At 31.3% G+C, this 123789-nt stretch overlaps 3 protein-coding genes across 4 annotated transcripts; 2 read left to right on the top strand and 1 right to left on the bottom strand.

Moving 5' to 3' along the window:
• The first annotated feature begins 2103 nt into the window (after positions 1 to 2103).
• On the top strand, positions 2104 to 11273 carry LOC139483209 (MICOS complex subunit MIC19-like). The gene is made up of 7 exons (XM_071267243.1): positions 2104 to 2255; positions 4597 to 4663; positions 6006 to 6040; positions 6542 to 6631; positions 7943 to 8013; positions 8944 to 9079; positions 11075 to 11273. The coding sequence occupies exons 1-7, from the start codon at positions 2187 to 2189 to the stop codon at positions 11096 to 11098; spliced, it is 492 nt and encodes a 163-aa protein (XP_071123344.1). The 5' UTR covers positions 2104 to 2186; the 3' UTR covers positions 11099 to 11273.
• A 15152-nt stretch (positions 11274 to 26425) lies between these two features.
• Positions 26426 to 98282, bottom strand: LOC139512559 (TBC1 domain family member 30-like). Of its 2 annotated transcripts, XM_071300259.1 has the most exons (11): positions 97558 to 98282; positions 95866 to 96030; positions 68226 to 68353; positions 65438 to 65563; positions 61641 to 61826; positions 53471 to 53639; positions 52539 to 52710; positions 49824 to 49929; positions 48918 to 49161; positions 32921 to 33109; positions 26426 to 29982 (listed from the first exon to the last, which is right to left on the bottom strand). In XM_071300259.1, exons 1-11 carry the CDS (start codon positions 97919 to 97921, stop codon positions 28730 to 28732), a joined length of 3102 nt encoding a protein of 1033 aa, XP_071156360.1. In that variant the 5' UTR covers positions 97922 to 98282; the 3' UTR covers positions 26426 to 28729. The 2 variants fall into 2 exon arrangements, with proteins under 2 accessions (XP_071156360.1, XP_071156371.1); XM_071300270.1 differs by lacking the exons at positions 95866 to 96030; positions 97558 to 98282 and adding an exon at positions 76656 to 76782.
• Positions 98283 to 108491: 10209 nt separating this feature from the next.
• On the top strand, positions 108492 to 118660 carry LOC139512545 (EF-hand calcium-binding domain-containing protein 12-like). Its single transcript, XM_071300234.1, has 7 exons — positions 108492 to 108624; positions 111696 to 112504; positions 113076 to 113262; positions 113973 to 114496; positions 115016 to 115220; positions 115741 to 116050; positions 116693 to 118660. The coding sequence occupies exons 2-7, from the start codon at positions 111764 to 111766 to the stop codon at positions 116958 to 116960; spliced, it is 2235 nt and encodes a 744-aa protein (XP_071156335.1). The 5' UTR covers positions 108492 to 108624; positions 111696 to 111763; the 3' UTR covers positions 116961 to 118660.
• The last annotated feature ends 5129 nt before the right edge of the window (positions 118661 to 123789 follow it).

Here is a 123789-nt window from a genome sequence, read left to right as displayed (position 1 = left end):
AATCAAATTGTGATGGTCCTGAAATCTAATTAATTTCAGGTTATCCTTAAATCAAATTGTGATGGTCCTGAAATCTATTTAATTTCAGAATATCCTTAAATCAAATTGTGATGGTCCTGAAATCTAATTAATTTCAGGTTATCCTTAAATCAAATTGTGATGGTCCTGAAATCTATTTAATTTCAGAATATCCTTAAATCAAATTGTGATGGTCCTGAAATCTTATTAATTTCAGGTTATCCTTAAATCAAATTGTGATGGTCCTGAAATCTATTTAATTTCAGAATATCCTTAAATCAAATTGTGATGGTCCTGAAATCTAATTAATTTCAGGTTATCCTTAAATCAAATTGTGATGGTCCTGAAATCTATTTAATTTCAGAATATCCTTTAATCAAATTGTGATGGTCCTGAAATCTAATTAATTTCAGAATATCCATAAATCAAATTGTGATGGTCCTGAAATCTATTTAATTTCAGAATATCCTTAAATCAAATTGTGATGGTCCTGAAATCTAATTAATTTCAGAATATCCTTAAATCAAATTGAGGAAATCCAAGAATTTTTTTATATGAAAATTTGTAGGTTATTATTTTTAAGACTATTATTATGAAGATAACAAAAATTCTTAGTACCAAAAATGATCAGCAAAGTAAGATCTACCAACACATCTATGACTGAATTCATCAATTAATCCCATATCAGAGTTATTGCGCTTGAAAGATGATTTTCACCCCAAAAAATAATTTTTCTCGCAGAAACTATGTGAGATGGAGAGAAAACATGTATTTAAAAAGCTTAAATGTTTTGCAAAGTAAGACCTTCATATACAAGTCTGACATCATTGTCAATTAACCAGTATATGAAGGGGTTATTACCCTTAAAAATAACCTCATACCACATCTACTTATTTCTTACAAACACACTAATACTGGTATACATAAAACCACAAACAATTCATTCAAGCAAGCCCATGAAATACATTCCAGGATAGTGATTTAGACTCTTGGGAGCCTCTTGTTTATCTTTTGGTCTTCTTGTTGACTGATCTTCAACTGTGAGGACTGTGAAGTTCAAATTGTTTTATGGTTTGAGGGCTGGCATTGAAAAGAAACTACATGGCAGGTACTGTTCAATCTATTTTTAAATTTTCTAGAATATTTGTATATACATTTAAAAAGTTTCTGAATTGTTGGTTTAGATATTCATACCTTCCAACTGTCACTATTTGTGAGGGATTTCCCTCATGGGGCTCCCAAATTGAAATTTTGAAAGAGTTATATAGTCTACAATTTTCAACAAAGCAGCCAAAAAACAATATTTGAAGGCCCCCTTGAAGGTTTTATAGGATTATATGAGCCATCTTGCACGGAAACCCCCATGGGCTTTTTGAAAAGTTGGCAAGTATGAAAAAAATGCCTGAGGATTTTTTGCAGATTTACAAGAGGTCAACAGTAGAAAATTTCAGTAGCATTCTTGATGGAGGTCACCTATTGTTATTTCTCCCAAATTAAGTTGAGGGTTTTTATTAACGATACTCCGATAAGTGACCTACAATCATGTACTCAGTTACCAGCATAGTCCCATACAAATTATTACAAGGAGGTGACTGACCAATACCTTATGCTTCACAATTTTTTGGTGTAAGATAAATGCATCGATGGGAGTGAATCAAAATCCCATAAAACTTAGGTCACTACAGTGTAGTGTCAGATGTTATTCCAAATATATATATTATATATGTAAGAAAAAGTTGACAACTCTGACAATTCATTGCAATATATGGCCAATAATCTTTTAGATGCATCGCTACAACATATGATTGTACATCAATATGCTTCTGAAATCTGAATTAAATAGTAATATGTTTTTTTTTAATAGAATTCAGTGGAAGATTTACAAATTTTTATGGCATTAATTATTTTTAATATCAGAGAACATTTTCTTGGAATGGGATGGATTGTACTCTGACTTACCATTTATAAATTAAAGTGAACAGATTTAATCTAATTTATTGAAAATGTTAAATTCGATATCTACATTAATAAACTGATAATTTATGTCTGAAATTATCCGGACTTTTGTTCATGTGCGACCCGATATTGTTTTAATTTTCAACATCTGTTTTTAACTTCCGGAATTTGCCGGTGCACTTTGTCGACGAAAGTTTTCACATGTTTACATTATGGGGGCATCAAACAGCACCAGAAGGGTAGTTATAGAAGATTCTAGTGGTAGCGGCGTTGCAGTCACGGTACGAATGAGTACTTAAATCTTGTGGCATTGTATGCGGCATCGGACATGCTTGACCTTATGATCGTTACGTGAATGTCATCTGGCAAAGTCATGAAGTACTTTTATTTCAAATTAAAACTTCTGACAATTATTTTCCTTATTTTGCATTTTTTGCGCTGATGAGAAATTTGATTAGCTTTTTAGATAAAGTGACGATATATAGAACCCAAATAGAGATGTTATAATCTAAATGGCAAATCATAGAATATAAAATTATTTAAAGTGAAAAAAAAACCTTTACTTTTAATATTATCTAAAATATTGAATATGCAGTAGCAACTTTTGATAAGTGACTTTTCCGAAAATGGATAAGTTGCTAGATTGATCTCTAAAAAACAAGATCTCAAGTATTGGCTGTTTTAATTTTATTGTCCACAGTTATCATCATGTGATGTGTTTTCGAACTAATACAAGTATATTCTTGCGAATGTTTTTAGGTTTCTAGATTTTTTGTCAAGGCTTACTATGATTTTTTATTGTTTCCTATTACTTTCAATTTTCATATGTCAAAAAAACGGTGTCATATATATGTTTTTCGTATGAATTAAAAATTGGATCAGTACACGGACAGGAAATGAAGTCCGGAAATGAGCATTTCCTAAAATCTGGTTCTGGTGATCGCTTCAACCATAAAAAAATTATTTAAATTCTTTTCAGGACTAAAAATAACTAGCATGACTAGTAAATAGTTTTAGGTTGCTGTTTCATGTTTCACATTATTTTTTTAAAAAATAAAATGCAGTTTTCAAAATTTGGGATTAAATGTAAAAATTTAAGACTGTTTACATCTCTATGTCATGATGTATCAAAGTTTTAATATAAAAATTGTCAATAGATTATTGAATAAATGGATTTTGAACAACCATTTTATATAAGAACCATGATAATTTTAACTCGCTGGTTAGTAATAAAAATGACCAAAACACCACATGACTGTCACATGTCTTGAAGATCTGGTGTCTTAAAGGCAGAAAATATATCTATAGTTTATTTAACCCCTCAGAAATTTTCTCAACAACTATTCTAGTGATGCGTATTTTTGACATTAAATAAAAATAGCTGAACAGGTAAATTAAATTTAATTAGTTCTTACGTCTTAAAAGCGACTTTGAATATGTCATACATTTGTCACGTTGTTGTGTTGTTGTTGTTCCAAATATAGAAACCAAAAAACACGCCACAATGTACGTGTGTGCAGTGGAAACCAACGAAATGTGGTTGATACGAAAACATACATTGTATGACATACGAAAACATAATATGACAAGACGATATGTGTACTTAATATCCATATTAATGAAGTAACATTTCAACAGTAATACACCTTATTACTATTTGGATTGGAAGTCTGTTCCACTTGACCCAAGAATATGTTCTGCTTGAACTTTTGACGTCAAACAATAATCACTTTTCCATTGTGGTGTCAGATATTTTCTGTTGGACACATAGCGATAAGGAGTATGAGAATACTAATATACAATGCTTTGAAGTAGACTGACACACAAAGTTGAATTTTGAAGGTGTTTGAATATTCAGTATTTCTACTTTTGGACACACCATTGAACATTCTGACTCTAAAATGACCAGTTCAGCTCTTATTCATTTTTGCTTCAATGCTCTCAATGGAACTCATACCACATCTTCCTATATCTAGCAGGAAATACAAATTTTAAGAGTTTTTTGGTTTGTCACAGGTACATTTAGGTATTAGACAGTCATAGAAAGGCTATCACAATAAGACCCATGTGGTTAAATAAACCCACAACTATTGATAAACCTCAAGTCTTAAGGATTTTATACCCTGGTGTTGTCAGATTAAATGCTAACAATATGGAAATTTTATAGAAAATCCACAGCATTTCCCCTTGTACTGTCATATTTGGCAATTTGGTGCATGATAAATAGAGAATTATTGCATGCCTTAAAATAAATTTATAAATTTAGATATTGGTTAAACAAATTTTATATAAACATGAACCAATTCAAGTTCACCTTTTAGTGTACACTGGACTTGAGTGACCCACTACAAGGTTTTGGGGATTTTAAAGGTTGTTTAGGACTTTTTGTAAACAATATTATTGTTTATTATAAACACTAGCACATCTTGAAAAACAAGTGAGTAATCTATGTTTAAAATTATGTAACAAAAATCATTGTATTAAAGTCTGGATTTTCTACAAAAATCTTGTTTTTACGTTTGCCACAAAATCCCCCTTTTCAATAAAATGCAATGAAAAAATAAATAATAATTCTTTGCACATTTTTTTTCTTCATTTGTACAACCTTAATTTATATTGTAGGTATCACAGTCTGTTGTTAGAAGACTTAAAGGGGAAACAGAATCTGAACCAAAGACTGATCATACTGGTAATTTATTTTCAAAATAGTTGTGTTATGTTCTTAGAGATTTAAGCTTGTTTAGAGAATACCTAGTTAATGAATTATTTGAGTTGACCAAGATTTCTGGTGTACCTTTTCTTATATTTTGGTTTTTCTTAGTTCATGTAAAAATGGCCTAATTTTAACAGACTATGTTAAAATAAATCGGTATCATTCAATGATATTGAGTTTTTGCACAGATCTTTGAAGTTTTTTTTTTAAAACACCTTGGATCTGGTAACCTGTTCTTACAGAATGATGAGCTGATCGTTTGCAGCATCTTATTTCTTGTCAATCAAAGGAGTAGGTTCAGTAAGACCCCTTTTTGGCCCCAAAATTAAGCAGTTTTGCAAAATTGTGAAAATGTAATCTTTTAGCTATTGTTTGGAAAGTAGAATGCTTCTGCTACATAAATATGTGCTGTTTTTGACAATACAATGTACATATATCGTGTACTAGCATCATAAAGTCATGCTAAATTACTGAAATCTTCACAATTATAGCATTTTAGTTAAATTTTAGACGGTTTCCGTCTTAAATGAAAGTGGCCGCATTCGTGTTCATTCATAATATTGAAATGTAAGTTGTATTTGATGATAATACATAACATATATAAAGGTTGAGGATGAACACGGATGCGGCCACTTTCATTTTTGACGAAAACCATCTGAAAAGTGACGTTTTTTGGCATATTTGTTAGATTTTTCATATTTAAGCTCAATCAGAGCGTTTTTAATGACTGAATCAGTTAAAATCTTTTACATAAACTAATCGAATCAATTGAAATAGACACTTAAATGTTTAAAAAGTGTCATAAATATCTCGTTAGATGAAACTAAAATTTGGGGCCAAAATCGGCCCTTACCGGACCTACTCCTTTCAATTTATGTTTTTAAGGACTTATCAGATGAAGTACCACATTTAATATCTTTTCAAAATTTTTAAAAGGAATACATTTTACTTCAAAATTTTTTAGTTAAATTAACCTTTTTAAAAGTTGTCTAAAATGTGTTAAATCCTCCCGTTCAATTAAAAAGTATGAACTTGTCACACAAGTCTTGTTTTTGTACACATGCCATTAGTATGGTCATATATCAATTGAATTCGTTGGAAAAAAATACTTGCAATGCTAGCAACAAAATGTAGATTTGAATAATGCACATAAATTATCTTGCATTGCACTTGATTAGAACAAAGAAATATGGTAATGTTTGACAAAAATTGAGGTAATAGAAAACTAATATGTATTCTCCAAACTATTGATGAAAGAATTTTGTTTTTGTCATTTATAAATTAAAGAAGATGTTTCATTTGTGGTTGTGTTTTTCAGAATCAAGAAGGGAACAATTAAGTGATGCCATTACAGTAAGTTACCTGTCATTAGTTTAAACATATTTAATTGTTTAAAGGACAATTTGATCAGACATGAGTTATTTTTATCATGTTTATGTCAGCGTTGTCCGAAGATGCATGGTTTCCAGATAATAACTTTAGTATAAGTAGATAGAAATCAATAAAATTTTAATACAATGTTTATAACCACAAAAGGAAGGTTGAGATTGATTTTGGGGGTTAGGCCAGACTTTTTATTATCTGTTTCACGAGGTCCGCCCTCTCCAATTTCCCGATTTCAGAATAAGAATTAAAAAAGTGCTTCTTACTTTTATTTTTATTTTTCCTACCGACTATTACGAAATCCTCAGAAAAAAATAAAATCTGTGGTTTACAATACCCGATTTCCTCATCAGTAATATTTCATCTTTACCAAGTCGATGAAACAGCAATTTCAAAGTTAAGAACTTCAAGGCACTTGACTCTATCTAAATTGTTTTAATGCTTAATTTTATAATGTATTTATTTTAACAGGAAACAAGAATCCCTAGTAGGGACTCATCACAAGAAGTCAAGAAATTAGAGAGTTATTATCAAAGCAAACTTGCAGAACTAGAAAAAAAGGTAATTTAGATGCATGTTTTTGTTTGTTCATACATTTGTCTGTCTGTCCTGTTTCAAGTTAGTTTTTGGTTAAATTTTTGGTCAAGGTAGTTTTTCCATGAAATTAAAGTCCAATCAACTTGAAATTAGTACACATGTTCCCTATGATATGATCTTCATAGTTTAAATGGTGAATTAGAGTTTTGACCCCAGTTCCACTTTCAAATGAAAATAGAAAATGATTGTGGTAGTGGGGCATCTGTACTAAGGACACATTCTTGTTTTTACAAAATTTCATATTCATGTGTACTGTCATGACTGTAGTATCCAGTAATAATAGTTCAATAACAAAAATCAAATCCAAGAAGATCAAAAATAAGAAAACAAAAACAAAACTAATAAACCTTGCCAAAAACTTGCATCTGTGCACAGAAAAAAAGAGAAAAAATGGATAAGAGGAGTATGAATGACATTTATACTTGTTCATATCAATGTTATACATACAAAATTGGATGCATGTAGGAAAGCCTTCTACATTTATCTACAATAGGAAATCTGAAGTTTGGAAAGCCAGTCATATTTCTCCTCACAAATGTTCATTTATCTGCATTGATTGTTGCAGTATGCATGTAAATTCACTATTATATGATTTCAATTCATTTCTATATACATGCAGTTATGATGATAATATTCTAAAGTTTTAATAAGTGGCTGTAGGACGTAAAAAAATATGACAGTATTATTTCATATGAAGCCAAAATATAGTTTATATCATGATACATGTATTCAAAAAATGAAATAAATATTTTCAAGCTACAGGTAGTGCAAAATTCTCCTATTCTTAAAAGATTTTACAGGAGAAACACAATAATGTGAACTGAAAGAAAACTAGATGATTTAGTTTTAAAATAAAGTTTGAGATCTCTCCTTATCACCAGAATTTAAGTATGTTGTCAATCTTGTCAGTTATAAGCACTGGTTGCTGAGTTTATAATACTGTGGAGGATTAGTAAAGCAGCATCTGTATAGAATCAGGGCTACAAAATGAAAATAACACTTTATTAATTTGTTACATTCAAAGCACTCTCTTAATCTACCTTCATCAGGAACATAGGAATATGATGATATATAGTATATGTTGTAAATAAAAATTCATGTACTAAAATTGATTGCAGTTTTATATGAAAGTTGGCTAATTTTGGGAGATTTTTAACCAATCATTTTGTATTTGTATATCACACTACTATAAACTTCAGGATTTTCATAATTTAGGCAAAAATTAAAAAGCTTTTGTTGTCTATAATGATTTTTTCTGAATTCTTTATTTTTCAGAATGCCTCATTATTAAAACAAACTACAGCACAGTTTGCAGAAGCAGTACAGGAAGTGGAAAAAAAATTCTTGTAAGTATCAAAATAAACTTGCCGTTAAAAAATAATATATCTTACATTTAAGACTTGGGAAATTTTTAAATGATTGTCACAAAACAAATTAAATAAACAAAATTAAAATGGCATTCAATAGGTAATATCTTACATTAATGACTGGAGAAATTTGGAAATGAATGTCTCAAATCATTAATGACAAAAAATTAGTAAATATGTGGGGCTCACACTACTTCAGAATCATAGGGAGAAGTGACTTCTCTTTTTGAAACTGAGGGAGAAGTGGTGAAATTATGTGCAAGAGAAAAGAGCATATCTTACTTACTTACTTTTCAAAATCTCCAGTGGAGATTTTCAGTAGAAGAGGACTGGCTTAATCTTTTTATATTCATGCTATAACTTTTTTATCTAATATACTATATATGATAATGTAGTCAGCGAGTATAATTTATACAAGCTAAATGTAATTAAAGCTCCTTCGAATGCCTGTTGTAAGGTTTTTATTTAGAATTTTGAAAAGATTCCATGAGTCACATCAACACCAGGGGGCTTCAACCAGGAAAGTTTGCTGTTCTGGCAAGTGGCATAATGATTTTATATTTTCTAGCAGCCCTTTGTCATCTAATGAACATGAATTAGTTAAAATTTTAGAAAAACCCTCATTATCTGCCTGCAACTAAAATTGTTAATTCACAGACTTATTAGTATAACCTCCTTTTATGCCTGTAAAGTATGTTGTAATGAGCAGTCAGAAAGTCTGAATTGAACTGGATGTTAAGCAAGCCCATCAATCTGAATAATTAAAAAAAAAACACTTTGCTAAGTGAACTGCAAAACAAATGTAAGTTATAGAAAAAATATATGTGAAAAATGAACATACATTTAACAGATGGTGTTACATTATTTTACATTGATGATAAGATTTCTAATGACTTTACATTACTTTAGGAAAACAACAGGGCCTCAAGTATGTCCAGACTTACAGACAAAAGTTTATCAGTGCTATCAAGCTAATCCTGACCAAACGTTAGAATGTTCTTCGGTTGTTAGAGCCTTTGTAGATTGTGTAGAAAGAGCTAGACAAGTAAGTTTTTTTTATATCAGTATATTATTCTTGGTAAGTCACATATCAAGGAACATATATAACCTATGTATATATTACTGACATCTTAAAGTTGAAGGGTTGTACTTATACCTGCTATAATTTCTGTTTTTTAATTTCTGTCTTACTATTTTATATATTTACTGAAAGCTGCCATGATACTGATTGCCCTTTTGCAGGTATCAATATAATGGCATAACCTAAATACAGAAATATAATTGTTAAGGGACAACATTGTAGAAGAAAAAAAAGCAAATTTGGAAGGGACATGTAGAAAGCCTTTCATATAAATGGTTTGATCATATTGAAGCTTTTAAAGGGGCGCAAAAAGTAGGACTTATCATACATTCTTCTTTCAACAAGGCATTGACTGTTTTCCATGCTCTAATTTGCATGGTTCAGTGGCTGCTTTAAAAAAAATCACTTTTGTCATGTTAATTTATCACTTATAATGAGTAGAAATATAACTTTATTTGGTATATATGGTTCCTTACAAAATATACATGCCTGTCAGATATAGTTCACCTAACCTCCATCCCACTCCAAGGATTAGTGATTATGGTTAAAGTTAGATACTCTAAGTAGTAGGTCTACTGTATGTGGTGTATAACAAGATTACGAGTGGCACATGTCTATCTTGCATGTATTATTGGACCTTGACCTCATTTGCATGGTTCATTGGTCAATGTTAATTTTTTGTGTTTTGGTCTGTTTTTATGCCCCACCTAGGGTTTTTATATTTTTCTGTCCATCCGTTCATTCGTGTGTCTATCCCGCTTCAGGTTACAGTTTCTGATCAAGGTTTATGATGAAGTTGAAGTCGAATCAGCATGAAACTCAGTACACATGTTCCCTTTATGATCTTTCTAATTTTAATGCCAAATTTCACTGTCCACTGTACATAGAAAATGATAGTGTGAGTGGGGCATCGGTAAACTTTGGACACATTCTTGTTTCAAATACCTTTAAGAAGTTGGTCAACTATATTTGGTGTATATAATGATTGTAAAGAGTACATGTCTGTCTGGCAGGCAGGCAGGTATAATTATAACTTGGCCTCAATTGCATGGTTTATTGGTAAATGTTAAAAATGCCTATTGGTCTGTTTTCAATAACCATAAGCAATAGGTCAGCTATATTTGATGTATATCTGTCTGAAAGGATTTACACCTTACCTTGACCTCATTGTCATGGAGATTTAAAGATAATAAGTTTATGTGATACTTGTAATTGAACTTTTAACATAAAATCAGGGGTCAGTAAAGCAGGTGTGATATTTATAGTGTGCACTCATGTTTTTTATGCCCAATTTATTATGCCCCAATTATTATGCATGGGCATTATGTTTTCTGGTCTGTACATCCTTTTGATCGTTTGTTCGTCTGTCTGTCCCGTTTCAGGTTAAATGTTTTGGTCAAGGTAGTTTTTGATGAAGTTGATGTCCAATCAACTTGAAACTAAGTACACATGTTCCCTATGATATGATCTTATTAATTTTGATGCCAAATTAGAGTTTTTACCCTAATTTCACAGTCCACTGAACAAAGAAAATGATAGTGGGATTTAAACATCCATGTACTAAAGACACATTCTTGTTTTATATGGGTGAACATGAAAGTTGAGTTTAATAAAGTAGAGATCTGACAGAACTTGTTGTAAAGGAGTTTGTTCATGAATGGTCGAACAGATTTTCATGTTTTTTTTATCAGGATAAAATACTACAAATTTTACATAGAAATAGTTGTGGCAATTCTATTTATTCAAGATAGCTTTTTTTTCATGTTTATTTTTTACTATGATAAATGAGAAGCAGTTACTTCCCCTTAACACAAACACTTAGATATCAATGACAGAACTCTTTTCTTTTAATGTCAGACTAAATTGATTATGATGTGGTGAAAATTATTACAAAAATCATTGAGCTGCACTTTAAAATTAAATAATTTAATTGAATAATTTATCTTTATTCTATTTCAGAATGCACTTTTACGGAAAGGATGACCTAAATCTTATGATAGATGACTAACAAGACTTTAAATATATTTTAGAAGTTATAGAAGTGGAAATAATCGTTTAATGACTGATGTAAAATCTTGTTTGATATATTAATTATCATGACGTTTGAAGATTGTGCCTGTTTTGTAATATGTGAACAATTATTAAATAATTGATTATTTGCTATTTTTTTTATTGGTTTGTTGCAATATATATTGGTATCATTACTTCAATTGATGTTGTAAATTTCCATCTGTCTCCATAATTATTTAATTTTATAAATTATCGTGTCTATGTATGACCTAAGAAAATCCACATATGGTAAAATTGATCTTGACGTATAGAGGATGTGTTGCATTATATCAATGACTGATTGATTGTTGGTTGCTTATTATCCAGCTACATGATATTTCAGGCATATTCAGGACAATAATATATATATCAAGTAACAAAGCTATAGCTTTTCCCAAGTCAGAAGCCTGCAATTTAGTGGTTGTCATTTGTTGCTGTGTACTATATTTGTTTTTTTGCTGATATATTGTACAAGAATTAATTTTCTTGTTTGAATTAATATACAGTTGTGATTTCTTGGCCTCTTACAGCTGACTATGTGATATGGGTTTCACTCATTGTTGATGGTGGTACAGTGACCTATAGTTCTTAATTTGTGTCTCACTTGGTCTCTTGTGGAGAGTTGTCTCATTGACTATCATGACCACACCTTCTTGGCTTTATATTTCTATAGTTAAGATATTTTTCTGTGAATAAATAAATGATAATGTAGCATAGTCAATAATCAATATGTAGCTTTATTTTCCACTCACCCCAGTGCTAGCGGCTGTTTTGAACTTGCAATGATAAGAGTTTTTGCTTCATGTTGAAAGCCTTACTTTGGCTTTGAGATAAAGCATAACTATTAAGGAACTGTTCATTTGCTGTTTGTATTTTTATGGCCTCTATAGAGTTGAAAAAGTAAGACTTGGACAGGATGTTTCTGACATCTTTAACATGTATTATTCAGAAAAACTATACCTTTCAAATTATGAAATGTTTTGTGTTGCTCAGGAAAAGTTTTTAGTTTTTCTTGTTTCTGCTTGCATCTGGATGTTGTTTGGATTATTCTAAATGTGATTTAAAAAAAGTGAAAATACATAATATAATGATTTCATGAATAGTTTATACAGAAGTATTTATACAAGCTAATTGAGAAAAAAATTGTTCCTAAAAGCAGCTGGAAAGTTGACCATTTTGTAAATCTGTTTTGAAATTGTGAGCCCTTTAAAATGTCTTCATTTTAAGTAATGATTGGATTGGACATTTGATGCTAAGCCATGAAATAAGTTTTTTTGTCTAAAATGACAATGGAAACGAAGCAGGTGTCAAAGAAACAACAACTTGGCCAACTAGCTGTAAACAGCTCTAGGCCATCAATGGGCCTCCATGCAGCCAAAAAAAATCCTTCATTCAGGGTTGGGCTTATATTGGCTCCTTAACAAAAATGATCAGTGAAATGGACTTTATATTAGATATACTCAGAAACATACAAATGAACCAAAATTTTAAAAACACAAAACTAGCCTGCATTGAAATTCATGAAAATAGTAAACCCCTTTGTCCCAAATCCCGCCTGAAGGCGTAATGGCGACAATCATTCTTTGATGGCTCGTATGACCCTCCAAACCTTTTTTTGAACTGCCTCAGCTGAAATGTCATGATAGCAGGGACTTCAACCAATCAGTCCATGGTCCATAAACTCTTCTCAGATGTTTGTTTATGAAAATATGGTACTTTGAAAGACGTTTAAAAGAGTTCAAAATCGGAAAAACGTGAAAAGTAGCCAAAATCAGGTGGGGGTGGGCATCTTTGAACGGCCACTACATAACTGGTAGTAACTAGGTATAAACTATTATCCTAAATGCATGTAGAGATGGTACAGGAACACAACATGGTAAAATATGGCCAATAGAAATCTAGTCTGTAAAATCTAGGTCACCGTTTTGTAAAAAATCGGTAAAAACACACATTTAGGCAGGCAGACCTGACTTAACAATAATATTTCCCCAGCAAGACACTTAGGTCCCATGTACTCCCAGTTAGCATGAAAGGACTGCTGTAACTATAGGGTAATACTTGAATGACAGAGAAACACAGTCTGGACAATGTTCATCCTCAAGATCGTTTTAAAATCAGGAAATAGAATAAAAATGACCATTTTTCAGTGGGAGTGGGTTTAAACCCACGAGAAAATATTCCACCTCCCATCTCAACTCTATCCAAGCCATCCGCCCCCAAATCTCATCAGTTACAGCATCAAGAGTCTGCTAATTTGCATAAGATTGCAAATTTTCGAAAATGCCTGAATTTCCAGAAATCTTTTGGGGTCGAATGAGTTAAATGTCTTATTCCATTTTCACCTAGGTTAACCAAATTAGTACAAATACCTGGTGATGAGGCAATCAATGACATCTCGCTTTGATGTCATTTTGGTGCCTTTTCACACACTTACTTTTCTACTGAGATTTGTCCAAAAGTTCCATACTTAGTAGGATTTTCTGTCATCATGTGTACATGACTATACTATAGTCATTTAGATTTGACAATTATCGTGGGAGTAATGGGAATTTGACTATTTTTGTACAATAGTAGCATTAATGACACCTTGTAAACCCTGTTCCTTCAAGGTCATATGTGTGTAGCATTCATATTGACAATTCATTATATTGTTCAAGCTTAGATGATCTCTGACATAACCACTGATTACTGTTAAGTTGGACCCCGTTTTCAGTTAAATAATTTTAAACACTTTTATATAGTTTTGTATTTCTTGTCTCGCTAAAAAAATTGTCTAATAATATTTATAGTCACTTCTTAAGGTTACCACAGTATCTAAATTCTGAAATCGACCACATTATTATTGAAATGTAAACCGTAAGGGGAATTATTACAATAGCACAATGTAACCATTATGTAATGTGTGCGGCCTTTCCTCTGCAGTCTTCTTCTCTTGACAAATTCTGTGAATTTTAAGTGGTATACCTCGAAAGTGAAGACATTTTCTAAATTAAATCATTCATCATGAATGAACATATCACAAGAGTGCACATGCTGAAATGTCTCGCCTTCTTCACTAATCATTGATATTAGGTTGATAGTCCTAAATATAAAGCTTAGTTATGACTGTCGCATAAACTTAACATTAACCAAGAAAAAACATTGACCAATGAACCATTAAAATGAGGTCAAGGTCAGATGAACCATGTCAGGCAGACATGTACAGCTAACAATTCTTCCATACAACAAATATAGTTGATATTGTTGCTTATTTTTTAAGGAAAACAACCAAAACACAAAAACTTTAAACTGAGCAATGAACCGTAAAAATGAGATCAAGGTCTATAAAACCTTGCTACTCACATATAGATCATGAAATATTTCCATACACCAAATATAGATGACCTATTGCATATAGTATTAGAAAAAAAGACCAAAACACAAAAACTTAACCATAACCACTGAACCATGAAAATGAGGTCAAGGTCAGATGACACCTGCCAGTTGGACATGTACACCATACAGTCCTTCCATACACCCAATATACTAGACTTACTGCTTATAGTGCCTGAGATATGGACTTGACCATCAAAACTTAACCTTGTTCACTGATCCATGAAATGATGTTGAGGTCAAGTGAAAACTGCCTGACAGGCATGAGGACCTTGCAAGGTACACATACCAAATATAGCATCCTATTACTTATAATAAGACAGAATTTAACATTACAAAAACTTTGTAACATGAGGCATCTATATACAAAGTATGAATCATCCAGGTCTTCCACCTTCTAAAATATAAAGCTTTTATTTAAGAAGTAAGCTAACGCCGCCGCCTGATCACTATCCCTATGTCAAGCTTTCTGCGACAAAAGTCATAGGCTCAACAGGGAGGGTTGAGCATTCACAAACATGTTTAACCACGTCACATTCTTTATGTGCCTGTCCCAAGTAAGTCAGAAGCCTGTAGTAAAGTGTAAGTCTTTGATTCATGTCTATCATGTTTTTGTAAATTTAAAAGTTAAGGCAATATTGATTCCAATAAAAAAGAAAGATTCTTTATTTATATGCACAATATGTTTCTTATATTCAAAACTCATTTGAAAAGGGTACAAAATTGCTTCCCAAGAAAGGAAGAAAAGCATCAAAAAGTCCACATATGACCTTTTTTCGTCTCCTTCATTTCAAAGGAGTAGGTCCGGTAAAGGGCCGATTTTGGTCTCAAATTTCAGGTTCATCTAACGAAAGATTTTGGACACTTTTTAAACACTTAAGTGTCTATTTAAATTGATTCAAATAGTTTATGTGAAAGATTTCAACTGATTTAGTCATTAAAAACGCTCCGATTCAAGCTTAAGGGGGTTCGCGGGTCTAAATCAACTTTTTTTTCTAATATAGGATTTTCCTATGTTTTTCCATGATTAAACCTTATCTTATATCTAATGGAAATATAAAATAAAAATATGGGGTCACCGTTCATTTAAGCTCACAATTTGCCTCCGAAAAAAGCATACATTTTTGTTAATGTCCTTTCAGATATATTGATGATGTTCTTTCCATTAACAATCCGAACTTTTCTGATTGGATTCCATTAATATACCCACCAGAACTAGAAATTAAAGAGACCACAGACACGGCTTCCTCTGCCTCATTTTTAGACTTATACCTCGAATTTGACATACACAGTCATCTCAGTACCAGAATCTATGACAAACGAGACGATTTTAATTTTGAAATTATCAATTTCCCCCACCTTAGTAGTAATATACCAACTTCACCTGCATATGGAATATACATTTCCCAACTTATTAGGTATTCAAGAGCTTGCAGCTCCTATTCAGACTTTGTAAAACGTCACCAGTGTCTGAGCAGAAAATTGATGAACCAGGGGTATGTCAAAGAACGTCTCGTCCTTTTTCTAAAAAAGTTCATCGGAAGATACCCAGAACTTGTTGATAAATATTCCGTATCAACTTCACAAATAATACAAGATGGTCTTGAAGTATAGATTTTGCGTACTGACGTTTGTTATCATCTTAATTACGTATTATAGTATTCTTTTATATGTCTTTTTTAGATATTCATTTGAAGTGACTCTGTGGTTACGTAAAACCACATACTTTGAACGGCAAAATTATTTCATTTATTGATATTACTTTTACTTAAGGATCTTGACATACTATGAATGGCTAAACTATTTTATTCAATAAGACTACTTTTTCTGTTTAGTCTGTTTTTTTATGATATACATTTGACGTGAAACTGTACTTATGTATCCCGTCATACTTTGAACCACACCATTATTTTATTTATTATTATTACTTTTACTGTTAAATCTGGTTTTTGTTATATCTACTTTACGTGAGTCTGCATTTATGTATGCCGTCATACGACCAAATTATTTTTATGTCTACCTGTGCGAATTTCAACGCGCAATTTTACACCAGTAATGAAAACCTTCTATCATTTATGGGTAGACTTTACATAGATAAATTCAGCCGTATTTGACGTGAAACTGTACTTATGTGTCCCGTCATACTTTGAACCACACCATTATTTTATTTATTATTTTTACTGTAAGTCTGTTTTTTGTTATATCTACTTTACGTGAGTCTGCATTTATGTATGCCGTCATACGACAAAATAATTTTTATGTCTACCTGTGCGAATTTCAAACGCGCAATTTTACACCAGTAATGAAAACCTTCTTTCATTTATGGGTAGACTTTACATAGATAAATTCAGCCGTATAAGAAAAGCAAAATGAGAATGTTAAATTTGATGTATGCCTTTTTGTGCTACGTTGTTACATTTGTTGTTTATGTAGTGATAATAAGATGATAACACAATATTGACTGTTGTACTCCTATTTTTGACATTTTTACTCTTTGAGTATGTTTGTTTTGTTCATGCATCGTTGACAATGTAATGGAATTTGATGCGACTGTCATACAAGTGAGAGGTTTAGCTAGCTATAAAACCAGGTTCAATCCACCATTTTCTACATTAGAAAATGCCTGTACCAAGTCAGGAATATGACAGTTGTTATCCATTCGTTTGATGTGTTTGGACTTTTGATTTGGACTTTTGATTTTGCCTTTTGATTTTTGATTTTCCTTTTTGAATTTTCCTCGGAGTTCAGTATTTTTGTGTTTTTACTTTTTTCTGTTGAACTAATAGGAGAAATATTGGTAATATCGAAATAAAAAAAGAACTAAATTACAGAAATCGTTAAAATTTTACAATTATTTAGTTTATGTACAGTTTGTTTGAAAACAGTAATAAAAAATATAGGTCACCGATGAGTTAAAAAAGAAATTTCAATTTTAACGTCCAAAAATGACATTTTTGCACCAAAGGGAGATAATTTGGAGCTTTTTCAATGATATGAACATTTTAAAAGTCATCTGTGGACAAACCAAATCGATTTTTCTTGGTGATTTTTGTGCCATATTATGAAGTAATAGCTAATTGTGAAATAAATAAAATTTGTAATGAAAAAACAAATATTTAATTTTTTTTTCGATTTTTATACGCCCGGGACGGGACGTATTATGGTATACCGTTGTCCGTCCGTCCGTCCGTCCGTCCGTCCGTCTGTCCGTCCGTCCGTCCGTCTGTCCGTCCGTCGTCCACACTTCGGACAATAACTCAAAAACACCTTCACCAATTTCCATGAAACTTAAGTGAATTGTTTATATCTATTGACGTAAGCTCCCTTTCGTTTTTTTTTAATTTCAGATTTTAAGTTTTTGATTTATGGGGCTTTATTCATAAAAAAAGGGGGAATTTTCAACACTTCGGACAATAACTCAAAAAGGCTTTCACCAATGTCCATGAAACTTTGGTGAATTGTTTATATCTATTGATGTAAGCTCCCTTTTGTTTTTTTTTAATTTCAGATTTTAAGTTTTGGATTTATGGGGCTTTATTTATAAAAAAGGGGGGATTTTCAACACTTCGGACAATAACTCAAAAACGCTTTCACCAATGTCCATGAAACTTTGGTGAATTGTTTATATCTATTGATGTAAGCTCCCTTTCGTTTTTTTTTTAATTTCAGATTTTAAGTTTTGGATTTATGGGGCTTTATTCATAAATAAAGGGGGATGTTTAACACTTCGGACAATAACTCAAAAAGGCTTTCACCAATGTCCATGAAACTTTGGTGAATTGTTTATATCTATTGATGTAAGCTCCCTTTCGTTTTTTTTTAATTTCAGATTTTAAGTTTTTGGATTTATGGGGCTTTATTCATAAATAAAGGGGGATTTTTAACACTTCGGACAATTACTCAAAAAGGCTTTCACCAATGTCCATGAAACTTTGGTGAATTGTTTATATCTATTGATGTAAGCTCCCTTTCAATTTTTATAAATTTCAGATTTTAAGTTTTGGAACTATGGGGCTTTATTCATAAAAAAAGGGCGATTTTTAACACTTCGGACAATAACTCAAAAAGGCTTTCACCAATGTCCATGAAACTTTGGTGAATTGTTTATATCTATTGATGTAAGCTCCCTTTCAATTTTTATAAATTTCAGATTTTAAGTTTTGGATTAATGGGGCTTTATTCATAAAAAAAGGGTTATTTTTATTACTTTGGACAATAACTCAAAAAGGCTTTCACCAATGTCCACGAAACTTTAGTGAATTGTTTATATCTATTAATGTAAGCTCCCTTTCAATTTTTATAAATTTCAGATTTTACATTTCCGTGTTATGAATTTTTATGCTGAAAAAAGGGGGATTTTTCCAATTTTGGGACAATAACTAACACTTTCACAAAATTTTATATATGGATGAAAAATTAAGAAAAAAAACTCAGTTAAATTTGAGGTAGCCTTAATAGTGCCAATTTTTTTGTGTATTTTTATTTATTATTTTTTTTTTGGGGGGGGGGGTATTTGACAGGGCTCACACTATTTCTAGTTGATCATATAAATTCATTTAAAGCATAAAAGACAAGTTAAAAGAGCAACGGGCGTATCATGCGCCTAAGCGCAGCCCTTTATTTATACCCGCGAGCCTCCTTAAATATGACAAATCTATCAAATATGCCAAAAAACTTCACTTTTCAGATGGTTTTTGTCAAAAATGAAAGTGCCCACATCTGTGTTCATCCTCAACCTTTATATATGTTGTGTATTATCATCAAATACAACTTACATTTCAATAATATGAATGAACACGAATACGGCCATTTTAATTAAAAACGTAAACCGTCTAGAATTTAACAAAAATGCTAAAATTGCGAAGATTTCAGTAATTTAGCTTGACTTATAATGCTAGTACCCGACATATGTGCATTGTATTTTCAAAACAGCCCATATTTATGTAGCAGAAGCATTCTACTTTCCACTAAATAGATTATAGATTACATTTTCACAATTTTGTAAAACTGCTCTATTTTGGGGCCAAAAAGGGGTCTTACTGAACCTACTCTTTTGTCCTTATCCACAAATTATTGACAATCCAAGTTGTTTCATGTTATGTGCCATTGAATTGATAATTGTGACAGGTGAAAAATGACATGTAAATATCATGTTTTTATTTTTGTTTTATGAACATGATTTTTATTCAAATGTTTACCTATTTTTGTATGAGAATCAAACAGTAAAATTACTGATCTGTAAAATACTGATATTTTATGCAGTATTTTATGTTATCTTTATTTCTTGTTTTATGGTTAATTCTAGATGATTTCCGTCACATGTAAATTTAATGTTATGGGCATATTTGATTATCATCAGTTAAGACTGTTCTGAAGCGGATCTACAAGTCTCAGCTGTTGGTGTCCCCGTCTTATCATGATTTAGTCCAATGAGAATTTGATACTTTATTTTTATGTACAGTGTAACCTGTGTTATCTGACACTCTGTGGGACCAGAAAAAATGTTAGATTAAGCAGAGTGTTAGATTACTCAGGTGTTTTCTGCATTGCAATAAAACTGGTCTATCTACAAACATGACAAATAAAACGATAAATGAAGATGATAACTTTGATACTTGTTTTATTAAGACAAAAGATAGAATTTCTGGGGGGAAATCACAGATAAATTCAAAAGTTCAAGGAATGTTATCAATATATTATGTATTAGCACCTATTTCTCATAAATATGAAAATTCAACAATTTTAAACACAAATAACTAACAATGATATAAATAATCTCACACAAATACTTTATATTTCTTTTCAGTAACCCTTTTGGTTTCCTCACATTTCAGATCTGGAGATTTGACAAATTTTAAGAAATATAAAAAAAAGAAATTTTTTGACATCACTTGTATGGGAGACAACTCAATATTTTGCAGTGAAATTTGATATTAAAGTTGATCATTAAATAATACACTTCATCTTAAAATATGGAGCATCTTTTGCCTCACTTATCTTTCAACGTTTTATTTCAAATAATATTTGATGAAAGAAGAGTTCAAAATTTAATTTACAAAAGTCAAAAATATGAATATAGGATTAAGACTTTAGATCGTTGCTGAGAATTATTGAACTTCTTTTTTTTTAAATTATACAAGAGAAATCCATTGAACAACCAATTTGGTACACACTCATAATTGTTATCCATATTGCATAACTTGTACAAGAATGCTGATAAAACAAAGATTACAACCCTTATCCCAAATAATGAAAAATAAAGATGGATTTTTTTAAAACAAATTGTCAATCTAGAATGTATTAACTGAGATCATATTTTAACAGATACATGTAAGTATAATAAATTCATACATACAGTCTAAACTACATAATAATCAGAGCAACAATTACATGATGAAGATGTTGTTACATTTATTGCACATGCTATACCCAATTCATGTATTATTATGCCAATATGAAGTCATGGAGTTATAATGTGAAACATGTCATAGAGTTATTGTGTAAAACATAGAGCATTACATTACTGCAACACAGGAAAATGGATGAAAAATGAATAAAAATCTATATAATATGAAGCATGTTTAAATTGTATAGTCATTGCAGCCATGCTCACTAAATGGGGCTCTTATGTTTTTTTGGAGTAAAAAAAAAATTGTCTGTTCCTATATGAAATCACGAAAATTTGAAGACATAAGATGTAGTCTTAGATTATATTCATACCAATTATAGATTTAGACCAAATACATGTACAACAATTTCAAATGTGTATCATTTATTGAAATATACAGTTGCTCCAGTAGCACATGATATGACCTTCTTTTGCATGGAAAATTTAGATGGTTTTTAACCAGAATTCAGTTAAATGACTTTTTAGAAAAAGTTGCATAAAGGTATTGTCCCATGTCAAGGACAGTCATATATATACCGGGTAAAAGAAACTAAACATGAATGTGTAATAATACCAGAAAAGATCTTTAATTGTACAAGTTGGCATGTACTTTTATATTACTAACTCATTAAATGTTTTAATTTACAATATAATACCCCAGGAAGTGGAGACATCAACATACTTCATTTGAATGTAAATACAAAATAAACTAAACTACAATGATACATATATATGTGATAAAAAAATAAATATGTAAACCACAACCTTAAGCAAGTATGAAAAAATAACAAAAGTAAAACTTTGTATTATGCAACAAAAAATAACAAAATAAACAAAAGTTAATAACAATTTGGATTTCAAAAATTTTATATGGAAAATAACAATTGGGATTCATCCCAGTGCTAGCGGCTGTTTTGAACTTGCAATGATAAGAGTGTTTGCTTCATGTTGAAAGCCTTACTTTGGCTTTGAGATAAAGCATAACTATTTAGGAACTGTTCATTTGCTTTTTGTATTTTTATGGCCTCTATAGAGTTGAAAAAGTAAGACTTGGACAGGATGTTTCTGACATCTTTAGCATGTATTATTCAGAAAAACTATACCTTTTAAGTTATGAAATGTTTTGTGTTGTTCAGGAAAAAGTTGTTAGTTTTTCTTGTTTCTTCTTACATCTGGATTTTGTATGGATTATTCAAAATGTGATTTTAAAAAAAAAGTGAAAATACATAATATAATGATTTTATGAATAGTTTATACAGAAGTATTTATACAAGCTAATTGAAAAAAAAATGTTCCTAAAAGCAGCTGGAAAGCTGACCATTTTGTAAATCTGTTTTGAAATTGTGAGCCCTTTAAAATGTCTTCATTTTAAGTAATGATTGGATTGGACATTTGATGCTAAGCCATGAATTTTTTTTTTTTTGGTCTAAAATGACAATGGCAACGAAGCAGGTGTCAAAGAAACAACAACTTGGCCAACTAGCTGTAAACAGCTCTAGGCCATCAATGGTCCTCCACGCAGCCAACAAAACAAAAAATGATCAGTGAAATGGACTTTATATTAGATATACTCAGAAACATACAAATGAACCAAAATTTTGAAAGCACAAAACTAGCCTGTATTGAAATTCATGAAAATAGTAAACCCCTTTGCCCCAAATCCCGCCTGAAGGCGTAATGGCGACAATAATTCTTTGATGGGCCGTATGACCCTCCAGACTTTTTTTAAACTGCCTCAGCTGAACTGTCATGCTAGCAGGGACTTCAACCAATCAGTTCATGGTCCATAAACTCTTCTTAGATGTCTGTTTTTGAAAATATGGCAGTTTGAAAGACGTTTAAAAGAGTTCAAAATCGGAAAACGTGAAAATCAGGTGGGTTGGGCATCTTTGAATGGCCACTACATAACTGGTAGTGACTAGGTATAAACTATTATCCTAAATGCATGTAGAGGTGGTACAGGAACACAACATGGTAAAATATGGCCAATAGGAATCTAGTCTGTAAAATCTAGGTCACCGTTTTGTCAAAAATCGGTAACAACAGACATTTAGGCAGACCTGACTTAACAATAATAATTCCCCAACAAGACACTTAGGTCTCATGTACACCCACTAATAATGAAAGGACTGCTGTAACTATAGGGTAATACTTGAATGACAGAGAAACACAGTATGGACAATGTTCATCCTCAAGATCGTTTTAAAATCGGAAAATAGAATAAAAATGACCATTTTTCAGTAGGAGTGGGTTTAAACCCACGAGAAAATATTCCACCTCCCATCCCAACTCCATCCATGCCATCCGCCCCCAAATCTCATCAGTTACAGCATAAAGAGTCTGCTAATTTGCATAAGATTGCAAATTTTCGAAAATGCCTGAATTTCCAGAAATCTTTTGGGGTCGAATGAGTTTAATGTCTTATTCCATTTTCAACTGGGTTAACCAAATTAGTACACATACCTGGTGATGAGGCAATCAATGACATCTCGCTTTGATGTCATTTTTGTGCCTTTTCACACACTTACTTTTCTACTGAGATTTGTCCAAAAGTTCCATACTTAGTAGGATTTTCTGTCATCATGTGTACATGACTATACTATAGTCATTTAGATTTGACAATTATCGTGGGAGTAATGGGAATTTGACTATTTTTGTACAATAGTAGCATTAATGACACCTTGCAAACCCTGTTCCTTCAAGGTCATATGTGTGTAGCATTCATATTAACAATTCATTATATTGTTCAAGCTTAGATGATCTCTGACATAACCACTGATTACTGTTAAGTTGGGCCCCGTTTTCAGTTAAATAATTTTAAACACTTTATATAGTTTTGTATTCCTTGTCTCGCTAAAAAAATTGTCTAATAATATTTATAGTCACTTCTTAAGGTTACCACAGTATCTAAATTCTGAAATCGACCACATTATTATTGAAATGTAAACCGTAAGGGGAATCATTACAATAGCACAATGTAACCATTATGTAATGTGTGCGGCCTTTCCTCTGCAGTCTTCTTCTCTTGACAAATTCTGTGTATTTTAAGTGGCATACCTCTAAAGTGAAGACATTTTCTAAATTAAATCATTCATCCAGAATGAACATATCACATGCTGAAATATCTCGCCTTCTTCAATAATCATTGATATTAGGTTGATAGTCCTAAATATAAAGCTTAGTTATGACTGTCACATAAAATTAACATTAACCAAGAAAAAAACATTGACCAATGAACCATGAAAATGAGGTCAAGGTCAGATGAACCATGCCAGGCAGACATGTACAGCTAACAATTCTTCCATACAACAAATATAGTTGATATTGTTGCTTATTGTTTAAGAAAAACAACCAAAGCACAAAAACTTTAAACTGAGCAATGAACCATAAAAATGAGATCAAGGTCTACAAAACCTTGCTACTGACATATGGATCATGAAATATTTCCATACACCAAATATAGTTGACCTATTGCATATAGTATCAGAAAAAAAAGACCAAAACTCAAAAACTTAACTTTGACCACTGAACCACGAAAATGAGGTCAAGGTCAGATGACACCTTACAATCATTGCATACACCAAATATAGTGGACATATTGCATAAAGTATAAGAAAAACAGATCAAAACACAAAAACTTAACTATAACCACTGAACCATGAAAATGAGGTCAAGGTCAAATGACACCTGCCAGTTGGACATGTACACCATACAGTCCTTCCATACACCCAATATACTAGACTTACTGCTTATAGTGTCTGAGATATGGACTTGACCATCAAAACTTAACCTTGTTCACTGATCCATGAAATGATGTTGAGGTCAAGTGTAAACTGCCTGACAGGCATGAGGACCTTGCAAGGTACACACATACCAAATATATTACTTATAATAAGAGAGAATTTAACATTACAAAAAATTTGTAACATGAGGCATCTATATACAAAGTATGAAGCATCCAGGTCTTCCACCTTCTAAAATATAAAAAATAAAGCTTTTAAGAAGTAAGCTAACGCCGCCGCCTGATCACTATGCCTATGTCAAGCTTTCTGCGACAAGTCATAGGCTCAACAGGGAGGGTTGAGCACTCACAAACATGTTTAACCACGTCACATTCTTTATGTGCCTGTCCCAAGTAAGTCAGAAGCCTGTAGTAAAGTGTTAGTCTTTGATTCATGTCTATCATGTTTTTGTAAATTTAAAAGTTAAGGCAATATTGATTCCAATAAAAAAGAAAGATTCTTTATTTATATGCACGATATGTTTCTTATATTCAAAACTCATTTGAAAAGGGTACAAAATTTCTTCCCAAGAAAGGAAGAAAAGCATCAAAAAGTCCACATATGACCTTTTTTCGTCTCCTTCATTTCAAAGGAGTAGGTCCGGTAAAGGGCCGATTTTGGCCTCAAATTTCAAGTTCATATAACGAAAGATTTTGGACACTTTTTAAACACTTAAGTGTCTATTTAAATTGATTCAATTAGTTTATGTGAAAGATCTCAACTGATTTAGTCATTAAAAACGCTCCGATTCAAGCTTAAATATGAAAAATCTATCAAATATGCCAAAAAACTTCACTTTTTAGATGGTTTTTGTCAAAAATGAAAGTGCCCACATCCGTGTTCATCCTCAACCTTTATATATGTTGTGTATTATCATCAAATACAACTTACATTTCAATATTATGAATGAACACGAATGCGGCCACTTTCATTAAAGACGGAAACCATCTAAAATTTAACAAAAATGCTAAAATTGCGAAGATTTCAGTAATTTAGCATGACTTAATGATGCTAGTACCTGACATATGTGCATTGTATTGTCAAAAACAGCCCATATTTATGTAGCAGAAGCATTTTACTTTCCAGTAAATAGATAAAAGATTACATTTTCACAGTTTTGTAAAACTGCTATATTTTGGGGCCAAAAAGGGGTCTTACTGAACCTACTCCTTTGTCCTTATCCACAAATTATTGACAGTCCAAGTTGTTTCATCTTATGTGCCATTCAATTGATAATTGTGACAGGTGAAAAATGACATGTAAAAATCATGTTTTTATTTTTGTTTTCTGAGCATGATTTGTATTCAAATGTTTACCTATTTTTGTATGAGAATCAAGCAGTAAAATTACTGATCTGTAAAATACTGATATTTTATGCAGTATTTTATGTTATCTTTATTTCTTGTTTTATGGTTAATTCTAGATGATTTCCGTCACATGTAAATTTAATGTTATGGGCATATTTGATTATCATCAGTTAAGACTGTTCTGAAGTGGATCTACAAGTCTCAGCTGTTGGTGTCCCCGTCTTTTCAGGATTTAGTCCAATGAGAATTTGATACTTTATTTTTATGTACAGTGTAACCTGTGTTATCTGACACTCTGTGGGACCAGAAAAAAATGTTAAATCAAGCAGGGTGCCAGATTACTCAGGTTTTTTCTGCATTGCAATAAAACTGGTCTATCTACAAACATGACAAATAAAACAAATGAAGATGATAACTTTGATACATGTTTTATTAAGACAAAAGATAGAATTTCTGGGGGGAAATCACAGATAAATTCAAAAGTTCAAGGAATGTTATTAACATATTATGTAATAGCACCTATTTCTCATAAATATGAAAATTCAACAATTTTAAACACAAATAACTAACAATGATATAAATAATCTCACAAAAATACTTTATATTTCTTTTCAGTAACCCTTTTGGTTTCCTCACATTTCAGACCTGGAGATTTGACAAATTTTAAGAAATATAAAAAACGAAATTTTTGGACATCACTTGTATGGGAGACAACTCAATATTTTGTAGTGAAATTTGATATTAAAGTTGCTCGTTAAATTTTACACTTCATCTCAAAATATGGAGCATCTTTTGCCTCACTTATCTTTCAACGTTTTATTTCAAATAACATTTGATGAGAGAAGAGTTCAAAATTTAATTTACAAAAGTCAAAAATATGAATATAGGATTAAGACTTTAGATCGTTGCTGAGAATTATTGAACTTCTTTTTTTCTTAAATTATACAAGAGAATCCATTGAACAACCAATTTGGTACACACTCATAATTGTTATCCATATTGCATAACTTGTACAAGAAGGCTAATAAAACAAAGATTACAACCCTTATCCCAAATAATGAAAAATAAAGATGGATTTTTTTTTAATCAAATTGTCAATCTAGAATGTATTAACTGAGATCATATTTTAACAGATACATTCATACATACAGTCTAAACTACATAATAATCACTGCAACAATTACATGATGAAAATGTTGTTACATTTATTGCACATGCTATACCCAATTCATGTATTATTATGCCAATATGAAGTCATGGAGTTATAATGTGAAACATGTCATGGAGTTATTGTGTAAAACATAGAGCATAACATTACTGCAACACAGGAAAATGGATGAAAAATGAATAAAAATCTATATAATATGAAGAATGTTGGAATTGTATTGTCATTGCAGCCATGCTCACTAAATAGGGCTCTTATGTTTTTTTGGAGTAAAAAAAATTGTCTACTCCTATATGAAATCACGAAAATTTGAAGACATAAGATGTAGTCTTAGATTATATTCATACCAATTATAGATTTAGACCAAATACATGTACAACAATTTCAAAAGTGTATCATTTATTGAAATATACAGTTGCTCCAGTAGCACATGATATGACCTTCTTTTGCATGGAAAATTTAGATGGTTTTTAACCAGAATTAAGTTAAATGACTTTTTAGAAAAAGTTGTATAAGGATAGTGTCCCATGTCAAGGACAGTCATATATATACCGGGTAAAAGAAACTAAACATGAATGTGTTATAATACCAGAAAAGATCTTCAATTGTACAAGTTGGCTTGTACTTTTATATTACTATAACATTTTTCAGCAATTCATGCATTCAGAAATGTCAGAAAAACTCATTAAATATTTTAATTTACAATACCCCAAGATGTGGAGACTTCAACATACCGGGTACTTCATTTCAATGTAAATACAAAATAAACTAAACTACAATGATACATATATATGTGATAAAAAAAATATATGTAAACCACAACCTTAAGCAAGTATGAAAAAATAACAAAAGTAAAACTTTGTATTATGCAACAAAAAATAACAAAATAAACAAAACTTAAGTTAATAACAATTTGGATTTCAAAAATTTTATATGGAAAATAACAATTGGGATTTCAAATAATTCATATATGGAATGTTGCTATAGGATTTCATTTTTCTGCAAGAGCTGTCTGTATAAAAAGAAAAAATAGTGTAACTAAGAACTAGGATGAAACTTACCAAAAAACAATCCATCATTATAATGATTAATAACAAAATTTGTAGTATCTGACAATGAAATTCATTCTATGTCGCCCCAGTTCTAAACATGGTGAATTCTTGATTTTTTTCAAAGTCTGTTTATAAATTCTATTGTTTAAATTGAATACTTATAGAAAAAAAACGCTATAAAAGATTTGTATGTTCATGTATCATTTCCTTCATAATTTTGATGAGGAGAAAGACTCAAAATAAGGTTTCTCTTCACTTCTAATTGATGGCATGGTACCTTGATAATAACGGGCGATGGTTTTTTTTAATCATAAATATGAAAAAAATAAGAATTGAGATGACAAAACACTTGTAGTGCTAACCAATTATATGTTGCTTGTCGCCACAGGTTTTGGTACCAAATTCAATGTATGAAATAAAAACAAGTGTGAATTCTCCATAACCAAGTGAAAATTTATAACAACAAGGATAACATAATATGATTATAACAACAATTCATTCATTTACTCCATAAAAATTTACTTTTACATTGCCTCTCAAATTCCTGTAAAGTTGAGGTTTTATACAAACCCAGTTTAACACAATTCTTCTTTCTATTTTCATTAAAATGTTTTACAGGAAATGGATTAAAAGGCTTTTCCATTTTTGATGGCTTACTTTTACTTTTGGCATAATCACTTAGAGCTTGATCAGTTGAAAATGACCTTGTCCTTGATGTCTGACTGTCGTCTGCTTCAAATGTACTACTAGGATCTGCTGAGACGGATCGTTCTACAGCCGCCTTTTTAGAATCATGATGGACACTTTTCAATGGTGAGCTTTCTTCACAACTGTCTGACTTTGATTTACTGTGAGCTATAGATTCATGTGATGCAACGGAACCATTATGGTGACAACTACTTTCCTCTTGTTTCTCTGTTTTTAAGGGAGACAATTCATTGGCATTTATTTTTGGGGAATTGTCAATTTCAAGAGAGTTAGTCGTTGAGAATAATCCAGAATCATTTGACAAATCTAAACTACCATGAACATTTTCTGAGCCTTCAATTACTAAAGAGTGTCTGTGAGAATCATTGTTACATGTATTGCACTCATCTGTGATATTGCTAACATTTTCGTTCAATTCTGTTTTGGTGTTGGCAGAATCATTCTGGTATGTTCCTGAAGTTTGATTTTCAACAACATGTGAATTCTGACTAGACTTATTTGTGCCATTTTCTACGCTGTGAGAAATCAAAGATTCAACTGGAGTGTTTGAGCTAGAATTATTCAAATTTCCACTAATATACATATGATTATCAAGTTCATTCTCGTCCTTACTCTCTTTTGATTCTGTAGTTATATCACAGCTCTCAGCTACTGCAGAATCATGTCTGCCTACCTCATCCTCCTTTTCATTATGATTATCATCAATGTTTTTAATATCATCATTCTCTTGAGCAATATTCATATTTCTATCAGTTTTGACCATGTTTTCACATTCAACATTTTTTTCAGTCTTCGCACTTTGTCCTTTGACCCCTAACTCTAATTTGGAGTTTTTCTGAATACTATTTCTTCTGGATGGAGCATCATTAATCAACTGTGGGTAAACTGAAGCAATACGAGGACTAGCTGCAACACATCTATTCCTGGTCGTGGCATTATTCCTGCCAACAAACAGATGATTAAGAGCCGTTGGGGTTTCTATTTTTGGCGTAATTATCTTTGGCTTTTTCTGGTGCTGGACATGCTGCTGACTTGCTGATGCAGCTGTAAAAGAAAACATCAATTTCAATTATTTTTTTTAGTATTTGGTGAACTTAACCTGCAGTGTTTTGTTATTAATTCACTGTGCAATGATATATTATCACATTTAGCTGTCATTTTGGAAGAATCTATTATTTCACATCATTAGCAGAGTGAAAAAAATTGACAGTTTGTGAATATTTTATTACTCTGTTTTTGGAATCAAACCAAAGATCCATGTTTAAAAACTCATTTTCAAAATTCTGTTAAATTTGCTATTTGGGAGCAAAATTGAAAAGAATATTGGAAAACTACACATATATATTTTTACCCTCATTATGAGACATATCAAGCAACTGCACTACATGCCACTTCAAAATTTGATGTTTATTGTATTAGACATCATCAAAGTAAAATAAGAAGATTTTAAATGTAATAACATCATGTAAACTTCATTATGAAATAGAGAAATAGGATTCTAGGTCAGGTTGTGTAGGATGTATATTAACATAAAAAAGCAATAATTTTACATGTTATTTTTTTCAAAAGAAAAACATATTGTGTGAGATGACACATAATGCTGATATTTCTAAGCAAGAGAGCAACATCTATGACTTGGAAGAGACTTTGAACTACAGACCATCCTGTCTTTACTCAGTAGTCAGAGTACAAAATTTGTGCTCAAAGGTGAAAAAAATAGCTCTTAATTTCTGTGTCATTTGGCCTCTTGTGAAGAGTAATGTATCACCGGCAATCATACCACATCTTCTATTTAATAATAACTCATTATTTTGATTGGTTGATTTCTGAGTCTCGGTACAATAATTGTACTCTAAAAGTTTTATGACTATAATCCCCGTTTCATACTGAATGTATTTTTTTCCTTAATAAGTGCTCAGAAACTGTTGGCCTAATTTCCTAATATAGAATTTCTCATCAGTCCTGTAATTCTGTGCATCTGTTTGACTGTTTTACTAAAGTATTGACCTAAAAAGTTTATGACACAAATCTTGTTTCATCATTAAAAACATTTAAAAGATAATTGTATTTGTCAATTTTATACTTTAAACATTTGCAGTAATATACAAAGAACAGGATAACTGCATTTTGAAAATCAATGAGAATCTACAATACGCTGAATGATTTTATCCTTCAAAAGAACTTTATGAATGAAAACGGATGTGCAATGTGCATATGACATAAAGTTTAAGACGTGGGATTTAAATACATTTCATGTATAATGACTTTCATGCTTTGATGCTTATATTTTTTTACAAAAAAGAATATTATTTATGGAGAGATTTAAAATTGTAGGCTGCAACCAGGAAATTTTACAATTTATAATAAAAGAATATTGAACCACATAGCGATTTTTGTTATTTACAGTTTAGTTGCACATATATTGTTTCAATTCTAAAATCAAATAATGCACCATATGTTTCAAAGTAGCATATTTATTGAACAGAGACTTGAGGTCAAAGGTAAGGGAGTATACAGACAGATAAATACAATGTTAAATTCGGAAATGGGAGGTTACTCCTATCCAATATACTTTCAACGTTTCCTCGTGTTAAAAACCTTGTGAATAACTCATTTGAATATTTTTCTATTTCTGAGATTAACTTCTTTATATATGTTTAAATGACCACAAAAGATCAAATAAAAATAGTAAATACTCTTGAAATAATCCTATTAAACAAGAGTGGTCACCCCATTCAAACGAAAGTCACATGAGATCACATGGAAAATGTATATCAATAATAACATGATTTCATGAAAATGACATCTGTGTTCACAACACTTGGTAACATCTTGTGACTATTGGGTTTCTTTACTCCCACATCATGATTGGCACTTATCGTTGACAATAGAAAATATATATAATGTTCATTTTTAAAAATGTCTTTTTTTGTTTTGAATTACGTCAAATCTCCCCCTCATAACTTGTTTTTGTACTATACAGATACTACTCCCCCTCATAACTTGTTTTTTGTACTGAAGTTATTGTGAGAATATAAATATACTAAAATTCATATCGTAAGGTGAAATTTTATGGCTTTCTGATAAAATAACACTATAAAATAGCAGCTGCAACAACCCACATGAAGCTTTTTTTTTATCAGGACTGACTTCTAACAAGGAATAGAGCAGCTGACATTTCCATCATTAGTACATGTACACGGAAAATCTAATAACCAATTTATAAGATAGTATTTTTGTTGTTTTTATTTTGTTCTGGTAGGTTGAAACCTAGGTAACTTTCGCAAGTTAAGGTCTAAAATTATCGACAATAGTGCACAAAACATTATATGATATCAGTGATCAGTCAGAGTTACCATTATTGTAGTAAAGTCAAACACATTAGATAAACCAAGGATTTGTATAGTAATACAATATTACTATACAAATCCTTAGATAAACACTACAAAGCGTGATACAAAATTTTGAAACTTTTCCTTCAACGCCAAAGTTGTACTGTACATGAATAATTACTCAAACAGGAATTATGCCTTGGCCAAAAGTTTAACTCAAATATGACAACTATGGTTCAGATAATAGGAGATGGAGAAAAAAGATCTTTCTTATTGGCTGAAATGTCACTTGATTTCTACAGAGAAAATTAGGTCATCATGCCAAATATGAGCACCAAAAGCTGGTCATTTCATATTATAACCGGATGACCTTATGCCCTTGACACTTTTCATTAAATTACAAAGGGCTCATGGTTTTCCATAGGGAATCAATCAGTGAATAATATAGGAAACAGGACTGTTATGGTACCTATAAGAGTTTTTAAGCAACAGACACAGTGACCTTCCCATCTCAAATTCACAAATACGTTGAGAGTGTAAACAATTCAAAGAAAGCCTTTTACATAGTTTTAACAGTTGGTTGGTCATAATGAGATGTTGACTCAAAAATTCTCCAATATGTAGCATGTACCAGATTCTAACATTCTTACCTGCTATAATGATATGAGCTTGATTCTGTCTCTGCTTCAGTCTATTGTACTGTTTCTTTAAAGAGTTGATATCTGTACACATCCGCTCCATGTAGATAGATGATGGTAACTGTTGAGTCTCACCACTAGCACCGTAGGCTCCTGGTCCTACTTTAGATATATCAGCATTATTTTCCTCCCCGTCACTTCCTACAAAGATAAAATTAAAGACTTATAAAATTTAAATTATATATTCTGTCTATCAAATTTATCTGAATTGCACACTGTAATTTTTAATGAGAAATATTAACAATCAACAGATGTTGCTGTTGCATAATTTTAAAATTGATGAACATCAAAGAAATCAAACTTCAAAACCAGTCTACTGCTTAAGTCATTCATAGATTATAATTCCAGTATTTACAGTGAAAATTTACATGTCTAGTACTATATATGACTATCATGACTACTCAGGTTTTTTGTTTTTTTTTCAATCTACAAAATTACACATCAATTTATTTCCTATTAAATGATAATAATGTGTGTATGCTTTTTAGTTTATAAATATCAATTGACTGGAATTTATTTATTATTAATAACGTTATTCTCATAATCATTGCAGATACATTGGTACAGAGGGACCAAAAATTATGTAATTTAAAATTATGCAATTTTATAAATATTGTGCCAGAGATTCTAGCAGTAATTTTTCAATCAACTCCACCCCACCCCCTCCTCCTCAGCAATAAAGAAATTGTCTGCATTACTGCTGTTGGATATCATTCCCAGGGAGTACCATCCAGCATGTCAGTGCTTTTATATTGGCATTTGTTAAATAGTGGAACTCTACAAAACTAGGGACTTGTGACATGTATCATTGAAATGCAATAAGAGTACTTTCAATACTGAAAGCAAAGTAGATGAGCAAATGCTGTAAGAATTTCATATACACTGAGTGAAATAGAGATTCTGTGGTCATTCTGCACTAAAAATACTCTTTGACAATACTCAACATTTAGTTTCACTGATCATTTTAATGTCAACCAATAATATTTCTGCCTCAAAAATATAAAGGTTTTGGTATGTATCATTACAACTAATCCCAAGGACCAAAAAAGGTTTTAAATAATTACAACAGAAATAAAATCAGGGTTTTTGTATAACCTTGTTTAAGCTAACTGTGGACAATGGATCTGTATTTTAATCAGATTTAAGTGTACTGTCACAACCATTTTTGAGTACCCCAGAACTTAGGGTTTTTAAGTTGTGGCAAACAATAGATTCACATATTTAATATATAAAAGTTCAAGTTGAATGAACTTGAAACCAAAAAATATACCAAAGAGAATAAGATTTGTTCATCAAAATGAAAATGTAAAAGTTACTTACTCATTGTGAATTTAGTCCAAATAATGTGTTTATTTACTTTTATAAATCACGTGTGAACATTTCCTGTTTAAAGGTTGGGAAATGACAAAAAACTTTGAACAAAGGAACGTAAATAAAAGTGATTCAATAGCTATAAGCCTTAAATAAACTATTTACTTTTCCCTTTTGCTTGGTCTGATAGTGGGATTAAATTACGTTTGTTTGACTTTTGAAAGTTTAAACCTAAATCATATTTATTTTTGAAACATCACTTTGAACTAAAAAAACTAAACAAACTTTGCAAATATTATGGTATCTACAATAAACAGTCAAACTATAGACTATTAAAAACAACAACTTGAATTTACAGAAATCTCTAATGAACACAAATATCTGAGACTGATTGTGTCATATTTCAATAAATTACACATACCCGGTAGTCTGCATGATATAATTATGTTGAATTCAGATACAATTTTTTTTTCACAATGGAAATATTGAATTATAAAACCTGAGTTCAGTACAACCTATAAACACCACTTCAAATACAAAAAAGAAGATGTGGTATGATAGCCAATGAGACAATTCTCCACAAGAGACCAAATGACATAGAAATTAACACGTATAGGTCACCATATGGCCTTCAACAATGAGCAAAGCACCAGTTCAAGTATTCTTCAAATATTCATATGAAGTTTGTAATGCATTCAGGATATGTTTATGAACTATTGTGTCAATTTTATTATTGCTTCATAAAACATCATGGTGTTTCATGAATACTTAACTTGACATACTTTAATCAAACTTGGTCAACCAATTAGAACATTTTGGTGTTGATTACTTTTGTTAAATAATATCAACATTGAGTCCAACCAATAGCCCTATCCATAATATGTCAGACATAATCGTGTTCATAGGTGCATAAGTTGTAATAAATGTTATTGTCTTGTCTTTTCTTGTCTTCAAGAGATACCTTAAGGTACCAGTCTTGTATTACAACTCCAGTTTCCGGTGCCATGTCAAAACATGGAGGGAAACAAAATAGTCCATTTTTTTCTGAATTTTTTTCTGAACTCAATTTTTTCTGTTTGATTATAGGTTTATGCTGAATTGAAACATATATATAGACTTTAAAAAAGTCTTGCATCTTTTGGAGGATATCAATCCAGGAAAGTGGAAGGATATCATGTTTACTGGAAGTGGTGCGGCCTAGTAAAAATAGCAAACAGAAAGTAGAAAAAAAATGTTTTGACTTCAGGATTACGTAACTTTTTATTCTTCGTGGCAAGACCCTCTTTTTTTTGGGATTAAATCACAATTTCACATTAGTACATACATGATATGAATATTTTCAAAGATCAGCTGTTTTGCATGTAAGCCTATGGAGCAGTCAATTACAAGACTGCAACCTTAAGGATATTCTTATCAACAGTGGGTCAAAATTATCAATGTTCAGTAAATGCAGTCAACCACCACATGCAATTGCAGTTTTAAGTTTAGGTCAAATTAACAGGTTGTCACAGCCAGTAGCAGGGGACACTCAGGTTCTGTAGCAAAATGAGAAACGTAAACATATTGAATGCTATCAGTTGCTTTATACACTAATTTTACCCCAGTAATTTCCTATGGTGATAATGGAATTAGTAACTTAATAATTTTAAACTTCAATTTCATAATTTGACACTTGCCTCGTAAAAACAAATTTATGAGCACATTTATCAAATAATTCTTAAAATTAATAAATGCATGGTTTTAATTATAATCAATTTTAAATTGCACATCTGTGTATAGATGAATTTTAGCTGTCAAGATAAATATTTTAATGACCTTTTGAATACAAACTGTGTTAAAGCAATATTTGAGACAACAAAATTATGAACACAAACTGAAATGTGTTTATGTTACCACCTAAATCAATGATATCAGAATAATCATTTGCATTATTTTAGTGTCAAATTTGATTTGATTTTTTGTGTTTTAACACTCCTTTTAAGCACCACTCATGGGCTATTTTGGGGCGTCCAGGTTTCATTGGTGGAGGAGCTGGTCCTTTGTGCCATGAGAAATTTATTATTACCACCAGCCTTCAAGAGGAAAACTGACAAACCTAGTCAACTAAGATATGAGTAGAGTGCACCCACACTAGTAGTGTTTGAACTCACGACAGTAGTATTACTTCTTAGACCATTCAGCCATCATAGTCAATTAAGATATGAGTTGAGTGCACCCACACTAGTAGTGTTTGAACTCACGACAGTAGTATTACTTCTTAGACCATTCAGTCATCCTAGTCAATTAAGATATGAGTTGAGTGCACCCACACTAGTAGTGTTTGAACTCACGACAGTAGTATTACTTCTGAGACCATTCAGCCATCGAGGCCCCCTTTTAGTCTAAAATTAATCATCACCAGAGACCAGATAATACAGAAGTAAGCATATCAGGTAATTATTTCATTTTTTTTTATCAATTTGTAGCAAATTTTAACATAAAATTAAACATCTTAAAATTAAAAGTGTTTTAAGCTTCTAAATTAATGCATTTTCCCAATAAACAATTGAGTTAAGATAAAAGCATTTGCATGTATATTTGAAATAAAAAAAATGTACATTAATTCTGAAATAAATTTTAATCAGTGTGGTTTAATACTGAAAGTAAACAAAGTATTGATTTTGTCACCTTAATTATTCAAAGATTGGCTTTTGATCATTCTTGTCTCACCACTTATTCCACTGGGACCATATGCATGACTGTAAAATTGTCAACATTTTATGTTAACACCTTTATCGGTCTGAATACTAATTGAGTTTAATATGTCACATCTCAGAATTGGTTTCCTTAAAATTTTATATTCAACTTTATCTTTACCAAAATATTTTGCATATTAACATGATTAAGGGTAAAAACAGGTAACAATTATCAATTTGTAACAACAAAATGAAGATAGATTTTGAAAAAGGGCTGGTATTCTTGATAGCATATTGATATTTAAAGCATGTGCAAAATAAACTGAAAACCTAAACCAAAAAGAGTTGTTTATGAGGTTCTTTAGCTTACACGGACTGATTACTATGTCTAGGCATTTATTTTAACTGAATTTATTTGAATTTCTTGTGTTTAATACAATTTATAGTGAATGTGCAGTATTTATGCATGCATCCCTGAGACATAAAATTGAGAATGGAATTGAGAATAGCCAAAATAGCCTTTAAAAGAATAACAACTGATCTTGATACTGAAAAAATCTCCAGGAAGACTCCCTCCCTGCAGCTGCTTCCCTCAACAGCATCCCAATGAAAATGTCAGAATTTTTCTGTGGCATGCAAGCTAGTCAGTGTTATTTTCCCCATTGCTATCTGACTGAGAGACTCATATTCAATTGAGAGAGAAATAGGAGAATGACCGAATAAATAAGGCTTCAACAATTACAGCTCAACTTTTAAGGTTTTTCATCTCAAACAGACTGACTAACCCCTATAATCCATAAAAATTACACTCATTGAAAAAATTGTTACGTTCTGAGCAAAAGTTAATTCTCCAGATCAAGGTTACAGGGCACAACATTTAATTCTAAATGATTTTTATGACTATGTAAATCATAGGATTTGTCATAACATCGTTGATGAAATTGCTAAAACTAACAATTTGTTTAAGTGATGAAAATCGTAGAAATGCTACATTTGTCAATAACAATGATAATTCAATGTTGGTATATAATCAAACATGACAAAAAATTAATTTATTTGCATATTTTGCAAGTAAAACATGTTTTATGAAAAGATTGTGTATGTCTATTGTAGCAAGCTGTTGACATGAAAAAGACTGACTTTTTGTCATGCAACTTTACACAGTATTCTGCATCACGAATCAAAGGAAACCTTTCAGGATTAGAAGATTGGAAGTAGTCAGTTTTTTTTGCTCTTTAAAGCAAATTGGATTTGGGTATGGACAAAAAGGAGCAAGAAAAAACATATATTCATCCTTCTTACCCAAAAGCATTAGCTTTTCAATAATCATGACTAACTCTGGAGGACAAGCTTGGGTCTGCGGAAAGGGGCTTTGTTATTGTCAAAATTAATTAAAACAACATAGACAGCAGGGGTGCTACCCAAACCACACCCTTTACATCATGAAGAATATCAATTTTTACAATAAATTAGTTTCAGCAATATTGGGGTTAAGAAAAAGAGTAGTCAAACATAATATCACATTGTAAATCAATGAATCTTTCAGATATAATAATTTAAAAAGAAACATAAAAAGACACATGAACCAGAGACTGATGGTAGCACAACTTATAAGTAATCAGTTAATACATGACGATTAAAGGAATAATTTCAATGTTTGGCTTTGTATAATCTAGGTTATAATTAACCTATTTCAACTATTTCTTTTTAATTTCATGCAGATTTATTTTTAAGATATTGTAGTTTTAAACTAGTTCTAAAGAAAATATGAAAAATTTAATATATTTTTAAGACAGTCTTTTACTGGCTATCTTAATAATGCAGATGCAACAGCTAACACAGATCAAAACTTAATGTACATGATTGCCAATGGCAAGCAGTCATAGAAAAAAATCTGCTGTTCAACATAGCAAAAACAATCGTTTTGAATGGCAATCCAGAACACAAATTTATATATGCTCGTAATACAAGATTTCATACATCTTTAAATCTTTTAAATCATTAAGGATCCCTTCACTAAGATATTCTTTTCAAATATGATGATCTTATAAGTATTAAAAAATTTAATGAAAAGGGTCACAAATGAGGAGTAAACTGAGAAACCACCTGAATGCATGTATTCTGTTCTTGGCCTTTGCTACTTTTGCTACATTTAAATAATAGATAGAAATAAAAAGTCTTCCATAAGTGTAGAGGACCTTACCATCTTTTCAAAACCATGTGGCATGTAATTATTTAGTAAACAAATATCACACACAAAATATTTACGACAATGAAAACAATAACAAAACAAATACTTGAGACTTTGTACAAATTGGATTACAAACATTGTATATAGGACTCTAGTCTCTATTCAGATTCAAATCTTTTCACACTTTTTCCTTCTTTTTAAAGCTTTATGAAGAGAAAATTTGAATACAGTTAAAGTCATATTAAATTTCTGACAAATCAAATGTATTAAAATCTTTATAATGAAAAGTTACTTACTTTTTAAAAGTATTAGAGAATTTTTTTAAAATTTCAATTACCACTGCCCTACAAGTGCTGCAGGCAACAATCAATATTCACATATTATTTCAATTTAAGTCCATGTAAATAGTTAACATGTGGTTGGTAAAAATAAAGCATAAAATTTTAAATCACCGAGCTCTACAATCATGTGAATAAATTATTGATCACTACACAGGTTCAAATGACATATCTTTCCGTAGGGCAGTATCCGGTTTTCCATTTTTCATAAGAGAAACTGCAATATGTTGCGCCGGCCGACGAAATAATTGAAATAAAAGAGATACTCCTCATACGTTTTGTAGATGTAACATTTTAATTATTGCCTTGTTTATTGTGGATACATTGTTATGAAAATCAATAGGTAATTATGAATCATAGCTTCATCGAGAAGGTTAGAGTAACATATTGCAGTGTGTACTCAGAACAAGTGCTTGCAAACAAATTGCCAAGCTCAAGTGCCACTTAATGCTATTCTTAATTAGCACTTCTATAATTTTCATATGATAAAAGATGTAAAGTTCTGATTTATTGTATAGTAAACTGGAGTCTTATTACACCCTTAAGATCAATTATATTATGAATTATAGGAGATGGTGGGCATACGTCAATGATAACAACCAACGACAAAAAACACAAAAGACATAAAAGGGTAACATTACACTTTTCAACAAAGACAAAAGGGCAACATTGCATTCTTCAACAAAGACAGAAGGGCAACATTGCATTCTTCAACAAAGAAAGAAGGGTAACATTGCATTCTTCAACAAAGACAGAAGGGTAACATTGCATTCTTCAACAAAGACAGAAGGGCAGCATTGCATTCTTCAACAAAGACAGAAGGGCAACATTGCATTCTTCAACAAAGACAGAGAGGTAACATTACATTATTTAACAAAGACAGAAGGGCAACATTGCATTCTTCAACAAAGACAGAAGGGTAACATTGCATTCTTCAACAAAGACAGAAGGGTAACATTACATTATTTAACAAAGACAGAAGGGTAACATTGCATTCTTCAACAAAGACAGAAGGGTAACATTGCATTCTTAAACAAAGACAGAAGGGTAACATTGAATTCTTCAACAAAGACAGAAGGGCAGCATTGCATTCTTCAACAAAGACAGAAGGGTAACATTGCATTCTTCAACAAAGACAGAAGGGCAGCATTGCATTCTTCAACAAAGACAGAAGGGCAACATTGCATTCTTCAACAAAGACAGAGAGGTAACATTACATTATTTAACAAAGACAGAAGGGCAACATTGCATTCTTCAACAAAGACAGAAGGGCAACATTGCATTCTTCAACAAAGACAGAGAGGTAACATTACATTATTTAACAAAGACAGAAGGGTAACATTGCATTCTTCAACAAAGACAGAAGGGTAACATTGCATTCTTCAACAAAGACAGAAGGGTAACATTACATTATTTAACAAAGACAGAAGGGTAACATTGCATTCTTCAACAAAGACAGAAGGGTAACATTGCATTCTTAAACAAAGACAGAAGGGTAACATTGAATTCTTCAACAAAGACAGAGAGGTAACATTACATTTTTTAACAAAGACAGAATAGAAGGGCAACATTGCATTCTTCAACAAAGACAGAAGGGCAACATTGCATTCTTTAACAAAGACAGAAGGGCAACATTGCATTTGTTAACAAAGACAAAAGGGTAAAATATAGCATGCTTCAATAAAGACAAAAGGGTAACATACTGTCTTCAGCCATAATAACAGGGGGTAAAAGTAAGTCTTCAACAATAAACAAGATGGTAACAGTTAGTCTCAACAATGAACAGGAGGGTACAGTAATTCTTCAACATTAAACTGAAATGTAAAAGTCAGTCTTCAACAATATGCAGGAGTGTAACAGTAAGTCTTCAGCAATAAACAAGAGGGTAACAGTGTGTCTTCAACAATACACCAGGGGGTAACAGTTAGTCTTCAACAATAAAAACAGGAGGGTAACAGTCAGTCTCAACAATAAACAGGAGGGTAACAGTCAGTCTTCAACATTAAACTGAAATGTAACAGTCAGTCTCCAACAATAAGCAGAAGGGTAACAGTTCTCCAACAATAAGTAGAAGGGTAACAGTTTGTCTTCAATAATAAACAGGAGGGTATAAACAGTTAGTCTTCAACAATAAACAGGAGGGTAACAGTCAGTTTTAACAATAAACAGGAGGGTAACAACAAAAAACAGAAGGGTAACAGTTTTCTTCAACAATAAACAGGAGGGTAACAGTCAGTCTTTAACAATAAACAGGAGGGTAACAGTCAGTCTTTAACAATAAACAGGAGGGTATCAGTCAGTCTTCAACAATAAGCAGGAGGGTAACAGTCAGTTTTCAACAATAAACAGGAGGGTAACAGTCAGTTTTCAACAATAAACAGGAGGGTAACAACAATAAATAGAAGGGTAACAGTTTGTCTTCAACAATAAACAGAAAGGTAACAGTCAGTCTTCAACAATAAACAGGACGGTAACAGTCAGTCTTTAACAATAAACAGGAGGGTAACAGTCAGTCTTCAACAATAAACAGTAGGGTAACAGTCAGTCTTCAAGAATAAACAGGAGGGTAACAGTCAGTCTTCAAGAATAAACAGAAGGGTAACAGTCAGTCTTCAAGAATAAACAGGAGGGTAACAGTCAGTCTTCAACAATAAACAGAAGGGTAACAGTTTGTTTTCAACAATAAACAGAAGGGTAACAGTTTGTCTTCAACAATCAACAGGAGGGTAACAGTGAGTCTTCACCAATCAATAGGAGAGGAACAGTTAGTCTTCAACAATAAAAATGTCAATAACAATTAGTCTTCAACAATAGACATTCACAACAGCATGTCCAGCTATAAATGTCTGGAGGTTTTTGATGTCATTCGTTTAAAATCATCAAATCAAACATGTTGTAATAGAGAGTTATAAGAGGATTGTCACATTACTAATTTAAGAGTTTATGTTACCTGTATAAAGCATACCTTCTTCTTTGATCATTCCTTTTACGTCAAAAATAATTGTTAATTTTCAAGAGAGAACAATCCTTTCTAAAAATTGTCATGAATTATAACATTTGAAATCCTTTTTTTTTCATACACATTTCCGCTGTTTCAGTTGTTCAAGTTTCTCTGTTACATTTTGTCTATTGATTCTGGATAAACTAGAATTTACAATGATATCTCGTCACAAATGTTACTATAAACATCGTTGTGAAATCATGATTAATGAAGGCACACGGAAAAGTCATTTATAATTTAATTGTAAAAACTGTTAGAAGTTGTTATGATCATTGTGACCTAGTTTGTCACGTAATCCACGGATTATTTCTCACTACAATGAAACTACAAATGTTTTTTTTTCTTTTGTAATCAGAAACAGTTCAAATCAAAGTGATGTAAAGGAAAGAAAGAAGATTGATTTTGTTTATATCTTAAAAATAGCATTCATTTTCAACAATGAAGTATAAGAAGATTTTCAACATTAAAGTTAAAGAAAACTTCAAATAACATTTACACAGACTGAAAATTAAAATATATACAAATTAAATTCAGTTAGAGAATTTATAATTTGAAAGAAAAAAAAAACAAAAAAAGCAAACAAACAAAAAAAACACAGTGCTTTCCTTGGTTATCATTCAAAATCTCATTGTTTCCAACCTGATATGGATTTCAACATGATACCACTTAAATTCCGTCTAACCAAGTCTCTATTGGGTGTCCCCTATACATTTTCCCCCTACTGTTAGCATCAAATTGGTTAATATTTAACCATAATTCATAAAAATATCCTTATTGTGATTCTTCAGAAGTCTCAAATAGTTCTCGTTAATACCGTTATTTTTGAAAAAATAAATAACGTGATTCGTCCAAATTTTTTTATTGTCTAAAAGAAAGTGTACTTTATATCGTCATGCACCAAAAATTACCCTTAAGGTTATTTGACAAGAATTTTTACCATTATTCTTCATGAAAGTACCCTATTTCAACTCTGGTATATGGGTGAAAATTAATACTAGTATACTAGAAAAGAAGGAAAAACTTTAAACACACAATTCAGATGAAAAGTCACTTTTAATATAAAATTGTATATCATTAAAATATGAAGATTCACATCACATGGAGGCAACTGTAAACCCACTTTTAAAATATATAATTGGGCATCCAACTAGGTGAAATCATTTCTTTAACTAAACTATTAAAGTTAGATGAATAGAATTTGCACACTATGTATCCATTGATAAATGAAGCAATTTAACAGATTTACCTATATTATATGTATTAAATGGTTTATATAACTCAGTAGTCTATTTTATAGATTTAGCCTCTTGGAATTCGGTTATTATAATAATTTGTACTTCCATATGTCATATTTTAAATAATGACAGGTTTAAATAATTGAATTTGAGGGCATGAAATCTGTTGTAGGATGGACAAGTTTATAAGGTCAAAATGTTAGGAGGCTGAATAATTGGAAGATTTTTGTTTTAAAGAAAACAGACAAATCCTATAAACTTTTTGTTTCTGATAAATGTGGTGGATAAACTTTAAAATACTATATTCCCTGTATTATGTTTATTCAGAAGTGAAAGTCTACACATTTGCAAGTCAGGTCAATATTTAGAACTATTTGACTTTCAACACACTGTAGAAGCCAGTCAAATACTTTTAGCAAAAATTATAAATATTTTTTCACTATATATATAAGAAAGATGTGGTATGTGTGCCAATGAGACAACTCTCCATAGAAGTCACAATTTGTAAAAGTAAACCACTAAAGGTCAAAGTAAGGTCAAGAACAATGATTGTATTGCTTCTATCTTGACATTTTTGTCTTCCTTTTGTCAACAGGAGACATGTTTTCTTTCAAATTATTTACAGTATCAAGTTTTAAGGTTACAGAATTAATATGCATTGAAAGCTTATGAATTTGGTGATGTTTAAGGTTTGAATATTTACAAATTGCTATTGTATCCTGCTTCTTCTGCAGATATGACTGTAGCAACACATCTAGTGTCAAAATTGGTGAATGGACTGTTGATCCTATGAAGTACCTAAATTCATCCATGATTTTTGATGATGTTGGAATGTTGTTTGTCTTTTCATTATTTTTCGATGATTGACCAAGGTATTGCAATCTCCCCTCAATTGCAAAAAAGAGTCCTCAATTGGATCACAGATTTAGATGTTCAAATAAACAATTGAAATCTGGCATTTGATGTACCTCCATGCTTGCTGTTTTTGAGAGTGAGAGCAAAGACTGGTCAGCTTTTCAGTGAGAGTAATGTGTCATTGGTAATCCTATCACATCCATGTATCGTACATTCTATGTTGTCACAGTCTGCACTTGAATGTGCAATCAGACACATTTCATCAGTCAGCCATATGGTCCGAGTACAGTTATTTCATAGTTCATTTTATTTAGACAATAAACGAAAATTTTAAAAAATCCCACCTGCGCTTTCTCAATAATATTTTTACAGTGTGTTGTACTACTTTTGGGACAAATTATAGAAAAATTATAGAAAAATTCATCGGCTCTAACTCAAAATATGGACAATTTCATGTTAAATGGGTCTTGAAATCTTTGGACAGCTTCCAAAATGCTAATTTTTAACCTTTTTCAGCTGGACCAAATCACTACCTTATTTTTTAATTTATGGCCCAAATTTTTTTTTACAGTGTAGTTTGGTCCCTCCCCCCTTCTTGCTATTAGAGGCATAAAACATGGAGAAATAAATTTGGAAGGGGTATTAAAAAAGTTGGCAAGTAACCCACTGTCCAACCTAGGGATATACTCGTGGACAACATAAATCAAAGGACAATAACTGTGTACTCAGACCATATGTGAAAATCTTTTCAAGTGATCATAACCACCAGACAACCTACTGGCATTTATGTCTAATAAAGCAAAATCATCAGAAGAATTGTTCTCTAGAGCTTGCAAAAGTTTTATTACATTTTCAATTACTTTCAACTTGAGGATACATTGGTAATTAAGGAATTTTGAATTTTGTTTTACTTTTTACAACTTTGTCAAATCAGTTCTATCCTAGTTTTTAAAGTAGCTTGAGCTAAATTCAACACTTTGCTTCTTTCCAAGTATTTATCACAAGTTGCAATATGATCATGCCAACATTCATGAGTCAACAATTCTTCACAAGCATACCTTCTTATATTTAAAATTTTAAAAAAGGAAAATATCTTATATATAAGAGAATAATATAACAACAAATTTCTACTCAATGATGATGTAGATCTAGAATATGCAAAGTTAATTTACAAATAAGCAAACTTACTTCTGAGAAAAAAACAGCCATTCATTTTTGTATCATGTACATATAGTTATCTCCCTTGAACAATTTAAATTCACATTTTGTTATTATCACAAAAATCTACTGGAGAAATTTAAACTTCTCATCTTTTCGTCAACTTCTACGTTGTTCTACCTATTACAATACTTTATTCATTCTCTTCAAAACAAATTGTTAGGGACGGATGAGTTGTCAATTAAAGAATGACGACTGATAAAAAGAACACAAAAGTTTAAATGTCTGCCCTAATTCTACAGTTGCCTTAATGTGACATCCTTTTAAATTGATGTTAAACTTTAGTAAACTGAATTCTTAACTGAATTCATTATAACAGTTTATTTTATATACTATTAAATAGGGTTAAAGTGTGTCAAAAGCCAAATCATTTATTGTAAGACAATGAAAGACACACGTTTGCTTGATCTAAAATGCTGATTAAAATAAATAGAATCTTTTAGAGATTTGTCCATTTTTAAGCAAGATTAAATTGAATCTGAACAAAATATGTGTTGTTTTATTTTACCTTCCTGTTGATTTCAAATAACATTGAATGTTTTATTTTACTCTGATTGTTGATTGTCAAGATTGATAGATTGATTAACGTTGTCTTTAACCTCACTTTCATCACGCTTGGTTATCTCTAGGTGGCCAGTTTTTATTGGTGGAGGAAGAGAGAGTCCCAGGAGAGAACAAAACATCAGCAGGAAAATTGGAAATACTAGACAATTATGATTTGAGTAGAACACACATGCAAAAAGTGGGTTACAAACTGATATCCTCTGAGTCTCTTCATGTGATTTTTTATTATTCGATTACGTGGCCGTTTTCATTGTGATTATTTGATTCCCAGAACAAGTATTTCATGACTATTTGATAAACTGGGACTGTATTTTTGATTATTTAATTATCTTGTTCAAAACAAAATATTAAAGATTACATGATTATATTGGCAAAACAATCTGTGATTATGTGATTTCTTGGACCCCCATGAGGGCCCTCACCTCAGTGTTGACACGTTAATGACCACTTTTGATGAACTACTTAGACCCAATCAGCCACTGAGGCCCAGATTGTTTGAAAAATAAACACACAAATTAAAAAGCAAATCTATATTTGTAGTTTTCCAACACACAATTTATGAATGGTATTCTTCACTCATGGATCAGAGTCACGATATATGAATTAACCAATTATAAAGACGAAAAAAACAAGGTCATTAATTCAAATAACAGCTTAACAATGTAATTTCACAAAATTACCATATCTAGTGTGAGGCATATACAGATTAAATCTAGTATTTCAATCATAATATACAAGTTGATTTTTATTCATTTTTTTCTATTTTTACAAAAGTATACACACACACACTTATTATATAAAATAAAGTCTGAATATCTGTGTCATGTACTTTACGTCAAAGATTTTTTTGGTTATATAACTTTAACAAACAAACCGAAAATACCAAACTGTTTTAGTAATTTTCTATATTACACAAATATGAACTTCGCTTTCACAACTTTTCAAGGGAAGGAACTTCGTTCATTAGTTAGAAGGTGGACAAATAGGGGAAAAGGGATAAACTTGTACTATGATTACTAAGAGACTACTGTGAATTTCAAGGCTTTTCCATTAGATTGACATGTATCCATAATTTACAACATTAATAAAGGAGTGGTCCATGACATCACTGAGAAAGCAATACAACAACACAAAAATCTCATCAAATAAATAGAAAAATTGATATTGGCAGCTTTCTGTATACCTCAAAATAGGAAAATTCCAGATAAGACTGGCTGTGCAGTTTCAGTGAATGGAACTTTTGACATATAGGTGCTTTGGGTTAGATATACAAAATTCGGGAGTTCAACTGCAATAAAAAGAACCATTGAAAACGGGTTTCTGACTGCCTGAACATTCTCCATGATCTGCAAGGACACAGCAATCATATATGCTATGGAAGCAGCACAAAATGAGTCATCTAAATACTACTTTTGAATAAGCCCTTTTCAAAGCAGAAGAACTCTAAAAAGCAGGCAAGTGACTTTTAAGCAAGGGATCAAGGGCAGTTTAGGATCTGTTGTTTAACTAACATTTTACAATTTTTTTCTGGTTGTAGCAAAATTTCAATTCACCGTTGCATTACTAAACTATCTTTCCCGTACATTTCATTGCGCTAGCCTGACTGAAAATTTAATATGTTTGTAAGCAAAAAATCTGAGTTTCAAGAGATACATTTTTCTAAATGTTTCAAATTATAATGACTAAAATTTTATATACAATGATTAATTTTGATAACTATAACTCTGAATTTATCTTTTGTTATAGTTTTTCTTTTCTGCTGTCATCTTTAAATACATGAATGCTTCTAAAAACCCAAAAGCTCTTGTGATTTTTGTTTGTGTGAACCACATCAAAATTTGAACTTGTTTCTCACCAAATGCACAAAAACTGTCTTTGAAAACTGTCTACCGGTAGTAAAATATGACATTTATCTTGATGGTTGCCCTGGTCTTCTGTAAAATTTCATATGGCTTAAGTAGAGCTTGTTTTACAAATAAATATTTAAAGGGAGACAATCACAGATATGAAGTAAAATTTATATCCAGAAAATGTATCTGGAAATTAAAAATAAAAAAATTTGCTAGCGGTAGTCTTTAAAAAATTCAAATCAAAATTTGGTTCCCATTTGTTGTCAAGGTAAACTTGAATTTCCTTGGTGCCCATTATGATTTTTAAAATGACACCAATGTAACAATACTTTAAAAAAATAAAATATAAAGAAACAAATTCCAATACTTTACTTTATTGGTTGTATGTACATGAATTATCTGTGCAAATGATTCAATTTAATACTTTCAGCCCATAGAACCATTTCAGATGGAAATACTTTCTACAAACATTCCTTAATTGTTTGGTTTCGTTTTAATTCACTTCAACTGTAGTTGAAAATTAAATTTTTAATCCAATTTCAAATGCGTTTTAAAGAAAACTAAATTTCTGCTGTTGGCCAGTTGAAGATTTACAGCTCACATGGACTTTCCCAGAAAATAGGAGGAACAAAATATTGCAAGATAAAACTATATGATGTGACTCCTAGGTGCACTTTTTACCAACGATGTAAAAAGCAAATAACTATTTACCTTTTGTCTTGCCTCCTGGTACCGGCACTGGAAAGAATCCAGGGAAACAGTTTATAGCCTCTAAATCTTCTTCATCAATCTCATCTTCATCACTAGGTAGCAGCATGTTGCTAAGGAATGATCTACTTTTGTTGGTGTTGTTATTTGTATTTGCAGTACTACTGAAAGGTCTAATGTTGTAAGTATATTTCTCCCTAAGTTCTATTAATAGTTGAGAATCAAAAGCAGCTGTAGTGTAAATACTCTGAAAAATAAAAGTAATTTCAAAATAGAGTTATTTCCCATCTCATTTTGCAGTCACAAGGATGAAATTGAATTATCTCCCTTTTAACAAAACTACATGCTTCAAAAGTATTATTTGAAGACTTGCCTTTAATGAAATGGAAAGTTCTTAATGTTTCTCGTTGTCTTACTTCAATATCCCTACATTTATAAGGCAAACAACTGACAATCATTCAATACATTTGCTCTTCAAGGAAAAATTGACTTCTCTGTAAAAATTTATATAATAGACTTTGGTGAATTTCGAATCAACAAAAAGTTCAAAGTAGAAGATATGATTCAAGGTTAAGAACTTTCATGAATACCTTTTGTTTTTTTTTCAATTCTTTTACAAATTTCTCCTGAGTTATCCTATAACAAGAATGTGTCTTTAGTACACGGATGCCCCATCTGTACTATCATTTAAACTCTAATGTGGCATTCAAATTAGAAAGATCATGTGTACTAAGTATCAAGTTGATTGGACTTTAACTTCATCAAAAAACTACCTCAACCAAAAACTTAATTCTGAGCGAGATTGACGGAAGGACGCACACACAGACCATAAAACATAATGCCCATAAATGGGGCATAAAAATTCACTTTTTTCATTTTGAAATCAGAATCAATTTTTAAGAAACATACCTTTATAAGTGAGTCACCTGTAATCATTTTACCAGACATCATATCCTGAGTAAGCGATCCCATTAATGAATAAAAATCATCAGCACTACCAGCAGATAGTATCCTCCTGTAAATAGAATTCAATGTATACTTATACTGTAAAACTAGAAAAAGTCATTAATTTGCAATAATAATGGATTTTACATTAGTTTTGATTGTTTTGCTGTGAGACAAGTTTCCTTTCTGTCTGAAAAGTAAAATTACAAATATAAATACTGTCTATTTAAAATTTATCAAATAATTTAGAATAAATCTTAACCAATTTACATTTGAATCAGATAATGTAAACCAACTTATTTTTGCGGATGCTTTATTTTGCATTTTGCGATTTTCCAAATTTATTTGATGTAGTTGAATACGGAGAGATCCATGTTTTTTTTATTATATTTCTACTGTGAAGTTCTCGTAAATAAATCATTAAAAAAAATAGTTGTCTTACAGTATTGTAAGCCCCATCAATTTATTTTTTAACTTTACTAGAGGTAGATTTTTTGTACAAACAAAAGTTACTCAAACAAATGTACAGTACATGTTTCTTAAAATCAGATTTTTTTAAATGTATTTAGCATGCGATTTATATCTTATACAGAATAAATGAAACTGGTAAAAGACTAAATAGCAGCTATTTCTTTAAAATTTAGTTTTCATAGACAAAACCATTGCAAGAAAGACCAAAGAACTGTATATCAAACTGCTGTGCCATTATAAAGTGTAAGAGTGTCCAGCTGTGAATATTTTTTTCTTTAACTTCCAATCAATTGAAAAGGGCAAATTTGAAATTAGATATGATCCCTGACTGGGTAAATGTTCTGATTGTATTTCTAGCTGAAACTCTTCCCTTAACATTGGTATTCCGATGTTTAAAAAAGGGAATATAAAACTTTCAACCCACAGGCAATTACCTCCCTTAAAATTGTCACTCGGGATTCAACTCTGAATACTTTGGAAGTTTTTCAAAGAAACTACAAGGATATCAATTATAGAAAAATGTGGTAGTTTCAAGGCCAATACCGTTTGTGCATTATATAGGCTGCTTAAACAATTGAATTATTTATGGAATTACTCTTTCTAATAGATTCATACTTAATTAAAAGGTTTAGAAATAATATACATTACTGGAGGTTATTGTTTTCTTTTGAATGGAAAATATGATGAATATTGATTGTTAATTTTGATTAAGTTATCCAATTCTTAATAGAACAATAAAATATGGTATGCGTGGGAACTGTCCATATTGATTAGCTTATACATGTATATTCAATCTGTAGAATTTTATCAAGTCAGTTAAGCAAAAACTTTGTTATAGTTTTGTAAAATTGTGAAACACAAAAAGAACAGATACACAGAGTAGTAAATTAGATACTTATTTCAAACTTGAAACTTGTTTTTCGAAAGAAATGTATCTATCTTTAAACAATTTTCAATTGAGAAGTGCCATATGTAAAATTAGAATCAGTGCACATGATCTCAAAATAGAAAGAGACAGGTATAAAACATTATATATAGAAAGAGACCAAAGGCTTTGTAAGAAATGTACTATAAATCAGGTTGAAGATGAACAACATTTTATAACTAGTTGTTCAGCATACAAAAATGATAGGGAGATATTTTTCAAGGAGATAAACTGTATTTGTCCTAATTTTATACATCTTTTAAATGAGGCAAAATTTGTTTAGTTATTTACTAATGAAAATTTATCTGTACTTAAATATTTAGGGAGCTATATTATTACATGTCTGGATGTTAGACGAAATGTTAATTAATGTATGTAATAACAATGATAATTGTTATGATTTTATGGTTCTGATCCTGCCTGGAATTAAATGTATATGATTTTTATAGCATGAAGATAATAACATCTGTCTGGACTTTTTTTTAATGTTTCATTTTAGTTTATAAAAATGTTTTTCTGTTACAAATCATGATGTATTGTTTTATGTGTACATGTTATGCTGCCCATCAAGGGCCCTTGATTGGAATAATAAATATTCTTATTCTTATTCTTATATTCTAATTTACCATACAGTATTTATGAATCAACTTAGTTACATATGCTGTGGATTGATTAATATTTGTTGGATACCATTTTTTGTGTATTTAATGGGTACAGGGGAACCATGAATTTTTAAACGTTCAACAAATTAAACATTTCCTCAAGGAAAATACAGTCTCAGTATACAGTATGCAGACTTTGCCAAAACCACAAAATTCAATATCCACTGATTACAAGTTCTCCTCAATCCAAACAAATTGGTACTCATGGGGGGGGGGGGGGGGGGGGGGAATTGAATCCACAGTAGGACAAAAATCTCTCCTGTTTAAACATCATTCTATTTTATATAAATCAAGAATTTTATTTTGTATCCTATTTTGCAAAATTCTCACTTTGAATTGAATGCCTAATTTTCTCAATGTTCTTGGGCAATTCATAAAGTTCTAAATGCATATAAAAATTTGAAATACCCCAGATTACATATTCTTTAATTTGCCTTTAAAGGTTTTAATTATATGTATTCAATGGTTATTGTTGTCTGTTTGACAAATTCCCTGTTTCCATTCTCAGTTTTATCAATTAAATATAATGAATGTTTATTAAATGAAAGGTTTCAGTCTTTCTGAATTAGTTGTTAAGGGTAATACTACTGGTAACCCAATGCAAGCATGTTGCCAACTTACCTAGACAGTTTGCCCCATATGGCCAAGCCAGTTCTAAGTAAAATTTCAGATCCTTCTAATAGTAATGAGTCCCACACCCTGAGCACAATTTCCTTTGGAAGACAAGTAGCAAACATGGTCAAAAACCATTGCATAGTGAAAACATTGGTAAGAGGCGGCTCATAACAGGCACCTACAAAAGCATAAAAATACAATTTATCAAAATACATTTAAGCATAAACAAAGCATCTTAGTGCACCAAATACAGTTTTATTTCAAATCAAAACATATCATATTAATTTCAAATTTATTTTTTTCCCTACTGTCTTCAAAAACAGTTCTGGAGCACTAGAGATCATCTCCAGTTTTTGGTGGTGTTCCAGTTGCTCAGTCTTTTTTTTTCTATGTTGTGTTTTGTGTACTATTGTTTGTCTTTCTTTTTTAGCCATGGCGTAGTCAGTTTATTTTTGACTTTATATATTTTGAATGTTTTGGCATCTCTCATCTTTCTTTCACATTTGGCTGTATATAAAATGAAAAAATCACATTGATGATTCCAAAGAAACTAAGAAATTTTTCCATTGAATTAATTGAAAAATCAGAATTTGTCTTTTCCTCTTTTCCTTTCAATACACAATTTTTTTTTTTTTATTTCAAATCTTACATCTTTTTAAATCCAAAAGATAATGGAAACATTTCATTTCTAAAACATACATCTCTAGGAGACCAGATTGTAACACTTGACTAGCAATACAATAATACAGAGTCTCCAACAAAAATTATAAGATATTGTTAAAATCAGAAAAAAATATCATTAATGAGCTAAATGATAAAATTTTAAATTTCTTTGGAAAATATGAAGGAATATAAATGTACTTTACAAAATTTTAAAGATTCTGGGCATATCTCATTATCATCCAAAACAGTATATTATAATTAGACTAAACTTATACCAGTAGTATTATCTTGAGCAGCACTCTGTAACATGTCCAGATGGCGTGACAACTTTGGATAGGTAATCCTCAACAGATCTCTGAACACGGCCATGTCCACAGACAACGCTCGAAGATTGTTAACATAATAACTCTCAGGCAAGACTTTGTCAATGATGTATATCATCACCTGGAAAATACATGCAAATAAAGTTTGGAAAATAAATTATAATTTGCGGGCAATCAATTATTGTTGGAAAATGTTGAAATACAATACTGTTACTTAAAATTGATGAAAATTATTACAGCCCAGTCAAAAAAAGCCATACTTAAATGCAAATCCAGTGTGTTGGATTTGGATGTGGACTTTGATTTAATTTAAGATGGTGACATTATAAATACAGAACACACTTCTGAAGTTCTACAGAAACCATTTATCCAAGGATGGCGAGTTAAAAAAAAAAAAACTTGGCTTATGGTATCTGATTTTACATATTGTGTTCTATGTACTTTTTACCCAAATTAACTTATCATGCTGCAAATAAATTTGATTAATTTAGATTTTTAATGTACTTTTCTAAAGACTAACAAAATGCTCAACACTCCTAAACTTTAATGCATCACTATGTGTAGTTACTTTCAATTAATTTCCTTATGGGACAATTGGGACATAACTTGACTCCAAATTCTGCTTCATTACATTTTACCTAAACAACTGTAGAGTTGGTATGCATGCGTTTCAGAGAACAAAGCAAAATTCTTATTAATTATTAATATGACCAGTCAGTAAAACACACAAACTTGATTAATTTGAATAGCTGATAATTGTATTTCATAGGCTAATAATTGTATTTTAAAGTTGTTTTTGTTTTTTTATTGTAACATTCTGCAATTGGTTGATTGATTGTTGGTGTTTAATGTCATATAAGCGCCACTTTTAGGCTATTACGTGGTGGCCAGTTTTTGTTGACGGAAGAAGCCAGAAGAAAACTATGATCTTCAATAGGAAAACTGAAAATCCTAGTCAATAAATATTCTGCAATTTAATTTATATGTAACATTGTATTTCATAAACCGATCGCTGTCGATATTATTTGACAAATAGACTTAAGATGCATTTCAGCGTTAGTTAAGTATGTCTAGTCTTTGATAAGACATAGGAAACATAGGACTTAATGTTGTGGATGCTTGACCAGTTAAAATTATAAAAGGAATTACTGCAATTTATCAAGATTTAGTATAAATGTGTTTTTACATCAAACAAGGAAGTAAGAATGATAAAATCCATAGTTTAGAATATTCAACAAGTCTAATATCAAAAGAATCAGAAGTAATATCCAAAACAACTTTTAGATTTCAGAGGATACTTATAATTAAAGACTCTAATATTAATAAAAGAATACAGGACAAATTAAGCTAGGCAGGATATGCTAAACCAATTATAATGACAAGATTTGATATAAATCAATTCACTAAATACTATAGTACAAAGACATATAGAATATGAAAACAGAGTAACTTTGGATAATTGTTAGTATTACTATAAACAGTCATTAAGGGGTTATTTAAATCTCTCTGAAATGGGCAATCACCAAAACCATGTAAGCAGACAAAAAGACAAAAAGAAATAAATGGAGAATGTGTCCATGAGATATAGATAATGCAACTCCTTGCATATAAAGTTAAGGGACATAACTCTAGAACAATGAAAGTGATGCCACCAAAGTTCAAACTTGACCTGTGTAGGAATAAGCACTGTGTATAAGTTTCATAAAATTTGGTTGAGGGTAACTAAATTTGGGACTTACAGACTTATGGACAGGAATACTGATGGACATGGGTAAATGAAAACGTAATGCCCCCCCCCCCCCCCCCCCCCCCACACTTCCTCTGCAGTGTGGGCATAAACATAGGCAAATGTCTATTACTATGTACTAACAATTTTTTTTCATCTGTGCAATGTTAAAAAAATAGGCTTTTGTCTATTACTAAGTACTAACAGGTTTTTTTTTTATCAGTGCGATGTTTGTGAAAACTTAAGTGTAGATGGAGACAAGACTACAATGTGTATACTGTAAATTCAGAAATTATTGTGAGGTTTTTATTATTGCGAAAAATGCGACAGAGTTGTAAACGCAATAAATAAAACTAGCATTTTAAAATGTTTACATGAATTAAACAGGACTTTTCTCAAAATCGTAAACATTAAAATCGCATTATAGTCTAAAATGGTAATTTTTGAAATCTCAAGAAGAGATTTTATATGAATTTATAGGGTTAAATATACTTACCATGAAATTACATTTATATTATATAGAATATGTTTGCTTTCACAACATGTTCTCATCGCAATTAACTAGGTGATTAAAAATTACATCCATGAGATGTACTCACCTACGTCATAGTTCACCTGTGTAACATACACTAGCTTTAGTTTTAATTTGTCGTTTAATTGAATAATTTCAATTAAGTGAACAAAAAACTGAATTTATTCCAGGGGTGGTGGTGGATTGTGGTAAGTATATTTAACCCTATAAATTCATATAAAATCTCTTCTTGAGATTTCAAAAATTACCATTTTATATGAATTTGGTTAAATATACTTACCATGAAATTACATTTATATTATATAGAATATTTACTGATTAACAAGCAGTATTTCATTTGGTGGAGGATAAATTCTCTCACACACATACAATTTCAACATATAAAAAACTATGTGAAATTTTTTAAAAAGTAACTCCATTAAATTTTGTAAATACGGATATTAGTAAAAACCGAAATTACTGAATTTATTATACAATGAAGCTATGCTGCATAACTATATGTATCAATGGCAAACTTTGCAGATTGTATAAATACAAGTATGCAAAATTAATAGACTTGATGTAGAGTTGTCTCAATGGCACTCACATGTATATATACCCCATCTTTCTATATCTGATGAATAAATAATCTGCAGGTCAGTATAGAAATAATTATATTAAAGCTCCTTCATTATGAGCTAAATGTGTTGTAATATTTATGCAACAGTAAATAAGCATTTATTTCTGAATAGGTTGTTCTTGTTGCTTGTACAAATCGACAAGAACTAATCCAACCTTAATTTCATTACTTTCCACTTTGAAACTTAAGTTTATTTGGAAACATTATTACCTTTCTTTAACTTTCCATTGTTTTCTCTATGTTAATATAATAACAGATATTTCTGATTGCTGTCATCTTTTGATAACCTGATCAATATCACATCTTTGGAAATAAATTCTTTTCTACTTAATTAAAGAATTATAATCAATTAAAATATACTTTGTAAATAGGTGTCCTTTTAATACAATCAAAGTTTATTAAAGACTCAAACCAAAGTTGTTTCATGATTATGCTAAATCTGGATTAATCTTTAAACTTTTTTAAAGTTATAGTCCCTGAGAATTTGCTTCTCTGCTAGATATACTACTTTTAATATTTTATAGATTTAAAATAAAATATTTTCATCAAGAGAAGTCTTGTACTATTGTATAATAACAATTCTCTAAACTGACTAAATTTAAAAAATCTGATAAAATTTCTATGAGTGGTAGAACCTTTGAATACAATGTCTACCATTTCAACCATGACCAATATTTTTGTTTTGTATTGGACTACTCAAGTGTAAAAATACAGAAATAGACAAATCAGTGGAAATGTTTCAGTATACATGTTTCCATTGATATACTGCTTCCACAGAACATTTGGATGTTGAGCTGAATTAAAGCCATGATTGTTGTCCTTATAAGTCCAAAAAGAATGCTAACAGATGATTTTCTCCAGCTATGAAAAATCTGTCTAAAATAAAATGTTTTGATATTTCTAATTAACATTTGACAACGGTTAACTTTCTAGAATATCTTGCCATGTACAGTTCCAAATTTAAAGAAAACAAAAATTTGACATAATGAACAACTCTTGTATGTTGCTCTTGATAATTATAGTATAACTAATCGCCGTATTTGAATATCAAAAATAAGACAACGCGTGACCGAACGACGCATGGATTAAACGAGTGCGCAGCACGAGTTTAATCCATAGCGGCGTTCGGTCACAAGTTGTCTTATTTTTGATATTCAAATACGGCGATTAGTTATTCTTTTTATTACATTGGCAAATGGCTTTTTTTTTTATGAAATTAATGTAGAAAATGTAAGGAACTATATCTTTTTCCTACGCACTGACAATTTGTTTTGATCCGACGTTATCGACGTCTTGACAACGCCTATTGTTGTATGACGTCAGAGAGTGAAATAACCACGTTTATTTCACATGTGAAATTATCGGTTTTTATCTAACTGGGAAATCAATGTAATTCATTGCAACCAATGTAATAATTGTTTATATTAATTTCAGAAATTATTTCGCTATCAGAAATACTAAAATGCAACTTGTCAAATATAGTTCTATAGTTGTATTTAAAGAAAAACACTTGTTTGGCAATATGGAAAACACTTGTACTAACTTGCAGTATCCTTAAGTGTTCTTAGTTATTTCAGAAATGGTTTCACTATCAAAAATGCTCATTTTATTTCTGTCTTGGTTCACCTCATCTGAATCCTATACATTCTGATATGATTCAATATATATCAACCAAACAGCTGTTGGTATAGTATTTTGTGACTTCAACCCAGTCATTTGGTTAACTTAGTCACTCAGAAGAATTTTGCATTTGTCCCCAGATTTGGCAAAAACAAAATTAATGTGATTTAAATAATCACATCTTTCAAAACAAAATTGAATCAAAATTCAAAGTAATTGTTTAAAATAAACACATTTCAATTTTGTGTAGCATATTCTTGCATAAGATACTAACTCTATGCTATATATTTATATTATTCTGGCTGGTAATATGGAAATTGAAAAGTGAATAATTACCATCAATTCCGAGGTTAAAATCACATGCATTCGGAAAACCTTCCTGCATATAGATAATACACAACTTGACTTTGACCAGACTAGATTTTTGTAACTTTATGCTTATAATGAGCAAAAATAAAAAATAAACAGTGACATTTTAATATTTAGGTATAATATTAAGAAAATGTCTCGCATTTGATTTGATATAATCATGGAATTATCATACTATATTTTACTTCCATGTACTATTCTTAGACTATTGAAAGCTATTTGCTAACTATTAATCAGTCTTTTAAATAAATTGCTTTTCCTACATTTTGCTGTTAGATTAACTGCTTCTACACTGGTGCTAAAATTTGAGAACCAATTGAAATGTATATATATTATATGTTTATATTGGTACATCATGTGTTACTCCAAAAAAAAAAACCTCTTCTTTTTTTCTGCATCTCGTAAAGACTGACTAAATAAAAGGTTTATATAAAGAGCTGTATAATAGATAGTTTCAAATCTTGAGAACTACTTCAATTTCCTAGACCATGTCTAGCATTTTAAATAAATCCTGCATCCACAATGCTTTAAATCTTATTTATTTACCAATATTTTACTAATTTTTTTACAAGATCCAAATTAATGATAATCTTGTTTCTATAAATCAGCATATTTGAGTCCTCTATACTTCAGAATTCTGAATCAATATTTAACTCTAGGAAAAACAATGTGTAGCCATTGCATAAACTGTTGGGTTCTACCAATCTCACATTAAGAATAAAACAGACCCAATGAATGAATCCTTATAGCAGAAACTTGCCCATCTGTTGGCATTGCTTAGAAAACTTAAGATGTAAATTAAGGCATAATTTTCTATCTTTAAAAGAGCATCCAAACTCCTTTTGCTTTCATGATTGGAAGATATATGTATAATTTGACAGTGATTCCCAGATAGTGAGGGTAAGATAGTCTCTTAAGTCTTACGTTATCACCTCTTTTTTGTGTACTCAAAACAAAACAGAATTAGTACATATTATATTTAATAAATGCATTGGCAATGTACACTCTGAATTATGTAATCAATATATAAGCCATTACCTTGAATGAGTCTTTGTGAAATGCATCATGGCATCCCCTAAACTCTTTATTCAATAGACAATCTAATGTTTACATAAAAACATATAAAAGCCTTTGTTTCCTTACTGCCGACAAAAACAAACAATTGGTTATAGCAGTTCATACTTATAATATTCATGTTCTTCTTGTCATAAGTAAACTGACCATGAAATTTAATATTAGTAAAAAGAGTTGTCACAAGCTATCAACTGTATTTAGAACAGTGCTCCATTCTTACTGTCTCCATGTCTGTTAGAGCATTGGAGAATTATTTATCAGTAAAAAATAATTAAATATTTACAGCAATTTGCTGTTCTGGAAAAATATTTCAGGCTTCTAGAATTACTGTCCTGATTTAAACTGGACATATTTAAAAGAAGTATGTATTGGTATGCTTAAACTACAATCACATTTGTATTTTACTAGATAACAATGTATCATTTTAGTGTCTTTAATATCTGTCTTGACTATTTCCAGACACTTGTTCAATATATTTTCAATATGAGCAAATATGTTAATTGACTAAACTGTTGGTTCATCACAAAAAACAATGTGCAACCAAATATTAGCTATGCTTGTGTTGTTTTAAAATATAATAAAAGTAGACATAATGTTCCCTGGGTGGAAGGATGTCTAGAAAAGTCAGATAGACCTGGACTTAAATTCACTAGTCTGATTCTAATTTATTTTATTTGCAACAATCATCCACGTGCAATTCTATGCTCCATAAATATCAATGTGCAATCAATAAATAGTTATGATTTAATTTTATGTAAGATATCAAATCTGTATTTTATTAGAATGAATGCAACTTATAGATTCTAAATCATGCATGTTGTTCTAGTTCCTATGTTTCCTGTATGAAAACTGTCAACATTAATCAAATAGACTTGGGCAAAATCCCTATTCTATTTTAAGTCTATAGTGATCCATTGAGCACGTTTTATTTTCAATAAATATGGTTTATGTTCCCTGAATGGAAGGTTAACCAAAAAAACATCATCAGTTGTGGGCAAAATCCCTATTCTGATTGTGATGTATTTATCAACTGTTAAAACAGTATCACTGTTGGTCTACGCTCCCTGTATGGAACGTTTTCCAAATAAAACAATCAGAAATGGGCAGATTCACTTTTCTGATTGAAATTTATTGAACCAATTGAGGTTCTAGTCACAATAGTGGTATACGCTCCCATACGGACGTTATCCACATTAAAATAATCAGATCTGGTCAAAATACCTATTCTGATTTAATAGTTATGTGTTTACACAGTCTCGTGTACCAGGTGTACACGTAACAGACTGCAAATTGTAAACAATCGAACCAATTGAGGTTCTAGTGACAATAGTGGTATACGCTCCCATACGGACGTTTTCCACATGAAAAACAATCAGATCTGGTCAAAATACCAATTCTGATTTTAATATAGTGATGTGTTTACACAGTCTCGTGTACAGACTGCAAATTGTAAACAATCGACTTTATCCAAACTTTACACTCGACCCGTTTCGTAGCATTGCTCTAATGCAGTGAAAAATCCGGTCAGCTGAGCGTGAAAAAAGAAATAAACATCCATTTAAAAATATGTCTTTTTAAAAACGTAGCACTCACGTAACATGTCCGATTTTGACAGCTAAATTCTGCCTTTCCTCGGACCCGATTTAATGTTTGAAAATGGCGGCTAAACAAAGGTCATTTTCTATGTCGTCGTATTTCCAGACTCGTAAGCTGTAAAAATGACGAAAACGTGCATATCAGAAACTTGGCAGAAGCGCTGTATTCTGATTCTCATTAAATTAATCGTATACCGATATTACGAAAACAAATAATGTCTTTTATAAAACATAAGGATTTTCAACAGTAAACTGTTAAAAATCCTTGCCGACGAGAAACATGCGTTCTCTTGAACGCAAAAATTAAAACTAAAGCTAGTGTATGTTACACAGGTGAACTATGGCGTAGGTGAGTACATCTCATGGATGTAATTTTTAATCACCTAGTTAATTGCGATGAGAACATGTTGTGAAAGCAAACATATTCTATATAATATAAATGTAATTTCATGGTAAGTATATTTAACCAAATTCATATAAAATGACAAAATTGCAATAATAAATGCACACAATTATTTCTGAATTTACAGTATTTTAAATTTCAAATTTTGACTAAGTTTCTTTCAAATTTCCATTCCAACACCTACCTTCAGAGCTTCATCTTCCCTTCTCTCAGTCACATCTAATAGTAATGCTGCAATAACATTAAAACCCTGACAATAACCAATGGATTTATTCCAACGAGCAAAACCAAGTAAAACTCGCTTCAATGATGCTCTATCCTCTTCATTTTCATGACCACTGAAACCACTGCAGCCTGTTCTGTGTAAATCCTGAAAATATATTTGAGTTATTTTATGGAAGCGGTACATATATACCATTATATTAAATTTTAAGTTTTATAACAGCAGTCGCTTGTGTCACTTTATAATTGTGCTAAATCTTAATTTAAGTGGCTATCTTTCCTATTAGTTTGTACTGGTGTAATGTTCTGATGGTGATCTGGGACAGTTTCTACATGTTCAACTAGGTGTTTCCTAAAAAGCAAGTGTGACACTGTTGTTCAAACATTTGAAATGTGTGTACAAGTATAACATTACATGACATGTAATAAGACTGTTGCAATATTTAAATTTCTTTACTGATGCTATGTATTTGGCAACAGCAGATGTCAATATAAAAAAGAAGATGTGGTATGATTGCCAATGAGACAACTCTCCACAAGAGACCACATGACACAGAAATTAACAACTAACTTTGAACTTCCAATGAATAGCCATTGAAATAGATTATTGTCAGTGGCTTATATATAGTGCTAGAGTTTAAATACCGGTACACACCTTTTTCTAAAAGTAATTCAAAGATAAAAAGAAAAGTCTTCCAGAGCACTATGCAATGCCCCCTTTCATCTGAGTAATGCAGATTTTAATACAGAACAGTTATCTTAAGTTTGCATTGCTATGAATACAACTAAAGAAGAACTTAAATCAGTTGGTTACGAGAAGATTCATTAAATCCTGTATGGCTTACTGAGTTCTCTGTGACAAGGTAACAATACCATTAGACAACTGAATGTCACCAATCATTAGAAACTGGGTTTAATAAAAGACAAACATAAAACTCTAAAAGCAGTCAGGAAATGTGGCACAGTGATAACAATAGTCCAATATTGCTCAGACAACTGACAGTCTTTTTAGGACTTATTACAATTGTCAAACAAAGGCTGTCAGATGTCATAGCATCTTCCTTGAATATTTTATTCCAAATCTGATAAGCTACTGTACTGTAGTCATGAGAGTATAGAAAATAATATGAATTTGCTTTTTAATTAAAATTGCCATAACATTTTCCTGCATTGAAATATAGTTTTTTCCGATAATAATATTTTTTTGTTGCACTGTTTGATCTTAACTGTTGTTCTCGTAAAGATATCAAATTGCAGGAAAACATTAATTTAATGCGACATTAAAACAATAGTCAACATTGTAAATGGTTTTAAGGCTCAATGCCATACAAACCTTCGTCATAGATTTTTCTAGAAATCTTATAAATGAATGAACAATTTATAGAGCTACTCCCACCTGCGACACAGAAACAGTATGACGGAATTATCGACAATCCTTAGGATAAATTTGTCTAGAGGTTTCCGTGAAGAATAATCAGCCATGTATTGTACTGTCAAATCTTTAGAACAATCTAACAAGATTTTATCTAATGCGATAGTCTATAATATTAATTATGACAAAAAAATGTCAAGATTTAATTCATCAATATGTGTTGCGGAAATTATTTCTTTTAACTATCACACGATTTATCGATAAAATAGTGTCTTAAAGGATAACATAAATAATGTAATTACTTGCTTTGCTATATTTATGTTCAAAAAGAGGCTTAAAATAGCAAAGAACCTAGTTATTATTTTCCATACAGTAGTATGGGATAAATAAATTTACATTTGTAGTACATTTAGTACTAATGCCATCTTTTATTCAAAACTTTTGGGCTGTATGTTAGAATTCAGTACTGTGTCTTTTGTTTATAAATGCTTAAAACTGTGCAAACTCATGGAAATGTAGAGAAAGCTTTTCAAAGGGGTTGTACACCACATATGAAAATACAATTGAAAATTCCTCATCTGATTAAAGTCTTATCACAGTAATGCTTGATGTTTTCTACTGTTTGTAACTAGACTAACATAGGTTCTTGAGACTGAGCATGATTTCATTTCATGGGCATAAAAAAATTAACATGTCTTTTTTTGGCAAAAAGAGGGCACCTGAACATTCTGATTAACATAATAATATTTATTTATTCTGATAATAAATTTTCAATGCTATTTTTATACCTGCTACAAAATGTATAGCTTAAGGATTGCATTAAGACTACCTTATTGCTTGATGATGAAGATAGAAACACCACAATTTATAGATTGAAGACATGAATAGTTCAGGAACATCTGATTACTGCCTTAGAAGGACAAATGAATATTGATGGGTGAACTGATTTATGAAATCACCTCAATCAGGTTTTACTCACAAAATCAGTAACAACGAAAACAGTTTGGGTAATGATTCATCAAGATGCAAACAGAATCAGAAACCTGAAGAACTATATTCTCATGTTTTTGGTTCTAGATCATTACTCTCTGCTAGATTTTTATGATTTTAAAAAATGGTTTTATTTCTTCTTAAAAAATATATTTAGATAAACTATTCCTAAATTAGAATTTTCACAATAAAAATGTTTATAAATTGTCATTCAATCAGGAATATTTATTTGCTTCGGTAAATCAGTGTTAAAAAGAGATACAAATATAATTCAAAGTGTGAAGATAATTATGGTAAATTGAACGAAAATATTGTCATGTTTTCGCTCCATCTTTATAATTATACTGTCACTGTGAATGATGTTAAAGATTGGTTATAATTGGAATCTGTCATACATTTCAACCCACTTAATTTATTTCTGTTGATAGGGTAGAAACCTGATATGTCAAATATAGCTGCAAGCGTTAGAACCAATCCTTAGATCAAAATCAAACTCATCCAATAGATGTGAAATCTTATTCAAAACAACAAACTCTATATGAATAGAGATATATAAACCAGATTTTTCTCCGATTCCATGTAATAAGATAAAACAATTTTATTACGGAGGTTTGCAAACATTTATGAAACAATTACTTTAGCTTTGAGTAAATAAGAATATAAGCCATAAAAACGTGATGTAATTTCTTCATTGTATCATTCCAATATCATACAAGTAATGTTATCTGAAATCAGTTTCTTCAAATAACAACAAATTTACCCTTTTAATTTTGAAAAAAAGTCAAAATTCCAAACCTTCAGAGAAATCAAGTCAATCCCATTATTTCAAACGAGTTAAATTCTTCAGGTTTGAAGGACAAAAAGAACAGGTTTTGAATATGAATCAAAATATGTTATATTCTGTCTGATTTCTCTGGTGTGTCTGGTTTTAGAAAATGAATAAAAATGTGTGTGTTTTATATTATGAGTTTTACTAGACAGACAGACAGACAGACAGACAGACAGACAGACAGACAGACAGACAGACAGACAGACAGACAGACAGACAGACAGACAGACAGACAGACAGACAGACAGACAGACAGACAGACAGACAGACAGACAGACAGACAGACAGACAGACAGACAGACAAACAGACAATTCAACTTGATCTGTAACTTGTCATCATAAAAGTATACACCAAGTATCAAATCAATATGTTCAAGCAGGCAGAAAAAATGTGTGGAAAACTTTAATATTTGCCAGACTGATGGATCATGGACAGACTTTCAGAAGTAATGCAGACATTACTTTTTATCATGCTGCTTACAAAAGAGTTATTTCATGACCTTATTAGAAGTTTGTGTTACCGTAATAGCTTGCAACAAAATATATTACTAGACTGATAGTTACTTACCTTGACAATTTGATGACCTAAATTATTGTCGTCTGGATTGCTTTTTTCATTGAACACAAATCTCATTGTCTTCTGCCAATCGACTCTCTGTTCTCGTATATGATTGTCTGCCAAACTTAACCATACCTGTTAATTAATAGGAAACAATCGAATTAATATTGAGATACAACTAGAGGCTCTAAAGAGCCTGTGTCGCTCACCTTGGTCTATGTGAATATTAAACAATGGACACAGATGGATTCATGACAAAATTGTGTTTTGGTGATGGTGACTTATTTGTAGATCTTACTTTGCTGAACATTGTTGCTGTTTACAGTTTATCTCTATCTATAATAATATTCAAGATAATAACCAAAAACAGCAAAATTTCCTTAAAATTACCATTTCAGGGGCAGCAACCCAACAACGGAATGTCCGATTCATCTGAAAATTGGTTTTTGAGTTATAAGCCAAAAACTGCATTTTACCCCTATGTTCTATTTTTAGCCATGGTGGCCATCTTGGTTGGTTGGCCGGGTCACCGGACACATTTTTTAAACTAGATACCCCAATGATGATTATGGCCAAGTTTGGTTAAATTTGGCCCAGTAGTTTCAGAGGAGAAGATTTTTGTAAAAGTTAACGCAGGACGACGACGGACGACGACGACGACGACGACGACGACGACGCCGGATGCTGGACGCCAAGTGATGAGAAAAGTTCACTTGGCCTTTTGGCCAGGTGAGCTAAAAAGTGTAGCCTGCTATATGGCTAATGGTCAATGATTTCATCATTAATTATTTATAGACCTTTTCAAGTTGTTAATTTTCCTTTTTCTGCAGAGAATTGGAACAGGATGTAAAGTTTACATGCAATTGTTTTAAAATATTAAAAGAAGGTGCACTTAGATGGATTAATATTCTTTTTACTTGGCTCTATTTGAGCAATGCATGTTTCCTCCCAACCAACCAACAATAAAACAATAAAACTTTTTTTTGTGTTGTTAAGTTGCTGTCTCAAATGTTCTAGTCATGAATATGCATGATTATCATCCTTTTATTCATACTAAAATGGACAAGTAAAAAATAACATAAGGATCTTAAAAAGTTTAGAATTTTAAAATTGCACTTTTGAATGGTATTTAATCCAGATGTCCTAACAATTTAATAAGTTTAACACCTAATTTTATAAGTACTTATAGGTTCTAACAAGTTATTTCCCTACAAATCAACTGAGTTATGTATTTTCCTTTCAACCTTATTACATTTGGATTCCGTCAAATTCGATAAATTCAATTCCTTTTCTAAACATGCTAAAGTAATGTACAATTTATTGAAAAAGCTTCAGAAGATAAATCTATATTCCGTTTGAAATGAAAGCAACTTAGAAAAGAAGAGCTCTGACATTAAAACTAAATCCAATTTGTCTTGAATAATCAATTACGGTTAAAGAACGTAAAACGTGACGTGTACATTTGTAAAGTCTGTCACAACAAGCATATGAAGTAGCCGTATATTTCTGAAGTCTTGTGTACTTATTTTGACCTCCGTCTCACAAATATACTTCATTAGTTCTTCACGTATTTCCTTGAGGAATAGAATAACAAATAAGCCATAATAATCTTGTTGCAATCTATGACCAATTCAATAAGTCCAAGTCATTCTTGCCTTGATAAATGGCTTTATATATAAAAGCTTTCCATACAAAGGTTCTTGCACATACTATCAACTTCTTTCCATATACTAAATATACTGTTGCTGTTGACTTAGGCATTATATAATTCATTACTATAATTCATTACTTAAAAGATTCTTAAACATTTCAAGAAAGCTTTAGATTTTTATATGTCCTTTAATTATCCTACGATTTACAAAAAAAAATCTTTGCTACAATAACTCAAGTTATAATATAAGGTGTCTATATTTGTTTTTGTTTTGGAACATCTTTTTGGTTCAAGATGACTCAAATTCATTTAAGAAATAATTAATGCAAGCTATATACTTTATTGTAGTTTTAACATGGACAGGCATTATATTCGTGACTATTTTTGCCCGAGCAATAGTGAGAGCTAACACAACATGAATATAATGCCTACCCATGTTAAAACATATAGTTAAAACAACAATAAAGTATAGCTTGCATCAATTATTTAGATTCTGATTAGGACAATTACGGTAATTTCTATGTCCGATATGTATAAGTGTAGAGCGTCTGTGTAGTCTCTACCATGAACCTTCCTTTTTTGTTTGTAAACAAGCAAACGACTGGCAATGTGATTTTTCAGAGGGAGAAGTTTTTTATAAATAGCCAACATGAACAGTTGTCGTATATAGGTAAAATATGTCAATTTCCAATTGCAACACATAACAGTCATAATAAATAAATTTAAGTAGCAACATGTGCATCGTTTAAGCGTTTGGAAGTGTTTTAAGTTAATGAAATATAAAAATGCATGCCAATTTGATAAAATTTATTATTCTACAGAAGTTAATATACGACGTGCAAACACATTTTATTGGATTCAGAGCATAGGTTTATTCACAAAGCGAAAGAAGCACGTCATATTAGAATATTTCTTCCAGTCATATCTTCTAAAATTTAATATCACTGCACTTAAATTTAAGTAGGATTACTTTGGAAAGAAATAGATGGCTTGTGCAATTAGCTTTTTTTAATACCATAAACATTTAAATAATGCTGCAAACTACCATCTAAAATTTTTCTAATAGCATTTGACAGCACACAATTCACACTTTTCATATGAAAACCCTGCAACCCTAACGATCATTCCTAGGAATTGTTTCCCTACCTTTTTACGAAAGCTGTCTGGTATACCCATAGGTAGCCTTGCCACTGCCTTCATGGCATCTTTCCACTGTTCAAAGGCACTGTCACCAGGTGGTGGCTCTATACTGAATTTCATCCTTGTATCTATCCCTAGAAATGAAGAACAGATGAATGAATTCATAAAATTAATAAACCCACAAATTACAACCTTAATTAAACTGGTTCTCTCATCCAAGCACCAGGTAGGCAAAACATGTGAAAGGGCATTACATCGCATAGCTTACCAAAACATAAATGCTTATAAAATACCAAATTTCAAATAATATAGTTGAGAATAAAATTTATAACCTCTTATGTTGGAATAAGTAGACACCCAATAATGATTGAGGTATGGTCAACTCTTTTAAGAGTTTCCAGTTGATTTGGTTAAAGAGGTTCTAACACTTTCCTATTTATCCTCACCTTCAAATTACAGTCAAAAAATCTCTGTCCTGCATTCCAGTTAATGCACTTAGCAGTACCTTTTTCAAATTGGATTCTTGAATTTGTTCTTGTGCTAAATATGAAATATTTGCCACTGGATATTAAACAAACAACAATCAATCAATCAAATTCTTGTGGATCCCTAATTGATACAAAATTATTTACAGAAAAGTATTTATAAGAAAGGCATCTACCCTAGGAAAAACAGGTGTAAACATTGTTTGAGCAATTCAGTGACAAAAAGAGCTGAAAATGATTCCATCAAGATCTGAAATGTTGCTTTATACTACAGTTCAAGATTAAAACAGAGGCAGCAACAACATAACATTTCTATATATTGACACAGAATTTTAATAAAAGTTCAATCTAACACAAAAGTGGTATTTAACAATAAAACAAGCAAAACAGTTTTACTGTCAACATTTCAAATACCATAAGATATTTTTATTATTCTTCAAGCAATACGAGTCAGTAGTATAAAGGTGACACTGCTTTTATAACCAGAGTTTCACATGACTGAAAACAATAAACTAAAGATCAATTGATTTCAACCCTTTTCTATTTGCAAGTATCAAAAGACATACAAACAGTAAACAGAACAGTCAATAACATCTCTTCTTTTATACTGTATCATAAAAATGTCCTTGAACATTACTAGGTTTGGGTTTGAAGACTCAAAATTGTGTTTTAAACTAAAAGCATTCAATTACAGGTGTCATTTTTTTTCTACAGAAGATGTTCTCTATTAGAATGCAAAATAAAATTTTCCATAACAGAATGTAGCATTCTTATATCTAAGTCCAATTTATTTTCTAAATCCATAAGAATTATTTTATAAAAATAATTATATTCTTAAGTCTTCTTTGCAATTTCTACTGGACAACTATTTAGCACTCACATCAAAACAAGCACATGAACATGTATGCTATAACCAACTTTATCATGTTATTTTGACTTTTATTTCCTTTTGCCATTGCTAAAAGACAGAAAAGTATTATGTGAGCTAATACATGTATATCAACTTTTTGTTTTAATAAGAAACAAATAGTCAAGTTATAACAAATTCACAACTTATTCAAAAGATTTGTTTTAACAGAAAAATAAAAATATACTCTTGAAATATTAATCTGCATCCATTGCTATTTCTTGGCCTCCACCTAGAATCAAATCAAATGTCTGATTCACTCTCTAACTTATCCTTTCAAAACGGTTGTTATCCATATCTTGTACATTGTATTATGTTTGACTGGATTATTGGAAAATATGATTGCATGTTACAAGAAACTATATAAAACTGCCAGTGCAATGAAATGGTCATGTGGGATTAAACATTAAAACATAAGAAAGACATATAAGTACAATAAGTACCTTGTTTACTTCAAGAATGGCAATATTGCATATTTTTCAGAGCACATATCAACTTCAAGTAATGAAGTTATTGAAACCTCAGCAGTTTTTATTTAGAATCTATTTTTAACAGGAATAAGCATTCTGAGAGTATTGCACGGCAAATAATATACTGTAAATTCAGAAATTATTGCATGCATTTATTATTGCGATTTTTCAAGAATGGATAAAAATGCGAGTTTAATTATCGCGATTTTGAAAAAAAACTGCGTTCAGATCTATATTTAAGTTATCAGAATGTGAGTTCTTAATATTGCGATACCTGTCCAGTCGCATTATTTGCATTAATAAAAACCTTGCAATAATTTCTGAATTTACAGTAGTCCCCTATATAGCTAATGATTAAGAATTTATTGTACTGGAACTTGATCTATAACTTGTAATAACAAATATCAAGTCTATGTATTCAAGCATGACAGAAACTAGAGGCTCTAAAGAGCCTGTGTCGCTCACCTTGGTCTATGTGACTATTAAACAAAGGAAGCAGATGGATTCATGACAAAATTGTATTTTGGTGATGGTGATGTGTTTGTACATCTTACTTTACTGAACATCCTTGCTGCTTACAATTATATCTATCTATAATGAACTTGGCCCAGTAGTTTCAGTGGAAAATGTTAATAAAAATGTACAAATTTTATAAAAATTGTTGAAAATTGACTATAAAGGACAATAACTCCTTAGGGGGTCAATTGACCATTTCGGTCATGTTGACTTATTTGTAAATCTTACTTTGCTGAACATTATTGCTGTTTACAGTTTATCTCTATCTATAATAATATTCAAGACAATAACCAAAAACAGCAAAATTTCCTTAAAATTACCAATTCAGTGTGTCAGATTTGCTCTAAACACTTTGGTTTTTGAGTTATAAGCCAAAAACTGCATTTTACCCCTATGTTCTATTTTTAGCCATGGCGGCCATCTTGGTTGGATGGCCGGGTCATCGGACACATTTTTAAACAAGATACCCCAAAGATGATTGTGGATAAGTTTGGTTAAATTTGGTCCAGTAGTTTCAGAGGAGAAGATTTTTGTAAAAGATTACTAAGAATTACGAAAAATGGTTAAAAATTGACTATAAAGGGCAATAACTCCTAAAGTGGTCAATTGACCATTTCGGTCATGTTGACTTATTTGTAAATCTTACTTTGCTGAACATTATTGCTGTTTACAGTTTATCTCTATCTATAATAATATTCAAGATAATAAGCAAAAACTGCAAAATTTCCATAAAATAACTAATTCAAGGGCAGCAACCCAACGACGGGTTGTCAGATTTGTCTGAAAATTTCAAGGCAGATAGATCTTGACCTGATAAACAATTTTACCCCTGTCAGATTTGCTCTAAATGCTTTGTTTTTTGAGTTATAAGCCAAAAACTGCATTTTACCCCTATGTTCTATTTTTAGCCATGGCGGCCATCTTGGTTGGTTGGCCCAGTAGTTTCAGAGGAGAAGTTTTTTGTAAAAGTTAACGACGACGACGGACGACGGACGCAAAGTGATGGGAAAAGCTCACTTGGCCCTTCAGGCCAGGTGAGCTAAAAAAAAGTGTGGAAAACTGATAATTTAAGTTAACTTTCTAAATCAAAGAACCATAACTCTTCACAATATCATCAGACCAATACATGTAAAATAAGCAAAAGTTTTTAAAGTCAATAGACCATGACTGAGGGAGCATGGCCAAATATCTTCATGAAAATGAGATGTGCTTATTAATACAACTGCATACCAAATATGATTGACCTAGGCTACCACTTGTGGTTAACCATAAACTAGACCTAATTACAAACTAATACATTGTTGACGACGTTGCCCCCGGAAACACCATGCATCGATACCTCTGTCTCATTTTTTGAATCTGTTCAAGCAAGAGGAAAACTGATTTTCCAAATAAAGATATAATTGGTTAAATGTTCTAATTATTATCTGGAAGAAGAAACAATCTTCTATGCAATTTCTAATTCTCCCATCATGACTTCTCTGTAAAATTGACTGTCACTAGAGAAAGTATTCATACATAATTAAATCTTTAGATTCAAAAACAGAATTTGGGTTCCAAGTTCAATTATTTTCCATATTGTCTAATTTAATATGAGAAGCCATGTACATGTTATAATTGATTTTTTCTAAACTCATATACCATAATAAACCTGATTAATTGTAAATAACAAAAGAAAATTTGAACTATCTTTTTCAGCAATATCTGTCAGTCAAAACCCCACTGCTCGTTATAGATAAATGTAATTAATTGAAATTCAATAAAGTTATTACTCTTCTTTGTCAAACGAGAAAAAACATTCAATTTTGTAACTAGATAAAAGGAAATCCCTGCAGACTTTTACCATTAGGCATATTTAGCAAATTTTCAAAGGCCATTATTTTCCATGTTCCCTCTTAAAAGGTTTGAAACATGCTATAAGTTGATTTAAAAACATGTTTATGTATTTCTACTTTCTAATAGAAAAGTTCTGTTTCAATATTTGGCCGCAAAAACAATTCAGTGGCCGATCCAGAAATTCTCATAAGAGGGGGCCCACACACTGACTACCTAAGATGTAGCCCCCTCCATTTATGCTTCAGTGATTCCCTATATAATCAATCAAATATTTGCCACAAAAGGGATGCCCCTCCCCTCCCCTAAATCAGCGTTTGCAATTTAAATTTACCAAAAAACATCAAGTAAAAAAATATTTGGAAAATCAATAAACAACATTGTACATATTGTAGGACCCTTAAGGAATTGTGAAATTAGTTTATCCTTTTATGCTTCATGTGTTATCATATTAGTTCGGACTTAACAGCCATATTGTAATTCAGAAATCCATAAATAACTTGCTTTAGAGCAGGTTGAAAGTTTATTAGATTTATGATTAAATCATTAGGTATATTCAAATAACTATCCAATTTAAACTTTAGTAATAAAATGTGTATGGATAAGTAAAGAATTTTTATGATTTTTTTTTGTATAGGATCTCCATCAAGTAAACCACAAACAATCTTTGGTTTTATACCACAAACTCTATAAAGACTGGTGTTGTTTACATTATTGATGATTTACATCATATAAAAAGACATCATACGGTTCCATTGTAAATAATCAGAGAGAGCCATACAAACAGACTGGACAAACTTAATACTCATGGTCAAGTATTATACATCAACAAAAAACATAGTAAAGAAAGATTACACAAGTCGATAATGATGATGACAGAGTCTTCCAAATGATTTATTATAAAAAGTAGTCTTACATACTAACTCTGCCTGAATAATGTCACCACACACCATGAATCTGCAAACTAATTGAGCATTCATAAAAAAAGAGCAAAAAATTCAACATCTGAATAATAATTGTCAAACAGAAAAAGGGAAAAGAGGATATTAACACTGAGTTTAATTTGCACCCATCTAGAACTTGCCCAGTTATAATACTGCTGAAATGTAACTTATATACACCCATTAGAACATCGAAACAAAAACATTCATTTGAGTCCATTTAAAAGGGTTTCCCCTGGCCTATCATAACAGAGAAGACTATTCTAGTTGTATAAAAAAACACTGTTTTGTTTATAATTGGAAACCCTATTGAACCCCAAAATACTGTATTATTCCTTTTTGGACCCCTTTTTTTTTTAAATTGGCAGGGCCTCCCCTAATCCAGCTAAACCAAGCAGGTCTAACAGCATCTGCCAAGTATTACTACAGAAAAATAAATAATTTGCTTAAATGTGATACACACCTTTTAAAGATCCTCTATAAATAAAGACAAACCCCTTTTGTGTCCCACATAAAAATTAGGATATAGAGTACTCACATAGTTTCCCCTGACCCAGTTTAACTTGACTCTGGTCAGTTGAAATGGGGAAGAGAATAGACTGTTCCCCTGACCAAGTTTAACTTGACTGGTCAGTTGAAATTCAAGGGGAAGAGAGTAGACTGTTCCCCTAACTCAGTTTAACTTGACTGGTCAGTTGAAATGCTGAAGGGAGTAGACTGTTCCCCTGACCAAGTTTGACTTGACTGGTCAGTTGAAATGGAGAAAGGAGTAGATTGTTCCCCTGACCAAGTTTAACTTGACTGGTCAGTTGGGAGGGGAATGGATTTAATAATACCCACAGGTTAAATACATCCAGTTAATTCAATGATATGTGGAACTGACTCTGAACATTTCAAAATATTTTTAGTGTGCATACTAGATCAAACAACTCAACTATTGTTCGTAAATTTATATTGCTACTTAAGTATTAAAGATTACAGCAAAATTATTTTCAAAACCTCATTCCAAAATGATTGGTAATTAGTACAAAGTAATTACAATCCCTTTTTTTCTATAATATGGACCACTCAAAAAACTCCTTCATGGAACCCAGTAAAAAACAAAGTATTATTGCCCAAGGTAACTGTAAATGCTGGTTTCAGTAAATGCTAAAGGAGTAGGTCTGGTAAGGGCCGATTTTGGCCTGAAATTTCAGGTTCATCTGAAGAAAGATTTTGACCCCTTTTTAAACACTTAAGTGTCTATTTTATTTGAATCAATTAGTTTATGTGAAAGATTTTAACTGATTTATTCATAAAAAACGCAGCGATTCAAGCTGAAATATGAAAAATCTACCAAATATGCCGAAAAATGTCACTTTTCAGATGGTTTTTGTCAAAAATGAAAGTGGCCGCATCCGTGTTCATCCTCAACCTTTATATATGTTATGTATTATCATAAAATACAACTTACATTTCAATATTAAGGATGAACACGAATGCGGCCACTTTCGTTTTTCAAGAAAACCGTCTAAAATTTAACTAAAATGCTAGAATTGTGAAGATTTCAGTAATTTAGCATGCCTAAATAGTGCTAGTACCCGATATATGTGCATTGTTTTGTCAAAAACAGCCCATTTTTATGTAGCAGAAGCATTTTACTGTCCAATAAATAACTTAAAGTTTACATTTTAACAATTTTGTAAAACTGCTATATTTTGGGGCCAAAAAGGGGTCTTACTGGACCTTCTCCTTTAAAAAGATGTTGGTTTTTTTTAATCAATTCAGGACGAACATTTGAGAAATCAAAGTTATGACTTTGTAATCATCAACATATCTATGCATTCAAGAACACATTCTGAACATCACTGTGTTGCGACTATAAACCTAAAAGTTTGTTGACATGCTTTGAGACCCTATTCTGGGTGTGACAATAGAACATAAACATGCTATAAATAATAATTCAATGTTTGAAAAGTATTTCGTCTACACTGGGTCACTGTCAGCTTTGTATTCGCATGCTGTTTACAGTGTTCTACCCCTTCCTCTCGGAACTTCATGAACATTTAGTCAAATCACAAGTCCATTACTCTAATAGGGACATAGGGAAAAACCTTATGCCCAGAAGCTAAAATGCTTGTGGAACAACATAAAATACTGACTTGAACCATGGTCAAACTCCTTTACCTACGATGTTTGTGCTACCCTACCCTTGACATACACAAGTCGTTCGTATTATAGAACTCTAGTTTCTATTTTAAACTTTGACAAAATTCTTTTCGTGTTAATAATCATACTGTAGAGTACCCACAATTATTTGCAATTGGGTTTGTATACGTCCCAATTTTCAGTGAGGGTATAACACATCTTTGATCACCTTAATCGTGTATCTATGAAAAGTTACCCGAACTTTATCACCAGAAGATCAGATTTATCACCCATGTGTTTACTTATTTGTAAATATTTGCATCTTATCAAAGCTTTTATCTACATTTAGTAATTATCGTTACTTACCGAAGCTAACAAATATTATAAATAAAACATTCAATTTATATGCATATTTACCGAGGATGAATTTTAGGCCGTAAGCAAACATCCACATACACAAACAATATTCTAGATTAAGCATAAATAGTGATTATATTGATGTTAAACAGACCTATGTCAATAATTCCTATCCTTTGAAAGTTTCACTGTGACGTAAAAGTAAGAATTCTAGATATTCTCCTCAATGGTTAATGGGTAGATATCTATCAAAGGCAAATAATATCTTTATAACTCCTTGTGGACGTGCCAGGCATAATTAGTATATCGTTTATAGAATCATTTTCTTTCAAAATAAATAAATAATATATAAGTTAACTTGTATGTTCGAAATTGTTTAGTATTCAAAAATCATAACTGATAAAATTTATGTGTTTTTCGCGCATCAACATTTTTAATACCTATGTATGAATCTAGGCGTTAACCCTTGACTGAAGTACATTCAATATAGAAAGATCAATTAGAGTAAAAACGATTTTATAAGTGCATAAAAAAAGATTATCTTAAACTAGACAGAATTATAGATAAGTCCTCTAAAAATCCCGAAATAAAATATGTCTAAAAATTGGAAGTAACAGAATCCTATTTCGATATAAGAATTGCAATATCGCCAGAGACCAACAGACAGGTTGTGTTAAGTCTCAAATTATAATAAATCACGAACATATATGTTATTTATCTGATTGACTCAAATACTTGTAACCAGAGACAGCATAATATGTCTCTGTTGTTACATAAGTCTTAAAATTAAAAAAACTCACCTTTTCTTTTCGATTTCTCGGAGTGCTTCGGGGAAAGAACTTGATTAAAACTTTGGAAAATATTCATTTTTCCGAATTTCATGTAAAATCCTCTTTAGAGTATGAATGAAAAAGGTAATTAAATCAGTTCCCTATTGATTATCAACTTTGATCATCGCTTCAAGTTAGTTACATGTTACTTTTAAGCAGAACAAACAAAAACTCCAAACAAAAATATCGGTAAAGTTATATCCCGTTGATTTCCAATGGAACAACTCATTGATTTTCTCCCAAACTGTATTTCTGAATTATAATTAAAGTAATATTCCATAAAGATGTAAATACACTTCCTTGTCCACGATTTAATCAAAAGTCTGTTCAACTGTAACAATAGAAATCAAGCCTGCAGTTTTTCAATAAATAATATCAAATGTAAATACATTTTTCGTTGTTTACTGATCAAATGATGAAAAGTCTTTGTCATCAAACAGTTCTGAGGGTTGGAATATTGAACTCCTTTGTGATAGGAAAAAACATCCAAATCAATATGCCAACACCATTAAGTAACAACACTGTAGAATTAGCGTACAAACACCTAGATCTTATTCATTTACGTCAATCTGATTCCGAAAGGCCGGGTAGCATTTACCTGTTCGGAGTACTACTTAATGTCATAGTCAACATGAATAATGACTGATAAACTAATTATTTCGTGGGAAACAAATTCCAATATTATAAAACTATTGGAATGATTTGAAGAGATCGTAGGAGGTGACCATTGATTAGAGAGTCTAATTTTCTAATCGATAAAACAAATTCCGTTCAAGAAAAAGTGCGTCGGTGTGAGTAACCATGGTTATGCATTTTGACATTTTCAGTTTATTTTAATCTTCACAATATTTTCAAAAACAAAATCAACACTATCACTAGAAACTGCCAACTAAAGAACTTATCCCTTTAACAGAGAAAACAGTAAGTACTTCCAGCGACACAAAGGAATTTGTCAACCGCGACATACGTGATTAAGTTTTCTAACTTTATTTAACAATTACGCTTCGTATATTATTTATGACACTCGGTTCTCGAACTGATGTTCTGTTTTCACCTCGGGTAAAACTGTCAACAGCAAAAGGAATTATTAATCAGCGTGGGACATGAATCGAAGTAATCAAAGACATGGAGACATAAAAAATAGTTCACGGCCTCATAACTGTGCCAGAAATGAATTAGCTAAAAATTAGCTTCTCAAAAGAAGAGATACCATACTATCCTCTACAATGATCTAATTTCGAAAACCAAGTTCATCTTCAACATGGAATCATTTAAGTTGATAAGTTTGCTATATAAAGCAGGTTTGTTGAAAAAGAGACGAAATAATGACAGGAGCTGGAGCACATCTACTTCATTAGATATAACTCGGTTCAAAGGTAGGTGGGAAATTTAGATTAACCGTGTGATATTTGTTCTGGAATTTTTCTCCCTCCAAAATTGTAGATTATTAAACTCAAATTTGAACAACTGATGTTGAAGTGTGGTATGACAAAAAAAAACCTAAAGTTCAGAGGCATATCATTATATTTGTAAATACTTTATTCATGTTGTTGGTCGTTCTGTTTATAAACATGATATCAATTGAAAGAGAAACCATTTGACTTCTTCATAGATAGATGGGTTGGTGCCTTAGAAATAATCACACACGCTAACGTAACAATCAAAATAGTATATGCCTGCCTTCAAACAGGCCATTTGTTTTCATTGCAGGATTAAATTCGAAATATGTAACAACCAATTGAAGAACCAATGTAACAAAATCTTTGATGAATATAGTAACAACAAAGAGCACACGGTTGTTTTCCTTTCGTGTATGCTATCATTGACTGGTCTTTACACAAATTACTCACAATAATTAAGACGTCGTATTCTATTGTCTTTGATTGCTGATTTGCATTTTATCATTTTTACTTCGCGTTTCCTAAAGTCAATGAACTTGTCGATCGAACAACGATGCGTGAGAAAATTCTTCTCATCAAAATCTACTGTTACTTATTAAAGTCTTCGTGTTGGTCCTGTATCAGATCAACAACGCAAATCTCATCAAATAAACAAACATGGGAATCTTAGAAACTGATACATTTTTTTAAATGGTTTGAATTCTGTAGCAAAAATTGCCTCATCTGTTAACAACAGTCTTATAATCTATAATCCCACGTGTTGAGCGGAGAAGTAGCAAATACATATATCAGTCTGGTTCGACTTAACCAGGGTCGAACTTAGTACGCTACCACTCTTCAGAAACGTTCAGACAGATACAATAAAAAGACAAAGCAAAACTGTTGCCGTTTGTGCTACATGGGTCTGCTAATGTGAATAAAAGATACATATCCGTGGAGTAAACTGTATAATGAATCGAAATGATGTATCATGATGTAATATATATAAACAAGTGTATCAGATATACATATACTTGGAAAGGATGTTTTTCAATTTTGAGTTAGAAACTGCCTGCTTCAATTCTAGGTCTGAAATTTTCATTTTTGATCTGGTCCACGTCTTAGGGCTCCAACAAGTCATCAAATAAAAACAGAGGTCAGAGCAATCTCGGACTAAGATGAAAAGTATAATAAATTTTTAACTCCAAAAGTGTCAAACATTAATATGAAAAATTATTTGTTGGTTAACATCTTAAAAATGAAAATTGAATGGCAAAAAACAACTGTCTTTAGGAAATTCGCTACAGTTTTCAGATACTTGGTTATTCTATAAGCAATTAATTTTAACTAAGCCGGCATGGTTTGACCTTCTGGTCTTGTCATTGGCCACTCCATATCTTCTTACGTATATATGGTTTATATTCATTTATTATAACACAAAAAGCGCCAATTGGAAAAGATAAATTATCCCGTCCTACGCAGTATTGTACAATTTTTTGTTGTCATGATCGAATATTTAACAAGAGGCTGTCACAACGACAGCAAACCGGATTTATTAACATTTATTTGTGTCCTGGCAATATCACAAGAACCATTACTGATGAATGGTGAAAGTAAAAATCGTCAATATCAAATTTGACCCGGCTCCATTTTGTCATTGATCAGTATCAACATATTAAAATTTGAAAAGCTTAGATTGAATGGTTCATGAGTAAATGCAACAATGTGAATGGAAACGCCATTTTACGATCTTTCAAGAACCATAACTCCTGAACGGTAAAAGTCAAAATCGTCATTATTGAACTTGACCTCCATTTTGTCATCAGTAACAGCATATTAAAATTTCGGAAGCTTTGGTAGAACAGTTCATGCATAAATGCACGGACACGACTGGAAACTCCATTTTTCAATCTTTCAAGAACCATAACTCCTGAACGGTAAAAGTCAAAATCGTCATTATTGAACTTGACCTCCATTCTGTCATCAGTAACAACATATTAAAATTTGGGAAGTTTTGGTAGAACAGTTCATGCGTAAATGCACGGATACGACTGGAAACTCCATTTTTCAATCTTTCAAGAACCATAACTCCTGAACGATAAAAGTCAAAATCGCCATTATTGAACTTGACCTTCGTATAATTGTCAGTAATAACATATTAAAATTTTAAAAGCTTTGGTTGAACGGTTCATGAGTTAATGCACGGACAACATTTGATTGCAGCCCGCCCGCCCGACAGTCCGACCGCCCGCCCGCCGGGCCGCCCGCCCGCCCGCCGTACATCCCCAAATCAATAACCGACATTTTTGTCACAAAAATCCGGTTAAAAATGTTTTAAATATATACAATGACCCACTTTTAAAAATTGCATCTATAATAGGATTTTTTCCACAAAAATCATGTCAAATCACCATGTCTTCGTACTGTCTCTAAACCTCCAATCGATGTTTCCAGATATAATTCAATTGATAGTAAAAGTAAAATCTGACTGAGCTTCTATACATTACTGATATCGGGGTTCAGAAGACATCCGATTAAGGTAGTTTAATTAAAGCGGAATAGTCAATGAAAATCTCGGTTCGTGACGTCAAACTTAATTGAAATCAATTTCATATCAGATCACGTTTCCTTCGACAATGTGTCAAACAATCTGTAACCGGAAACAAAACATCATGGATGGATGTCTAAAAAAAGCCGGATTTTTGTTGAATGACCGAAATCATTAAACTTGATTGTTTATTTAATACTATGTCAATTCTTTACTATTTTATGAATGGTAATGCAGTTCAAATAAATTTGTCTGAAAAAGAGAGCAGGAGGTTAGGTGATATTCTGATAATATAGATAATATGCTTAGTTGACACCAAAGACAGGGATAATTAGACTTCGCAATCGTTTGCCTAACAGTCCATGCCCAGTTAAAATTTCCACGTCCTTTTACCCGGCATAGCTTTTAAACATTTTAGACTCATAGGTTATCATCCTTCTGGTCTTTCAAAGATTACCGAATAATTGCACTCCTTGTGTCCAACTTTAAGGTAGACAAAGGTACAAATCATCGTTTTGTACCTAACTCACATGTCATTAGTTCCATATTCGGAGAAAACAAATTTAACTCCCAGATAGAGGTCGATTTAGTTCAGCACTCGGCAATAACACCAGCTAATCTTCTGTTTGCCACAGTTCATGTCATGGCAAGCGAGATATCAATACTCAAAATATTGATGTAATACCCGAATATTGTGTCAATCAGGTAACGCATTTCTCTCAATGCTTCTACACTATAAAGGTATCTAAAAATATATTTTTTAATAAATTGAGAACTTCCTTGATATTAAAGATGAACCATTCACATACACATCGAAAGAACATCGGAGACAAATCAGGGCTAGTTGTATGAACTCCACATGGTAGAGTCGTCTCACATGATCTGCTCTTTCTTGTTTTAATCATATACATCCCGATACTGTCAACTCCTTTCAGTAAAAACAACTGGTTGTCGGATTTGTCTGAAAATTTCAGGGCAGATATATCTAAATCTGATGAACATTTTTGCCACCAGTCAGATTTGCTTTAAATGCTTCAGTTTCAGAGATATAAACCAAAAACTGCATTTTACTCTATGTACTATTTTTAGCCATGTCTGCCATCTTGGTTCCAGGCAGGGTCTTCGGACACATTTTTAGCTCACCTGGCCCGAAGGGCCAAGTGAGCTTTTCTCATCACTTTGCGTCCGGCGTTGTTAACTTTTACAAAATCTTCTCCTCTGAAACTACTGAGCCAAATTAAACCAAACTTGGCCACAATCATCATTGGGGTATCTAGTTTACAAAATGTGTCTGGTGACCTGGCCAACCATTCAAGATGGCCACCATGGCTAAAAATAGAACATAGGGGTAAAATGCAGTTTTTGGCTTATAACTAAAAAACCTTTAGGCCAGGTGAGCTAAAAATACATGCTTCTCCTGAATTACTAAAAAGTCACTTTACAACATAATCATGTTGGTTAATTCAGATAACCCAATTTGCTTATTTCATTTATCACCTTCGAATCTAGACTATATTGAGAATAACTGAAATTTATAACGACCATAATCTATACACTATGGCTGCATATTTCCTTGTATGAACGGACTACTATATGTCAGGATAAACTTCAGATGCAGGCTTGATATATACATGAATTCATCTGACCAGAATGAAAGATAGTAATGTATTTAACAATTCATAGTCTAGACATTTAATATCATCAGAAAACAGGAATTCCTGGTGAATCTATAAACAATTTAATGTCGGACAGACTCTGTCACTTTCAATATTAACTTGAAATGAACAAAACAAAAATATTTTGTATTTATAGATTCTGTCTTGGAAGCTCTATATATTTTAATCCTTGTTTTGAAATAACTCTGACCAAAGGAAAATAAAAATTGGTCAGCTCAAAACCAAGTCATGGTGTTTTTTTCATTTAATCAATGTTCTGAATAACTTGAAGGTAAGGTTCACCATGAATGTTATTTGATTAAGACTTTAAAATATCATCTATTCAGCATTCTCATTTAGAGTTTATTCAAAAAAATTTGTCTGCCAAAGTTCACATCTGTGTTAATCCTGCTGCATGACATACGACTTGATATGTTCCTTTTCTTTTATTGTTAATAATTTTATCAAGGAAGGTGTACGTCCTTTTTAACAGTTGGTTTGATTTCCTTTAAGTCATCTAGTCTTTTACTGTAAACTTGCTTATAGTTGTGAGATTACACATAATGTACATGAGGGTTGAGATGTCAAAAATGTAATCAAACCCTGTTATATATTCTTGTGATAATGCTCAGTAACTTGTTTTCCGAATACCTGTAGCAATGCTTTCTTTTTTTTTGCAAGTATTTGGTAGTATAGACACTAGTAAGTGAACTTTGATAGCCTCTGTTAAATTCAGGCAATTTCGAGCTTGACCTGTAAATGATTTATTTGTAAATTGTCTCCATTTACATCTCTGCTATTACCATTTATTTCATCTTGTTCTTTGCTATTCATTTTACCATTCCTAGTATGGGCTGTCTTCAATGATCTTTATATTTTTTTCTGAATCAGTCCCTTATTATGATTGCTTTAAACATTTCATGCTAGCTTTGTTTACTTATTAAGACTTCATAGAATTCATTCTAAATTATTTGATAAATTTAGGTTAACTGATGTGCTTATATGTCGTCTCAAATAGTATTCTTTTAGTGTTGGTCTTTTCCTCTGATAATATAATAACCCTTTTTAATCAATGCCACCTGAACCTTTTTTCTTTTTTTTTCAAGTCATCTTGTATTAAGTTCTGCATACAACCTCAATTTCAAGTTCATCATATACTTTTTCTGAACAATAAATAAAGATGAATTACCTTCAATCATTTTCTATGCTACTAGAATTTGTTAACTTTGTCAATCTCTAATCATTTCTGGATAAAATCCAATTCATTCATCATACTCCGCTTCCTGTTGTGTTATCTTTACATTTTCATTTGTTCTTGATGAGGCTCTGTTCCTACTCAATTTGGTATTAATAATTTTAAATAAATTTGTTTCTGATTAGTTTTCGTGACTGTTACACTGTTTGCCCTCAACAACCACAACAATTTTGTTTCCACAAGTTTAATTGTTTTTTACACATCAATCTTTATGAGTTTATTAATTCATTCCTTTTTTCTAACTCAATTTCCTAGTCTTTCCATATTTCAATCTTTTTTTGTTGGAAATGTTGTGAACAATTAATTACTCTATTCTGTGTTGTGAAGTATCCCAAACTTTTTTCTGATGGCTGATTGTCTGATTTCTTGTACATGTATTTGAATAGGTAATTTTGCATTTGGCACATTATTTCAATGTTAGTGTAAATTTCTGTTCAAAGACATACATCGTGTTGATGATAAGATTATTTTCATATTACACTTGTCAATCTGATAATGTATTTTTCAAACTTCTGATCTTAGACTCAACACATATCCTATTTACTTTTTTTTAATACTGGAAACTTTTCATTAGGAATTATCGTTTGTCAGGAAAACCTAAACAATTTTGGTTTGAAGACCTGACCACACACTTTTATTACAGTTCTATTATACACATATAAGTACCATGCCAACTCATGACATATGTCTTCATAAAAACTTTATTTTTAATTTTTTCATCAGCATACTATTACAACATTATATTTCATTTACCAAATTTACAATTCCATAATTAAACAATTTGAATTCTATCATCAAACAAGGTAACTCTTCAGAAGTTGCAGTTCCTGCTGTTGTAATCTGGCATAAACATCATAAATAAATATGGGACTACAGATTCTGGTACCAAATAACTGATAAAACTTCTATTTTTATATCTATTAGACTTAAAATAGCTGTGCATTGCTGTTCTTAATCTTAAAGGTTGCTGATCATTTCAAGAAGTCAGGTACATGTACAATGATGTAAATACGAGCATCACAAATATTGGATCATAAAAGTGAAAACACAGTCATCAGTGTTTACTATTATGAATGTGAACATGTACTTGAGTATTTAGGTAGCTCTTGAAACGCTAGAGTATTAGACATGAATTATGATACAATGCACTTGAATTGGTTATATTAGATGCAATGTACATATATATGCATGTGAAAAGTTAATAAAAATTAACAAAAAGATATGCAGGGTTACATGTTGATGAGAGTACAACCAAGTGGCACAAAAATTAATCAAAATCTAGATGTCAACAATAGTTATTTTTCAGTTTATTGTCCTCTAAATTTACAAAAAAACTTCCTTCTTGCAGAATTGTTACTTTCTTAGGATGCTTGCGATATATTTTTTGTATTTGCAGACCATAGATCTGTATAAGCAAAATAAATCCCAAGGAACATGACAGCTATGGTACTGCAGCCAATGTCCTCTTAACATGAAAATACTTTTTCAATTACAAAATGTATCAAAAAAAAAACATCAAATTTCTTAACTTTGTTTCAAAATGATCACCATTTAATGTATTAATTGGACATCTTGGATGTAACAGTAAAGCTGACTGAAGATTTAACATTTTGGTGAACATGTCTGTCAACATACATTCAACTTTCCTTATAGAATTGCTTGTCATTCACTTGTTATGTTTGTTGATAGCATTTGATTCTGTCAGTTTTTATGGACATCTTTTTTAATTTGCCTTGGAGTTCCGTATTTTTAATTTGCCTTGGAGTTCCATTTGCCTTGGAGTTCCGTATTTTTAATTTGCCTTGGAGTTCCGTATTTTTAATTTGACTTGGAGTTCAGTATTTTTAATTTGCGTTGGAGTTCAGTATTTTTAATTTGCCTTGGAGTTCAGTATTTTTAATTTGCCTTGGAGTTCAGTATTTTTAATTTGCCTTGGAGTTCAGTATTTTTAATTTGCCTTGGAGTTCCATATTTTTAATTTACCTTGGAGTTCCGTATTTTTAATTTGCCTTGGAGTTCCGTATTTTTAATTTGCCCTTGATATCAGTATTTTTAATTTGCCTTTGAGTTCCGTATTTTTAATTTGCCTTGGAGTTCTGTATTTTTAATTTGCCTTGGAGTTCCGTATTTTTAATTTGCCTTGGAGTTCCGTATTTTAAATTTGCCTTGGAGTTCTGTATTTTTAATTTGCCTTGGAGTTCCATATTTTTAATTTGCCTTGGATATCAGTATTTTTAATTTGCCTTGGAGTTCCGTATTTTTAATTTGCCTTGGAGTTCTGTATTTTTAATTTGTCTAGGATTTCCATATTTTTGTTAAACCTTTTCCTCATCTTGCCCACTTGTTTTCTTTATATAAATGAGGCAGACTTTATACTGAAGTTTTTCTAAACCCTTCAACTTCATGTTCAGCTGCATACATGATGTCCTTTCATGAAATAATTAAAAAGTTTGATTTTTATATTGATCTGGTCTAATCTATTTGAACACCACAGATACAAGTTACTGTGCTTTATATCATAGGCGGATCCAGGGGGGGGGGGGGGTCTGTGGGCCCCCCTTTCGTGGGAAAAATTTGGTTGATTATATAGGGAATCACTGAAGCATGACTGGAGTGCCCCCCCCCCCCCCCCCCCTTTAAGGTCAGTCAGCGGGCCCCCCTTATGAAAAGTTCTGGATCCACCACTGGCTTTATATCTTGATTTACATTTAGAAATTATCCATGAGGGGCACTGGAACATACAAAATACAACAAAAGACATTACAAATGTGTAATAAACTGGATTTCAAACTGTTAACTTGCACCACTTCCATTATGCCAATGATTGTTGATGCAATTCATGGCAAGTTTGTTAGCTCAGGCATTGTTTTTGTTATCACATATAGATATAGGAAGATGTGGTATGAGTGCCAACGAGACAACTCTCCATTCAAGTAACAATTTATTAAAGTAAACCATTATAGGTCAAGCTACTTCAACACAGAGCTTTGGCTCACACAGAGCAGCAAGCTATAAAGGGCCCCAAAAATTACATTTGTTAGCTACCGGTAATTACAGAACATATAAAATTAAATAAAAATTTCACACAATGTTTTTCTGCAATGTAGTTTTTTAATGTTTCTTTAAAGCACCCTTTGTTACATTTCTCTTTCACTTATGATAGCAATAGTAAATTGTCTTTAAAAATATAAAGATCTCATGATCAGTAAAAGCTAACAGAGAGTAGAGAACATTTGGGAATCAACATTTCTCAAATCAGGATCACAAACTAATTGCAACATTCATGTACAAATTTCATAATGTTATTTCTTTTCAGCAAAAAAACTTTAAGTTGCAGAAGGAATGATGAATCTAATATAACTCACCCAAAAAAAGACTTAAAACATGTGCATCAGGAGGATAAACTTTGAATTTAACTTATTTCTATATTTTTGTGTAAACAAGACATTTTTTAGTATCAGTATAAAAGTTAACGATAGGAAAAAATATATTATTCCCTGAAAAGGATATTATTATTGTTGCATTGAATGTCCATGTTAACCACATGCAATATTTTACTCTGTATTATAGGGAAAGCTTTCAACATATAATCAAGCCAATGTATTTTTAGTGTTCCCTCGCCACAACAATGACCATGAACAAACAATATTGGCTGATAACACGATTAAGTAATTTAGCATTGTATCTGAATACACAAAGTCAATAACTTATTAGCTTTCTGAAACAAGATATCCTACTTTTGAAAATAATATATGTTTTTGAAATAATATTATTGTTAAGACAAATCAGTTAACTTTCATTCAACATGTTCAACAGGAGTAGAATTGTGATATATTCATTTATTCATTCAACATGTTCAACAGGAGTAGAATTGTGATATATTCATTTTAATATTCATTCAACATGTTCAACAGAAGTAGAATTGTGATATATTCATTTTAATATTCATTCAACATGTTCAACAGGAGTAGAATTGTGATATATTCATTTTAATATTCATTCAACATGTTCAACAGAAGTAGAATTGTGATATATATTCATTTTAATATTCATTCAACATGTTCAACAGGAGTAGAATTGTGATATATTCATTTTAATATTCATTCAACATGTTCAACAGGAGTAGAATTGTGATATATTCATTTATCATATACTTAGACTAAATAACAAATGATTTTTACTGTATGATAATAGCATTAAATCAACGTAAATTCCATATTTTTCGAATTGGTGCTTAGCGGGCTGATATGAAAAGTTTATCACATGCTTCTAGTGTTATCACATGCCTTTCCATAACGTTATTGCATGGCATTCCGGTGATACTCGGCAAATTCCGGAAAATATACCTCAATGCTACATTTTCACAAGAAAACTTACAAAGTAGTGTACAATCTAAATTTTATTAACGAAACAATTATTTGGATACTTGAAAGTATACTTTGTAAAATAATAATAAAAACATACTTTAGAAAGTTACTTTAAAAAAGTTTAATTTTTCAAACAGTGTTCATTATGTATATTTTTGAATCATTTCTTTTGTCGTTTCGTCCATATTAAAATGTTTTTTTTCTGTTGAGGCATCTGATAGAAAGATTTCATATCGAATGTACTAAATTTGGGATATGACGTCCGTGAACTTTTCACTCTTTGAACTTCTATTTGGGAACGACGTAAAAGGATCAATATATGAATCTGTGATTTTTCTCCATTGTTGAAGCATATGATAAAAAGATCATAACATGTCATTTTTCATATTGCATGTATTATCAGCCCTCGGTCAAAATCAGCCCTTGAGCCATGCAGCTCTTGGGCTGATATTGAACCTAGGGCTGATAATAAATGCGATATGAAAAATGTCATGTAATAATCTGATATTATAGTACTTCAATGAGGCTTTGTGGTAATTAATAATCCTAAGGAAAAGGGGTCCAACTTAAATTAACTTTGTCTTATTTTCCCAGGACTTGGATAAAACAACTCCAGAAAAAAAGGAAAATTTCTGATTCCAGGATTGACAGACAACCTTTGATTCATTACTAAAAAAATTATAAACTGGAATTTCAACAAATGAGCTTGTTAACAGAGAACCTAATATAGTCAAATTGTCTCCTTGAAAGGGTATGGGGTTTCAAAGTCAAGATAAATACTTAATAAGCTGTGACCTACAGTTAAACAAAAAACAAAGCCTCTGAAAGGGTATGTGGTTTCAAAGTCATGATAAATACTTAATAAGCTTTGACCTACAGTTGAACAAAAAACAAAGTATCTCAAAGACATGCAGTGCTCAATGTCTGTTGAAATTGCAATAAAATATGGACTGGTTTGTTTTGAATTTAACTAAATGTCATCAATCTAATTAAAGATGAACATTTTTAAAAAATCTTTCACAGTAGATAACATGAGATTTTTTTTAATTCTATTTTAAATCTGTGCTTACTAAAGTAAGTTTCAGAAAAGGGAGAGGGTTTGGTACCATTAAAACATTTAATCCTGCTGCAAATGTTTGCACTTGTCCTAAGTCAGAAATCTGATGTACAGTAGTTGTCGTCTGTTTATGTAGTTCATACTTGTTTCTCGTTTCTAGTTTTTATATAGATTAGACCAATGGTTTTCAGGTTTGAATGGTTTTACACTAGTAATTTTGGGGCCCTTTATAGCTTGCTGTTTGGTGTGAGTCAAGGCTCCATGATGAAGGCCCTACCTTGACCTACATGTATAATGGTTTAAATTTATAAATTGTTACTTGGATGAGAGTTGTCTTATTGGCACTCATACCACATTTTCCTATATCTATATACATGTATGTCAGAAATAAGTATCATATTAAATTGAGCATTGATTTTATTTCCACAGATGTATAAAGTGTCAATATAAGGTGACGAAAAGTTGGAAACAACAGCAAATCAATGCTCATAATTAACAATAGCTGCGTCATAAGAAGCCTTTCCATGAACCCTGGTTATTAAAAGTTACACCTAATCATTAATGATACATAAGCAATGTCTATAATCACATATATGTTATTCAAGATATAACTAGTCTAAGTACATGTACTTATAGATACATGTACAATCAAACATAATTCCTATTTTCCAATCAAAGGAAAACTATAATTCTCCTTTAGCTCAACTTCCTTCATATTATTAATTACTGATGTAAATAAAATGAACTGTTATTTAAGGTGGTACCTAACACTACGGGGAGATAACTCTGTAAAATCAGCAGAACGTTTTAATGACGTTGTGTTCTTAAGGGAATATTAAGCTTCTCAATGATCAAAATTGTAGTTTGTCAAAATTTTTGTCAAACTGCTATATAACCAGTGTAATTTTTCTGATTAAACGGTTGGTTCAAAGTTTTTGAAATTTTTATATTTTTGTTAAAAGGTCAAAGTAAATACTTTGACAAAATTTAATGAAAATTAAACGAGCCAAATTAATTTTAGTGAAAGTGTTGGGTACCACCTTAAACACAATCATTAACTTTAAAAAATTTGACCTTTCAGATGCCAAAGAGTATACATCAAGTCACAATCGTGCAACATGCCAAGACAAAACAACACTGACTCTGATCTAAATAATAATGTCAACCCAAAACATGTTACGATTATGTACATTATCATATGTTATGTACCTTCTTACAGCTACAAAACATGTTACCATTATGTACATTATCATATGTTATGTACCTTCTTACAGCTACAAAACATGTTACCATTATGTACATTATCATATGTTATGTACCTTCTTACAGCTATAAAACATGTTACGATTATGTACATTATCATATGTTATGTACCTTCTTACAGCTATAAAACATGTTACGATTATGTACATTATCATATGTTATGTACCTTCTTACAGCTACAAAACATGTTACGATTATGTACATTATCATATGTTATGTACCTTCTTACAGCTACAAAACATGTTACGATTATGTACATTATCATATGTTATGTACCTTCTTACAGCTACAAAACATGTTACGATTATGTACATTATCATATGTTATGTACCTACTTACAGCTACAAAACATGTTACGATTATGTACATTATCATATGTTATGTACCTACTTACAGCTACAAAACATGTTACGATTATGTACATTATCATATGTTATGTACCTTCTTACAGCTACAAAACATGTTACGATTATGTACATTATCATATGTTATGTACCTACTTACAGCTACAAAACATGTTACGATTATGTACATTATCATATGTTATGTACCTACTTACAGCTATAAAACATGTTACGATTATGTACATTATCATATGTTATGTACCTACTTACAGCTACAAAACATGTTACGATTATGTACATTATCATATGTTATGTACCTTCTTACAGCTACAAAACATGTTACGATTATGTACATTATCATATGTTATGTACCTTCTTATAGCTACAAAACATTTCTTACTTAACAAAGAGATGAGGAGTAATTCTATTTATTTCCTTATTTTTAATTATTATCTTTATATTTATATATTTATTTATGTATGAAATGCACATTTATACTCCTAGGGGTTGAAAGCATATACAAAGAATACAATACAAAAATACACACAATGGAAAAATTAAAATATTAAACAGCATCATTCCCAATGATCCAGCTATTTATTTTTCTGTTTATTGGAATAAACAAATTTGTCAAAACCTACCATTTAATTACATCAAGGAGGTTATATCTAATATAACCTCCTTGATTACATCTATTTTAGAAGTTATTTCTTACAGAGATATATAAATTGTCCAGATTAGGTGACAAAAGGATGGAAACAACAATAATCATGACATAAATCAATGTTTCTAACTGTTAGGTAAACAACATCACAAGAATATTATCCATGAACCATTGCATAGCCAGATGAAGGGGGCCTTAGGGGGCAGGTCTCCCCCTCTTTTCATGAAAAAAATTTGGTTGATTATATAGGGAATCACTGAAGCATGACAGGAGCAGACATCCCCTTAGGACAGTCAGCAGGCCCCCTCTTAAAAAATTTCTGGATCTGCCAAAGTTGCATTGCTATAATTATGGAAACCAACATAACGATGATACAGTACTTATATCTGTAATAACACAATTTATCTATGATACAATATTACAGTCTCATAAGTGCCAGAGGTTAAGGTTTTAAACCAAACTCAGTCTTAGGGGGGAAGCCAAGGCCCCCCTTTTTTGGGGAAAAATTTGGTTACTTATATAGGGAATCACTGAAGCAAGACCAGAGTAGGCCCCCTTTTAGGCAGTCAATGGGCCCAAACTGATGAAAAATTCTGGATCCGCCACTGACAGGTAAATTGAACAAACCACAGATAGCAATTTAAATAGGGTTTTTTCAGTTAATGACAGTAATGTTAAGGGCATACGATATAGTTTTGATCCCGTATTTACAGTTTGAAAATTTCTATATAGGCTATTTTTTGCCTGATTAAATCAAATATGTAATAATTTATTACATATTTGATTTTTATTAAAAAATATACCTTCATGTGCTACTTTTTGAGTTAAATGAGATCTAAATTTTGTATATTTGCTCAAAATTCGGATTTGTGGCCGTATTTTCTCTCCGAAAGAAAGCCATAACTTTTTTGTTTTAAAAGATAAACACAAATTGTTTTTTGATAAATAATTTGTAATTTCTGTATTTTATAAGTATCCTAAAAATTTATGCAATTTTTATTCAAATATAACTCAAATTTATCAAATGGTCATGAATTGAGAAAAAAAACGTAATTTTGTGCCGTATATTTATCAAAATTAAAAAAATGCACTATTTACAGTTTTATAAAATTTGGTCCACATAATCTCCCTGCAAAATGAAACAAAATGTTGTTTTAAAAAATAGGGGTCCATGCACTCGTTTTCAAATTAAATCAGTTTGAACGATAAAAATCAGTCGAAAAATGCATCTTTTCCCGATATGTCATAGTTTGACGTCGCGAAAATAACATTTTACGTTAGAAACGTCATTACCTCCCCTGTAACTGTATCGTATGCCCTTAAATTAAGGACTTTTCAGTCTTTGGTCTCCATGATATACACTAGTATTTTGAATCAAGACTTATTGAACGAATTGTAATTTTTTATGAAAGTGTCTTTAGATTTGTGCAATGAGAAGGATATATGACTTGAAAGACTTTTTTCATTGTCCATTTTGCTGAGAACCAATTATTAGTTAAACGTTTAAAACAATATCAATATTCACAGTCAATAAAAAAAATGCATAGTTCCTGGTCAGCACTAATCTATACTATAAAAATATATAAAATAGGAAACAGTTTAATATAAGTTTAAAGCTTGTTTCTGGATACTAGTAATTATTCAATTGTATTAATATGTTCATAACAAATTGTGCATTTTATTTAACTTGAATTTAATACAGTATGTTTACACTAATCCCTATACTGCAAAATAAATAACATAATTACACCTTATGTAAGAATCCGGGGTTTTGATTGGTTAATAGCCAGTGTATTTTTCACCAATTTACTGTTATCAAATGAATATCGTTCATTTTTAACGCCGCCGGGGTATTTGCTAAAAGGATATGCCTTTTTTACCCTCTCTGCCGTGGTATTTGCCAAAAAATACTCTATCCGACTTGTAACGTCACGATCATCAATGCGTTTTAGTACATTAACATTCAGTGTAATTAAACAGATATATCATGTTATTGAGGGGTATTGGCGAAAAATACCAGTCTTGAGAATGAATTTCCCTCGCCTTACGGCTCGTGAAATTTAACATTCTCTCGACTGGTATTTTTCGCAAATACCCCTCCTTAACATGATATATCTGTTCAATATGATTTAATATTATGCTAAATAGTTTAAAATTGCCATAAAGATTTACTTTCAGGTTGAGGTGTAAAAAAGACCTTTTTAATCCTTTCCCCTCAATGTTTTTGCTTACAAATATGAACTTTTCATGTTTCAACTTTTGGTTTTATATGCAAAGAAACTATGGGAGCAAACAATTGATTGTTATTTTTGGGTGTTTTAACATCACTTTTAAGCGGAGCAATAGGGCTATTTTGTGCAGGCAATTTTTTTTGGTGGAGGAAGCTGCAGTTCCTGTAAAAACCTCTGATCTTGATAGGAAAACTGACAATACTGTGGAAGCAAACAAAAATGCTAGTCAGGGAAAGACGAACAAAACCAAAGCATAGAGATAAAAATACAATCAAGTTTGTTTTCCCGTTTGAACGGTTTTACACTAGTCATATTTTGGGTCCTTTAATTATAGCTTGCTGCTCGGTGTAAGCCACGCAAGTAAAATATTTGAATTGTGATCAGGTTTGAATAATAATATAAAAAAAGTGATAGTAATCTTATTAAAAATTCATATTGTAAAAACGTATTTTATATGAAGTTCAACAACAGGGTTGAGCTTTCTCACATAAACGTCAACTAAATCGATTTTTTATATTCATTTTCACAGGTTTGGAAGAGGTATCATTTCCTAGTGATAATAGGTGGATAAATATACTACATAGCTTATGAAATCAATGCCTGGAAGGACATCAACATCCTATAAAGACAATAATGAAGTTGTTTCCTAATCAAATAAACAACTGCAGCGTACATAATCAATGAAGATAGAATTATCTTTTCAAGGTCTGTGAGGAGTGAGGAAAGCTCTTGTAAGGTAAGACAACAACTCTATCAACGCTGAAGGCCAAATAGCCAATTAATATCACTAGCGTAAAGAAAATCTTTTAGGAATTTGTTGCCTTAATGTATAGACTTGGGTTCATATGAACTTATCACTTTTAAAGCAATATTTTGTTCAAAAGAATATTGGCAAATGTAAATGTTCTCTCACTGATCAAATTGCAATATTAGCATGATATTCCTCTTTGTTATAATAATATAATATACAGTTGTGTTTTTAAGTATTTATAAAAAAAATTGAATCAATTACATGTATATATGTTTAAAGTTAATATATTTAAAGTTAATGATAATGTTATTATACATTTTTACATATATCATTAAGTTAAGCTTTGCAGTTCAAAATAATATTTTAAGTTGCATGCACTAATAAGTCATTATACAATTTTCTTTTTTTTACAAACAGAAACTACATGCAGCATATATTATATAATATACAGGGGAAATTTGTGAAACATGGGATTTTCTTCAATTTTTATTTTGAGTAAATAAGGCAGTTTAATTTTTTGAAATCAATTTTTTGATACTCAAGAGTTGCCTCCTGTGTACCATGCATTTTTCAGATATATTTCAGAACATAGACCATGAGTCACTAAGAGTAGATTCTATTTGTCTCCCTTCAACTACGTATACAAGTCATATTTATATAAACAAAAATAAAGTTTATATTTTCAGTAGATTCAAATATCAGAAAACAATGTTAATTCAATTATAAAACTGTTTGTGCCAATACATTAACTGACATTAATTAAAATAAAAATATGTTTAAGGGTAGGTTATTCAGTTTTAGGCATGCATACAAACAATCCCCTTATCTACAACTGTACATGTATCTACACCAAACGTCTTAAAAGTAACAGACCAATAAAACCTGCACAGTCACTTAGGAAGTTTGATTATTAATAGTGTAAGACTTTATAATTTTCAAATCTGAAGACAGGAGTGATTCACATTTAGATCTCATTTTGTCCTTTTAGGCTGGTCAATATATATACCACTAGAACTACATGTAAGAATGAAATAATTGAACATGTATTTGGTTAAAGGGCAAGTAGAAATATTATCAATCCTATCTTGTTCCCTATTTTATTATACCACTATTACACAACAATTGTTTATCACAAACAACCTGATGCATTAAACAAAAACAAAAATTTTACTCAAAGGGAAGTAACTCAATTCATTTTATGAATCTGTATTTTCCTATTATTGAAAAAGCTATAAACCAAGCTTAGTGCAATGTAGAGGAAACAGACTTAATTATTCAACAATTATTGCTTTTATTTATGAATATTTACTTCCTATGAATGATCATAAAATACATATGTACGCTTAACAAATGAATTTTTAAAAGTATAAAGCAGTATGTTTTGCACTAGTGGACAAATTCTTTTTAAATGCTGTTATCTTTTTCAGAATTTCTTTAAAATAGTGGAGCATCAAAAAAATCACATCATCGACTAATGATGTACAAATGTGATTGAGAAAGAAAACAGCTGACAGAAAGCCTATGAATCATCATTCAGTCAATCAAGTCAATATTGCGGGGGGAAAATAGGTGTAATCTGTACTGGTTTATGTGGATACCAGGATAGCAAATGTTTCAAATGCCAATAGTTGACACAAATTCTTTCATTTTATCATTTTGTACTCACGTCTTTTCTGTGAAGAGGCTTGTATAATAGCAGTTACGATGTCAAAATTATGTTGGAGCTTTGCCAGTCTTCTTTCACGTCGCTTTAATTGTCTTACTAATCTAGCAGACATACAATTATTTCTGTATTGTAGTTCTGATACCATTTTCCTGACCTGTCCTAAACCTGAAAAGAGATTGATAAACAATTATCATGATAATACTAATGCAAATATTATAATTCCATGGTCTACCAGGCTGTTACTATACAAATCCTTGGTAATGTGCAGCAGAGCTAGTTATACTAGATACATGTATTTGCAACTGTAATTTGTAAACCAAAGTATTCTGTAGGCTAATTAAACTTAAAATAAAATTCAGTTATCTTCATTCTAATGCAATATTGTCAAAACTTTATAGTTTTTAAAGTTATCTGTATCTTAATTTGTCAGAAAAATAAATAAGTCTGCATAACTTTATTTTGGTTTTTATTATAGTAACAAATCCTTCGCATTTAAACTAGATACATGTATGTATCCTCAATTTGTGACTTTGAAACCTATGTTTTACATATAGCCTAAGCTTAAAATGCAATCAATAGTTATCAGTTTTAGTTACAGGTGTACATGTATCTCCTAATGAGTGTATCAAAAGTCAAAATAATGTCACTAATTTGTGATTTCTTAAAATCTTGACACCAAACACAGAGAGTGAGAGAGTTTTTTTTTTTTTTTTTATATCAAAACATATTATACATTGTACTTTTTATATGTTTATTACAAGTATTTGTGGTTTTTTTATTATTTACGAAAAAAAATGTTTTTCAAATGTATTTTTACACTACAATGTAGTCCTCTTTCATTTATTTAAATATTACTACTAACATCTACATTTTACATGTATATATGTATATCCAAACAATTTGATTCAGGAAAATGTACAATGTACAAAAAATGTATAAGCACATACATGTATTTGTGGTTTTTTTTTAACTTACAATGTATTATTTTAACAGATGAAATATTTGAAATTGATTAATTGAATATGAATTTGATTTCAACTGATAATTGCTAGTCTTGAAGATATATTTTTTACTATACTTAATAAACATCAGTTTAAATATTATAAATATTCTGCAGTATTACATCTTATAACGATTTGGTACATACATGTTGTTTTTTAATGTGTTGCATATTTGTTTTTCTTTCTTTTTTTCTACCTGAATTAGGCCGTTAGTTTTCTCATTTGAATTTTTTACATTGTCATTTCGGGGCCTTTTAGAGCAGACTCTGCAGTATGGGCTTTGCTCCTTGTTGAAGGCCCTATAGTTATCTATAGTTGTTACTTTCTGTGTTATTTGGTCTCTTGTGAAGAGCTGTACATGTCTCATTGGCAATGGTACCACATCTTATTTTATATTAATATTTAACCATGTACAGTTGTACATTTTTTTTTGTACATTTTCACAAGTCTCAGTAATTAGCGACAAGAATCAGTTTTATTTAGTGACAAATAAATGAATACATAACACAATTTTTTTCTATCTTAAAGCGATAAAAGGTAAAAAAAATAAAATTTAAAAAGCAAGTTGCTAAAACTCTTCTTGTCGCTAATTAGTGAGACCGAATATTTATAGCTGCCAATATTTTATGGCTATCAAAGACATGCATGGGGATGTTTTCAGAATAAATAAAAATGTAGAATGTGCTCTTACTTTGAGACTCCAATGTTGAGCGATTAAGCTTTCCAGAATGCTTGGCTTCTATATCTAAATGTATTGAGTTTTTCCTCCATGGAAAAATATCTGATGTACTTGAGCATTCCGTGAAAGTATCACTCTCAAAACTGTCATGTCTGGCATCATGCCATCTATCATATATTTCAAAAAGCAAATCATCAACAATAGAACTGCGTTGCTCTGACAAATCAAATAAGGTATCATCCATACTTTCAGAATTTAGGTCTAGACCTTCCAATAGTCCATGTCCATAATTGTCTCTAGATTTTGACCCCATTGGCATTGCCATTGGCACTGACATACACCTTTCGTGAGCCAATTCACTCTCACTTTCAGACATAATGAAATACAAGTGAAATTTTCAAGGCATTGTTATTGAATTAAACAAAAACTCATGAGTGTAAATCAATGCTAACAGTTGAGTAACTGAAATCATTACGAAACGTAAACAAATCATGAAATGCACCATTACTTCAGATTTATTTTAGATTGTTCTGCATTTTATGGGTATTATTGAGCAATAATAAGAAATATCGATAGGCCGATTTTTTAAAACAATGTACAAGGTACTGAATTTCACTCAGAGACCAGTAACCAAGGTTGACGTGTCGCTGTTATCTGATAGAGTAACATCTGGTGCAGCAAGTTTTTTGTTGACAAAATTGTGACAGGAGAGTTCCATTGTCTATCGTAACCTCTCTAGATTTTCCATATTGTGGTATATAAATAAAACAGTGCTGTGTTATGAAAGCATGGTAATTGAACTTATTTTGTCTTTCTTTATTTGGTTTTTGGGTGTTACTTAAAGGTATATGAATTATAAAAAATGAAAAGTACTTGTCAGAACTACTACAAGCATTATAGTCAACTTCGGAATAACTACTAAATAGTGTACGGAATCCCGGTCTCGAACCCGTTATAAGAACGCTAAGGCCCATGCTTTAATAAGATCTGGTTATCCAAAGCTTTATACATACGAATCCATCGTCAACAAGCAAATCATTTCTTAGATCTGCAAAGCTTATAATCAGATAGAAGATGTGCAACAATGTTGTACCAATAACAGTGAAAAAAAAACTAGTCCAAAATATTTATTTATTACTGAATTAATTTCATCAGATTTAGATTCTTTACTTCCGATAAACCTTCCAAATGCAGAAAACAACATTACGATTTTAGATATATATGCTGCGTTTAAGACTGAGACGCAAAGTTTTAATAGATGATTTGTGAATAGTTACATGGATTTATATCGTATAGCTACTACTATAGTTACTACTATATTAGTCCTTGGTGATTTGTAACACAAGTTTTTAATGTTCGTCAATTATATTCCTGAGGTTCTTTTTCGTGTAATCTTGGACATACGATACTAGTTTCTGCGTCTGAGTAAGTTATAAATTTCAAAAGATGTTTGAAGATGTCACGAATGGTCTATCTTGGCATTAAATCTGCGACCGGTGTTAAAGTAAATTGGCATGTCAAAAAGGGGACTTTGTTTAAAAGTACTTTCTATGCAATTTCATCACATAAAAAAGAACTCGAGATCTAGACTGGGTTCTATATCAGTATAGAGAACATATATATAGTAACCACATATGTCACAAACTGACTGTCAAACTGTATGGGTATAAAATAGAACTAGTAGTCAAAATCAAAGCCTTTTACCTATTTAAATTCTCACATCAAATGAAGAAAGCATAAATCAGTAATTTCTATTCAAAATCATATAATAATAAAGGCAAAGTTGGAAAACGGGGATGATACTTGTACCATTTCCTGTAGTCACTTTTTACTTTGGTTGAAGGCATATCTTTACTCAGGCTAATGTAACATCTGAAAGTATCTAAACTGTTGCATGGAATTACACACGATCATCATGCATGCAAATTTTCAATGAACTTTGATATCTAAAGAACTAAATAATTACAGAACATGTATAATATAAGTTTCATAAAAATCCGCACTCCTGATTGCCTGTAAGGGACGACATCAAAAGATCAATGTAGGATAAAAAAAAATTAAATCAAATAGTTTGGGGTTAAGGAGGGGGGAGGGGGTGTTAAACTGCTGCAAGTTTTGATCCGACATTGATTTTTACATATATCAATATTGGTCAATCAATTTTTCCCAAACTGAATTAAAGAGGGGGTGGGTCAGTGAAAAAACTATGTGAATTAAGTTTTGTATCCTTCATTCAACTTTTGATGTCGTCCCTAAGTAATCGCGAGTCTTTCCGATATAAAATTGTATTTCTGCATAAAAATCTATAAGCATAGCAACACATGCTTCTCGTGACAACTTCACAACGATATGAAAATAAGGAACTTGACAAACAAAAAGTTGATATTACTCGTAATTTCATGGTTGTAGCATAGAAGTGTAACAACTAGAACTTAATGCTTCTTTTCGTAATTTCATAGGGTTTTAAAAATCGTTAATCGTGCACATTTCTAGAATGAAGCGCGGAAATGTGCTTCGATTAACGCTATCAATTAGATATAAGAAGATGTGGTATGAGTGCCAATGAATGAGACAACTCTCCAGCCAAGTAACAATTTGTAACAGTAAACCATTATAGGTCAAAGTACGATCCCAACACTGAGCCTTGGCTCACACCGAACAACAAGCTATAAAGGGCCCCCAAATGACTAGTGTAAAATCATTCAAACGGGAAGACTAACTGATCTAATCTGTATTAAAAATGAGAAACAAATACACTTATCAGGTTCCTAACTTAGGACAGGTGCAAACAAATGCACAGGGATTGAACGTCTTTATAGGTACCAACCTTTACCCTTCCCCGCAACAATAGTGTGACATCCCACCATAGAAAAAAACATACTAAAAGATATCAACTGAAACGGCTAACCTCAATCATAAGACGTATTAACACAAACAAGTGAACATACACTGAGCGAATAAATTTGATTTATGACACAATGTTAATACAAAATCAATGAAATAAGGGGTAAAAATATCAGAAAGACAACCATAACCTTGGACACAACGCCACCAAATAAAATAAGGTACACATGTAAATTAAAATACTCGTGTTGTAAGGTATACAGTAATGATATACGGAAATTCATAGATAGAGAACTGAAGTGAACATTTGTAGTCATACAAAACACTTATAACAAAGCTTATATATATCCAAAAAATGATTGACACGATATAACACTAACTAAGTAAACATTGAATATCAAAAAAGCATTATAAATAGTATCAACAGGTCAAATTAAACATTAACAGAATAACAAAGAAGTAGCTGTCAATTCTAAATCAACAATCAATGAGAAATCAAAATATAATTGTGTTTATTGGATGCAATGTGGTTATCAGAAAAATTAAAAACAATATCCTGATGAGTGTTTGCTACATTTGGTTCATATCCTTTTGTCAATCAGTAAAACAATCCGGCATATGTGTTGGACAATGTTTATCAAAGCATAAAATGTAGAACTTTTTGCGTGGACCATACCATATTAGGCAAGACATTTCACAGTGTAACAAGCCTTATTAACTGAGTGGGCCACGAAACAAATCCAAATATCAGTATGAGGTCTTAAAGTCTTAAACTATACAGAGAAAGTAGTATTGTGTACCCATAATGATTGTTCTTCTACCTACGTTAGCCTAGATCGAGACATATAATTTGTATTCTATTTCCTGGTTAGCCTAACTCAGACCTAGTTTCTCCAAACTATATCATTAAAAAAAAGCCGGTATTTCAAATCTTTTGTAACTTTCATAAAAGCATGCCGCTTCTCTGTATTTAAAAAGATGATTTAATATCAGGCAGAAAGATATTCCAGACATGTCATTCTATTGTAGTCAAAATATATCTCTAATATATTATGCCATTCATTTTATATGATCTTATATGGTTTAAGGCAGATTACCTGCATGTGTAAACTGTCATCTCAGATTGTTAAATAGCAGTACACAATTGATCTTTGCTTAAATTCTCAAAAGTTAGATAAATTGGCTATTGTATTGTAAGAATGTTCGTATGGATGAAGAAAACTGAGTGATTTTTTGTAAAATTTATACTATTTTAAATTAAACTAATTGGTTTTGTTAGATTCTATTTTCCCACTGAGGGAAAATACTTAGTAAAAAGAAATGATGAAAACATTCGAAGACCAGGAAATACCATCTAACTATTTTACATCAGCTGATATAACCAAAGCTATTGAAGAATTAAATATGAATAAAAGTGCTGACGAATTTGGATTATGTGCTGAACATCTCAAATTCTCCAAAAATGAAATAGCTTTCTATCTAACAAAACTTTTCAACTGGTAATATAATAGAAACTCTCAAAGATTCCAGGCACATTCAAAACTTGCATTCTCTTTCCTGTATTAAAAAAGGACAAGAATCCTTCTGATGTCAACAGTTACCGGGGTATCACAGTAACCCCAGTCCTAGGAAAAGTTTTCGAATACTGCATTTTACCTAAACTCAATCTGCAAAACATTACGGACTTACAATTTGGCTTCACTAAAGGGCCTAAATCCTCTTATCTCTAGCTTCATTATATCTAAATCAAAATATGATCAAACAAGGAAAAACAGTGAATTTTATATGGCTTTCTTGGATGTCAAATCAGCCTTTGACGTGGTACAGCATGACATTATACTAGATAAATTACTAGACTCAAATATTCCTGCTTTCCTATGGCTGGTAATTAAAGATCTATATTCCAATCTGACAACAAAAGTACAATGGCAAGGCGATCTTAGTGAAAAATTTTCGGTCCACCAAGGTGTACAAAATATTTGTACAAGATCTACTCTTAGAACTAGAAAGAAACTCTTTAGGTTTAAATACTGGAAATATTTTTGTCGGTACTCCTACTTGCACTGATGACATGGCTTTTATTGAAACAAATAGAGACAATCTCCAAATTATGCTTGAAACGTTTCGGAAAGATATACTAATCAACATCACTACAAAATTCATCCTACAAAAACAAAAATTGTCACATGTGGAAAGGTTACAAACGCTGATTGGACTCTATACGATACTTCGGTTACAGTATCAAAAGAAGCAACTCATTTAGGTATAACTATAGAAGCTAGAAAAAGGAAGGAGAAATAAATGTGGCAAATAGAATAAAGCTCGCAAGACGACATCTGTACGCATTAATGGGCTCTGGGGTGCATGGAACAAATGGCTTAGATCCAGAACATCTTATAAAATCTACAACACATATGTTCTACCAAGACTCCTATATGGTTTGGAAGCCATTCCTCTAAATAAGACCAATATAACGCAGCTGGAATCTTTTCATAGAAAGAATTTAAGACATTTTCAATCTCTTCCTTAACGCACGGCTATAGCTGCAATATATCTTTTGATTGGTGGACTGCAAAGAAGCTGAACTTCACAAAAAGCAATTGTCTTTTCTCCATAATTTACTTTCTTCAAATGTTCAAAGAGTTAATGATATCATCATCAGACAAATGTCGGTTAACTATGATAACCCGAACAGCTTTTTTTCAACAATTCGAGAAATCCTATTAAAGTATGGACTGCCTCCGATTCATCTTTTTCAAGAATCTCTCCCTTCAAAATTTAAATGGAAATCTCTTGTAACAAAGCATCTGAACACATACTGGCAAAATACATTAAGGGACGATGCTGAATCTGAATGAACTCTAAAATATATGGAAACTAAACATCTTCTTATTGGCAAAAATCTCAGTGTGGACTATATTTGACAAGACAAAAGCCGAAGTTCGGAAAGCTATTATTAAAGCTAGAATAGTTTCAGGAACATTTATACTGAATTCTGATCGAGCGAAATTTAATCAATTACCTTCACCAGTTTGCCAACTATCATCTACGCTAGTCAAGGGTTAGAGAGTGAAAGTGGGTCGTAACCCTTGGCTAGCGAAGATGGCCAACTATGTAATCTTTCTGAGGAAAATATCTCTCATTGTCTCCTGGAGTGTCCACTATTATCAAATGCTAGAATTACATACTTTGAACCAATCATTTAAGAAAACCATGTAACTCATGTTTCAATATAGATATAGTGTACCTTGTCTTCTTGAGGACTGCAGCCTTGTGAAATTGCACATTGTAAATGTGGTTAAGCGTGTCGTTCTTGTGCTTGAAACAAAAAGTATCGTATTTTATTTTAATGTCTAAATCGTGTCTAATGCACATTAAAAAAAATGATAACATTAAATAAAATTTTGTTTTTAATTCAATTGTTTTAATTCTTATTCTTAAACGAAAGTTTCTCGTGAATTTGTAATTGATAATTTTCTAAAATGGGACAAACATTGAAAAGATTAAGTTTTCAAAGCTTACTAAGGAGACAATATTTTGTCATTTGAGTACCGACTGGTGCTTATATATGTAGTGGTCTTGGTGTTTTGTTACGTACACACGTTAAAAGTCATACTTAACAATATTTGGCTGAGTAAGATACTTGATCAAAGATGATAGTTTTAATATACATATCCTTCTACGTGTTTTATTGTTTGTATGATAAGTTTCAAATATCAAGTTTTTCTTCGTTTATATTCTGTACATTTACAACCCAAAATCAAGTAAATATTGGCCTCCTTATCTCATGTTTTCATTACTGTATACACGAACACTTTCGGGGTATTTTATGTGTGTTATTGCAGTTGCTTGTTTAAAACTCAAAGGGTATTCAAACTCATAAATCGATGAAAAACTGACAACGCTATGGCGGATAATGAAAAGACACAGAACAGTCGACAAAAACACAAACCGACTGAGCCAAAAAATCAAATAAATTTCTTTGACAAGAAATAAAGTTAATTATCTAATTACATCCACTTCGTTTGCGCTTTTAGTTGTCTCATCAGCAGTCATAAAATATCTCCTTTTTTAAATAGATAGGTAAGAGTGAGTTGTAGTCCGTTTATTTTTGTTAATTATTCAATGACTTTACTGAATAGATTTGGAAACACGTTTATTATTTGTAGTACATTTTAGAAACAGCTGAAGTTACCCGCCTTGAATGTGTTCATTTCAATTATTTTGAAATATTTAAAATATAAAAACTGTTTTACCCTATTAAACAAATAAATTCAATAGAGTGATTAAATATGTATATTCAAATGATAGTAACAAATCAACTAGTTCCTTCTCAAAAGTTAAATTGCAAGAATAAGAAATAAGAGATACCGCAACTTGCACTATTTTCAGTTAGATAAAATGATTCATTTCAATGTGTGCAGTGCGCTCATACCTAATGAAGGAAACTGAAGGTTTGTGCGCCAACCTAACCAAAGTTCTGGTAGGCAGTAGTGTTCTCGCCAATGGACTGTCAATATGTACAGCGGAGAACACATTATTGCTTTAACCGTGCACCTCTACATGGTGTATTTTCTTACGGGTTTGAAATGGCCTTAAAGAATTTACTTTGGAATGGATTTCTCCCTATCTATCTGCTTAATCCTCCCTTTGTCTTCTCTCAATCTGTCTTTTTTCTCTCAATCTCTTTTTTCTCTCAATTTGTCTTTTTCCTCTCAATCTGTCTTTTTCTCCTAATCTTTCTTTATTTCTCTCTTTCTATCACTATACTGTCAGAGAATGGGTAGGTGTGTGCGTGAGAGAGTGACAGTGCGTGATAATGACAGAGTGTGTGTGTAAGTGAATGAGTGAGTGTAAGTGAATGAGTGATCGTAAGTGAACGAGTGAGTGTAAGTGAACGAGTGAGTGAGTGTATGAGAGTGAGTGACTGTTAGTGAGTGAATGAGTGAGTGAGTGAGAGAGTGTAAGTGAATGAGTAAGTGAGTGAGTGAGTGTATGCGAATGAGTGAGTGAATGTACTGAGTGTAAGAGAGTGAGTGAGTGAATGACTGAGAGTGAGTGAGTGTGTGTGTGTGTGACAGTCTGTGTGAGAGTGAAAGTGAGTGTGTGTGCATGTGTGAGACAGTGTAAGTGTGAGAGTGGGAAGGAATGTATGAGAGAGAGAATGTGAGCGAGAGTGTGTGTGTGTGAGAGGGAGTGTGAGAGGGAGTGTATGAGAGAGAGTATGAGAGAGACAGTGAGTGTATGAGAGAGAGCGTATGAAAGAGAGTGTATGAGAGGGAGAGTATGAGAGAGAGAGTATTTGTGGGAGTGAGTGTGTGTGTGTGTGTGTGAGAGAGAGAAAGAGTGAGAGACGGAGTCTTTGTGAGAAAGAGATTGTGTGTGAGAGAGAGAGAATGTGAGAGTGTTAGTATGTGTGTGTGTGTGAGAGAGAGTGAGAGAGAGTGAGAGAGAGAGTGTGTGTGTGTGAAAGAAAAAATTTGAGAGAGAGAATGTGTGTGTGTGAAAGAATGAGAGTGTGTGTGAGAGCGTAAGAGGGTAAGAGAAAGTATTAGGTGAATGACAAATGGAGTAAGTGAACCGACTGCCATGGGTGACATGTTTTTTAAACTTTGTTCGTTTATTGGCATTTATTTGGACTCACAAAGAGACATTTTAAACAACCGAACAGGTCGTCAATTTTTTTACTTGTATTAACTCGTCAATCGGCTTATTATATTTAACCCGGAAATTTTATTTAACATTTTGTTTTAAATATATAAAGAGAAACCGAAGAAAAAAGTTTAAAAAAAAAATGAAAAATACTACTGAACCTATTAGCTTAACCTTATAGTAGTTGCCCTTGAATATTTCTACGGGATTTTAATATAAAAAAAAATGTCGGTATCTGTATTATAATACTAAATAGAACATAATTGTATTCAATATGCATCTGTGATAAGTTTTATCATTTAACACATAAGGTTCTGAAATAAAGTTTATCAAGTAGACCTTAAAACTTTAGGCAGACCATTACTTAAAACTTTGGCTAACCCCATTCTACTACATTCCGAGGAAGACAGAATTGGCAATTCGTATTTTTGTATTTTTTTCACTGTACCTTTTCTGTCTTTTTCTTCTATTATAAATGGTTCACTTACAAGTTGTTGACTAATTCTAGAAGAGATGATTATATATCCAAGGCCTATATGTTACTCAACATACAACAGCTGAAGTCTGGCATAGTGTCTTTCAATCCAAATCAAACATTATCAGGCTAATGAAAGACTGCAGGCATTTTTCACAAACACTAAGAGACGGCAAGATAATGAACACGATAGAAGCCAAAACTAGGGAGATGTGCTATAAACTTTATATTTAGCGCTTAAAGTTGCTTGAGGCAATGGATGGTTGACGGTCTGATTTAACCGTTGGACAATAACTTAAAATATATCCACCATATGTTCTTTCACTAAATAATTCAAAATTTGGTGACTATGTGGAACGCATCTATCCAATCGAGCTAGAGATAAAGGATACTACAGATACAGTTAAGTCGGCCCCCTATCTTGACTGACATCTAGAAATTGACAATGAGGGTCGGTTGAAAACAAAACTTTACGACAAAAGAGATGATTTCAGCTTTCCAATTGTGAACTTTCCATTTCTAAGTAGCAACATTCCAGCAGCACCTGCATACGGGGTATATATCTCCCAATTGATACGATATTCCCGTGCTTGCATTTCCTATCATGATTTTCTTGATAGAGGGTTGCTGCTCACAAGGAAGCTATTGAACCAAGAGTTCCAAATGGTGAAGTTGAAATCATCCCTTCGTAAATTTTACGGACGCCATCACGAGTTGGTTGACCGTTATGGAATAACCGTATCACAAATGATATCGGATATGTTCCTTACGTCGTAACTACAATCCCCCTCCCTTTCCTGAATGTGACCTACTGAATTAGACTATTTACCGGATTTGTTATCACATAAGCAACACGACGGGCGCCGCATGTGGAGCAGGATCTGCTTACCCTTCCGGAGCACCTGAGATCACCCCTAGTTTTTTGGTGGGGTTCGTGTTGTTTATTCTTTAGTTTTCTATGTTGTGTCGTATGTGCTGTTGTTTGTTTGTCTTTTTCATTTTTAGCCATGGCGTTGTCAGTTTGTTTTAGATTTATGAGTTTGACTGTCCCTTTGGTATCTTTCGTCCCTCTTTTAATATGTAAATATCACTTTTACTTGTAGACAATCCTTTCCAATTATTTTATGTCTACCTGTGCGAATTTCAAACGCGCAATTTTACACCAGTACTTAAAACCTTCAATCCTTTATGGGTGGATTTTACATAGATAAATAAAATCGTATAATATAAGCAAAATGAGGATGTTAAATTTGATGTATGCCTTTTTGTGCTTCTTCGTTACATTTGTTGTTTTTATAGTGATTAAGATGATAACACAATGTTGACTGCTGTACCCCTATTTTTGACATTTTTACCTATTGTGTCTGTTTGTTTTGTTCACGCATCGTTGACAATATAATGGAATTTGATGCGACTGTCATACAAGTGAGAGGTTTAGCTAGCTATAAAACCAGGTTCAATCCACCATTTTCTACATAAGAAAATGCCTGTACCAAGTCAAGAATATGACAGTTGTTGTCCATTCGTTTGATGTGTTTGGACTTTTGATTTTGCCATTTGATTTGGGACTTTCCTTTTTAAATTTTCCTTGGAGTTCAGTATATTGTGTTTTTACTTTTTACACGAGTTATTATACTGAAAGTAGAAAAATGCTTGTTTTGGGCCCTTTTTGGGCCCCTAATTCCTAAACGGTTGGAACCATCATCCCCAAAATCAATCCGAACTTTCCCTTTGTGGTATTGAACCATCTTATAAAAAACTACAATTTATAGGATTTTTAAATATAAAGAACGTCAAATACCTTTCGGGATTTAAAAGATTTTCAACTAGTGATTTTAGAAAATCTTTGTTGGGGGGGGGATTTACAAACTTATTAATCTTACTGATTTACTGTAACATATAAAAGTAGACAATAGAAGCTACGGCAAAAGCCAGAATTGGTAGCATCAACGTATACTACCAGGATTTATGGTGTGGGTTCGGTACCGTTGAAAGTGTTTTAGATAATACAGGTGGCGCTTTGTTTATGTAGCAACAAGATGGCGGAAACTGAATTTAAGATTTGATTGCATTCAATCAGAACATGTACCAGAATGCCCAAGGGAAATGTAAATTTTCACTTCAAATTTACTTAATAACTCATTTTTGTCAAAATCAAATGAAATGAAGAAATCAAATGGGGTATACATGTACGTCAATGCGACTGCATTCTAGCAACACTCAAATATTCAAAAGCAATACATGAATTAATTTTTATAGTACCCTATCTCGTACCATTCCAAACTCGTGACAGTGTCAACTCGTACCTCTAAAAACAAACTCATACCAATGCAAACTCTTACCACGGTAAGTTCTTACCATTGTCAACTTGTACCTTCTTCTTCTTGTCTCTGTATAAGCATCCTTTATAAGGATCACCACCATGATTATGGCGTATAAAGGAAGCATTTGGAGCCTGTATCGGTACAGATTAATGTGAGCATTTGCCTTCCCAATTCCCCAGCCAGGCCGTGACAGGTCTTATTACCAGAAAGTTAACCTTCCCTAAACATAAGGGTAACATGAATGACCGAATAACACTTAAAATTTTAATATTATCACATATTGGTGACTTTTGAACATTGATTTAAGAATTGAATGCTTCTTTTTGTAAATTTATTGGGGTGTAAAAGTGTTGACGGAAGTACATTTTGTATGAAGCGCGGAAGCGCTTCATTCTAAAAATGTGCGCACGGTCAACGCTTTTACAACCCTATAAAGTAAAAAAGAAAAAAGAAGCATTCAATACTTATAATTACATTTTTTAGCTATGATCATGAAAACACGAATTTTATATATTTTTTTATTTAATTCACCTGTGCACTTTATTGTTGGACCACGTGTTATCATGAGTGAAAAGTTGTATTGAGCATTGCAACTGCTTACGGAATAACACGTGATGTGCAGTTAGCCAATCAGAATAAAGTATTATAATGAAACATACATCTAATGTAATTATTATTAAATAATAATGTATTATCAATGTATTTTATAACTTGAAAATGATTTACAAAAAGCAGATAAGTTCATAAAGATAATTTTGAATTTAGTGTGTACATCGAACATGGTGGCCATTGAGATTTCTGTGGTCGCCAAATTCGATGTACACACTAAATTTTAAAAGTTTTTTATGAACTTATCTGCTTTCTGTAAAACATTTATAAGTTATAAAATACATCGATAATATACTATCATACTATTCATTAATAATCAATGTTTAAAAAGTCACCAATATGTGCTAATATTGAATTCCAAGTGTTATTCGGTCTTTACAAGTGTTATTCGGTCATTCGAGGTACCGCCAAACATAATACAATATAACAAAATAAAACATACCAAGTCACACACTCACCTGATTCGCTCAGTCCTCAAAGTATAAAAAGTGTATTTTTCTATGTATCAAATATCCTTTTTTTTAAATATCTGTGTGTTTTAAATGGGAAAGGGTCACCCCGGATGCCCCACAAATGCCTTGGCAAAATACGTCTATTATTTGAATACATTCAAAACTTATTTGAATATGCATTCAAATGGTGTGTAAATGAGGAATTATACATTGTACATGTATATATACCAAGTTTAACTCTTTTCATGATTGTTCATTGGCATGGACATAACCTTGTTAAACCATGGGAGACAATAATGTGTTTACATCATGTTATTAAAGACAATGCTTAAGTTCTAAGTTTTACTTTAGGGGTCCCAACCCTTATAGAGCATTTCTAAACTATCCTAAACCTAAAATCTTACCCTTACCCATACCTAACCGTAACACTAGCCCTAACCATAAAACATAACCCTAACCTAAAACATTCCCTAACCTAACCATTACCATGAATGGTTGAACCCTACCCTTAAAGTAAAAGAAGGCCCATTGATTTTTCTAATACAGTGTGTACCTGTAACGTTGTTTTTTATGTGACGTCATAGTAAATACTTTCAAATTAAATTCCTCTGTAAAAGACAATAATGATAGTACATTCAGTACAATAAATTGAATAAAACATAGCTGAGAGGGTTATAGAGCAGATTGTTAACATTGTTTCCTCGGGGTACCAATCTGCTCTATCACCCTCTCAGCTACATGTATGTGTTATTTATATAGTATCAACTGAAATCAAAAGTCAATAATTGTATAATGTTGAGTATAAACTCTACAATAAGTAAGTCCTTTTTTGAATAAATGAAACTGACTTTATACATACATAAAGTTTATTAATATTATGAACAACCAAACAAGACAAATTACATGTATGCAAACATAAATTGGGAAAAGTGTTTAAAACCCACAATAAATAAAAAAAAAATATCAAATCATTCACATATACAATAAGCTGATAATGCATATTTTGTAAGATGTGTAGAAGGACTTCATATAGAATTATAAAAAGAAGCATTCAATTCATATAAATACCTTTAAACTCTGTAGACATATATTTGTACATAAGCACAATGAATTCAGAATGACTATCTTTTTTTGAATCATTTTTACATGTTTTAGTAGGATTCTCTACACAACTTATAAAGAAAAAAAAATTGAAACATTAGTCTACATAAAATTGAGAATGGAAATGGGGAATGTGTCAAAGAGACAACAACAGACAAAAGCAGAAGGTCATCAACATGTCTTCAATGCAGCGAGAAATTCCCACACCCAGAGGCGTCCTTCACCTGGCCTCTAAAAAATATATATACATTGTATATGTATGTCAAAACAGTCATGTGTGCTTATGTATGTCTACAGAGTTGTTTGACCAATATTTTCCTCAAATGTACATTTATACACTTACAGAATAAAAACAATATAATTTTATTTATGTATGAAATTTGTAGGTGATTACTGAATTCTCTTAACAATTCAAACCATTATTTCATATGACCCTGTATACATGTACATGTAGTGTATACATACAATGTATTGCCCTGTAGATCCCAGGTTTTTGCCAACTCTAGTTTGGATGCACATAAAGCCAACATCTTCGGTATAGTTATCATGAATTTCTCATATTGTTTGTGTTGCATTGGTCATTTTATGTTTTAGAAGTGCTGGCCTTATGCAAAGCCACCAACCTTTCTCACCCTGTCTAAGAACTAGTATTCATTTAAATGTATTACTGTAACAGTCTTTTTTTCTTTTCAGATGTTAGAATGATTAGAAAGAAGCTATAAAGATATACCTTTAAAGTTCAGATTAAATTACTTGCCAACATGCCACCAAGAGGAAGAGGAGGTGGGGACATTGTATTGGATAATGATGTCAGCTTTCCACTTGAGCGTCTTTTTGACCACAGAAACTTGGACCATCTTCCTCGAGAAAATCGTTTGGATCAGTTTGAAAAAAGAGACCTGGCCCATGTCAAGCATTATAAAGCTGCGGTTAAGATATTTGGGGGTCCACTTAGTAGGAAGAGAGTTATTCAGGCTCCTCCTATGGAAACTCCCATGAAACACAGACTAGGAGTTTATTTAAACAAAAAAGAACCACCTCCACCAATAAAGTTATGTTCAGAAATGAAATCAAAACAATTAATGATAGATGAAAATGCTGATGCCATTGCAGCAGGGAAAAAGGCAGTTGCTGAAGAGGACTCTTATAAGAAATGGATTGCAGATCGTCAAAAATTTAGACATGATTTAGACAATATGGGACTAAATGCAGAATGGCTGAGAAGGAAAACAAATAAAACTGAATTAGAAAAACGTGTCTATAGAAAAATGGTAGAAGAAGCAAAACCTAAGCCAATCATTCCAGAACCAATTATTGAAAAAGTGTTAGAAGCTATGATCTCTATTGTGCCCTCAGTAAAGATTCCATCACCGCTAGGTGTGCGAATTCTAGAACAACATTTACGTAAAAATCAGATACGTCTTATAGACCTGTTTGTAATGGTTGATAGAGATAAGAACTGGAGAATTTCTAGAGAAGAGTTTAAGCAGGCTATAAGAGAGGTAACGAGTCTAATTGCATTTTATGTTGATCATGTTTCAATCTGTATACTACATGTACAGAAACACTGAATTATGATAATGTATTTTATATGACATACCATTTACATTATATACATGTACTACAAATGAATATACAGTATGGATTTTGACTATGTGACATTAGATCTCAATGGATGAAAAAATTACAATTTTCAACAGAAGTTGCAGAACATATTCAAAATTATTTCATTCCCCTATTTTGTTGCAGAAAAATCTTCTCTTAATTGTCCTGTTAACATTATCGACTTTTCCTGTCAGAAGGTACCTGGGTTGCTACCATCAAGAGATTTCTCAACACCTGTGACTATCTGTTTCTGGCATTAGTTCTTACTCTTTGAACATTTAATACAATTTATTTTAATTATTTTGTAGCTCATTTTGTTCCTTTATGTTTAGAAAGAACAATCCTGAAAATTAAAAATCCATCTGGTTTTCTAACAATTTACTTTATTTGTACATACATCTAACTTGTAAACTACTAAATGAGATACATTTTGTACATGCTTTATATAAGAGTATGTTATTTTTTCAGTCAAAAGTAACAATGTCGGAGTCTCTTCTAGAAGATATGATTCTTTCATTAGATAGTAACTTTGACAATTATTTAGACTACAAGGAACTGGCAGAAGGACTGAACATGTGGCGAAAGGAGAGAAGAGAAAATAGAAGAAAGGCATTATCAAGGGAGTCTACTAACTTATCTCAGAAATCTGAAACAAGTAATTATAAGCTATATACTTAACATTAGTTGCCATTGCTTTTAAGGAAAGTTGCTGTAAAAAAAAATCAACATAGTTTGCTCATTTATTAGCAACAAAAATGTGCATGTTGTTAAAAAGACTTTTAACATGTTTAATGTTGTGTTCCCTTCTTTCCATTTAGTTAACAGTTATAAGTATCTCTTGAAAAAAGTGAATAGACCTTTGTTATTTAATTTTAATTTCAATATGTTGCTAACCATTTCTGCTGTGTATAAGTTGAGAATCTAGATTAATGTAAAGCACAAATATGTACACATACACACTCATATGCACAATGTTTGCAGACACAAACATTTTAGAGTTCAATGTAATTTTTAAAAGTCGAAATTTCCAAACAAAAGAGGTCTTACAATTAGAAAAGAAAAAGAAAAAAGAATAAAAAACTACTGTTTTTTTTGTTGATAGCATGTACATGTAGGATAAGCAGCACAATGTACCACCTTATTAATTTAATTATTTTGAGAATATAATTGCTGTAAATAAATTCTGTATGGGCAAAGTGATGGACAAAAAAAAAATGCATTTTGCAGGAGTGGTGATAACTACTGGTAAATTAGTAATATGTGTTTTTTGTTTCACTTTTGTGAGTTGTAATACATGTACATGTATTATCCAAAATATGAAAATAATTAATTATATACATATGATTTACAAATGTTATTTAACAGTTTCTGCTACACCCCAGTCATTGGAAGAACTGTATGATGAGCCTGATTATCTTGAACTTATGAAGGAAGGAAAGATGACATCTGCTTTATCAAGACATCAAGATACTAGTGAGGAAGACATTTATGGGGACCCTGAATTGGCAAAGAGTAAGGAATCGCCCAAATCATCCAAAGGCTCTCTTCGAGGATCTGCCAAAGGGAGGATAGATTCAGGAATAAGTAAGACATCTGGCAAATCTTCTAGGAAGTCTGTTGGCATTGACAGAGAACCATCAGAAGAAAATATAGTCATAGGTGAAGGTGATTTGAAGGACAGTGCTGAATCAGAGGTTAAAGTTCGCATTGGTTCTGCTAAAAGAAGTGCTAGTAGAGTTAGTGGAAGTAGCAGGGCTTCTACACCACAATATTTAGAGGTTCCCGAACAGGATCTCAAACCTGATAGAATGATTTTATCTTCAGAGGAGGCTATGGTAGACCTGAGAAAGAGGGACAGAGAGGCATTAAAGAACTCTACCAGACAGGGTGTAAGATATTTTCTACAATTGCAATGTCATTTAATCCAGTTGTTGGAGAAAATTAGCGACTGTGAATGTATTTATTTTCATTGGTACTTATTTTCAAGAATATTTGATTTCTTGATTTTGCAGAAGTCTGCATACATGTACAAGTTACCAATAAAATCAATGAAAATTTGTAACCCACTTTGAAAAAGTTACTTTATAGTAATGAACCTACAGTATGATTTTTATTTACAAACAACAAGACTAGTATTTATTCTTAAGAATTAGCATAGAAATATAATAAATAGAAAAAAATAACCTTGTAAATGAAATTGAAAGGCATGGTGGGTCTTTTTTCAAACTATCAAAATTCATAGCAGAAGTCTCAAAATAAATGAATCTAGTGGTTTTAAAAGTAAGCAAGAGTACAATCTAGCTTTACTTCTCTTTCATCAGCGAATAAACAGTCAGTGTTATATTTAGATGCAGTGTACATGTTATTGCAGGTATTTAAATTTTAAATATAAATTCTATTTTTCCTAGTCACCTAAAGTAAGGTTACCTGCACCAGGTGTAATCAAGGTGGGAGACAAAGCTATAGATGACCATTCAATGAGGTCGACGTTGAAGGGAGAAACAGCAGACATGGTCAATAAGTTTAGAGAGTTAAAGCTTAGAGAGTATTGTGATATAACCAAGCTCTGTAAATTAAATGGAATAATTCTAAGTGAAAGACTACTAGAAAAAGGTAAGTGTCTGTATGCTTCAATTAATACATATTTAGGTTATTTAGAAAAACAATAAAACACTAGAGTTGTCTCTCTTTTTACAAAAAACATCTGTTTGTTAATCATGGTTTCCTTCAGCTTTATTCAGACCTGACATACAAATAGGGGCATTTAACTCATTTTTTTTGGCACAAGAAAACTGGTTTGATGAGAACTCCTTCAAATTTGAAGAAAGGGCCTCAGTAGCCAAGTGGGTTTAGTAGTCGAACTACTGTATCATTATTATGTCATCACAGAGGTTGTGAGTTCAAATCCTGCATGTGGCAGGTGCTTTCAACTCCAATGTTAATTGACCAGGATTATTAGTTTTCCTACCAAAGGTGGTGTTCTCAGTGGTGACTCTGATTTCCTCCATGAAATAGTACAATAGTGCTGAATGTGGCATTAACACTCAATTAAACAAACAATCAATCATTCAATCAAATTTCAGTGGACACTTGTTATAGGTGAATAGATTTTAATAAATGGTTTTTGTTTCAGTTTTACTTTACCCACCTGATAGACCTCATCATGAAATTCACCGAAACGTAAAAACACCCGCTGATCCTTTACTATCCAGTCACTATGCTGAACCAAAAAAGAGGCCAAGGACACCTATAGAGGTCAAACACAAGGATAAGGTCAAGAGGTCAAAGAGTGGTAAACTAATGTTTGACAGTAGACATAGATATCCACAAAAATCCAATGTTGCTTCTTCAGGAACCAAAGAAAATCTATCTACAGGAAGAGCTGTTATCAGAAGTAAAGTCGATTGTTGGATGACGTTTGAGGAGTATGAAAGATTAACAAGGTATTTGCTCCTCAACTTCATACTTTATTTTGCCTTTTTAACTTTTTTTATTCCAGCGTTAATGATGAGTCTTTTGTAGACAAAACACGCTTCTGGCGCAAATTCAAAGTTTTAATCATGGTATCTATGATGAGTTTATTTAAAAGAAACCTCATGCACATTTATATCTTTTTATCTACTCAGTTAAAACCTTGTTGTTTGGAAATTGGTTTTGTCATAAAGTCTGATCAGTCTAGGTTTATTTGTCAGTTCCAAGGCCAGGATGTATATGCTCATTTAGAACGCACCTTGTGGCACCATTTAATTTGAATATTTATAAATAGTGCTTAGTTTATGCATCTCTGTAAATTTAAGGAAATTCAGTATGATTGCCAATTAGACAGCAAATAACAAGGAAGTGAACAACTTCAGTCCGATCTAGGCTAGGCCTGGTTAGAAAATTTCAGTCAATCATTTAAGGCATTATGATTTTGTAATATGGTATAGATCATTTGAACACATTGAAATTTGAATCTTCTAATACCTTTTAAATATGCATCCCCTCTACCAACTACATGTTTTGGGTAAATAAAATGTGTATGATACTTGACCAGATATGGTAGTGATTATATCAATGATATTAATTATAAAATTTTATTTCAGACATTTAGAAACAAGATACCAGCAACTTCATGGTAGTATAGACACTAATGCCTTCTGGCCTGGTCACTTACTGGACAAAGTACGACTCTGTATGCCTCCTTATGATAAGCCACATCCTTCATTGAACAGCTCTAATGCTCTGTTTAGGGATGTTGGTATAAACAGGAGAAGCCATGTTGTTCCTATTAGGGAGAACTCAGCATGGCCTGTAAATGAGTATGGTTTTGTTCAGAATGGAATATATGATCCCTATGCCAGAAAATATTAATTATGTAAACATTTGTAATAAAACACAAAATAAAATGTTATTTAATGGATTAAAGCACATAATGCATTTTGCTGATAAGTGTTTTTTCTTTAAGGTTAAAAGTTTTACTGTGCTTATTTTGCTTTACACCTTCAACCATATTTTTGCAATGGTTGTTTTTAAATCAAATTGTAGTTTATAAATTTATTTTTAGCCCATGATAAACAATCTGAAAGGACAAAGCCTCTTTCTTGCATAAGCACAGCATACTGTAAAGAAAAAATAATGGTGTTTAAAGTTCAAAATACATGTTTGAATTTTATGTAAAGTTATTCTTATTAATGCTTGTATGGATACTATTTACCTACTCTTAGATAAGTATAATTGAAAACATTCATGGTAAAACAGATTTTTTTTTATTTGAAGTACGTGTATAAAAACCATTAGATTTAAGTCAACTTCTTAAACAAAAATGCTATTCTTCTTACAAGAGTTAGCGAGAGTCAGTGAATTTCAATATTCTTTATTTTGTAGTAGTTAAATTTCATATTTGATTCTGTGACCATTAGTTCCAAATCTGTGATACATATGATTGTAATGTATAATTGATTTAAATTTTCTAATATTTATACATTTTTTTCAAACAAAATTATTTTGATAGTCATATTATATAGAAAAAAAGTTAAGCTAATATTTGATACCATATTTTTTCAAATGTTTATACTTTTGAAGTCAATAATTTTGCCTGGTATGTTGATGCATGAACATTTTGGTATTTTTTTGTTATTCAATTCATTTGTTTCATAATCTAAACACTGGATAATTATCAAAGAAATAGAAACAATTTAAAAAATAAAAAAATGAATAAAATTTAAAAGAAATACTTACTAATGTAAATGACACCTGGGTCCTCGGTCATAAAACTTTACTCAGAACTTGGAGTACAAAATTAGTGCTCGAAACACCAAAGTATTTTGATTGGTTGATTTTCGAGTCTGAGTACGCAAATCGTGCTCGAAAGTTTTATGACCGCAAGACCTGCACTTTTTGATGACATAAATTGCATTGGAGGTTTGGAAGATACTAAGATTTTGCTTAAAAACTAAATTAGTTTTACTGACTTTTTTTTACCATGAAGTATTTACAATTTGTTTTTCTTCAATGGATGCTTTAACTAATGTCCAGGATTTTATTATTAATGAGAAGTTTTTTTTTTTTATTAAAATGCTTTGCTTTCAGGAATAAGTAATAAGCTATTTGATCAAAAAGATTTCTTTAAGTAAATGCATTTCTAATATCAGACCTGAAACCTTTTTCACTTGTCCAGTTAGTTTGTATAAGTGTCATGATGGGGTTTCTTTATTCCGTATTTTAGTTACTACTTTCCTCTGTTCTTTCTGTATTTCCCCTTTATTCTCATATAAATCTCTATTCTTTATATTTTAGCACCACATACTTATGTTTTCTATATTTTTCCCTATTTTTCTCTTTATTTTATTGCCCTTGTGATTCTTCATTTCTACTCATTCCCTATTCTGTAAACCCCATGCAGACCCTCTTGTATGGGACTGATATAAGCCATAACAAAATTATATTTTTAGAAATATCTCTGTGAAATTTTTCTATCAGCAGTCCTTGTATTATTTGAACTGTGATATTTGAATATAATTAAGTTTCAAGAATTTTGTTATTATATTTTAAAATAAAATATATGAAATTTCTCTTGTATTTATTAATGCTGAACATTGAATCTGTTCTGTGTTTTCTTGTTTTTCGTACAGTAATAATCTGGGTTGCATTTCATACTCAAATTAAAGTTATAATAATATTCCTTGTTTTAAGCTGCACCACATTGTACAATGCAGGAAAGTACAACCTTCAATTTACATTTACTCAACTGCCGGTTACCATATCTATATAAATAGGGTGCAAACATTAATCCACCATTCTGCCTCTGATGAAGGTCCTTTTTGGACCGAAACCGGTCAGGCTATGAAACATCACCAGGCGCTGTTAATTATGTGTAATGGTATATATACTATATTTTTATACAACCTTCAATTTACTTTGTGAAAAAATTCCACAAAGTTGGTTTCTCTCTTTGTAGATTGGAAAGTTTTGTAATGTGTAGAAAAAAGGGGGATAAACAGTACCTAATAAAACATGTCAGAGGTTATTGTGTTACCATTTTATTTTTTATTTTTTTAGAGCTATCCTGTTTATTTTGTCACATCTGTGGTAAGAAACGTAGAATGAAAGACATAGGGATAAGTAAACTGGCCACAGGTTAAACTTTTTGTATTAAGCTTTATATTTTCAGAGGATAGACGACCTTCAGGCTTCATACCTTGTATATATGCAGATGACTTATGTTACGGTGTTTAAATTTGTCATATGTTGGTTTCTTTGTACTTGACCTCATTTACATGTTTGATTGGACAATGTTAAGTTATCATAGTTTTGTCAGTTTATTAGATACTGTAAGTGAAATGGCATTTATATTTGGTGTATCGAATGATTGTAAGGTGTACAGGTCCATCTGGTAGAATTCATATGACTTTGTCCTCATGTAATGATTCATTGGTCAATAATAGGTTTTCCTGGTTATGTCTGTTTCTCAAGATTCTATATATGCAAAAGGTCAACTATATTTGGTATTGGAGTGATTGCATGGTGTACATATTGACTGGCAGGATATTGTTGACCTTGACCTCATTTACATGGACCATTGATAATGCTAAGTTTATGTGATACTTAAACAAATAATTCAATCATGATCAGTGTGTATTCTTTTTTGTGTGTGTAGAATTTCTAGTTGTGATTATTGATTTCCAAGTAAAGAATTGCTCAAATTGTTTGCAGCCTAAGCCTCAATGCTTATTTTTTGGTATAATTTTTTTATAGCTTACAATGGCCTGAGGAAGAAAATCTAATCAGCCAGAAATTATTTTCACAAGCTTTGTCAAATAGGCCTGTGGCTAAGCATGATGACTTTTTTTCAAACTCTTTAGTTCTCTAATACAAATGTAATAGACAAATATACATCATGTGCTGATTTGGCATTAAGAAGGCATTAATCAATCAAGTGACCTACTGAACAGAATTAGTCATGTCAATAAAAAGGAACACTAATTATTCTTTGATTTTAGAGGATGGTTTTATTTCATCAAAATATATATGTACTACATCAAACATAAACATGAGTCAAAACATTTGTATAATTTGGATAAAACATCACAATCACCAATACACAGTCACAGCTAATACGGTGAAATAAGACGAGGAAATGTTGATATAAAAATATTCTGCACTTCAGTAAAATAATATACATAGCAAATATCACATTAAAAAGTTTGACATGAATATATAAAACTGACATGGCTTGCTTTACCATAAATTCATATCCTACTAATGTAATTTAAGTTTTTTTCTAAGAATATTTACACTGTTATTCAATTGGACTTAATTTATATTAAAAATATTTATAAATTGGATCTGTCGTAAACAAACCTGAACGCAATATTATAGGTCGATTATTTATCTTAAAGATTAAAGATGGACTTTTAGGTCAAAGGTCAATGTCAAGGTTATATCCATTAGCCAAAAATCCAGGTTAGAAAGTTATTAACCTGACTGAGGTCAATGTCAAGGTTATATCCATTAGCCAAAAATCCTGGTTAGAAAGTTATTGACCTGACTGAGGTCAAAGGTAGCATCTGTTGGTATTAACTGGATAACACAAGAATGTATATGACAAATGAATGAAATGAAGTTGGAATAAAACACTACATCTCCTTTATTTCAATGGTAGACATGTTGGAATAAAACACTACATCTCCTTTATTTCAATGGTAGACATAACTACTTAAGTTCACTTTTGAAATATTTTAAACCTAAAGATTATAGTTCAAAAGTACATAGATCTTTTTTAACGCGTGATAATCATAACTTATACAAATTTCTTCTAATTAATAAACATGTGACGCTTGTTACAAAGCTACTGAAGTGCAGGATATTGAAAAATCATTAAATAAAGGAATGTTGTTTAAAATACAAACAAAATAAGGAATGCCCATTAAAGAGAGAACACATAGTACACATTATTTCAATATTATATGTTTCTTAATCATATAAATTAACAAAATCTAACTTTCACTCATTTACTTTGTTCAAAGCTGTGATACATATAAAAGCATTGACAAGTTATTTTCTAGGCAATCCATTCTCAATGAATGATTAGCTAGACAAAACAGTTGAAAAAGAAATTAATTTCTCTTAAAATCTTTGACAAAAATAAAATATTTGAAAAATTCTTAACCACTTGAGCAAGTCTAGAAAATGTAGGAGCTATACCTTAATAATATAAACATGTCATGATAAACTATATATATATTAGATCAATATTTTTTTCAACAAAGATGTCAAAATTTCGATGTTTATGTACAACTCCATAACATCTTATATCAACATTAAATGAGTTGTACAAAATAACATAAATCTTTCGGATTTACATGAAGGCCACATACATCTGTCTTTTAATAAAAACATGCATATTTGGCAATAATTGGATGTTTTTTAAAATTGCTAAAATTTAGATACTTCAAATTAAATAATTTAATTATCTAGTATCAATTTATTAAATTTTCATTAGTGCCTCTTCATCAACATCCTTGAGAAATTTATAAATGTGAAATGATGCGTGCAGACAAATTCTATCTGTCTAATGGTATATGAAAACAACATCTACACTGTTAAGCAATTCGTTGACATCAGAAAATATGGTGAAAATATAATCTTATTAAAATACATATTCTGTGTCCACAATTTGACATCAAAAGATCTGACAAAACTATGTTCTAGTTTCTTTTTTTAAAGACATTACAGGATTCTGATTGTTCAGTTATACAACTTAAAATCTGTCGACAAGAATTCCATTGGCTGATTAATAATTACGACGATTCAAAGCAGAACGGAGTGGTCTCTAATCCTTGTAAACCAAGTTTTGGGCATAGGATATGTATGCTAATCAGATTGTTAAAAAATAGGAACTTCATTTTATAATATCTCTGTAAATGCATACCCGTCATTTGTTCATAATTTCGTTGAGATCATTGTGGCAAGGCGAAGATTTCGTTTTTTATTACTGTAAATTCAGAAATTATTGCGAGAAATGCGACAGAGTTGTAAATGCAATAATTAAAACTTGCATTTTGAAATATTGTGTCTAAAATGACAAAATGGCAATAATAAATACATGCAATAATTTCTGAATGTACAGTATTTTTGACATCATAAATCCCATTATTTATACAAAATAATATGTAACAGCATATCACTGTTAATTCTTACATACAGAAATGCTCTCATTTGTTTTCTTTTCTTTCCTTGCAAAGACAAATATGTCTCATGTTCTAACCAATCTGTTTACAATGTACAATAAAAAAAAAAGGCTGTATGGTGACCTATTATTTTTAACTTCTACATAATGTGTTCTATGGAAGGGGGTTGTCTCATTGGCTATCATACCATAACTTATTTTTACAGAAGCTGAGTTACCTCCAATAATAACAGGGAGACAGTTTAAAATTTTCCTTCCCCGACAATGGCTAAGGGGAGACAATTTTATTTTTACTACAGGAGCTCAACAAACCAAGCTTAATGTCATTTCAAAAACCAGACAGCTTCTTCACTATATTGTTACCACAAGAAAATTAAAATTCTATTTTTGACTGGGCATAAAACATGGCTGAAAATGTACTACAATGTATGTCAATGCACAGAAATACTTCATGAAAAAAGAAGACATTCACAAAATGAAGAAATAAATAAAAGCATCCTCTATAGTGCAGAAAAAACAATTAATTTACAAAATTAGATCAATGCTTTTTACCTAATCTGAAGGGAAGCAAACACATTGAGCAAAAAAAAAAGAGGTAAAATGTTCTAGATCAAGATAAAAGCTTGCAATACAGAATCATGCACTGAAAAAGAACTGGGTTATTTATTAATGGTACACTAATCAGAAGATGGCAAGAAATCGGTCTAAAGGCTGTTTTTTTCCCTTTCTAAATCATGCATAAGGAAGTATTTAATAAAAGTAATTAATTGTCTTAAACAAAGATCAGTCATGGCAAAATGTAAGAACTAATCTGTGAAAAATTAAAAATAAAACATAAATTTTATAATTATTTTTCTTTTCACATGTAAATGTTTCTACATGTGTACACTTTGCTTTGAATAACTTAGGCAAAACTAACTTAAAAGGCAAAAAAAGAGGTAAAAGTTTTGAAATATAGTTGACACTATTTAAATTTGTATTTGATTAAAGAAATGGTATGATAATGAATATTTTCTGGAAATACATGAATTATAATATCTGATTTTTGGTTGTGTTAAAGCATGGAAGTATTATATTGTCAATATAATACTTCCATGGTTAAAACAATAAAATGCAAGTGACAACATTTTTCATGAGAAAATCATTACATATTTCACATTCATGTTAAAGCTTATGAAATTGGTTTTTAGTTTTTAATTTATGTTGAAAATGTCATTATCATATATAATTTCTAAACCTGACAAACACAGTCACACAGAACTAATTTAAATAATTATTAATTCATTTATACACAATCATAAGCATCAAATTTTGATTTGTAAATAAATCATTATTGACTAAACAATCTGAGCATGAAAATTATATATAACAAAAAATTCATTTCAACATCAAAGAAAAAGAAAGAATATTTGGAGGTATGTTGAGCAAAGTGGTTTTATAGAACATAAAATACACATGAAGCAGCAAAAGTGTGTTTTTTTGAAAATTGAAATACTATAAAAGTTGTGTGAA

Source organism: Mytilus edulis, chromosome 1 (assembly GCF_963676685.1).
Source record: "Mytilus edulis chromosome 1, xbMytEdul2.2, whole genome shotgun sequence".
NCBI classification, from domain to species: domain Eukaryota; kingdom Metazoa; phylum Mollusca; class Bivalvia; order Mytilida; family Mytilidae; genus Mytilus; species Mytilus edulis.
Note: the sequence above shows the minus strand (reverse complement) of the source record. Positions and strands in the feature narration are given on the sequence as shown.

Excerpts from the sequence above, each read along its gene's own strand:
- LOC139483209 (XM_071267243.1), top strand. The coding sequence starts at position 2,187 with ATGGGGGCATCAAACAGCACCAGAAGGGTAGTTATAGAAGATTCTAGT. Across the intron at positions 2,256-4,596 it reads GTAGCGGCGTTGCAGTCACG|GTATCACAGTCTGTTGTTAG; the intron begins GTACGAATGAGT and ends TTTATATTGTAG. Across the intron at positions 9,080-11,074 it reads GTGTAGAAAGAGCTAGACAA|AATGCACTTTTACGGAAAGG; the intron begins GTAAGTTTTTTT and ends ATTCTATTTCAG.
- LOC139512559 (XM_071300259.1), bottom strand. The coding sequence starts at position 97,921 with ATGTCTGAAAGTGAGAGTGAATTGGCTCACGAAAGGTGTATGTCAGTG. Across the intron at positions 68,354-95,865 it reads AGCCTCTTCACAGAAAAGAC|GGATAGATACAAGGATGAAA; the intron begins GTGAGTACAAAA and ends CTTCATTTCTAG. Across the intron at positions 33,110-48,917 it reads ACCAGGAGGCAAGACAAAAG|GAAGTGACGGGGAGGAAAAT; the intron begins GTAAATAGTTAT and ends TTATCTTTGTAG.
- LOC139512545 (XM_071300234.1), top strand. The coding sequence starts at position 111,764 with ATGCCACCAAGAGGAAGAGGAGGTGGGGACATTGTATTGGATAATGAT. Across the intron at positions 115,221-115,740 it reads TGAAAGACTACTAGAAAAAG|TTTTACTTTACCCACCTGAT; the intron begins GTAAGTGTCTGT and ends TTTTTGTTTCAG. Across the intron at positions 116,051-116,692 it reads GAGTATGAAAGATTAACAAG|ACATTTAGAAACAAGATACC; the intron begins GTATTTGCTCCT and ends ATTTTATTTCAG.